Source organism: Drosophila mauritiana, chromosome 2L (genome assembly GCF_004382145.1).
Source record: "Drosophila mauritiana strain mau12 chromosome 2L, ASM438214v1, whole genome shotgun sequence".
Classification (NCBI taxonomy): domain Eukaryota; kingdom Metazoa; phylum Arthropoda; class Insecta; order Diptera; family Drosophilidae; genus Drosophila; species Drosophila mauritiana.
Window position 1 is genome coordinate 18,034,510 of NC_046667.1, and position 140,554 is coordinate 18,175,063.

Consider the following 140,554-nt stretch of genomic DNA (forward strand, 5'->3'; position numbering starts at 1 on the left):
AAAGGGCCTGTGCATCCTTTTACGCCTGAACAGTTTTTATAGTTGTTTGCCTAAACGTAACCAAATGCTACAAATTCCTGTGAAATAGGGGAGTTCCTTCGGCAGTGAATCATTTTAAGGGCGTGTCTAGTGTTCTGGTTCAAAGTCTATTTGGTGTGTTAAGGTAAAGAAACTAGGAATTTATATGCGGTGACCATGTAATTTGCTCATTAACAAATTGCTTGAGTTAAAGCCCACAGAAATACAGCAAATAATTGAGATTGCGGGGTGGTCACTGAACCATCGAGTATCGGCAACCACTTGAGTTCTGTCTACAACCCTTAGAGTACCACGCATTTCGAGACCATCTCGTCTGTCACATTATAACTCAATTTTAAATTGTGCTGAATTCTGCTTTCGACATATTAAATTAATATTGACACATTGACAGCTGCCAAAACAAGATTCTCTCCCTTCAAGCCTACAATTTTCTGCCATCGTGGGTACTTCGACCACCCGCTGATTTCGTTGGATTCGAGTTTTCCCGATGCGGGTTCGGATCGAACTTCTCAAATTCGTTGACTAATCATGCGCAACGTTTGCTATTTGGGTGAAATTTTTAATTGCCCCGCGCAACGCAACGCGATCGGCTTGAAAGGCCAACGTTTCGTGGAAATTGTCAGTGTCATCGTGGGGTTTGGTTCCCATTTTATGCTCGATGGTGTCTTTATCTAAAGCGCGCCTGGGAAAAGCGCACGTTGCCTTAATTGATTGATAGATACATAGATAGATATAGACTATTGACTAGCAAGAGATACAAAGGTCTCGCTTCTATGGCTTTGTTTGATTTACCCTAATTTGGCCGTGGGGTGAAGTGCAAAGTAAACATTAAATTGGCGCAAACTGACAAATAGTGTTCTGTATTTTAATACCATTTAAGTTCACTACATTTGGGCTGGGCTTTTGGTTTATGGTCCAGTTCCATTGATCACAGCAATCCTATATGTGGTGTCTGGTGTTTTAGGCAACTTGTCGTTTGCACCTCGTAAATGATTCAGAGTCAATAATTTGATAGTGTCGCTAAGGGTTGCAAGAAGATAGATTTAATACGAGTTTTTTAGTGCACAAATTTATTTGTAAATATTTCTTATAACTTGATTAGTGCCTATAATGCCTAATCATTTAATTAAATCCCTTTAACCGAATCTAAGCACATTTAAGCTTGTTTGGGAACTTAACTCAGCAGAATTAAATATATTTAATGATTTATTTAATTTGCCGCTGATTTAATGAGCTGTTTGTTCCAGCACCATTTTCTCCTCGCTTTTTTCCGCCAACATTTTTGTTACAGGCCATTCATTTTCATTGTGGCATGTCCACTGCGATCTTATGAATGAACATTTTCTTTTTGGTTTGGTGGGCTCTCCTGGCGATCGCTTGCATCAAAAGTGCCGTTCTTGGCCATGTCTTGAGTTGCCATCAAAACTCCGCCTGGAGCATGGTCGTCCATCATCGTCGCCGGTTTGGGTGAACGCCCACGCCCATGCCCAGCCACGCCCTGCGCCCCTTTCGCCCCTTTTGGAGAGCGGTTTCAGCTTTTTGTGACTCGCTTCAATGAAGCGTGCCAATTTTCAATGAAATGTTTCGGCCTCTTGTGTTGTGTGCCCTTTTTAGACGACTTTGAGTTCTTTCAGCTTGCCTTATATTAATTTCCCTCTCTTTCTTAATTTGTTGCATGTTCTCGGTGGGCTTTATGACATTTGTGTTATCTTGGCATTTCTCCTCTCCATTTGTTTGCTTACCATAAAAAGCCAACAAACATTAATTATCATTTAATGATATGACTTATCGTGAAGTGAACTTGACCGCTTCCAAGGTGAATGCACAAATAACAGGGCATTTAATTCGTGTTATACATGTAATGCACTCATCAAAAATGTCGGGTTTCCTTTCCGTTTGCAAATAAAACACGTTTTTAACAAACTCAATCGATGGGTATTGTTTTAATTCCGACGAACAAGGAAATGCGCTTAGTAATTGCCTACGGAAATCCCCTGGGAAAGCAACTGATGTTTCTTACATAGCAAATCGTGATATATTGCAAGATCCTGAAGTGGTTTATAATTTAATAATTTATTTTTTAATTTTATTCTTGGTTGATAAGAATGTGAATGGCTCATCGTTTCCAAATGCCAACAATAAGTTACAAAACTTAAAATTCATTTAAAGTCTTAATGATACTATTTTCAAAACTTTTGTCTTTATATTTGAATTGTTGTTAACCAATAATTTCTGGCAGGTTAGCGATTAATTTATTCTCTACATGATAAGTTTTAACTAAGAAGGGAAGTCACTGTATTCTGATATCAGAAAAATGCTTTACATGCGATTGATTTATTAAATTGCTAATGTTTTAAAATTGGCTTCTTTGTTTTGTCGATAAGTCCCAATTCTTGTTTGGCTTGTTCGTTGTTTGTGTATTGTCAAAACTCCCACTCTGATGAATTTTTGAACCCCGTTGTCGAAAGTTCATTGGCCAATTCTATTTCGCAGTACAAATTATATGTTTGCAATTGCTGATCTGTCGATCGACACGTGAGCGGTCATCTGTGTATGTGTAAGAGGGGAAACTGACAGGTAATAATTATTTTGGCAACACTTGCAATCAACTGTATCAATATTGTAATTATCCCAGCACACATACGAGACAATCAAAATCAAATAAGATTAGGGCAAACAATAAGCGTCGCCGGTTGATTCGCCTTTGTATTTTTGTATCTCTGTGCCAGGGCGGCACTAACACTCGAATCCCACAGATACATCTAAGCTTTTGCCTGTATATGCGTTTTGTATCTGCTGGCGTCGACTGAGACTGAGACTTCGACTGAGGCTAATGCTGATTAAGTTGAGGTGTTCGGGGCTTTGTGCCGCCGAGTTTAGTGATAACCGCACTTTGGTGCCCAGCGGTCGCGTTTCGCGCTAAACTTCAATTTGAATTCGAAACGTGCTAATTTTGTTTAATTCCAAGTGCAAATATTTTCTGGTGCTATTGCTGTGAGACAAAGGCAATTGAATACACTTAAGGTTAATAAGTAAACAAGCAATATAAATCAGACATTAGAAAAGCGCAAATAAATAAATAAATCTGCAATTCATGTGTTTAAACATAAATCTTACAATAAAATATTCATTATATGAAAGTTAATTTTCTATTAAATAATATGAAAATAATAATAATATTAAATAATTGAACAAATCTCTGTGGATTTGCATAAACGCGTTTTCATAACACAAACATTTTTGGAAAACATTTGACTTGATTTGAAATTCCAAAAAATCTAGAATAATAAATCCAAAAATGTTAGTTATTTCGATCTAGAAAATAACAATAAAGATTAATCGGTTAGATTAAATTGCTATAATTGTACTAATTAGGTCATTAAAAAACTCATAACCAGTTTTCATTGCATTTTTTAATTCCGGTAATGTAAAAGGGCTTAGTTAAACATTATAAAGTAATCTTGCTGGAATTTTTACAAAATAACGAATGAAAAATAGCAATTTCATAATCACCAAAACTTTCACATTCAACTCACGCACAAATAAGCTTTTACTTTCAAAAAACATTAGCTTTGACCCTTTCAATCATCAAGTCTTTTTAAGTGTTACAAGACGTATCCACCATCCATCCCAGCCCTCAAAATAATTAAATAATTTGAATTCGCCAACTATAAACAATTAGTGTTGGCACGTAATGAACAAATTATAAATAATTATGCCATAACTTGCAACCTTGACCAAAGCCTCTAAAAACTTAGTTACATAGCTTGCATTTCAGTTGGAATTACGTACAACAACAAAATGCTCTGAGCTGTAGCTAATACAAGGAAATAGAATTTCGCTATTAAGTATAACAGTAAAATGCAATGCGAAATGCGGGCTGCGATGACAAAATTATTTCCACATGCGATTTATCAGCACGCCTCAATGACGACAACTTGTGGCATGTTTACTTGTATTTCAGTTAGCTTTCTGTTACAGTGTGCCAACCTAAATATAAATAAATTCAGGCGGGGAAATAACACGCGCTAAACTGTTCAATAAAATTGAATTTTTAATTAAACAAAAACCCATAAATATTTCAAATGGTTACACTTTATCTAATGTAATTAAATTACGAAACGTTAAGTCCAATAAAACCTAATTTGACTTCGACGATTTGATTTATCTTAAGGTCGAGTAAGCAAATACAATCTCTTTACAGTTCACGTATGTTGACCCACTTTTTGATAGCGAAAAGAAAAATAAGATTAGGAAGGGGTAAACATTATAAAACTTGCATGATATGCAGGATTTTACGATGTCTGGAAATTAACACCTAAATGATGGTATTAATGGGAGACCTACCATATAAGGCGGGTAAGCTAACAAGCTTTCTGGTCCACTTCGATATTAATTGCTAATTTCAAAATGATGAAATTACTGTGCTGCATTTCAATCAGATTTAATTCTATGGCAGAAAGCCAGAAAGGTGTGTTCATTTAACGGACTGAGTTTATAAGTCGCTGAAAAGCTTGATCAAATGCGAAAAAGAGCAGATTAGATATGAATTCCATATTAGTTGCGTTACAGATTTAATATTTATTTATGCCAAGCCAACAAAGAACATATGCCCGCATGTTAGGCGTTAATAAAAGTGTTGTGCTTAATTAATTATACTATTGTATCAGTTTCCCTTTCATGTGCAGCATATTCATTTTCCACCTGATCTTGCGATCCATCAAACCAGAAATCTCATCAATAACACTATCATTTGCAATCAGAATGTGCAAAGCAAAGTGCTTTATGCAAATAACGAAATCAAACACCGAACATAAACTGCAGCTAATGTTAATTTGACGCTAATAACGCGACTTTTTTACCCTACTCGGCGGACAATTTAATTGAGGTTGTTAATTGTCAATGTTGATTTCAAATCAGATGGAGATGCAGCTGCAGTGGAAATGTTGGATGTTGCTCTTCCTGATCGGTCTGCCGGAATTTGGAGCTGGCTCCCGAATACTCTTCATGGGACCCTTTCCAGCCCCAAGTCATTGGCTCTGGCTGGAGCATTTCCAGAACGATCTTCTGCGTCAAGGACATCATGTGACCAGTGTGAATAACCATCCCACCAAGCATCCCCACGAAAATCTGACGGAGATTATCATCAGTCCCTCCTTTGACATACCCAAACACTGTGAGTATCATATATAAATAGCACGTATTTTAAATACATGGGTTTTATTATTATAGTTCCAAAGGAGAACATCTTTTCGATGCAGTTTGTTAGCGATTTCAACAACCTGGAGCTCTGGTGGACCATTGGACTTATGACCACGGAGCACGCTTTCAAGGATCCCAAAGTGAAGAAGCTGATTGAGAGCAAGGATGATCACTATGACTTGGTGATTCTAGAGCAGTTTTTCCATGAGGCCTTCCTGATGTTCGGCAAGAGGTTCAATTGCCCGGTGGTCACAATTGGCACCATGGGCTATGCTGATAATATAGATCATGCCATGGGCATCCTGACGCCTTGGTCTTTGATTCCCCATCTACTGCTGTCCCATACGGATCGTATGACCTTTGGCCAGCGAGCTTACAATGCCTACTTATCTCTTTACGATGCGGTCATGAGACGATGGGTGTACCTGCCCAAAATGCAAAAATTGGCAGAGAAGTATTTCCAGGGATCAATTGAAGGTAAGTTAGCATGAGATAACTTAATAAACATAATTTTATATATATATTTTTTTTTTTTTCGTTAAAGGACCTCTACCTAATCTTCTTGACCTGGAGCGAAATATTTCCCTAGTCCTGATTAATGCTCACCGTAGTGTCGATCTTCCGAGGCCAAGTATGCCAGGACTCATTGACGTGGGTGGGGCGCACATTCAGAAGCCCAAAAAGCTGCCCACTGACCTCCAGAATTTCCTGGATAATGCCACCTACGGAGTGATCTACTTCAGCATGGGCTCCTATGTGAAGAGCACGGATTTACCACAGGAGAAAACGGCGCAGATTCTCAAGGCATTCGGCCAGCTCAAGCAACAAGTGATTTGGAAGTTCGAGAACGATTCCATTGGTGATCTGCCCTCGAATGTGATGATCAAGAAATGGATGCCCCAGAACGACATTTTGGCCCATCCGAATGTCAAGCTCTTCATCACGCACGGCGGTATTTTTGGAACCCAGGAGGGTATTTACTGGGGTGTTCCGATGCTGTGCGTACCCCTGTACGGGGATCAGCACCGGAACACTATCAAATCGGTGAGGGAGGGCTATGCCCGATCCCTGGTGTTCTCCAAACTCACCACTGATGACTTGGTGCGGAATATCGAGACTCTGATCAACGATCCCCAGTACAAACGCAGTGCTCTGGAGGTGTCGCAGCGATTCCGCGATAATCCCATACATCCGCTAGCCGAGGCCACCTTCTGGATCGAGTACATAATCCGGCATCGTGGGGCGCGGCATCTGAAGTCCCACGGCGCCTTCATCCCCCTGCATCAGTATCTGCTCCTCGACGTCTTGGGTTGCCTGTTGCTGGGCGCATTCCTGGCCATCTGGCTGCCATGGCGGATGATCAGGAGGGTGCACAAGTGGTGGCTCAAAGGGGAATCCTCTGACAAGCTGAACGAGGGCAAGAAGCGCTTGTAGGAGAAGGCTATCTCTCAACTAGTCGCAGAGATTATTTATTGTGATATATTTTTAGATCACAAGGTTGACAATTACACGGGCTGATTGTTGCTTCTCAATTTAATGTTTTCAATTGATAGTTATACAAATATACACATTCAAATGTAAAATACTTAGAGAATCAAATAATTTTAGGATTTAATAAAATAAAAATAAATATATTTAAACATATTATTTAACTGAGTTGCTAAAAAGTATGCAATTACTTTCTGTTTTTCGTTAGTCATATTTTCAAGTGTTGCCTATTTAAATGGGGCCTTAAAAGGCTTGCCATAAAAATTTCTGACATTCTTATTGGGGGAAAAAATAACAAATGTAAAGTAAGATGTTATTTTACGGTAAGTTATGTAAATTTGTTATGTAAAATTTGTTATCGACGAAAAATACTTCGTTTGAGTTCAGCGAGAGAGAGTAAAACCTCACCTTATAAAAGTTTGGATTCTCCTAAAATAATTCAAGAATGTTGTGTACCATCAGATTTTATAAGGGACTTATAACCATGTACAACATCCACAAATAATAAAATAAAATCACAAAAACATAGTTTTTGGAAGTTAAAACTTTAGCACGTTTTTGTTAAAACCATTTTTAAATGCATAATAGAAAAAAGTTAAAGGCAAATGGGTTTATTGAATTGTTTGTGTTAATTTTTAAGATTTATATTTATATTGATGTTTGAACTCTGCCCGTACTCAAATAACTGTTAAAACCAATTATTTTAATATTTATTTATTACTGATTTCGGGAAATAGTCAAAATATTAAAAAAAAAAACATAAAATGCCAATAAATTTCCTGAAGCTGAAAGTGTTATGTTTGTTGCCGGCTCAATCAACAATCACGAAGTTGTAGACATTCTTGAATCCCATAAAACTCCCACACACAGCACGTTTCGTGGATTATGAAAAACAAAATTAAATATATGCAGCAGTTAATGGTAAAGTGGAGAACGCAGAATGGCAACAAAAAATTCGGAAATTCGGTCTGCAATGCATTCTATTGTTTCTTTACTGCTAAACCGCTAGTTTCAACTAAATTAAAATTATTATATGTTTAAAATTGTATACTCGCTACTTTCAAGTTTTTTCGAGGTATTTAATACTTTCACTGCAAGGCCACCAAAAGAAAGGTTAAAGTGCAAATATTTTTCGCTGATAAGGAGAAACCGGTTGAACTGTCTTGGTAATTCATGTAAAATAAATACATTTTGTATGCCGATTATGAATTGTAAAATTTAATTTAATGGTACATAAATTACCAACCTCTTTTGCACCACCTCTCAGTCATTGAAATTAGTTTGACATAACGTACAACACTTGAGCGACTTTACGGAGGCAGCTTTTTATTATTTTTGACTAACGGAATTCCAACTCTTTTTTTCGCCTCATTTCGTATATGAATTGTTTTCAATATCATTAAATCGATATTTATTTATTTTTCTGTGTGCGTCGCTTTTACGTAATGCTTTAAACCGGACCTCGAAACTTGGCAGATCTTGACGTCATTTGAAGAGCAGTAAAAAAATCGATTTAGTGCCTGGCACACGATATTCTCGAGGCTGAAGATTGGCCATTGGCCGCTCTATGACATGAGAGGCTCTTCTGATACCGAAACCTATAAAAACCGTCAAAAATACCAGGTTCAAGTTCGTAACTTTGGCGCCGTACACCGACGATTAGAACCGGCTTACAAATTCTCCTTCATTTTTTATCGGTCACATGAAATAAGGATTTTTGAGGGCCAAGAGTGCTGTTGAAGCCCCACATCCGTGTTGACAATTAGCAAGTGTTTGTCCATAGCCGAAAGTAATATAAAGTGTACGCCCCGCCATTGCATTTATTAATTATTGTTAACGAAAAAAAATAAAAAGTCGTCACTCGTCGTTGGAGCCGTTCAGATCACATGAGAAGTCTTACCGAAAAAAACCAAAAAACCACACAAACAACTTCGGATTTCGATGTTTTCTTTAGTCAGAGCTTTGGGGCTTGGTTCCAGTTACTAGTACTAAATGCTGGGGCCAAGCTGCAGAGGGCCACCGCGAAGTTGAATACGTTAAAAAATCCAAATGGAGATTAGCCTTAAGCACGTGACGCCGACTTGTGATACCATTTTTCTGTACATATTTCGTGATATTAGAGAAATATTTTCTTAGAGACGAGGCTTCGCTGTGTGTTCAAGTTTGTCGACACTCTATTGTAATTAAGCGAGCGGCAACTGAAATGGTCGTTTAAATGTAATTTAAGCTGAGTTTTTGTTTTGGTCAACTGAGGTGACAAATTAGGGCCCCATCGCAAGGTCATGTGAGGGGCGTCCATTAGCCATGAAGCGACATCAAAGTGGCAAAACAGCAGCAGCATCAAAATAGCAATAGAGTAAAAAACCAACGACACCGGCTTCAGATCTTCAAAAGTAAAATGTCGTGGCATTTGTCGCCGTGCATTTCAGCTCCCGTGCGCAGATTGATTGGAAAGTTAAGGTTGTCCATCATCATCATCATCGAAATGAGGAAAACATAATGCCAGCTAATGTGAGATTATGCAAATCAAAATGCGCATCTTCCAGCTCTCGATAAATACATTGACCTGCATGCCTGCGGGCCTGAGCAAAATCAACACAACACTGTTTTCTTCATGTCTTTAATGATGAAATTATTCCGAAATGAACACGAAAAGGTGGGCCTCATGTCAGAATGCACTTTCTACAAGGGAACATGTTGACGTTGTTTTTGAGTTGTTTGCGGCTTTGAGAAGGTATTTTACACATGTTTATAGTATGTTCAAAATCGGGTTGTGTGGGAATTTATTAAGTCTTAAGAGCGCAGAATTATAAATGGTAGGGGTATAACTAAGTATAAGTACCTTAATCTTAGTCACTTGGAAGTCAATTCTTGTATTCATATTTTTTGGATTAAATATCGGAACTACTGGCACGTCTTTTTTTGCCTCATTTAATCTTTTTTACTTTAGCACAGGTCTGGGGAATTCCCGACTAGTATAATATAATATGACCGCTGAAACAGAGCTAATACTAAATTTAAGCAGAATTATTCAAATTAGACCAGGCTATGACGCATTCCAAAATATTGGTAGAGTGTCGAGATCCAACAGATCTTACTTTAAATATTTCACGTGAGCCGGTTGCATCAGTGCAAATTTTTGGTGTACTAAGCTTTTCTGAATCGAAAGGTCTAAGTGTTTTTGGCTGACTTCGATTAGCGATTGAGGTGCCACCCTTACACGTAGGTTTTGTTTTCGGGCGAAGCCTCCTTTTTGATGACATTTAGCTGTCCAATTTATGGCTGACGGACATGCGCCACCTGTCGGCGGTGTTTGCCTGGCATTTTAGCACCCGGCTACTAATCGAAATGTTTGGCCAAACAATCAACTTGGCCAAGTCAGCTTTGGTGTCTGGGCATCGCGGGGATGCCCTATCACTGATGGTTTGCGTTCGATTTCTAAATGATCCTCAGATTGCCCAATGCCAGAGAGACCTTTGCAACTGGCTCTGAAACTGAGTCTTAGACTGGAATGGGAATTGGAATTGGAGCCCCCAGATCAAGACTGGGTCTGGGAATGTCTATGGTCTGGGGTAATGGGGTCTTGGGTGCTTACATCACAGCAGGAGATCACAGACTCGACACTCGTCCCACAATGAGATGAAACTTGTTTCCTCTCGACTCTTTACCAGCAACAAATATTTGCCTCCTCACTCGGCTTTTATATCTTCTTGGTTGTTTTGGGGAACTTTTGTTTTTGCTTCTTGTGCAAATTACAATGCGCGTGACTCCTTTCACAAGATGCGATTTGAAATCAAAAGTGCAGACAAAAGGTGTTAAAAAAAAGAGCCTCTGACCGCAGACGAAACAAAGGCATGAGTTTTTGGCCTGATTTTTATGGGTCCTATACATATAGCTGTATTTTTTCCCCCATCTCTTTTTGGTCAATATTGGTGGTATTGGCCCTGTCCCATGCTGTGTAGTTGAGTGTACGACAGTCGCATCATTTTTACTTTCTCCCCTCAAAACCCAAACTCAAACTCAAGCCGAGAGAGGGAGAGGTGTGGGCCAAAAGAGAGCCCGATCCGAGAGAGAAGCTTCGTGTCGGTGTTACCGGTTTCGCTATGGGGTGAAGCTTGGCTTACAGCAGATCCGTTTTGGTGTCTGTGTGAATTGCCTTTTAAGCCCGGCCACCGGGACTGGCAGCTTTCAGATACGTTTTTGCCTCTGTCGCGTTCAGAGTCAGAGTCGGATTTATCGTCTGGGTCTGGGTCTGGAAAAGATCTTGGATCTTGGTCTCGGCTTTCGGTTTCGTTTGTGTGTCTTGGTTTCGGTTTCGGTTTCAGTTTCGAATTCAGTTCGTTGGCGCGTTCGCACGGATCGAGTCGTGTGCACGGCTAAAGTCACTTAACTAAAAAATATATACATATATTAAAATACATATACCAACCCATTTGGTGGCCAAGATAGGCTCGTCGCTCTTATATTCGGGTCAATGCTGTGCTCTGCATTGCCAACGTTATGCTAATTACCGAAAGGATACAAATCATAGCATACATCATCGGTTACAATCTCTTTGGCAAGACTCCGTCGCACCGCTGGTGACAAATTCCACGCCCGGTGACCAACCCGCCAAATAAGCGCTAGAAGTAAAAAGATACATAGCCAGGAGAATAGCTAGCAACACATATATAAATATAACGAATATATTTATTTAATATATCACACAACAAATTCGCAAAACGTGCCAAATATAATTTAAATCTATTTATTTTGTTTAACAAAGAGCTAATAAGTCTAAAGTATATATAAATTAGTAAGTCGTTTAATTTAAATCCTAATAAAAAGCCACCACAAAAGGAAGTTGCCGCAGGAGCAGGCGTTGGCTTCATCATGACGAAGCCAGAAATGCTGATTAGTTTAATTTTATGGTGAGTTGAAAATTCTTAATTAGTATTTAATGTGTGATTTGTTAAAGTCCGAAATCAAGATATCTATTGTTGTTTTCAATTTTATTCTTAAATGCATATTTATTATGAGAAAACCATTCGCTTTGAAAAATCCTGAAGATGCGGCCTTTGAAGGTCTAAACCTTAAATCAAATGGGTTATTATATCTGTGATTCAGTGTCCTCAAATCTTAGTTAATTTGTGTTTTGTCACTCCCTCGGTTGCCAATTTAATTGCGAGAATATGAAAATTTTGTCTTCAATGTCCGGCCTTAGAAACAAGTTTCTTGGCATATTTTTAAAGTCGAAACTTAGCTGCATTTATCACATTATTTATGCATCAACTCCGACCAGTGAAGCTTTGGCCAAATGGCCGGCCTACTACAACGAGCCACAAATAAAATACAGATGGCCATTAAAGCAAATTATAGTTTGTAAGACTATACATACAATTTGACTGTTTTTACGGGCCAAGAGCATCATTAATCATGAATTTTCGACTCGACTCGCGTTGGACAAGAAGCGTCAACGGAAGTGAGAGATTGACAGAGTCCGTCGGCTTATCACCAAGCAATTCGACTTCCCCGTTTAAATGGTCCTTGAGGCGTTTGTTAACTCTAAAAGAAATCAAAAACTATTTTCAAGAATTAACATCTTGACAAAAAGATGAAATCGGATGATTATATCGTATGTCTGCATATGAATATTTATTTATCGAGGCGCGATCAAAGCGGGGCGATCATGTAATATCGATTCGAATTGGATTTCTTTGCTCACCAGTGAAAAATCAATTTGAAAAGTTTCACTTTCATTTTTCCCTCTCTTGACTGGGAAGATGCCAAAACAAATCGAAGAGAAAAAGTTGTCAGTGGCGGCAACAAAAGACTCTTTCGCTTTTTATGTTTGTGTGTCGTGCCAGGTGGTTTTTGGAACGGTTACACAATAATGACTTTATTTTCGTTTTCAGTCCACCTCTTTTCGGTTTTGTGTTAACCGCATTGACATAATTTCCAGCGTAGGCATCCAAAAAAAAGAAACTGAAGCATAAAACTTTACATAATTTGCAGGCGTATCCGATTCATAGGCCTGCAATTAATCTGGCTTTATCGATGAAGACGCTCAGCGCAGCAGAGCCTAGTTTTAATTAACAGATTTATTTTTTGTGCGAGTTTAACAGGCGGCCGCTAAGTGTAGAAAGTTTCCTCCTATCTCCGGTCGCATTAATTTGGCGTTTTGTGTTAATCAGTGTGTGTAAGTTATGCAAATTGGATCGCGGCATTAGCAGTTCGCTTATGCAATGTATTGGATAATCCCCTCCCCGGCTGGCGACATTGGTGGACCAGGCCAGGCTCACCAGGTTTTCTATTTTCGAGGCCTTGGCCAGATGCGACTTCTTTGGCTTACTCATGCGGCGACGCTCAGAATGCAGCCGAGCAACTTGATTGCTCAGGCAAATTAAGCACAAGTGCTGCCGATTGCCGACTGCGCTGCCAGATGCTGACATTGTCTAGTTGACACACTTAAGTCACTTAAATGTCGTAGAATTCTTGCTAAAAGTTTTCTCGAGTGTTTTACAGCATACAAACATTTTTTTAAACACTTTTTGACATTTTTCTATCGACTGCGGCGTCAAGGCTTGGCGCCCCCTAATGGGATGTCACCGGCTCACCGAATGCGACAAATTATGGTTATTCATAATTGCGATAGTCGCAAGCAACATTTTTCGGTGAATTAGAGCACTCGCGTGGGTCGAAACGAAAGACTTAGGAAGCGAACTTGAAATTACAATTTGACTGAAAGCTTCGACGGTAACAAAGCCAAGAGGGTGTGGGTTGAAATTGTGGGATGACATGATTTCACACGTGCCTAAGAAATGAGAAAATAGGGATGGGGCCAAGGAGAGCAGAATTTGTCGAAGGTCAAGCTATGAAATTGAGCAAATCATGAAATTAAGCAAGCAGATTTATTTTTCCACTGTTATCATTTAACAACCCCCCAAAATGACTTCAAAGGCACAGATAATGGCATAAAAATTGCTGGGATCTAACTCTAATCTTTAATCAGATATTAAGATATTTATTTCTCTAAAACCAAACACGATAGTTTAGAATTTATCAAAACATTAATGATCTAATTTATTTTGGATCCAACAATTCCGCATCTTCACATGGCTCTTCAATCCCACTTTTAGTGTTGTCGTTGTCATTAATCTATTTCACAGACATCCATTAGCACCTTTCCAAAAGGGAAACTTAAATTTAAATTAACTTTAGCGCCGCCTCTTCGTTTAACACATTTTTGTGAAGAAAATTAGTCAAGACATTTTTTTTGCTGGCTAGAACGGTTTTAAAGTCAATTAGCCAACGTGTATATGATAAATAAGTAATTAAGAGAGAATAAACAGAACGGCGAGTTCAAGGCTGAAACGATATCTAAAACCGAAACCGAATTCTCTTAGTCGAGAATTCGTTACTTTAGGTGTTTTTTAAATTTAATTTGCAAGTTTTGCCCGTCTTTCGATGGGCTGTCATTTATCATATTTATTTCATCCGTTGTTTGCTGTGTCTAAGACACGTTTTTTATTTATGTATGTCCATGTCTAATTTATTGACTAATTTATCATCATTTGTCTGGGCTGGAGATCCAACACCGAAAGTTGATCCAGTGAAAAGTTGAATAAACTTTTTTGACATGTAGCTGTCGCTCGATGGCCGAGAATTCATTTTCTTTCTGGGCCTTCCTGGTGAAAGGCGATCAAAACTAGAGATCGCTTTAGTTGCTGACCCTGAGAGAGCACGTATAACTCTGTCGTTGGCCAATTCCAAGTGATTCGATAAATCAAGATCCGTTGCTCAACTTGTTTTCTGCTCCGCCAAGAATAATTCAATGCGCACAAATATTTCTGCGAGTGTCCAACTCTGGCAGCGCCTGTCTGACCACTTCGCTCATTTCTACATACATGAGTCCAAAAAACGGGTTAACCCGAATAAAATAAAAGTATAACGACCAATATGCACAGCAGCTGGATCAAGAAAAAATCTGAAAGGAACGGGTGCCAATTGTCTTTTCAATACATGTAGCTGGTGGTCTCTCCCTTCAATACACAAAAATGTTCCACATTCAACCGCAAACAAAATATAAAAAGTACACCCATGCATACATCTTGTTAGCGACTGGTTTATTTGGGTTAAAAAGAAATTTTTCGGATGCGTCCGAGCTCCGCTCTTTTAAAAAGATAACGGAACCCGACATCTGTGAAAAAAAAAATCAAAAACCCATAAACAAAATCTGAAGCAAAATGCCAAACACAAGAAAGTGAAACTTTTGTTGTTGCCATTGTACGACGTAATCAACTTCAACAGGATCAAGTGGCCAACAGGCTTGACTGGGCCTCATTTTTTTCGGGTTTTCAGTAATTTTGCTCTCCAGCAACGGAACTAAATATTTGTTAATGTGTCTAGCTCTTCAAATGAAGTTTAAAGAGCCTTTTGAGGTTTTTGCTTTTGGCACTTGCCTGCTGAGAGCAACAGGCCTCTTCCGTCATTTCAAGGCGCTACAACTGGTTGTCATCTTACATAAGTCGAATGAGGATGGGTAAGATATGATGATTATGATGAGCGACTAAATATATGCATTTTTTAATTTATAGTATATAATTTAAAGCACGGAACTTATGGAACCGGAGGATAGTATCTGGTTTTGTTTGGTGCCTTGTTATACATACTCAATATAATTCAGATAGATTTCTGTCCCATTTTCTCTCTAGAGATTTTCATCTTGGTTTCCATAAACAAGTCCCCATTTAACTTTCTCACATTTCACCTTAAATTGCCCGAAAAGATTTCACAGCATTTGGCTGTCGGGGGAAACACTAAGCAATTTTCACCATAAACACCAGGGTGCGTTGTCAATGTTGATAAATTACGCGTCAAATGTTTGTAAATTATAAACGATCATCTAGGCGTTGTCAACACAAAACATCGATTACAGAGTTTCAGGCCTTAAATTGGGCGATTATATTTTCCCTTTTGCCCGATTGGGCGGCAGTTGGCCAACAAACTGTGACCTTGGTGTTTAACCGGTAACCGACTGACATTTGATCGTATATCAAATGAAAACCTCCAACGATTTGCATGCAGGCAACACCCTGTAAGATATGGAGATACGAGGCCAAAAGCTGCTCTTCGAATTATTTACCAATATCAAGTTGTATGCACTTTCGCAATGAAAACGAAAGTTACGCCCCGCTATTCGAATATTCGTATATCCATATGGCGTCTGCGGCGCGTGACTTTGCCAACGTTTACACTTTCTTGCCATAAAAAGCAACGGCCACATGAGGGGACACACACCGGCATAGAATTATGATCTTCACGCCTCTTGGCTGGCGTTCAAGCAACGTTCACCAGCAGCCAGCAACATCTGCGGCAACTACAGACTTGGCAATGTAACCAATATTGGAAGCCACATCGATGAACGTCACTGAAAAAAGAAGTAAACATGAAAATTGCATCATGCCTGCACTCGACGTTCGTGTGTCGCTGGTGATGATCATCAAAGTTGCCAATGAACATCGTTATGGTAATGAAGTGCACTTGAAAATTTCTGTGTGCAGATCTTCTGTAGGTTTTTTCATGCATATTTCCTCATCCGTCCAAGAAAGAGCCATACAAACTGGGTAAGAGCGTAATGTATTCAATCATGAGTATTTTCATAGCCTGTTGTCTGGTTTTCGGGCCGGTCTACTCCTACCCATTGTGCAATGTTCAGAGCCAAGAAACTGGCTGTGTTATAAACACGACAAAGAAACCACAAAGCCAGAGTGAAACAAAAAGTGTTTGGGGAGTGTATCACCTGATACAGATGGGTATGCGAAAAATTGCAACCTGCTAAACAGGATGTAGGGCGCATTTAAGCATTGTTAAATTATATATTTCTTATCTGATCATCATCATCGTTTTGCTTTTAAAGAAGGAACTAAACTATTTTCCATATGTTTCAAAATTCTGAAAGTACTTGAGCTAGCTGATAATTTATGTTTTGTCAGTAGAGTATGCAGGACTCGGCTTTTGTGGAAAACACTTTCGCTTTCTTGCTTGTTCCACGCCTTTGTGGTAGTATTTACTGCTGTCGCTGGTGTTGCTGATTTTCCTGTTGCCTGTGTTGGTGGTAGGAAATCATGTGCAAAGTCACATGACGATGACGATACGTGCCTTTGGAGTAATTGCAGAAACACATGGATGCCAGGGGTGTTGCCAGCCGTTGAGAAGCGAGCAAAATACGGATGAAGATATAAACAGCCGATTCGTACATATGTGTTTGGTCGGCCCGTCTACATATTTGGCCAGGCGGCAGCACTGCGGACTGTTGATAATGAAAACGACGTCAAACGGGCGTTCGCATGAGTAATGCGCATACCAAACACTTGATGGCTTCCGCAATTGTGTTTTTCTGTTATTATTGCTGGCTAGTGCCACACTAACCCATTTGTGTAAGCCTTCTTCGCAGGCGTAAGTAATTTTTGTATCGGCTGCTGTTACCAGTGCTGCATGATTTGGCAATTGGCAGCGAGTCAAGTTTGTTGCCTAAGTCTTTTGTTTTCCCGCTGATTGCGCAAAGCGATTGCGGGTGTTCGGAGATTTTCCGCTTCTAAGTATTCCCGTGCCGCTTATGTTGACGCACAGTGTTCATTCGTGTGTGGGTAGTGAGTGTCTTATCTAAGGCCACTTAACTCATGATTTGCACAGACAATTAATTCGTGACTCTTAATTGCGCAGAGCTACCGAACTATCAGCACTTGCAAATTAAACATACATCGCTTATCGGCATCACCGGGAATTTATGCAAATCGCAAAATAGCATAATATCTAACCAGCTAGCGCGTTGTGCAATATTTATTTAATAAGTCAAATTAACAACGATTTATTGTTTGCAATTGTGATGGGTTTTATGCAAGCTGCTTGGTGGCTTCGCTAAAGTCAACTATTTTAAGATTGGCACGCGTTCATCAGCTATTTTGTGCAACTGGTTTGACTTGTTGGATGTGCCATTTGGTATTTTTACAGTTCTTACTCACGTGTTTTATAATTGCCAATCGATCGAGGGAATGACTAACTACAGATTGTAAAACGGCTGTAAACAGAATACAAATACCACGAGCTGTCGCTGACAAAGGGTGTATGCATCTTAGTATGGAGACCCAATCAATATATAAAACCAATTACCCCGAAATATGTTGATATGACCGATAATCAAGTGCGATTTTTACGGGGAATTTGACTCAACTTGAATTCATATAATATTTTGGGAATTACCATACTGGCTGCTGTTTCCGTTTGCCAACTGGTCATCAGAACAAATCAAATGAATGTCAAACAAATAAATAAATTTCGCCGAAAACAAGTTCAAGTAACCTATACGCAGATCAGCAAAATTTCCTACCTCCAATCGAAAGGCTTATAACTACTTAAAGTCAATCTCAGCTGCCGTTTGCCAATGGACTGATTGATAAACCCCACACGAACTTTCCTTTTCAATATTTGATGTATTTAATTGTTGGATTTCAGCAAACGACGCTCGATAAAAATAAAAAAGAAATGCTAACTATTGATGTCATAATGTTGTTAAATAACGTATATGCGGCATGTGCCGTGCATTTCTATTTGCCTTTTTAACGCTTTTTTTTTGTTTTGTTTGTTTGGTTTATGGGTGCCATCAGTGGCGAGGCATGACACACATTTTTGCATTTCAGTTGGTGACATAAATACCAGACGACCCGCTCCATGCCGCATAAAAGCCATAAACAAACAAATGTAAATTGCCAGCACTTCTGCTTTCGCTTTCAGCTCGGTTTCGGTTTCGGCCAAGTTATTGAGATACGTGTCGGCAGTCAAGTTCTGCAAAAGTACAACTAAAGGGGATTACTCGTGCCCGGCAATAAATTAACTTATGTGTGCCAATTGCCTGCCGTCCGTTGCCTGCATATTGGCCAATGGTTATGGATTTGACTGGCCTCAATGGGCAGCCACGCACCTGGCAAATGGGTAATCGCATTACGAGTTATTTTCGGTAATCGTTACTTCATTTGGCATTTCCTTTTTTTATGCCAGAATCGCAATAATGAATTTTGTTTTGTAATGGGATTTCGTTAATGACGAATAAATGATATAGGTTCGTGACCCAAATTACCTCCTAATAGCCAAGATTATGTTTCGAAGATGGCACATCTTATTTATCTAAACCATGAGAACTCCATCATTACGCAAACATTTCCTACGTTTTTTCACAAACAAAATAGATTTATGTGGCTCTTGAACTCAAGACAAGTTCATATACCCAAACGTAGCTATCTTGAAACATTATAATCGACTGGAATCTGCTTAGATAGACACCACAAGCGGTCACTTAAAAGTTACTAATAATACAATAGCCTTGAACATTCGTCTAAACAACCCGAACGAAATACCACAAATTACGTTCAACTTTTAAATGAGTGCTAAACAAAATATATGTGTTTATAACTCAATAAAAAAAGCAAAAATAAAACCAATTAAACCGAAACCAGAAAGGTAACTCTGCTTGAATATCATTTAGGATCAGCGGAGTTTGGCAAAAATTTATGTAGGGGAAGGTGAGGACGTTTACCCAAACACCGAATTCAGCTCATTAGGCGGATTCTAAAAGCGGATCTTCTACGCCCACATCCACATCCACCAGATTGCAGATTGTTGCATAATCGCGGATCTTGACGTCAGGGGCAAGCACATAAATTGCATATTGTGGCTGTTGACAAAAGACTTCAATTCGAAAATTAATGTCAATGCAACCAACCACAAAAGAAACTCCGTCACGTGAGCCGAGACGGCTGGCCGAAATCAATAGAATAGCATAATGACAGGCCAACGAAGTGCGGCTTAATAAGCCATTCAGTCAGCCATTCAGTCAGTCAGTCAATAAGTCATCTATAGCCATTTGGGGGCAGACAGCGTCATTGTTCATAATTCAAAATTGATTAGTTCGACAGACGTTTCTCATATCCGGTTAGGCAGAAAATCGGAGACCCACGCCTCCTCTATTATATAGCTTTTTATATGCACAGTTTCAGTTTCAGTTTTTTTTTGTCTGTGCCGCGTTTGATGAACGGAGTGAGCAAACGATGGCGATGTGGGAAAACTTGTAATTAAATGCCGGAAAATGCGATGCGAGCCCATGAATGAATGAAGCGGAGACTACTCCGCGCAAATTAAAAACACGTGATTTAAGCTTTTGGGTTAAACCTATTTGTGATAACAAAATAGCAGGAAAAACCTTTAAACTTCTGAGTAAACCCAAAAGGATTGCTGTCATAGAGTCCAAAGCCGTTTGTGTTCGGGAATTTTATCAGCAGAGAAATTCCGAGAGTTGATAGTTGTTTTGATGAGTCAGCAATCACCCAAAGTCTACTTATCGGCAAGCTTAATTGTATTTTATTCATTAGACACTTGAATTGTTTGGTTGGGATACAATGAATGAAAAGAACGAATAAAACTGAGATTATATTCTATATTCTATCTTTCTCAGTAAAAACTAGTTTTAAATCACAAAAACCCAACCCAATAATTTCTAGTGTTTCATTACAATACAAATAAATAGCTTAATTGTTTTCCATTATTTTGCAGGTGCCTTTGCGCTTCCAGTCTGACACTCCGTATCCCCGAGGACCTTGAGAATGCCGCCATTAATGCCCTGAGCTCCGAACGTGCCCGTTCCCTGACCTCCTGTGGATCCTCCGCGGAGGCAGAGGGCAGTGTGGCCGGTGAATATGACGTTTGCCCGCCGAGCAAGTACCGCCAGCCAACAGCTGAGTGCAACAACGTCTCCCACCGGAAGTGGGGTGCCCGGGGAGATATCTTCCAGCGTCTGCTGGCTGCTGATTATGCCGATGGCGTAAGCCAGCCGAGGACCTCCAAGGGAACCCATGCTCTACCCGATGCTGAGGTGGTGATCGAGCAACTGCAGCGCCATGTGGAAGGCGAGTTGCGCCACGCGCACATCACTGCCATGCTGCCCGCCTGGGGTCAACTGTTGGCCAATGACCTGGTCGAGGTAGGACAGCTACCCATTTCCGGAAAGTGCTGCGAGCGCGACTCCGCCGTCAAGGATCCAAGCGAGCTGCAGCACTGCTTCGTTCGGGCGGGACCCGACTGCAAGGAGTACAAGCGTTCGGCACCAGGATTCGATTCGGAGGCGTGCCAGAAGCGTAAGTTCAAGAGGCTACAGAGGGTATTATGTGTACAATAAAAATGGTTCCCTTTTACAGACACTCGCCAGCAGATGAACATTGCCTCGGCCTACATCGATGGCTCTGGACTGTATGGCTCCACGCGCCATGAATTCGACCAGTTGCGCACCTACATCAGTGGCGGAGTAAAGGTGGAGTCCTGCAAGTACTGCCAGGTGGCTGGAGCCACTGGAGCACTGCATCGTGCTCTGCTGCAGCAGCACAACAACATCGGCGAGCGGCTGTCGCACATCAATCCCGATTGGTCCGAAGAGGATGTATTCCTCGAGGCCAGACGCATCATCACGGCCACCATTCAGCACATCACCTACAACGAGTTCTTGCCTTTGGTCTTGGGACAGGAAACCACTGCCAAGGAGGGTCTGAGACTGACTGCCGAGAAGCACTCGAGCAACTACTCCAGCTCGGTGAGGGGGGGAATCTACAATGAGTTCGCAACCGCCGCCATGCCCGCTTTCTGGAGCATGTATCCCCCAGAGATGCTGGCCAAGAAGATGTCTGCCCACGAGCTGCTGTCTATTGCGGCCCTGCAAAAGTCACTGGTTCCGAGTCAAACGAATGCCGAGGGTTGGTCCGAGTTGGCTCTGGCCGTACATCGCGGTCGTGACCACGGAGTGGCATCCTATGTGCATGCCCTTGATCTCTGCGAGCGTCGATTCGCCGACCAGAGCGCTGCCAATGTGAGCTTCGATACTTTAGCCCAGGTTTCCAACATTCCCGAGGAGTACATCACCAATCTGCGTGACATTTACCAGTGAGTTTTTATGACTTTGCTAAATGGTGAAACCCCAATTTATGGTAGACCTTTTAAATACCGGTTAGCTTCGGTCTTTGGAACACTCAAGTCAACTGATCTAAATTCACGCCAAGAAGTTTTTAAAATATATATTAAAATGTCAATGGCTTAATATAAATATTGAATTGCTTTATGTAAATTTAAAATATGCTTCATATAAAAGGGGTTTATCCAACATTTTGTATTATTTGTTAATACAAGTTTTTTAATATTTTTTCCCTTTCCAGAAACGCTAAGGATGTTGACTTGTTGGTGGGTGCTCTTCTGGAAGAGCCTGTGGTTGGAGCGCTATTTGGACCCACAATTAGCTGCTTGCTGACCTTGCAATTTGAGCAGCTCAAGCAGACCGATCGTTTTTGGTACGAAAACGAGATCCCGCCCTCGTCCTTCACTTTGGATCAGCTGAAAAGCATTCGCCAGACGACTCTGTCTGGATTGCTGTGTGGTTCTCATCAAGTGAGCACCGCCCAGTCCAAGGCTTTCATTCTGGAGGACAATTACCTGTGAGTAATTGATGGTGACACTTAAATGTCAGATATTCTAGAGGTTCATATCCTATTAGGAATTCCATCTTGGACTGCGACCAGCTGCCCAAGTTTGATCTAAAACCCTGGCAAGTAAACCCTGAAGATGAAGTGCATGTGGAGCACGTTGAGGTGGAACCCGCGACTAAGGAAGCCATTGCCGAACTGAGTCCCGAACTCATTGAGGCTGCTGTGGAGCGTGCCAAGCAAGAATTGGAGGAACGCAAGCGCTTCGAGTACGAAGTGTGGCGTACAAGTAAGTTTTATAGGGTTTTTACGTGCCCTTGGGATTTAAACTAACTCAAATCCGGTCTACTTCACAGAGGGTGGCATCAGCGCCCGATCTCCCGACGGCACGGCTGCCTCCTTCAGCAAGGCCAATTTGGCTGCCCTGAACTTGGCCAACTCGTCCCTGATCTTCGAGCTGACCTCCAACGAGATTGTGAAGACCCTCAACCACATAACCAGACGCAAGCGTCAGATCTTCAATCCTAACCAGAACGCTTTTAATCGCAACGAACTGACCGATACCCTGCAAACAGTGGACATAAGTGGACTACTTGGTGGTGCCCAGAAGCAACTGGACACATGCCCGGAACCCAGTCAGCAGTGCGATGCGAACTCGCCATTCCGTACTCTTTCCGGCAGGTGCAACAATCTGCGTAATCCCAACTGGGGCAAGTCACTGACCACTTTCTCCCGCCTGCTGCCCGCTCAGTATGAGGACGGCATCTCGGCACCCAGATTGACTGGAGTGACTGGCACAGCATTACCCAATCCCAGAACAATTTCCACCACCATTCATCCTGATATTTCCAACCTGCACACTCGCTACTCACTGATGGTGATGCAGTTCGCCCAGTTTGTCGACCACGACTTGACTTTGACCCCGATTCACAAGGGTTTCCACGAGTCCATTCCGAGTTGCCGACCTTGCAACTCCCGCCAAACGGTGCATCCAGAATGTAATCCCTTCCCAGTGCCCGCTGGCGATTTCTATTATCCCGAAGTGAATGTGACCAGTGGCGAGCGTTTCTGCTTCCCCTCGATGAGATCGCTGCCTGGACAGCAATCGTTGGGACCCCGTGATCAGATCAATCAGAACACTCACTTCCTGGACGGCTCCATGGTGTATGGCGAGACCACTTGTCTATCAAACAAACTTCGCGGTTTCTCCGGACGCATGAACAGCACCCAAGTCAGAGGCAAGGAACTTCTGCCACTGGGACCCCATCCCGAGTGCAAGTCCCGCAACGGTCTGTGCTTCCTTGGAGGCGATGATCGTGCTTCCGAGCAGCCAGGTCTGACTGCCATTCACACCGCTTTCCTGCGTGAACACAACCGCATTGTTGAGGGTCTGCGTGGAGTGAATCCTCACTGGAATGGAGAACAGCTGTTCCATCATGCCCGTAAAATTGTCAGTGCCCAAGTGCAGCATATCGTGTTCAACGAGTTCCTGCCCCGCATTCTCAGCTGGAATGCCGTCAATCTGTATGGTCTTAAGCTTCTGCCCCAGGGATACTACAAGGACTACAACCCATCGTGCTCTCCGATTGTTTTCAACGAGTTTGCGGCAGCTGCTTTCCGTATCGGTCACTCTCTGCTGCGTCCCCATATTCCTCGTCTGAGTGTCCAGCACCAGCCTGTGGAGCCGCCACTATTGCTCCGTGATGGTTTCTTCCGTATGGATGCTCTGTTGCAGCCTGGAATCATTGACGAAATCCTGCGTGGTCTGGTGGCCACTCCAATGGAGACCCTGGATCAGTTCATTACCGGCGAAGTGACCAACCATTTGTTCGAGGACCGCAAGATTCCTTTCTCTGGCATTGATTTGATTGCCCTGAATATTCAGAGAGGTTTGTTTTCTTACTACATAGACATTTAAATAGGAGATGTTACCATTATCGTTTTTTTTTCTCCAGCTCGTGATCATGGAATCCCCTCGTACAACAACTACCGAGCCCTTTGCAATCTGAAACGCGCCACCAACTGGAACGACTTGAGCCGCGAGATTCCCACCGAGGTCATCAACCGGTTCCAGAAGGTCTACGCCAGCGTGGATGACATCGATCTGTTCCCTGGTGCCATGACTGAACGTCCGCTGCAAGGCGGTCTGGTTGGACCCACCTTGGCCTGCATCATTGGCATCCAGTTCAGGCAGCTGCGCAAGTGCGATCGCTTCTGGTACGAGAATCAGAACCCAGAGGTCAAGTTCACGGAGGCTCAGCTGGCTGAGGTCCGTAAGGTGACGCTGGCCAAGATCGTGTGCGAGAACCTGGAGATCACCGGAGATATGCAGCGTGCTGCCTTCGATTTGCCTAGCAATTTCCTGTGAGTATAAGCAGACGATTTAAAAAAATACTTTACAAACTAATTAATTTTCATTATAGTAACCCACGTGTGCCTTGCGCCTCGATGCCCCAGATTGACCTGAACGCCTGGCGCGAAAATGTCCAGGGTTGTCAGATTGGCAACCGTAATGTCCGTGTTGGAGAATCTGCCTTCCCATCACCCTGCACCAGTTGTGTCTGCTCCGCCGAGGGAGTAAGTTAAATAGTATTCTCCTATGGGACTATATTCTAAATGCTATTTTCCCATTTGTAGGCTCAGTGTGCCTCTCTGCGCATTACGGATTGTGGCCAGCTGATCCGGCAGTGGCCCAAGGAGGCCATTCTGCGTGACGAGGTGTGCAACTCGCAGTGCGGCATTTACTTGACCGGCCAGCAGGCCAGTGGCTTCAATCCCCAACAGCGACAGGGTCAGGCTCAGCCACGTGTGACCCGATCCCGCAATCAGAATCTCTTCAAGTTCCCCGACCTCACGCCCTTTATTGCTTCCCTGTAAGCTGGAGGGCACTCCCTCCTGCAAAGATGAGGAGGGAGTGAATCATCAACTTTGGGTGCGGAGTAAGCAGAAGCTACAAATATTGAGACGCATTTTGTAAATAAATCTTGCGTTTGTACATAGGTTTCTTTGTTAATTGCTTACCTAAAGACTTGTCAATGCATGTTGTACACGGCATAAGATACAAAACACTCGGCCGCATCATCAGACACTTTCTACTCGAAGTGTCCTAGTTATATCCTAATTAAAATTACACCATAACTATTAACAAATTATAATAAACGCTTTATGTGAGTGAAATAATAGTCACGTGTTGTTTCTTCTGTGGACTGGGAACTAAAGTATTAAAAACACAGTTTTTTAGGTATTATGTTGCTTTATTTAGTTTTGCCTTATTGAACATGGTCCGTTACAGCAAATAGTTTGTGTATTTTCGATAGGTTTTTCTATAATGCCGACAATAAATAACAAAACTCACAAAGTACAATCTAGTCTAAAGAAGGATTACATGCTTTTTATAGGCGTATCTGCAAATATGCACGAGCATTTGGTCCCAGTGGCACGCAGAACGTTAGACGTGCTGTTGCCCCCAGGAAACATGCTACCAAGATGGTCTGGGTTTTGCACATTGGGCCAGCCCATCGGGGCCATCGAGTACATATGTAGATACAAATACATTTCTTATCATCGCATAACATTACAATTATTTAAATTCGAAAGGAGCGCAGCGACGCGGAAAATCAAAGCGCTAAGTGTTGGTTTTGTTTTCTGGTTATCGGTTTCGGGTGTATTATGGGTGATTATTACAATCTAGGCTTGCGATCGGATCGGTTTCTCGTTACTCGACAGCTAACATCATCACTAAGCGGTTGGTTAATGCTACTAAAGTTAGACTTTTGGTACCCATAGAGATAATTCAACTAACGTTTACAGTTATACAGTGTTATCGTACTCGAATATGCATGTGTTTCGCGGACATTACAATACTTTTATCCTTGCTGTGTTCCATAAAAATGAGCGTAACTTGCAAGCGAACGACAATTAAAAAGTCCACTACTCTGCCATTTTTGGTAAGATTTTTCTTTTCTTTTGTTTTGTTTGTTTCTTTTGTTGGTTGGTGCTTAAACATCTAGAGAATTTGACTTCTTTGCATTATCATTAACTAACGCCGACGGTACGAACTAAAAATTTAAGTTACAAACACACACAGATCAGAATATACACATACATAGGTATATAACGACTTACATACGTTTATAGGAATCTTTCTATTTAGCTTTAGTTGTAGGCTATCAAATTGCTGCCACAATTTGCTTATGGTATGTGTTTTTCTCAATATCCTTTCCTACTGCTCTCCGATACTGTTGCTCAAAATGGATGTTATATACAGGATGAGAGTGGGCGGTAATGTGTTTTGCGATTTAGATGAGGTGTTTACAACTATGTACATATTGAAGATATGCTAATGTGATCCAGAAATCTCGCCACAAACTTGTCTAGAAAACCTTTTGAAGAGTTATGACCACTACAAGCTTTTTGATTTCTTGCATACTTTTAGGCATCACATATGTGGCTTAAGAGTTATCATGTTAAATATGAACCACTTTAATCTGTTTCCGAGTTTCTAGGAACACACCAGATTGGGATGTATTTACTTTTCAACCGCCATAGCGGTGGCCCCATTGCTATTTGTCTCCGAATGCCGACGCGCCAGTAGATGATGATGATGCTGATAGCTGCCGAAGGGCAACCCATGACCATTTTGTGGACCTCCAATGCCATTGGCGAAGGGCAGGCCATCGAGATTTCCAATTTTGCCTACGATTTTTGGTATCCTATCACTGTCCATAGCCAGCAGTGGTGTAGCCAGGCTGATTAGCCCACTACCGCCGATGCTGGCACTGCCAATCCCGATTCCGTGCTGACTGTGATTGTGATGCGAGTGATGGTGATAATGATGATGGCGGTTGTGGTTGTGGCTGTGACTATGATTATGATGATGGCTGTGGTTGTTGATCACGGGCGTACTTTTGCAGAGAGCAGCGTGCGTTCCATTTCTAGCCTTACTATCCAACTCGATTTCTTGCGCTCCGCGCAGGGAGCTGGTCTTCCGAACCTGCAGCCCACTGCGCGAATGGTCGCAACTCTTGCAACGCTGCTTTTGGGTCTGAGCCTGATTGGACGTCTGCCGTTGCAGCGCATTCAAATTGGCTGCCACCAGCTTGGCCTGAAGGGTTTTCGAGGGCGAGACTGGCGTGCTGTCATCCTCGCCTGTGGGCGGTGGCGTGGACAGACGACTGGAGGCGGTAGAGGAGCTGCAGGTACTGTTAGAGCGGCAGGATGCCTCATCCACTTCAGCATCGTGACCATTCTCCTCGGCGGCCTGTTCGTTCACGTCATCCGCATCTGCATTTGCATCATCATCATCATCACTGGGCTGGGTGCTGGTGGGATGAGAAGCGACGGCAATTTTCTTATTAGTGTTGCTGCTGTTGTTGGCAACGTTGGAGCCATTTACGCTTGCTTTCTCGCTCGGGGAGTCCACTGCCACTTCCGCCTCCGCTGCAGCCACATCATCATCACTCATCGCCTTGCAGTCACCGTTCGATATCACATTTTGCTGCTGCTGCTGCTGCTCCTCCTCCGGCTCCTGATCCTGACTAGTTTTGGTTTTCACGACATCGGCCAGATCAATCCAATGGCCCCGATTATCGCGCACGCCCTCGACAAGAGGCTCAAGCTTGTCGGAGAGGGTGGCAAAGGCCTATCAAGTAAGCAGAGATTAAGCATGTTTAGCTTACAAAATATTTATCCAGAACAAACCTCATAGATTGGCAAGCAAATGGAGTCGATAAAGTTCACTTGCATCATGGGCAGCTCGTCCTCCTTTTCTCGATTCATGATATCCTACAACAGATAATTATGATTTAATTTCAACCTAACTTTTAAAATTTTTGTAAACTCACAATAGGAGTTATATTGAGCTCCTGTTTCTCCATGTCTCCCTGCTCGAAGAACTCCGAGCTAACCAAATCGGCCACACGCTTCTCAATCTCCCACGGCTTCGTGATGGCCGACAAATCACAGACAGTCATGCTCATTGCACGCAAAAGGGCGCGCGGCTCCTCCGCCACCCAGTAGCTCGTCGGCTGGCTCACACTCTCCAAGAAAGGACCTCGTTTCCTGTGAAAACAACCCGGAATTTAGACACTAATCCACGCAAAATATGTTCGAGCTATACTCACTTGAAATAGACGGCTAAGTCAGTGGACAAAATGGCATCTTCCAATACCCTAATGACCCGACAGTAGTCATCGGATGAGAGATTGGCCAGAATTTGATTTCCAGGACTATTCAGGATCATTAGACACTGATCAAAGTGATGGTGTTCCATGGTGGAGGTTGAGTACAGCTGCGCCAAAGGCGACGACGCTCTAAAAACGAATGGTAAAGTAAGAAACTTAGCTTTAGATTTACTTTTTATACTCACTTAATCTGGAAGGAGTTGTTGGTCCCCCGATGATCGAGATCATGACATAGGCAGCCAATAATAAGTGCCAAGCATTCGATTTCCCCAAAGATCTTCCACCATTGCGTGGTCTGCATAAATAAGATATAAATATAAAATAAATGTTATAAACAAAATAAAATTTCATTTTATACATACTGTAAGAATGGCAAACATCATTTGGGCCACATTGAAGGCATGACGCCAGTTGTGATAGGTAACATTGCGATAGTTCTTCTTGACACTCAATAGCCACCTGCACAGAACTTCATAGTCGATATGAAAGCGTTCTACAAAATCGAGATCCAAAAACATGCGCAGGCAGGCCTAAAAAAACGGATTAGATACTCGTTTCACATTCAGCGGATGATATTCGAGCTTACCTTTAGTGTATCATCATCTTCAAAGTGTATGTCATCGAATTTAAAGTCATGCAGTCGAAAGTGTACAGCTGAAGGCACTCGAAGGCGCTAAAAAAGTATTTAAATTTATTATTTTCAAGAGGCATAACATGTTGTTAAAGTAAGAAACCTTAAATAGATTTGTTCAATGCTTCCGATTCTCCAAATGAAACTAAAATAGTTATTGTAACTGTTTTATAATCTTCTACAAATAACTCTTTTCTTATCACTTATTATAATCCAATTATTATTGGTTTAAATATTGCATCGCTAAAAATGTCCAAAAATATAAACCCATAGTACTTAACCAACTATTGCTTGGAGCAAGTTACTTTCAACACCTTAAAACAAACCAGCAAGTGCCCAAGACCAAGGCGCCCCCAAGAAAAGGAATAAAAAGCAAAATCTCCCACTGGACCTTCATCTGTTTGCTGTCAGCAAATGTAAATGGTGCTATATTAGCCACCAAAGCTGAGAAGTTTATCAAAATTTCTGACATTTTTCCGCCAAGGCACCCACAAGAGTGCGAGAAGGAGAAACCCAAGCAGAGGGCAGCTGCGGACCGGAAAAAGGGTTTTCCCAGCTAAATGGCATAAGCGTCTCTCCGCCTTCGTGCGATGCAGGAATAGAGCCTAGTATGGCATAATTTTAATTAAAATTAATAACCCAGCATCTTTGTCTGGCTGGCAACTCGACAGGCGGTCATAATTTTCCCAGCATAATTACAGAGTGAGTCCGGCGATGAGGAGTGAGCTGCGTGGAGTCGGAGTCGCACGATTCAGTAGAAAAGTTTCTTTTTGTCATACTTGTGCGAACAAACTAATTACAACTGTCAACACGTTGAAGCTTTTTACGCGGGGGCAGGGACAGAGGAGCTTGCCTATGGCCGACAGCTTGTTGCTGCTGTTTCTGTCACACAGAAATAATAAACGAAAAAAAACCGTGAAGCTAACGCAGCAGACACAATGCACAGCGAAGCACCCGAAGTGGGCATCCGGCAGGACACATTAATTTATGGCTCAGCGTAAAAATTAAGAGACCGAACTAGTGGACGACCTCTTGGCCTCCGGCAAATTAAGTGAGTGCAAATAAAATTAAGTATTTCACTGGCCTCCCAGCTACGACACCCGGGAGGGCAATTTAATCCGGAACGAACTACGAGAATACGGCAATAAGGAGCACCGGATGGGAACCGAACCGAAACTCACCCGCAGCCGATGAGCCTCGTCCATGGTGGCCGATGCGTGGTAGCTGAGCACCTCCAGGGTGACACTCTGCTTGGCCATTGCCACAATGGCCTTCTCGTACATGTGCGTGTTGTGGATGCCCATGCCGCAGAAGATGGCGAACGCCTCCACAAAGTTCTCGTCGTTCTTGGTGAAGTCCTGGGGGAGCAGATAGGAGCAGTTTAAAATATGCAGCTCGCGATTGGGGCTTAATATGCTTAAATTATAGTTCTGTGTCTAGACTCTAGACAGAGATAAAAGATTTAACTTGTTTGAGCATTGCAGTTTGAATTTTTTGACAAAGAGTAAAGTAATTTATTCGGGGTTTACTTACCAACTCATTGAACTTGTTGATCAGCTGGATCACACCAATGATCTGACCCAGCGAGTTCTTGATGGCCATGCATAGAATAGATCGGTGCTTGAAGCAGGAGTTCTCGTCCACGCTCGCATCGAAGCGATCGTCCTCATAGGCATTGGGCACATTTACGGTTTCCCCGGTGGTGGCCACGTGTCCGGTGATACCAATGTTGATGGGAAACCGCGACTCGTAGGGGCTGGTGCGTGAAGTGGCCTCCTCCTCGCTCAGGTCATTCGCCTCGAAGTCAAAGACCCGCGAGAAGCTGCCCTTGTCCGCCTCGTGGACCAGGAGGATCTGGACGCGCTGGCACTGGATGAGACTCTGCATGTGGGTGAGAATGCGGAAGACCATGTGCTCTATGGTGCTCTGCTCCTCGAATATCATGCGTGCCAGATCCAGGAGCACTTGATTCCGCTTGATCTCCAGTTGAGATTTCTCATACAGCTGTGCGTTCCGCAGCCCAATGCCACAGAATTGCAGATACGAGGAAAAGACCTAGTCGGGATTACCGCAAAGGATTAACATGGCTCAAACAACAGAAAATAGCAGAGTAGAGCTTGCAAAATGCCATAAAAATTATGAGAGCGTCCCACTGGCATCACACATCGGATAATCCCTTATGGCATTTTGCCTGACATTCTGCTAAGCTTTCTTAACAAGTTTCCCCTTTGTTGAATAATGAATGCAATTTGCCACGGCAGTGGGTGCAGCTCTTATGCGGCTTTATTCGGAACAAAAGAAACCATCAGACTGCCCCGTCATGCGATCTCCACATGGCCCCATTCGCCCCATTTCCGCATTTACCCCTCAGCCTTCAGCCCACAGCCCACAGGCCACAGCCCGTCCAGTCCACTCACCTTTTCATCGATTTCGGAGAAACACTCGCCATTCATTTTGTTGATGACCTGCGCCACGCCAATCACATCCCCGGATGAATCCTTGATGGGCATGCAGAGCAAGGCCTTCGTCCGATAGCCGGTCAGCGAGTCAATTTCACAATTGAATCGCTCGTCCTGTGGGTGGGGAAATCGGGGAAACGAAATTAATTTGCGCACGAATTAGTATCTCATTTAAATGGGTTTTCGTTGTTAACTTAAGCTCAGCGTTCGTAAGCCTTTACAAATGGTTTCCCTTCATTTATTTCGATTTCCGCTCGCTAGCAAGTGCCAATGTACAGAGAAACAAATTTACTTATTATTATTTCCCTTACATTATGATGGTCAAGTACAAATTCAATAAAGGCTGCTATTTAAAAGTAAAATTATTAGTTCAAGTATTAGCGGCAACAAAATTATCAAAGTAAAAATATTGTCTTAGCAATAAGGTCAACTTATTTTGACTGATTGTAATCAAATACCCCCGTTTAGATAAGTTTCTTATTAAATAAGATTCTTAAAAAAAACGCGTCTCCCTTTTACACCATCTAACACTGAGAATGCTCTGTATCTATCAATCATTCCGTTGTTGGCCATGCTATTTTTATCCCACTTGGCACACATTCCCCATGATCTATTCTATCTGCCTTTCTTCGCTCCAAAAATTGGTAGGTTATCGGATTCCAGACGCCTCCGACTGTCGCTGCCGGCTGACAACTGTTTGGCCAGCCATTTAGCCGAGTCAAAAGTCCACTGGGATCGACCAAAAGATCTGCACCCGAGCGTAACTGGTGTGCATAACCATAATGCGCCTCATTCGCACCGAAAACCTTTGGTCGCGCTGTCTGGTACCGAAAAGTGTCAAATTTGGGCCTTGATTAATTGTGCTAACAATCAGGAGATCTGCGGGCTACAAGCGATCTGTGCGACACGTATTTGCGGTAAGTTTATCTACACCCATTGGCTTAATGTGACTTGGGGAAAACATTTCGAGCAGCCGCAATTGTTATCGTTAGCCGGGCGGCTTAAAGTCAAAAAAAAAAAAAAGAATAAAAGCATTGGGAGTCCATATCTGGGTGATATAACATGCCTAACACGGCCTTGTCTTGGCGTAAGATTAATTACGCTCCAATTGGCAGACAGGCCGAAGAAAAACTGCCGAAAAAATGGGAAAATGTGGCAGTGGCCACGGGGGCGGAAGCTGGGAAATGTGAAAAGTGCTGGTGATGGCCACCGAGTTCACTGCGCAATATTGAAAACTTAAAGAGCAGCACCGCACTAATACGAGTGTACACACAACACACACATTGGATTGGTATCTGCCTCCATAAATCTTACAATCGAATGAATAATCTGCAACTCTCGCAGCAGAGCTTGATTTATGACCCGGTTGGCATTCAAATTTGTCAAATTTGCCTCAAGATAGTACTCGCTGGGTACTGACCTGGTAAGCATCTGGTATGTTGACGGGCTCCCCGCTTTCGGCCACATGGCCGGCGATTCCCGTGCCCCATGCCACCCGCACTTCGTCCTGCTGCTCCATTTCCTCCACGGTGCTGCGGGGGCACACATCGAACAGCTTCGAGACGAGGCATCTGCAGGAGAAACGGAATCCAAAGTTGAAAATTATAAATTGTGTTGCAGGCGGCAACTATCGTCCATTGTCATCGGACACAATGCAAACTTTTCCTATTCCACTGAGAGGAAAAATAATAATAGTGTTTTCCAAAATATTATAAGCAGCATGACATCAGCTTGCGAAATTACGCGAAAGCAAACTAATGCAACCAGAATTTCCGCTTGTTGATAATTAAAACTGGCGAAAATTCCCAAACTTTTAATTAGGTCATAATTTATTAATACGAATATGCAGTCACAATCCGAGCCTGATAAGTATTATTGATTTACATTTGAGCCATTTGTTTCTCAGTGCCTCGCCTACTTTTCCAGCTTGCCTGCTGCTTTTCTTTGGCTTTAAAAACTTTTTACCCAACAGAATGCATTTGCCAAATGCGCGTGCAGACAATTGCAATTAGTGTTGGCAGCAAAATGGCGTCATACGATGCATACAAAATGGCTGACATGCCCCACTGACCCCCTCGTTGCAGGTTGCTGCCGGGTTATGGCATTTATGGCACGGCTTTCGGGGGGATAGGGGACGCAGCATCCGCGCGATGCACTCATAAAATGCCAAAAATAAATGCCATAAAAATGTTGCCAAGACAAAGTTGGAGCTGAGCTCCTGCTCTATCCACAATGTCCACAAAAATGCAGCTATATGAAGTCATCAACAAATTGTTGAAAATAGCTAACGCGGAGGACTGGAGCAACTGGCTGATTGCTATGCGCCATGAACCAGTCCACTTTTGTCTTATTAGAATGCCACTGATTTATGATAGATGGCTGTCTTCATTGCAGCTCTTTTCACCAACTGGTGAAGCACTGAGAAATTTTTAAAATTGAATTTTAAAGATATTTTAGAAGGGTCACATTTGGTGATGATTTGGATAATGGGGGACTAAATATAGAATTATCCTTTATTTGATAAACGAAATCTTGCTAACTTCACTTACTTTTTTAGGCCGTCGGGTCCGTTGCATCGTCCTTGCACCAGGAACAGAGATCCTCGGTCGGCATTCAGCAGAATGGACACGTTCTGGAGTATCTTGTGGCACAAAGTGCGCACCTCGAGCTCGTTGCAAATGTCCTTCACCTGGAGGCGATAAACAGCACAGTACGGTTATTTACACGACTGATAAGCAGTTGCATTTGAAAAAGAAAGGGAGCCATGGGGAAATACAGACTGTGTGACTGACGTCTTTCGAGTGTTTGCCGATAACAGCGTCAATGGGCCGACAAACAAACACGTTTGCGGAACTCAACAAATAATCATTGACGAGCTATCGAGATTCGCGGGAACCTTCAATTTGATATCTAATGGTTAAGCATTCAGAGGAAACTTTACTCATTCACCTACTCACTCAATGAGTACTGAATAACTTTTATATAAGCGAATGTGTCACGTTATTTCCGAATCAATTGCACTTTTGAATCATATTGGGCTATTATTGTTTTTATCAGAACGTGATCGGACAAATTTAACATATTTTTCTTATAATCAAAAATATTATTGCTTCCACTCACCAGCTCGAAAATCAACTCCTTCTCGTCCAGCTGCTTGAGCTCGTTGCGTGACAAGCGCTGTGGTCGCTGGTGGCAATGATAGTATGGATATTGATGGCCATTTCCGGCTCCACCGCTGCCACCCAGACCGGGTGCTCCTCCCGCTCCCGAGGCGCCACCGGTGCTGCCCAAGCTGCTGCTCCCAACGGCCCCGCCCGCCTGGTAATGACTATGCTGGCTGTGGTGCAGATGGGCATGATTGTGGTGGTGCTGCTGATGGTGATACTGATACTGTCCGGCCACGACGCCACCGACATTCTGCAGATTGCTGCAGCTGCCGCCCACGCCGCCATTGTCCATCGGCGGACCAATGCTCAAAAATGTGGGCGTGCCGTCGATTGTGTTGACAATCGGTTTCAGCAGTCCGCCGCGCTCAAACTCGTGAGCAGAGATTTTTCTGAAAAGAATTCAAAAATCATTAGTATCTTTAAAAAGTATCTTTTAAGGCTCACAAAACTGGCAAGTAAAAACTTTTCTGTACTGGCAACCAATTGGCTTATATAAAACGCTGGCATCAAAAAAAGGGATCTTCGGAAAATGCATTAATTTTTTTAAGTACGTAACTTCCTCAATTTATTTCGCTGTAAAAGTGCTCTCCCCTACATTTTCCACATTGAATTTTACCAGTATTTAATGTACGAAGCCCCAATTGAATCACTTACCGCACTGGTGTGGTGGCACCGGATCCACCCCGCGAGGAGCTCGTCTGTCCATTGGCGTGTGTGGGTGAGGTGCTGCTGACCACATCGTTGCCCGCCGATGTGGCATGGGAAACCAGCCAGGCATCCACGGTCTGACGTGTGGCTTTCCTGTGGGAAATAGACGGAAAAATTCAGTTAGTAAACGCGTTAAAATCTTATTAAAAATCGCAAATGAATAGGCGCTGGCCGACGCATTTTGCGCCGCGTTCCATATTCATGTGCCGCATAAAATTGTCTAATAAAATGCCAGCTCATAAATATTCAGGCAGCGGGACTACACAGCATCAGCTGCTCCAACTTCTACTCCCATTCCTGCCCAGCATGTGTCCTTTTCGGCACGCGCTTTCGACATAAAATCCTACCAAAACGCCACAAAACGTTGGGAAATCACAGCAAACCACTCTTTAAAAAATAGGAAAATATTTATTGTTTTCTATTTAAATTTGTTTTAAAACCATATAATATAAAGAATGAAACCAATAAATAAGATGGAAAAAAAAAACAAAAATTTACATTAGCCAAATTGAAATTTAACAAATTATAGTCTAAATGGATTTAGTCAGCAATAAATGGTTAAGTAAATTTTTAAAATGCTTAATTTTTCCCGTGTTCTGCATAAAAACTAATTCTCTCTTAAATATAAACAAGGGGGAGAACTACTACCAAAATGGTTGAACTGTTTAGGACACGCGGCATATTCTTATGCAAAATACACACACAAGAGAATGAAGCCTTTTTCGACCTCGTTTAATGACCATCCCGCAGGCCAAAAAGCCGGAGGAGCAGTGGAGCCGAGTACGTTGGCCGGCTCCTCTCGACCATGAAAATAAAGCCCAATTTATGCTTTTAGTTGTTAGTGATTTTTATTATGTGTCATAGGCAACGGACGTCCTTTAACCCGCTTTGCTGCCGGGCTGTCCTAGATGTCCTGCTGTGGCAAAGGCAATTTCCGGTTTATGGCGGAAACGAGCCATCCACGCCCATGGCCAAATCCCCACCAACCCCATCGGCAAACCCAATTGTTTGCCGTATGGCTGTGTCAACTGACAATGCAGTTTCAAATTTAAGAATTTATCCCGTCGATGGACAAAATAGATTATTGGCTCGATGGGTTCATCGAAAACGCTTGTAGGCAGATGCAATTTATGTCTCTACAAGGATTCGGTTTGTTCTCCCTGTCTATCTTGGCTAACAGAAGAGCTATCAATTGGTCAACTGGGACGTTTTAAGGAGAGTTCGATTGGTTTTCGGCAAGTGGCAGTTTAATAGCCATCTTATGTAATACGTATTATGTATAATAAAGAACCTCTGTTTATAGTAGAAAACAAGTATAAAGTATCCAAATTCGACTTGCCTTATAAAATAATCCTGTACAAATTCCTGATTCTCATCCAGCCAGGCCTCCATCCGCGCGTGCTCCGGATCGTAGGGTCTGTGGTGCTGTGGCGAGTTGGCCTGATGGTGATAGTGATGCTGGTACTGGTACTGGTACGGCTGTTGCACCTGGTATTGTTGCTGTTGCTGCGGCGTGGCCGACGTCTGGACTCCACCGCCGGAGGAGGATGATCCGTTGGAGGAGGAGGGCGGGGCTGGTCCGGAGTGGTTCAGCGGCTGATAGTGGGCGGGGAGTGGCTGGTGCTGGGCGAGGGGCAGGGGGACACCGGCGTGGCGTGTGGCGATGAGCAGCGAGTGCTCGCTGGATCCGTAGCCGCCGTACCCCGTGCCCCCCTGCTCCGTGTTCATCCTGCCAGTGGGCTGGAACTGGAGCGGCGTCGTCGCTGGCTCCTCGATGCTCCGCAGATGCAGGCCTGCAACGAGGAAGGAGTAATGGAAAAATAAATACTTAATCGCATTATCAGGACATTCGAAATTCTTACACTGCGATATATTATGGGCACATACACCCTAAGTTGGATCTTCTTAGACCTCTTAAATAGTGGTTATAAAGAATTGTTTAATAGCTTGTTTAATCCAAACTTATTTTAAAAAGATAACATTATGGCTAAATAAATTGTTACTAATTATTAAGAGCAGTATTTATGTATTTAAATTTTATAAACATTCGTTTAAGCTGACTTTTTGCATCGTGTGTAATTTGCCTGCTGCATGTGTCGACAGTTTTATGAGCTTGCCGCCAGCTCTTTCGCCCTTGACGCACCATTTGCATTGCAAATGGGTCATATCCTTTAGGGGAAGTCACACTTGGCACGTGACCGTGGACACGCCCCTCTCCACGTCGCTGCCAATTGACATGGCTTCTTTTCGCCGCTTTGCTGCTGCTTTCTTTTCAATTTCAGCAATTTGGCTGTGAGAGCAAATCACATAAATTTGTTCAATAGCTTTTTCAGCTCATCAATTTGAAGCTGTCCCTGTCCCTCTTCGAACAATTAAGTGTCAAGTAGCGACTTTTAAGGGAGTTCGCTGAGACGTTCGCACACAGCTGTGTGCATATGTAACACATGGCAAACGCGGCGTATACGTAACGCCATAAATAACATTGGCAGTTGGGGCCCCCCAAAGTGTTTCAGTTAACATTAACCGGAAATATTGGCAATTTCCTTGAAATATTGACTCCGTGTGGGCTTGCTGCAAAGTGTCTGGCGTCTGTAATGCCAGCATTGAGCGCCTGATTAAGTGCTAAAAATAGATATAAATACGACAACGAGTAACCCACTGATACATGTCTCAAGGATGCGATGGAAGAAGTCCTTCCTCATCTCTCCCTCTCTCTCTCCATTGTCCCCTTTTTGTTTGTGCCCCAGTTATTTATTCTATAGAAAATATGATTTATGTGCTGCTTTTCGACTTACACAAAAGAAATAAACAAACGACTTGTTCCTGTCGCTTGACAATTCGACTTTCGGGCTAAGCTGGTATACAACAAATATCAAGGATATTTCGTTTACTTAAATACGTTAGAGTAGTCTATTTTAGGCTAGATTACATACGGAAATATTTTCGGTTGGTTGGCTTTATTTCATTCGCTGCTGCTTTATTTCATTTTTATCATTTTTGGGAAGTTTATTTAATTAGCAATTCCTAGTTTACACAACCATGCCACTCTACATTTTTATCCTTTTTTGGGTAACACAGAAAATGTATTACTGATTTGCAGCAAGCTTCAATACCTATTTGGTTTCTGGTATGAAAATTATTTATATGTTTACCATATGGGTTCGATATCGTTTATATTAAAATTTGCTTTTTTTATGCCATCCGAGGTTTTTCTTTTCGCTGGAATTTATAGCAGTAAAAATTTAATTGGATTTTATGCTACTATACTTTTCCTTTGGGTCCTTTCGCTTTGCCATTTAAAATTCACTTTAATATTAATTTCAGCTTTTCCCCCATGATTTGTGCCCCCAAGAATTTCCCTGTGCAGACATAAATTTCCATGTTAAGCATCTGCAAGGTCTCCCACTCTCCTGAGTTATAGATACTTTTCGTTGGTCTTTCGCTTCTAAGCTTGCCAATAAGTTGAAAGTCGGCTACTTAGTGCTGCAGTGGGGGATTTGTGTAGATGGAATGACTAGAACGCCACATACATGCCACCCATGTAATGCAGCCTCCGAGGGAGGGAATTTAATCTTTTAAGCTGCATTTGCCTTGCACACATCCAACATCCAACATGCAACATGCTTAAGCTGCTGCAAAACATTTGGCACAGAGCAGGAGCACTTTTCCACTCCCCGCTGAATTCCTTTGGCCATTTCCTGCACTCGAAGTCAAATGACAACTTGACAGAGTCGTGTGGGAGGTGTTCTGTGGCACCCGTTTTCCAAGTTTCCCATTTTCCCGCCGCCGCCAACACTTTGCTGCGGTTTGATGCGTCAGCTTTATGTAAGACATTCATATGGCCCCTCAACCAACATCCAACCCCCAATCCCCCTCCGCCACCATCGTCTGAGTCAGGCGAATGGCAAATTTTTATACAACATTTGTAATGGAATTTTACTTTTAGCACGAACAAGCAAGGATCAAGAGTTCCCGGCGATATGACAACAAATTTAGTACTCTTCGTGGGATGGCAATATTTGATTTACATGCTAATGCAAATGGGAATACATTTAGTGGAGTACTAAAAGTAGTCAGGAATAATTTTTCAATAGATCTATATTCCGAATATATAAGCATATTTGCAATGGTAAGATAATAATTGTATCTTTTCTATTTCTAAATATTTAAAATGGAGTCCTATCAGGTTGAACATATGATAGATCCATAGATATTCTTGAATGATTGCGGTTCTTTTTGTTAGCAACAATATGACCCAAATTTATAGGGTATGGTTACCACATACAATACCATATATCTGCACACACTAGCTCGCATATATGAGCCAGTGTGTAAATAGCATTGTTGCTTTCGAGTGCAGCCAAATGCAAATTGAAAGTTGGCAAATGTGCAAAAGAGAACAATTTTTTGCTGCCATTCGGATCGATGTTGGGTAGCTGAAAGGCGGAAAAACGTAAAGCTGAGCACCGGAAGTTGAATAAGAAGAAGAAAAAGAGCTTCTGGGCATGAAATAAGCATCGTTGTTCTTTCGGTTCTTTGGTCTCTTTGGCGTTTTCCTGTTTGCTTTGTTTGCCCAGAAGTTCGTGTGACGAAATATTTATGCAAATGCGAGGCATGACCAAAACTTTCTTGCTTGCCACTTTCTCACCTGTTGTAGCTGGGATTATCTCAGAATGATGCTGAATCTGAGGACTATGGCTTGGTGTTTGCTGCGCTTGTTGTTGCTGTTGCTGCTGCTGCTGCTGTTGCTGTTGCTGCTGCTGCTGCTTGCTGCTTTTGTTCTTATTTTTGTAGCGACAACCACGAAATCGACACATACTTGCCGCTTGGCCCATGGGGCCCGCCAGCAATGCGAATGTTAAACCCTCCGTTTTAATGAATTGAATTTTGTCGAACTTGAGCAATTCAGCCGCGTAACGTAAATTGTATTTTTTGGCTGCTGTTGTCGTGGAGGTTGTGGAATCAATTTTGTTGATTTTGCTGCCGCCAAAAGGCCGCAGGATATCAGCCAATTGAAATTGTCGAATTTTCGAGTAGTTTGCACACTTTTACTGCGATCGCTCGTATTTCTCGTGTTTTCACTCTGTCTCACTTTCATAATAACGTATTTACTTTGTCAATTATTCAGTTAGGCGAGAGGAAAAAGTTTATGCCGAGACCTGTTGGAGTTTTCTTTTGAATAAATATGTTTATGCATGACCCGAGTTCACGTGCTCTACGTGAACTTTGCAGACTAAAAGTTTTTCGCCCAACAATTTCGCTGAGTATCTCCAGAGTTTCCTGACCACTTTTCGCTTATCTCACATTCCTGACAGCTTTTAAAGCCCTACGCTGGCGATTTTCCCATGTGTCGGCGAGAGCGAGTCGAAGCAATTCAATTAACGCGTTTGGGGTCGCCACAGTCAATTGGCCGTGGAAAGGGGAGGGTGGAACAGGGAGCTCGCCTGACGGGCCGCCAATTGATGAACAAACAAGACTCCAAAATGTCGCGAGAAATTCGAGTGGCGACCCCATGGGACTGACGGTGCAGCACGGGCACACGTAGGCCATAGTAAAATGTCAGTTAAGTAAAATAAACATGGCCAAAGCGCCTGACATCGCTGAAACGTCAACAATGCTCAAAAGCCAAAAGCAAACAATGGCAGGAAAAAGCGACGAGGGGGTGATGAAAAGGATAAATGGACGGGAATGCTCTGAAAGGATTGTTGTGGCTTGCGGCCAAGCTGATTTTAATTTTCAATAGGTATATTTATTAAGTAATTGAAAAATGTTCTTCGAATTTCCGTTTAATTTATTGGGAAAGTGGATAAATTAGGTTAGATTGTTTTGGCATAAATATATATAATATTTGAACATTGTTTGAAGTGGCTTGCGGTGTGGCTTGCTTTGTGCAGGAAGGATTAATTATTTGAAAAGCTCACACTCCTGGTCATAGTTCATATACCCGCTCACAAAACGTTCTTCCTAGAGAAATACGTTACCACAATTCGAACCAATTGCACTGAGTTGCCAGTGACTCGTGCTTGTTTTTGGCAACCAATCCACTTACGTTCTGCCCTCTAGCATCCCGCCTTCCACGTTCACTTTTATCCGCTTTTCACCCACTTTTCGACCATCATTTTCACATCTTTGCCCCCTCCCACCATGGCATTCTGTACACTTTTTGTATTGAATTTATTGAGTGCAACTTGCCATGAGAATTTAAGCGGATCTTCGCCAACTTCGATTCAATCGCTCACGCAGTTCTCCCCGCACTTTCATTTGACAGCTGTTGCTTGGCAGGGGCCTGCGATAGTTGACAGCGGAAATGATTTAATTTCCGTTCTACAACAATGGGAAATCATCCTGCTGCGTTTGGCAGCTGCAAAATGAAGTGAAGGCTGTGAGGGGATTGCACAACTTGCAATTGAAACTATGTATATTTCTGCTTTTGTTCGCATTTTAATAGACAATGAGTCCAAACTGGTGACGCGCATTGTTGCAGTTGTCTGTTTGAAGTGTTGATCTTTCAACACCGTTTTAAAGATATTAACACATACTATGTATGCATACGTTCCAAATAAAGCAACAAATTAAGCACGCTCAACTCATAAATTCCTTGCTAGTCATATTTTGTTCGGATTATCTTGATATGCCACATTGCTCATACGCAACGTTGACTGGGTATTAAGCATACGCACCGTTGTGGCTTGTCTTTGTTTCTCGCCATCCTTTTAGCAATTCTATCTTTGTACACCTAGCAACTGGTAGCAAAAGGAGAGAGAGAGGACCAAAAAAACGACAAAACTATTTTTATGCCAACGAGAGCCAGAGAGCGAGTGGGAAATGGAAGTACTCTCGCACAGACGGACTTCGGCGGCTTACATTATGTCAATAGCATAGGTAAAAGCACTGTAATGAGAGGGGGAGCCATTGTGGGGCCAGTCTGGATAAGCAAACGATGTTCATTAATGGCGCACGCCAAGCACAGAGAAAAAAATCCCTTTATTTGGTAACTACATTAGGTTTCAACAGTTTAAATCATATATTTGTTTCAATAAAATAACTGTAAATTCATTTTCCTTACATAATGGAAATAATAAATAATAGTAAATGTTATAGGACACATTTTATCATTTGCTGTTGGTATCATGTTTTTCCGAGTGCACCATTTGTGCGAAACTCAATTCGGTTTGGTCTGCATTTGGCTGACAACGTTGATAGTGGCACAAAAGGCGGGCCAGATAACAGATAACAAAGCCATATACTATATATATCTGCGTATAGCGGTGTCTGTGTGCCCGTCGCCGGGTATCTGTGTTCGCCTGGATTTTCATGGGTGTTTGTGGCAATGCAAACAAGCGGGGGCAAGATGGCGTAAGCCATCGAGGGGCGGAAAGCCGGATGGGGCGGTTTGAGGCGGGAAAAACTGTCATTAGGCGGCGGCGTTGGCGCGTCATGAACTAGCCAAAGTCGATTAGTGGAGGAAACAGTCAGAAAGGACGATCCGAAATGATATTTGCATTCTCGAAAGGCTCGAATTGTCGGCCTGGATCAATAACCTGTTGCTGGCCAGAGAGCGATGGATAAATGGACGGGGAGAAATGGTAAAATATTATTCTATTTAGCATTTGCCTGTGAATTATGTTACTTGTCCCACATAACGCGAAAAACAAAGAGCGCGAGAGTGCAAAAAGCGAAATGAGCGAGCTCTGGCAATTTAAATTAAATAAATAAATAAATCTCATTATCACATGTGGCTCGTGTATTCAATTATATTAGCAGCTTGGCAAACATCAAGGGGGGAGGGAGTTTAAAGCGGGAAATACCACCCCCACGCACTAGATGAGCTCAAGTTTCACACATGTTTGATAAGTTATCAAAAAAGGCAGCTACTAACTGCTGTAATAAAGTTAACGAAGATTAAAAGTAGAAATTAAACAGATTAAAGGAAAATTAAAACGTAATACAACGACGAAAAATTCAATCTTAGTGGACATTTAACTATCCTAAAGACCCACATAGTACGCACTTATCCACATATTTACACATTTTTTATTGGCAGTCAACATTTTAGTATACCCAGCTTATAATAAACGTATGCATATTGTAACTACGCGTATTCATGCATGGCCTCAAGGTCATCGCGATGAAAAATTTATCCGAACGCCAGCCATAAACGATTCCCATTTGTCTGGCGGCAAAAGGCGAACTCCAAGGGGCCAATATGGTAAAGCATTAATGTTATACAACTGTTGGCGTCCACTACTGCGGCGCACTTAAAAAAAATAATAAGATATGTACAAATCAAGCTCTAAAATGTAAATTACACATTAGAAAAGAAACATTTTTATTGTCAAGCCAATGTTGTCTTATTATTGTTGATAATTAAAAGGTGATGAAATCTTTTCATAAATTTACAAATCAGATACATCTAATGATTAACATAGGGTTTTTAAACAGTTTCCAAAAAATGTAAATAAAATTTGCTTTAGCTTTACAAGATTCCCAAAGTTGTAAAAAGGATTTAAAAGTCAATGCAATTGCATAAATCACACTTATGCGCGATGATATAAAGAAAATCTCTAATTGCGTGTAGTTGCTACGAACGACTTTAATTAAAGTCTGCTTTTATGACACGAATGCAAGTGTTATTTATTTCCCACTCGGATTTAATGGCTAAGGAAACATTAAAGACCAGCCGACAACGGGGCGTATGAGCAACTTTCTATTCTCTAGCGGAAAGCAAACTCCCCGAGCTTTTTTGCTGCGTATCGCATTTCCAATTTGAACGCATCCGCAGACGAAAAAAAAAATGAGGAGAAGAAGCCAGCTACAAAATGCTGTCAGCTACTTGAGCAAGATTTTCAATTTACTTCCACCGACTGAGGGAAACCCCAGACGCCTTTTCCTCCTTTACTTTGTTATCCTGATGAAGAAATATTGAAATTGTATGCGCGAGCAAGAGGCGTCGCCAGTTAGTTCGTCTCATAAATCTCGTTTGCGGCCAACTTATTACACGTCTTCTTATTGTGCACGAGAACTCGAGCGGATTATGTAACATTTTTAATAAAAATATATTACGGGAATGGGGCATGACAATTTGTTGGCCGAACGGAACCACTTCAAAGCCACGTTTCCTGGAATTTAATTTCACTTTCCGGCCACCGCCCGAGGAATTGTCTCGCAGACTCCCCCTTTTCGCCTCATACCTTTCTTTTATCAATTACATGAAGTGAACTACGTGAGCCGTTGGCCAAATATTTGCACAGGTCTCAGCTTAATAGCTGAGGTCGCCGAAAAGGCGCAGGCAGAGGTCAGGAGTTTTGGTCTAAAAATAAATTATAAACAAACATTTGGCTCTTTGCATCTCCAGCCCCTTCCCATATGCTCACTGTTTGTTTGAGTTATCATTATGACATGCTCGAAATTACCAATGACAAACGTGCTTTGACTATCCAAACGAGCACATCCATACTCATCTCCCCAAGCGAACGCTGCACTGGGAGAAAGTATATGTAGTATTGATAACTTGCTTGGTTATTTTAGATATGAAGATGCTTAAAGTAACTGCTCACTAATTGGGAAACTATAAATTTTTCAATTGAAAAGTGATTCACTTATGCCCCTGACTCCCAAATTCTCCCAACTTTAAGCCCTTTTCTGCCCGTGCAGCCCTCAATGAAGGTCAAACATTTGGAGCCTGCCTTGTTCTTCTGCTTGTGCTCCAGTGTTATTGCGCTGATTGCGCTTGTCGCCGCAATGTTCGGTTAGGAGTCTCCACTCCCACCCCAGATTCCACCGCCTCCTGGCCAAAACCCAGTGCCGAATCCCCAGAGCCATGTCCAGTCCAACATGGTGCAGCATGACTAAGCGGGGCGAAATTAGGTTGTTTGTTTCTCCATCGAAAAAGGCAGGGTCGGGTGGCAAGAAAGGTCGTGAGGGGAGGACAAACGGCCAATCTCTGCGTGCTCTGCGCCTCTTGCAGCAGGAAGTCAAAGCTTTGCCAAGAATTTAAATGCTCCATTTGAGATTTTGATTAAACTATTTTCATCTGCCAAGATGTCAAAATGGTACGAAATGGAAATAGAAGGAAGATAGAGTATACGCCATGGGGATCTTGATAGCTCAGGCGCATTGGGAGCGGGAATTTAAGTTGTTCTCAAATATAAGATATTATTTTCAGACTCTTCTATTTGTAAGTTTAGTTTGAAAGTTAAACAGCCTGCTTGATTTTAAACGATAATGTTAATGGAAACTCTTCCCTAAATTTCATAAAGAACTATCATAAATCATGCATAGAGCGGAGTTCAAGTGCCAAAGACTGAAATGTATCTATGAAATTTGTACTGCGCCCCCATAGCTGCACTCATAATCTCCCATCACACCACTTCCTTATAGCACCCCAAGCATTATCTCTGCTTCGCAACCACTTGAAAGTTGCAGCTCAATGAAGCTGGGTTCGGAAAAATCGAATTTTTGAAATTTAAAAGCTGGAATCGTTTGCCCATTTTTTGCCCATGTTTGCCCACCAATTAGTTTTTTTTGCCCACGTCCAGTTTTTGAGATATGAATTTTCGAACAAGTTCGAAAATTTTCGAAGATCAAAAATTTCACTTTTTTCAAAATTTTTTTTTTTTAATCGCAATAACTTCGTTTGCCCACGTTTGCCCACCCTTTAGAATTTTGAAATTTTCGAAAATTTTCAAAGATCAAAAATTTCACTTTTTTCAATTTTTTTTTTTTAAATCGCAATAACATCGTTTGCCCACGTTTGCCCACCCTTTACAATTTTGAAAAAATTTATACTTCAGAAAATATAAGACATTCAAGTTTACCTATGTGTCTTTGCCCATCCTTTGAAATTAATTTTTTTCGTTTGCCCACCCTTTAATATTACATTTTAACGTTTGCCCACCCTTCAAAATTATTTTTTTTCGTTTGCCCACTCTTAAAAATAAAAAATTTCGAATGCCCACCTCTTAAAACTAAATAATTTCGTTTGCCCATCCTTTAAAATTAGTTTATTTCGTTTGCCCACCCTTTAAAATTAATTTTTTTTGTTTGCCCACCCTTCGAAATTAGTTTTTTTCGTTTGCCCACTCTTAAAAATAAAAAATTTCGATTGCCCACCTCTTAAAACTAAATAATTTCGTTTGCCCATCCTTTAAAATTAGTTTATTTCGTTTGCCCACCCTTTAAAATTAGTTTTTTTCGTTTGCCCACCTTTCGAAATTAGTTTTTTTCGTTTGCCCACTCTTAAAAATAAAAAATTTCGATTGCCCACCTCTTAAAACTAAATAATTTCGTTTGCCCATCCTTTAAAATTAGTTTATTTCGTTTGCCCACCCTTTAAAATTAGTTTTTTTCGTTTGCCCACCTTTCGAAATTAGTTTTTTTCGTTTGCCCACTCTTAAAAATAAAAAATTTCGATTGCCCACCTCTTAAAACTAAATAATTTCGTTTGCCCATCCTTTAAAATTAGTTTATTTCGTTTGCCCACCCTTTAAAATTAATTTTTTTTGTTTGCCCACCCTTCGAAATTAGTTTTTTTCGTTTGCCCACTCTTAAAAATAAAAAATTTCGATTGCCCACCTCTTAAAACTAAATAATTTCGTTTGCCCATCCTTTAAAATTAGTTTATTTCGTTTGCCCACCCTTTAAAATTAGTTTTTTTCGTTTGCCCACCTTTCGAAATTAGTTTTTTTCGTTTGCCCACTCTTAAAAATAAAAAATTTCGATTGCCCACCTCTTAAAACAAAATAATTTCGTTTGCCCATCCTTTAAAATTAGTTTATTTCGTTTGCCCACCCTTTAAAATTAGTTTTTTTCGTTTGCCCACCTTTCGAAATTAGTTTTTTTCGTTTGCCCACTCTTAAAAATAAAAAATTTCGATTGCCCACCTCTTAAAACAAAATAATTTCGTTTGCCCATCCTTTAAAATTAGTTTATTTCGTTTGCCCACCCTTTAAAATTAGTTTTTTTCGTTTGCCCACCTTTCGAAATTAGTTTTTTTCGTTTGCCCACTCTTAAAAATAAAAAATTTCGATTGCCCACCTCTTAAAACAAAATAATTTCGTTTGCCCATCCTTTAAAATTAGTTTATTTCGTTTGCCCACCCTTTAAAATTAGTTTTTTTCGTTTGCCCACCTTTCGAAATTAGTTTTTTTCGTTTGCCCACTCTTAAAAATAAAAAATTTCGATTGCCCACCTCTTAAAACAAAATAATTTCGTTTGCCCATCCTTTAAAATTAGTTTATTTCGTTTGCCCACCCTTTAAAATTAATTTTTTTCGTTTGCCCACCCTTCAAAATTATTTTTTTTCGTTTGCCCACTCTTAAAAATAAAAAATTTCGATTGCCCACCCTTTAACATTAATTTTTCTCGTTTGCCCACCCTTTAAAATTTTTTTATAATGTTTGCCCATCGTTTAAACTTAGTTTTTTCGTTAGCCCACCTCTTTAAAATAAAAATTTTCAGTTAAAAACGTTTGCCCACCCCTTAAAAATGTTTTTTTTTTCGATTTTCTACTTATAAAACCAAATTTGTACATATGTATGTAATAACTGTAAGTTGTGCCGCCAATTCACATATGTATCTTAGGATCGGCGGACAGAATCACTAATATTATATGATTATGATGAACGTACTTAAGGAGATCGCAACCCGTTACACAGTTTTTTCTTTAATATTTATATAATGTTAATCATTCGCTTACAATTTATAAATTTTTCTTAATCATTGATAAATTTCATGCAAGTGTTGATGAACATACATATGTATATATATAGTTTTTTGTATATATATATATATATGTGTGTTCATCATAATCATATAATATTAGTGATTCTGTCCGCCGATCCTAAGATACATATGTGAATTGGCGGCACAACTTACAGTTATTACATACATATGTACAAATTTGGTTTTATAAGTAGAAAATCGAAAAAAAAAACATTTTTAAGGGGTGGGCAAACGAAAAAAACTAATTTCGAAAGGTGGGCAAACGAAAAAAACTAATTTTAAAGGGTGGGCAAACGAAATAAACTAATTTTAAAGGATGGGCAAACGAAATTATTTTGTTTTAAGAGGTGGGCAATCGAAATTTTTTATTTTTAAGAGTGGGCAAACGAAAAAAACTAATTTCGAAAGGTGGGCAAACGAAAAAAACTAATTTTAAAGGGTGGGCAAACGAAATAAACTAATTTTAAAGGATGGGCAAACGAAATTATTTTGTTTTAAGAGGTGGGCAATCGAAATTTTTTATTTTTAAGAGTGGGCAAACGAAAAAAACTAATTTCGAAAGGTGGGCAAACGAAAAAAACTAATTTTAAAGGGTGGGCAAACGAAATAAACTAATTTTAAAGGATGGGCAAACGAAATTATTTTGTTTTAAGAGGTGGGCAATCGAAATTTTTTATTTTTAAGAGTGGGCAAACGAAAAAAACTAATTTCGAAGGGTGGGCAAACAAAAAAAATTAATTTTAAAGGGTGGGCAAACGAAATAAACTAATTTTAAAGGATGGGCAAACGAAATTATTTAGTTTTAAGAGGTGGGCATTCGAAATTTTTTATTTTTAAGAGTGGGCAAACGAAAAAAAATAATTTTGAAGGGTGGGCAAACGTTAAAATGTAATATTAAAGGGTGGGCAAACGAAAAAAATTAATTTCAAAGGATGGGCAAAGACACATAGGTAAACTTGAATGTCTTATATTTTCTGAAGTATAAATTTTTTCAAAATTGTAAAGGGTGGGCAAACGTGGGCAAACGATGTTATTGCGATTTAAAAAAAAAAAAATTGAAAAAAGTGAAATTTTTGATCTTTGAAAATTTTCGAAAATTTCAAAATTCTAAAGGGTGGGCAAACGTGGGCAAACGAAGTTATTGCGATTAAAAAAAAAAAATTTTGAAAAAAGTGAAATTTTTGATCTTCGAAAATTTTCGAACTTGTTCGAAAATTCATATCTCAAAAACTGGACGTGGGCAAAAAAAACTAATTGGTGGGCAAACATGGGCAAAAAATGGGCAAACGATTCCAGCTTTTAAATTTCAAAAATTCGATTTTTCCGAACCCAGCTTCTTTGAGCTGAAAGTTGCCCGTATCACTTGGCGTGTTTCCAGCCACGCACTCAATAAGCAAATATTTGAACACTTTCAACCGAACAATCATTAATTAAATTACCTGACAATAAAAGAGTAGAGAACACATTTTATTAGATATAATCGAACCCTCGAAAATTATGAATGTGGCCACAACGCGCCCAAAATAGAAAAATTCAAACGGAACGGTTTGATGTCAAATGGTCGTTTCCTGTGGGTGGTCATTTGCTTTTCTGGAGACCATTCAAGTTGGTAGAGCTAAGCAAACACTCTATTTTCGATGTGGAAATTTACCAACTTGCGTTGAAGGCAACAAAGCGAGTTCAACGCTTTTGTTTGTCGGCTAAAATTAGCCGAAACAACAGTGGTTGACCACTGGGAAAATCTGGTTGTTGCTTGAGTGCTGTTGCATTTGCATGGTGACGTCAAGAGGAAAAGCTTGGAAGCTGGGAAGCTGGCAGGAGCGGCAACGCGTCGGCAGCTCTAATTAAGACAAAATAGTTTTGCGCCAGTCAAGGCCAGAAGATAAAGTGGTGCAGGCTGCTTCTGGAGGTCTTCTGGCCTGCTGCTTGCTGCTTTCTGCTGGCTGCTTTGCTGATGCCTGCTTTCTGCACTTTTGGCCAGGCCAGCAGCACGCCAGCAAACGTAGCATACTGTGCGGCAAAAGCACAAGCACACAAGCGTGCCCGCACCCAAAGAAGGCAGCAAGTGGATGCACCTGAAGGGGACTTGAGTTGGCCGGGTCGAAAGAGGACTTAAAGCTGTCTTTGGGCCAACTTTTGCCAGCAATTAAACGTGACTTCAACTGCGACAGTAACAAGAGTGATAAAACCGCACAGCCAAAACAGTTGCAACAGCAAAATCTGCACCAACCACACTGCACTTTGAAACATGACAAGAAAAATATTGGTTTAAGCACACAAAGGTCCAAAATAACAGCAGCCAGCGCTTGTATGTGGGCAAATCAATACAATGCAGCTGTAACAACAGCTCTAGTTGTTTTAACCACAATAGAAACAATAGCTATTCACATTACTCGGACAGTTTACATTACAAAGGCCAATTCCATTCAATTCAATTCAATTAGGACCTGTAAATCAAAGTTTATAAAATTTAATATTTTCCAAAGAACTCTCCATGTAAGCATATAAACATGTGCAAGTGACCACTTTGCACATAATTTCTTGCGAATTCTGGTATTAGGCATTTCCCAGAACAATCCGGAAAGCAAATTAGACAAAGCTGAATATGCTGATTTTAGATAATAGATTTGGACTAATAGCATGGACTTATAACCACATTAAATGGAAAGCAGTACTTGAACCTACAAATGAAGCACACTTGAACGTGAGACCATGACATGGGAGAAGAGCAGCCACGTTGCTAATAGAACTCGATTCCGTGGAGACAGCAGCAGCATTAACCCCAACAGCAACATTAACCCTGGCAGCTGGTGTTGCTGCTTTCGCTTCCACTAAATGCGAGTTGATTCCATGCACATACATTAGATTTTCCAGCAATCCGACCATAAAAATCAACAAACAGTCAATGAACCCCTTGCGCGTCAATGGGACAGAAACAAAAGCAGCAAAAACACAATCATGGCAATGCGAAATAAAACTAAACGTGAAACTGACGCACCGAGCAAAGAGTGTTGGCAAAAGTCAAAGACTATCAGGAGTTTTGCGTTGCCGCTGCTGTTGCCGTTTGATTATCGTGTCATTTCTTTGGACTTTTTTCAAATACTCATTCATTCACTCGCCCGCTCACTCGTTCATTCATTCGGCGTGTTCGGAGCTGCCAGTGCTTCCAAGACAATAACAAGAAAATAATATGCTTTGTAGCAGCCATTGTTGTTGCACTTATAATTGCCGGCCAGCAACAACAAGTGACGCCAGCCAAAGCAATTTCTCTGACTGACTCTCGGACCTGCTCCCGACCCGCCTTTCCGCCATCGAAAGCCAAGTGAGCCGCCAGCGAGGAGCCGCCAACATGCCCTGCTAGAAGGTACTGATACTACAGTCAGAACTGGACTAGAATATATTGTATTCAGAACCACTATTTTTTAACTCATGACTTTTAAAGATTTAAAAAGTATCTATTATAGGTTTTAGTTTTCTTAACTTCAGATACTTCATAAACTATTATAGTGTATATATAGATGGGTGTCACTTCTAGTTTATTTTTTAAGTGTGCCCCTCCCCAACTGCATTTGCCTTGGAGGAGTGTGTGCTCGTGGTGTGTGCGAGTGTGTGAGCTTGGCTGGGTGCAGTTCAATTAACCGGCTGATTGCACACACACTCACGCACAGCCGTCAGCTCCCACACTACGCCCCCTTTGGCAATCAACTCCGTCTTTGGTGGAGCGAAGATTTTTAATTAATCTGTCGAATTAATTGCTAATTTTTTGCCATTTCAGCGGAATATTTGAATTACGACCAGCAGTTAGATGCTGTGAATGCGATCTCGTGAAATGCTGAATTTTCCGAAGCAACTCAGCTAAACAGAGAACGAGAAAATCAATCAAGCGAAACAAATTTCCAATTTAACTGCAATAATTATGAACGTGATTTAATAATCCATATGCTCCATATATGCTCGCAGTCCAATTAGCGAAAAATAATTAATATTTTATATGCTCGACATTTTGAATTGCTTTTTAATTAGGGTGGGACAGCACGAGGCGTATGTGCAATATGGTTGATAATTGTAAGTTTAATGGGTAAAAGGTGAGCTTTTCAATTTGTATTGTTTTAAAAGCAGCACAAGTTTTTAAGGAGCATGAATAAATATTTCCTTTAAACTCGGAACTAAGAGTTACTCCAGGAAACTTTATTTTATCCACTTTCAAACTATTTCCGCCTCACACATGTTTCGATTCGCTGAAACCTAAGTACCTTTCAGGAAACTTTCCCATGGAATTTCCTATGATTTTCCTTGACCGCTGTGCCCATCTTGGCCACACCTTGACGTCCTGCTGACTTTGCTGGCCATCAGCGCGTGCAATCAACCCAAGCAAAACCGAAGACCTCAGGACCTAGCAGCAGATGTGAACGGACCGTTAAAGGTTAAAGCCATTTTCGAAAACAAAATTCAAATGCCTGTCAGTAAAAATCTGTTGAAAACAATCATCAAGGGAAAACGAAATGAAAATAAAATACTAATTACCCAGGTAAACAAAAACATGAGTGAGAATTACTCATGCAGCGAATAGATTTGTGTCATTGGTGACAAATGGTTTGTTGCTTGAATGTATGAATGATTGGCCAAACGACCAATGAGTCGCAGAACATAAACGTCATTGATTCGAAGGAAATTGACGTCAATATCAATAAAAAATAAATAAAACCACGCCAGATAAATCGAATCCAACAATTAGCAATATGTGAAATGCTCGCAACACTTTTTCGCCAGCGTGTGAAAGCCTAATCAGCACGCACACGATCTTTTTGAAAAGTCCCACCAATTCGAACACATTTGAAATAAGTTGAAAAACTTTTCAGATCTCGATTATTTCGATTTAAAGCCACTCGTATTTGCAGCAAAGTAATTAATTTTATAAATGGAAATTTGGCTAAATTTTGAACGCTTGCCAGCTGGCGAGTGTCGCGAAACGGAGGGCAAATATTTATGAGTGGGCAAGGTAAGTTCTGAGCCAACAGATAATTTGGCTAAGTATGGACTGGAAACAGTATCAGATAACGAAAGTGGGAAAGTCGGGGAGAAATTTTAGAGGAACTTATTTTTTTAAGTCGCAAATGTGTCCATTAGGCGGTACTACGCTTTAGGAATATGAATTAAACTGTTTTTCTCAAACATATCATGCAAGCAAATAGTATTTTCCATAGCACAGTTGAACCCGGACCATTTTCCCATCTTCACAACCGACTTTTGGCCAAGTCCGAATCGATTTTCCTTCGATCCAACCCTTGACAACCAATCGCGTTAATAAAGTGTTAATTAGCCGATGATCAGACGTTACGTAGCGTCTGCGACAATATTTGTTTACTCGCATATATATCGCTTGACTTTGATCTGGAAACGTCCGACAATGACACCGAAAATAAATAGAAATATCTTTACAAATATTATTCATTAATGGAAACTTTTTTACACACGAATTTCGGAATTGTCACGGAGTCTAATTCAAGGAAATGAGCCGAGCAAATAAACAATACGGAATCGCCAGTACCCGAACTCGATGCTCCGTTACCAAAAGGCAAACAAATAAATATATACAATATTTATTTGATATTCTGTTGGCTTAGTGCGCGGGAGGACGGTGACTGGAAAAGTTTCAGAATATGTTTATGCCTTCGATCCACTTGTTTGTTTGGTTTAAGCCATAAATCGTAAATAGAGACGCTTAACGAGGATCAATATCGATATCAGTTGGGTCAACAGTCCGAATGAAAGGAACTTTTCCAACACTTTGGCAGGTTCGATTCTCTAGAAGCCCTCACAGCCACGAGTCTGAGTAATGGATATTCGACTTGGCTTCAGTTGACTTGGCTATCAGCAGCATAAATTGTAACACGATGCCTGGATGTGTCTGGGCTCTGGGCGATCCGCAGAAAATACAAAAAGTTGCACACAATATTCAAAATATTGCCCGACATTGCACATTAATAAGTAAACAGAAAGGGAAACAGGAACGGCAGCTCCGGCAAACTGGTTCGACTTCTTGGAAATTGGGAAATTCGAAACGATACCCAGTGTAAGCCCTTTGCGAACTCACTGAACAGCTGACGACGGAGGAAAGGTTAATTCTTTTGAAGTTCAAAAAGTCTGCACAAATGCAAATGATGTTGACGTCTTGTCTGATAAGGGTAATGAGCAGACTAATGAAATCATAAATAATTTCTCTTCATTCGAAGACGCTTTTGTCTTCAGTCGGCAAATGTTTCTGACAGGCGAAAGGAGCTTTACATTAATATTTATTATGAAATATATGTATAAGCATTTGTTGTGAGTGCTGATGGATTTCAAATTTGAACAAAGATTACAGCCACTGAATGTAAAAATCTAAATATGCCTGTATGTGCAATTATCACAATTATCTTTGTACTTTCCTTGGAATATACCTTTTCCCACCAATTAATTGAGTAATCTGTATCGCTCTACTGTCCTAGACAATCTCATTTGCGGCTGTGTAATTTGTATGATTTCCAACCAGTTTAAGGGCTGATTGCCGACCGCAAGCCTCGCAGTAGATCTGCGGTCGAACAACAATCGCAAATTGCCCCTTTGGGTAATTAAAAAAAGGCTAGATAAAAAGATATATAAACTGGGAATAATGCAATTGCTTAGAACAACAAAAGCGTTTAAGCTGGCGCCAGCCCCACAAGACCCCGCCCACCTGCAGTGGTACGCCCCCCATCCAGTGCGTTTAGAATCAATTTTTTTTCTATTCACTTACTGAACGTTGGAAAATTTTCCATCCAAACTCTCGGCACGAAAGCAAAATAAGAGCAAAACAAAACACGGGTAAACAAAACAAACAAAGTAGAGAGCCAGATATAAATTAATTAAATCTGTTTGATTTCTATAAACAAAACGAAGATTAATTGCGGGCAGGCGAAAAAATATGCGTTATTAAAGTATATTAATTAAGGCCACTTTTTCTTCTAGTTCGACCGCGAAAGAGAGGGAAGACTGTGGCGGAAAGAGACGGGGAGAAACAAGAGGGGGAGCAGCACAGAGAAAAGAGTGATAAGCGTGGGGGAAATGAGCAAAAGCTGCGCGTCTCACTTGCGACGAATTGGCGGAGAGCGGTGCTCATATCTACACAGAAAAAAAAAACACTATATTGAAACTATAATAAATAGGGAAATATAATTAAAATGCTCTTTCAGAGGATTATTATTATTCTAAGAAATGTGAAATAGTTTTAATTTGTATCTTGTTCCACTGTAAATATCGCATTTTAACTAAATTTATTCACACTTCTTATGATAATTTAATATTCTGAGTGCAAAGTTGAGAGAGCCCAACTATGACGACTGTTTCCCCAACGTTTTCCCTTCTCACAAAAGGCGTGTGTGGGCAGCTGCCTCGATTCCGACCGATCGTATTTTACATACGGCGCGTATATGCATATACGAATTTTAAAACGTTCAATTGGCACACATTTTCTTTTGTCCATGGGATTGTGACGCAAGCACACACCCCCTCACATGAGGGAAATGCCTATGAAGTGAGTCAATTCCAAATGGGTTTCCCGAAACCACATTTTCCACGCACGAGAGGCGGGAATGTCTTTTCGAAGAATAATTAAAATGCATTTGATTCAGTCACATTAATTAGTGGGAAAAGCTGTCAAACGTGGAAAAACTCTTGTTGAATATGTTTACATATGTTTCGAGTTCTAGCCTTGAGACATCGAACTGCGAATGAGCAATACACATATGCACATACATACATATGTACATATGTGTAGACAAAAGTCGGGCAATATTTTCGACATTTTACGAGTTGCGGGAATTGTGTAAGATAAAATAAAATCTTTTCGCCGTCATAGTCCCATGATTTTTTATCATATGAGCGACATAAATAAGGAGCACAGAAAATAAACATACAATTAAAGAAATTAAAACGCTGCCTGCGGTAATTTCCGTATGGTAAGTGGATTAACAAATGGTTGCCATGAAACTGAGCATGTCTAAGAAATTTAATTTCGAATATTGCATTTCTCAGCTAAATCAAAACAGCAACTTTTTATCAATCAGCCAAATCAGAATTTGAATTTCACCAAGCGAAGAAGGCAGGCATTTGAATATTTAAATAATTAATTTGAAAATACTGCACATGATTTAAATTTGGAGGGTTTGCAAACGAGTTTGGCAAGCAAATTACCTCCCAAAAAAACCCCTCCAGAGCTCAGAGCCTTTGACGAACCATAAACGAGATGCGAATTAAATAAATCAACAGCCACACGATTCGAATAAAAGAAAATAAAACGTATCCGCAAGATCAACAGCAGAAGATACGACTAGAATTCATCCAGCTGACACGTGCCAGATTCCAGCGAGAGGGGCAGAAACACTCGAAGACTAAGTGAAACAGCTGTTTGGCATTCCCCGATAAAAAGCAATAACATCAATAAAAATTAAACAAACCAAAAGCCGAGACAGCAACAACCACGGGGAAAACAAAACGAAAAAAAACGAACAACAAAAGGTGTCAAACAATAAGCGAGCCAAGTAAAGGTTCAGAGACTCGGCGAAGAAGCGATAAATATACATAAAATGTCCATAAAGAACTCTTCATATCAACATATTGGCTTGAACTTATATACGACTTGAATGCATTTATTGATTTCAGTAATTTAAGCGAAATCTAAGGAGAAATGAATGCGTTCTCGATAAGCTTCGTGATTCCCCTTAATCAGAAATAACATGGGTTTTGAAACACATTTATGTCCACAGCCAATATTTAAATTTATGTATTACATTTTTCAAGAACTGAATAAAATATATACAAAATTATAATAAGCCTATTAATTTAAAAATTTCTAGCAATATGATATGAATAAAACATATAGAAACTTTTTAATCCGTATTAATTAAGGAGAAAGAATAAAATCACATTTTAAAAAGCAACTCAAAGAACGAATACATTTATTGATATCAACTGCAAAATGAAGTAAAAATGCCCAAATTATGGCCAGTTGAATTTTAAAAAGGCTACACATATTCATTAAGAAATATTCAGAAGCAAGCCAAAATGTATTCAATTTGGCGAGCCTTAACAAAATGTGTTTCTTTATTGATTTCCAATAACAAGGTACTAATAAAGCGATAGCGACCGCCAGCGTAGGAGGAATGGAATAAAAGTGTCTTTCCGATTCTTTTGTTCGGCTTTTATTGGAATTCCTCCAAGAACGGTTAACCCACATCGAAGAAGGCCTCCAGCGAGCTAGGCCCAATCCTACCAAATGTGGGCAGCAGGAAGCCAGTCAGTCACATGCAGCTGAAACTAGCAGTCGGGCCAAACCAGCTAACAGCTACCAGATACCAGCCTCCATGGACCACCTTCTGCATTTGGCCATAATAATCCGCGCGTAATTACCATATATGTGTGTGACTTTTGCCATTGCAATCAACTTGAGATCTTTTATATTGTATATGCTATGCTTATATTGGTTGAATTTCACCCTCCCCTTCTCACCCCCTTCATATACCGCTTGGGAAGGGGAAGAAGAACGGTCATGGAGAACCCATTTGGACAGCATGGCGGCTACTTGATATTGTACCACATATAATCCATATCCACACACACAAGTAAACAACGCGGTTGCTTGTATAAAATCATGGATAACTGGTCGCAAGTGCGTCAAAGAGACTTCATTAAAAACCCGATATCGGAAGAGTATTCATTGGGTCACAGCGAAAAGGTCCAAAGTGAGCTTAAAGTCTTTGAAAAAACCGTCGGACCCGAACTTCTTGGAAGTGTTATAATCATGACGTCTTTATGATGGCCATTTTGATGTTCAGAATTAGCCGATTATTAAAATTTTTGGGGGAATCACATACGGTTTTCAAAAGTTACTATACGATCTTGAAATATTGCAGTTTCAACTGGTTTTGCTCGAAGAATGGTGTAATTATAAAAGGCTTATAAATAATATTTTCGAGATATCTTAAGTATCGCTTTGAAAGCTAATCAATAGATCATTAATATTTGTAGTTTGCCCGGGAATTCCTTTGTTGTTCTCCATGTAGATTCTTATTTTGGGTTCCAAAATAGCTAAACATATATTTATGGTCCTTATGACTTCAAAAATGTTTCTTTAGCATTCGAATACCAATCTCTTCCATCAGCCAATTTCATCTGCTTGGTCAACAAGAATGACCAGTCAATGATTATTTTGGCCAAGTGACGGCACCATTTCAATGTGACTGATAGCCCCACTGGAGGACTGGCGCAGGTAAGCCAAGTCAGAGCGTGTTATCAGCATCAAAAGCACGAGTCGGACGCCCACTGATAAGGTCGCCGTGGGTGCGAGCGAGATGAGTGGCGCGTGAGTGAGTAATGACTAGATTTAGCTGGATAACAATGGTAATTCCTCCTGATAATGACAACCATAAACAACAAAGTCGCGTGGGAAGCGGGGAGCTGCGGAGGGGGTTCGCAAAAAACGGTGTGTGTGTGGATCTCGTTAGCATTGGCTCGGCTTTTGGCCAACAGGATGTATTCAAGCTCCGATTCACACAAATTGTAGATCCCAATCGATTCAAGCCTCAATTTAGGGCTCATTAAAGTCGGCGGGTAGTGGAAATATTGAAAGTATGATTTATACTGTGCTAGTTCTTATACAAGTTCGAAAATTTAAACATTGACGCGAATCAATGTGAAATAACGCATATTGTTACTCACTTTATTCAGCTCAGTTTCATCTTAAAACTTTATTCATACTGAAATTCTACTTATTCGAATAAAGATACAAAACTGCCGAAAAATATGCGAGAAGTGTAGAAAGAGAGCGACAAAACCACTTCCGTTACAGCAAAAACAACAACGAGGGGCAAAAGACTTTAATGACTAAACTTGCCGAGCACCCACACACTCGCAGGGGAAAACATATGCGATCGTGTGTGTACTGTTCCCCTGATAAAAGTGCGAGGAGAACAGCACAAGAGCAGAGTGACAACACAAGCGAATTGAACTCGGTGAACGCACCTGTCTGCTCGTGGGGGGGGAGGGGTTTGAAAGGGGTCCGACGAGGGAAAGGGGGGAAAGGGCTGCCCAGACAGCTTATCGCCTCTTCCCTCTCTCTCTCTCTTCCCGCTCTCTCGTTCTTTATCTCAGGGAGCAGGAAAAACGCGCAGTTTCTGCAAAAAAAACGTAATAAAACCTAACTGACCAACACAAATTCATACAGTTAGATGCAACAATAAATAAAGGTAATCATTTTATAAAAGAAACAAAAAATGGACAGATAGCATATGGAAAATTATTTCATTATTTAGTGCCACCATCGAAATAAATGAATGTCACCAGTTTTTCTATTTATTTACATTGAGAATCAAATAGGCTGTGCGATTTCAGAAGATATTTAGAGACTTTTTCAATTGTGCAATACGAGCTTAATGTTATTAGTTTTATTCTGTAAATTTTTCCCACAAAAAAGAGAGCCCATATATCTTACAAATAACTGTTTAAATGGGCTCGCAAAAATTGTAGAGGGCAACGATTTACAACTTTTGTATTTATTTCTTTTGCACGCTTGGACGCTCTGCAAATTCGCCGCAACAATATCAAATAATAAACAAGAAAATAGCGAAAAGCACACACAAACACATTTACTCTCCCAGCCGCAAGTGGCGATAAGCACACTGAGCACAGAAAATGCACAGCTGGCAACACTGGCGCCGCTGATCAGCTGCAAAGAATAAAATGCATTTATCCCCACTACGAGATACGATACTCTGCGAAAAAAGATCGTTGGATCACAAAAACCATTTAGTTTACCCAGCCACTTAGCGGACGATCTAGAAATTCAAAATTGCTTTGCTTAATTTTACGCCTTTTATTTGGCCTGCGTTAATTGTGGCACCGCTATTATGCAGTTGTGTATATAGATACTTTTTCGTTATATCGGCTGAGATATTTATGTATGTACATATGTGGGTATATTTTCACACCTTGGCGACACACAGACACGCACACACACACGCGCATCGGCGAATTGAGCACGCGACCGTTGATCGCGTATTAAATACGTTTCATGGGCTCATCTCGAAAAGATTACTTTTGTATTCGCAAATTTCCAATTTGATTTTCCTTACACACACGCACAAAACTCTGCCCGAATTACAGATATATATGGTTTTGAATCGATTGCCTATTTATTTTTGTTAGTTGCCATAGAGCAGTATTTTAATGTAATTTATTTTCGGGCCGCTTTTGTCGCGCGTTCTCTTTTCGAGCGAACCGAACGCTTTGAATATCTGAGCGATACTAAGGCGAAGTGCGAGCGGCGAACGTAGCTGGCAGATACGAGGCGAACAACAAGCGCGGCGAATTCGCCTAAAATAAACAAAGCAAAATGCTCAATTCGTTGCGAGTGTGTGTGTGCGAGTCTGAGTGATTTTCTTTGTTTTTGACTTTTTATTTACATTTGCCGTTTTTAGTTTATCGCTCTCCACACGCTCGTTTAGCGCGTGCTCCCTTTGCGCTGGCATTCGCATTCAACTTGTTGATAGCGCTACATTTTTCTTTTTTCTGATTTCTTATCAGCGAAAACAAATTGTATCTGTGTTCTGTGACCTGGGAAATGTGCGACTTTATATACATATTCATTTTCGCTCTTGGCCGTAATTGATTCGACTGCTTGAAAATAGAATAAACAATCGATGACTCGAAAAACAATCAAAGACTAAAAGTCTGAAATTGAGAACACAAAAAGTATTTTCCTATTTTGAGGAATTACAGAAGAGGCCGATGACCTTTAATCTACAGGACTTATTTAAGTTTATTTGTCGCTTTCAAGCTTATAATAAAAATAATTTAACAACCACTTTCGTTATAAATTTACTTTTTAGTTGTTTATACCCTGTTATCTAACGAAATATTCCTCTCCGTTATGTCAAAAAATATATATATATTCAACATTTTTATGTCATTCTTTATCACACGAGCACGAATGCGCTCGAATTAATAAAAGAGATTAGGAGGCGCAGTGAAAAAGCAACATGAGATAATTAATTAAACTTATTTTTCCTGGATTCCCCTGTAGATTCAAACAAAGACAACAGCTGTTTTCCTTGTTCCCCCGGTGAAATGCAATTATGTGACATGACTCAAAACCCATTGTATCCAAGAATGCACCGTTAGTTGGACAATAAAAATAACTTCAGACCCACAAATACGCCGAAAAAAACCGGCTTCGAGCCAAAAGAGAAACAAAAACAGAAGCAAAATTCGCAAAATTCAGATAAACTTTGGATAAACTTCGGGCAGCTTTTACTCCGCCAATAAAAAAGCTCAAAAAGTTACGATATTGAATACGTTTTGAGTAAAAGTAAAGTAAAGTAAGTAAAGCCGGTAAAAAGGCAAGTTCAATTCTATGGTACTTCATGCGGAGTCTTAATAAAAAAAATCACTTCATTTTTTAAGTGCCACATCTGCATAGTTTTCCGACTCACTGTTCTATCGTTGTTAAAACATATCTTATGAGAAATGTTATATTACATAATGCTATAAATATTGCCTATTATTAACGGATAAATATTACAAATAGTACAAAAAGATAACAAACGATTTCAGAACCTCTAACAAGCAACCTTTTTTAAGTTTACTTTTCACTCATTTTGTTTCGGCCTTTGTTTGTCAGTGTTTTTGTGAGAACGGAAACGGAAATGAAGGCTCCGAAGTGTGTGTGTGTGTGTGAGCGGGAGGCCCTATAAACCACATGGAGCGTGACAGCGACGACTTTCGCTTCCTGAAAAGTGTTGACAAAGCGTGGCAAGTCTTCTCCACAAGCCGGCCATTCTGCTGCTTCTTGTTACCATTACAAAGGCAAACACAAAATCCGCCGGTCTGGGGTTCACTGTACCGAAGGGGCGGGGCTGCGAAAAGGGGGCGTGGGAGCCACGCGACAGCAACCATAAATTGTGCAAAGTTCTCTAGTTCTGTTGGTTGGCTTTGTTTGTTTGGCTGGCCCGCTGTTTGTTTGGCCGCTTGTTTGAAATTAATTAAAACTTTATGTGATTGTTTTCAGTCGGGCAGAAGTTAGTGGGGGCTAGTGCCATCCAAGCCCCACTTGACCCCAACTAAATAATGGGACCTGAAAAAAATCCAAATCCATTGCCATTGATTTCGATGTTGATCCGAAATTCATTTGCTAATTGGACTGTTCAAAAATGCATAAACCTTTCTTTGATTCCGTGTTCTCAATTTTACGCCACTTAAAATCTCGCGTTGGTTCGTTAATATTTTATGGCACAATCACAAAGCAAGATTCTTAGCCCATCTTCCTGTTTTCAGGCAGGCAGGATAATGAACATTTTAACATGCAAAAATGGCACTGAACCCTGATGGCTTTCGCCTTTAAATTCAGCACATAAATCTGGTCAAGAATTAATGACCCAAAACAGTGTTGATTGATTAGCTGGGAAAATGGCAACAAGAGTTTTTGGTCTGGAACTTACCAATTTTACGTCTCGCCCGCCATAAAACAGGCGGCGCCGCGTTATTTGGGGATGATGCCATTCCAATTAAATCTGCAATTGAAGACATCGAAAATTAGTTTCATAATTTTGAGAGGATTTACCTAGAAACTCATTTAACATTTGCAACACCATTTAATTGCCAGATTAATTGCGGGTCCGTTTCAAATGGTTCGTTGGAAAAACCCTCGAGCCGCGAATCCGGCAAAAACTTTTCAACAAAAAAATTCCATAAAATATTATGCGAAGATAACATTGAACAGCCCGAAATACAAAATACATCCGCCAGCGAAAAAAGGCAGTGAATGAATGCCGGCTGAATGGGTGAATGACTGAGTGACAAGATTTGATTAATGGAGTCAGCAGCACAGCAACATCATTAGACTATCTATGAATGCTTACAGAAAATATGCAGAAGTTGGCCGACCTATAGCAACATTATAACCTCCTGAGACGTTGGAAGATATAATTTGAGGTTTTAACAAAAAATATTTAGAATATACATATATAATAACTATATGTGCCAAAGAACCCTAGTTCGATATATATAATGTCCCATAAAAATGTTGACCAACCCTACACAAAAAGATCTTAGAGCTTTGCATAAATTATATATTTATTTGAAGGCACTTTAGAAACGATGGATATTATGGAAATATTCATTAGGTCAACAAAAGTCGTTTATAACAGCCAATTTAAAAGAGGCAAGCCAAATAAAGAACTGACTAAGCGCTTGTTGAGACAACAATGCGTGCTTTTTGGCCACAATATGATCGGCAATAAGCAGTGATATTGCCAAATTTTTGAATGAAATTCCATTCAATGTAGAGGAACTTTCCTCTGACTGTGTTTGCCTTCTTGTATTCTTGTATGTGTCGGATGATTGCCCTGATTTATGACATTTCTCTGCGCATTGCTGCTGGCTCATGTTTGGTTTTTCTTATCGCGACACATTGCTGCCTTCGCCTTATCAGCGGAAAACAGACCGGGCCGACCTTGACTTTATATCTCACATTTAAACGCCACTCTTCAATCTGCGCCGCCACTCAAACAGTCGCCCAAGGCGTGGAAAAGTCAATGAACCGATCGCCAACCGACTGACTACCGAAAGGTTTCTCGCCTCGATTCAATTCAATTCGATTTGATTTCATTTCGTTTAGGTTTTTATGAATTTACCAGTAACAAGTTCATTTCTACAGTAAGGATTGGCTAAGCGCAACTCACTTTTCCATTTCCTGATAAGCAATAAATTGTGAACGCATCAAGTGAAATGTAAGAAATAAATTATACAAATACAAACAAGAAGCGCGTGCGTACACGCAGAAAAATTGTGCATTTAAATATTTAACCACATGAAGGTGTAATGAATACAATAGCCTCAGTGGTTGTATAATTTAATTTAAATAAATGCGACATAAAATTGCATATGATTAAAAATTCTAGCAATTTATGAAATAAATCTTTGGTAGTTGGCAAGCAATTTTTTTTCACTTCTTTTACTTTGTTTATGGGGCTGTCAATTTGATTGTATGAAATTTCATTGTCAGTTGGCGCCTATTCGCCGATCAGCGTGTTCGAGATTACTCGACAGGGGCGGAACAGATAGTGTTGAGGGGAGAAAGGGGCCGGCCGGAGCAGGGCCCGCTTCCACGGATTTAACTGCGCACAATTTATTTGCAATTAGTGGTTGCAAACACACAAAAAACATTGCCAAGACAATGGTGAAATGAAATACAAACAGTTAGCAGGCACGGCAAAAAGTCATTAGATAAGCCCACTTTTAGAGGCAGAACAGCACTATAGTAAGTTAACGGCTTACAAATGTTCAACCGATTTCGATTTCCGATAGTTTCCGATACACTGATCGCTAATTGCTTAGCATCAGTTGAGTTTTCTATAGTGCTGAGCCCTAGCTCTAAATTGTTACTTTATAATCAATCCCTTAGGTTAAATGACCTTCCCTCACTTTTGGGCATAAACATATACTCTAATTAAAAATGCCCTCGTAAACGTCATTGGACTACTTCAGCACTTGCCCAATCAATTTCGCAACTTGCCCTCTCAAAAAACCACAAAAATTACCAAAAAAAAAAAAAAAAGAAGTGGCCAAGGAATAATAATTCATAATTAATACGAAACGCATATCACGCAAACGTTGACCGTTTTGTGACTATAAAATGCGTAATCATCTAAATAATAACAATCCACCTTCGCTGGGGCCCCATAAACCGTAAACAAAAATTATTGTTGCAAATCAAACAGCAGCTGACGATGGGTAAACAACAGGCAGCTAGAGAGCCCGGTAAACAATAAAACACGAGCGGAGCAACTTGGCAAACAGAGGCCTCAAATTGGCCTGGCCAAAACGAAAAAGAAACGGCGGGGGAAATGAAAAAGGAGAGCGCAGCGAATCTAGGTGAGATCTGTGGGGGGCGTTCCATCGCTATGTGGCCAACACCCACACCCTGGCAGGCCATCATGGAGCTGTGGGTGGAGCGGCCCAAGCGACAGGCAACAAATCAATCAGCCGAAAAGTACATAAGAAAAAGTTGCGACCTGTTTGGCATTTTTAATATTTCTGCGCTGCCAACTAAGATGATGCTTTGCAATCTTAATATATTTCGTTTGTCATTCGTTTTTTGTGCAAACACTCTAAAAGGCTGTAGGGCCATAACCATAGCTGAAAGTTGTGTATGGCAGGCCATAAAGTATAAACTGTATCTAAGCCGGTTAAATGCGATCTTAATCACAAATCTGCCTTTTAATACAGCTTGTCAGAAGCTGAGCTCCTTATTTGAAAAATGACTTAACATTTCTGCTAACTTTATAAGCCCCTACATAAAAGGTGTGAGGCAAATAAGATCTTAGACTACATTGTACACCTGGTGGTCTTAAGCATTTTAAAACCTTCACTTCCTATTTAAATTGGTTAGTAATAACAATGTTCAGCTCTGAACCCATTTGGGTTAAAACATTATGAAACTTGTTTCTTCGTGGCATCATAAAACCCACTCCAAACTTTTATGTAGCTGTGTGGTTTTCATTGCCCGAAAATCGTGTGCTTTTCTTTTGCTTAAGTTGGGGCAATTGTTTGGCATACAAAACAACCTCAAACTTAAAAGTATCCGTGAGTGTTTGTTTGCCTTTTCAGTGCGGCTGTGCGGCATGCCAAACACTTTTCTTTTTGGCCCAAACTTTCGTATCTTTGGGGACTTGATAACTCGATAGAGCGAAGTGCATGGAGTTGGCTTATGGCTGGTGGCTAATGCGTCGTTTAAATGCTGACATGCACGTTGTGAAGAGATAAGATAATGCCACATAGCACATACCACATACCACAAAGTGAAGTATATAATGTACCCTGTACTTGGCACATATTTGATATTCGAGCGGATTTGTTCGCGCTGATAAAAGCGTTGATATCAGAAGCCGGGTCCGTCACATTGCTAAAAGCCACGCGTATTTCGAATTAACATTAGCGTGCTGATTAGGCGAGTCAATTTCATTCGCGGCCAGCACATTTTCAACACATTTCTGAAAAGATTTTATGGTATTGTACTCGAAAAGTGGAACTCCCTTTGTTGCCAGCTGCTGGGAAATTGCAGTGATTCACTTGGCGACATATCAGCCATCTCAGCCATCTCAGGCCTCCCAGCCGAACCAGTTAATTAACAATTTCTCGCAAAAAGCCAAAATCTTTCCACACCTCGGCTCAGTGACGTGCATTCAGGTGACGCAAGTCTCTGACGTCTTTGATTCAAATTCGAGTTATTTCTGGTCACTTCTGGGCTGGCTGTCTGCTTGAGGAACAGACGTGCCGGCGGAGTTCCGATGCATTGGCCACAAACAAGGGGGAGTGATTTTAAAATCTGACCAGCAGGCACACACCTGACAATTGAGTCACCTGGCACTTGCGAGGGAATATGAATCTCTTTAGTGGGAAATGGCCCTGCCAGCTGATGAATATGCTAAGTTTAATTAGTCGCTGATAAGTGAGTGAGTCACATGAGTACATTTGAGAATGCTCGGTCTAATTGCATTTCCAAAGATAACGATAATATATATTTGAGTAAATCAAATGAATATCTTCATTTCTCTTTTGTCTTAATTTAATACATCTGCTAAACGTGATAATCATGGCCAGTGTCGTACGACTTGCTTTATTAGTTTTATTTATTATTAAAATCTTCAAATCAGTGGCTCTAACTTATGAATGTCAAACCGGTTTGCCATTCTTTGCATATTAAATTAAATCATTTATTTTCTGTCGGATTATGAAGCCAAAAATCTTAATAGTCTTTTGCATGCTAAAACAAATATTTATCTGTTTACCTATATTTTAGGATGTTCACTGGTTTTTTCTCAGGATATATTTTCCGCAATTTAAATATTATCTGCCACTCATCTGGTCATTTCCTGAAAATTTGATCAACAAACTGGCGGCCCGCAAAATGGTAACGTGTACTGGCGCTTATCTGATTCACGTGGTCGATGGAGCTGCTCCAATTTTCTGACAGCTAGACAAATGCCCGTTCTCACCGCTCCAAAAAAGCCCACACACGTTCATAACAATACTCATATAATCATCGCTGTAATCATTATTATCATCATCATCGGCGTAGCAGCAGAGGGATCTCTCTCCCACCTGAGTTAATTACACACATATGTATGTGTGAGTGTGCCAGGCATAGAGAACAACAGCGAAATATTGGCGGTTAAATATCATAGTTATAATGCGAAACACGTTGAGCGGCTGCAAACCGACTGAAACTGAGAAAAATGTCAACCGGAGACCTTAACGACGTGATTGATATGGAACAGGAAGAACCAGCGGAGCGAAATTTCGACGGGGAAGTCATCGCACGATTTATTGTGTGTTCAGGGTGCACGCACACTTATCGCACCCACTGTACAAAATCAATTAAGGAATCGAAAGAAGTCAATGGTACTTCTTGTACAGAAAATCATTAGTTTCATGAAAAAATTAACCATTTCTTTAACATCAATGGATATTTCAAATGTTTGCCACTCAGATAACATAAGCATATTGAAGGAACTTTCTATACTATTTAAAAACTGCCGTTTTAGCCAGGTAAGACTGTAATTTCGGACCGCAGTTACTATAGATAGATATAAAAAGGGCGGAACAGATCTTTAATTAGCTAACGGTAAACCTAGTTGATCTGACAGGTAGGCAGTGCTTGTCATTCGCCGAACGTTGAGATATTCGGCTCAGGTGGGCAACGGGATGCCCAGGAGGGGATGGGGGCGTGGTCGAAGAGGGACGGAAGCGGGAGAAGAGGAAGAATACACGCCATAAACATGAAGTGCTGTCTGAAGTGTCTTATCTCATGACCATATAACATGGTAACTCTCTACCTCGACCGTTAACCGGCTAATGAGCTTGCAAAATCGTTTCGTGCTTTATTTTATTTCACTTACTTTTCTCGTATTTATTTTCATTTTTTGACAGTCTCGAGCGCGCACTTCATGGCACAAGTGAAATGGCCAAGTAAGCATAAAATGCAATTAAAAGAGGGATCACAACGTGAAAGAAACTAGAGCAAGTTTAAGAGTACCCAAAAGAAATGGGCAAGGTAAAAGGTGTGAGTCGAGTTAAGAAAGTTAACACTCTGAAAAACTGAACGTATTTATCCAAGTGAAAAAACTAAGTTTATTATTCGTAAAAGCGAACTACATAAAAAGTCAACAAGTTTTTCTCAATGAATTTCCCGCCTTTGCCACAGAACTTACAGTATTTATCCGCCTTTGAGGGGTTTCCCAATTAATCCAAATTTATAGGGTGTACTATGATATTCCTCAATTTGTTAGCTTATTTATTTTCTAGCCTTTTTCCACCGACTTGGCAATTGAAATAAATTTGCCGTTATGCGAGCGTTGTTTAATATATCACAAAAACGCGCATGTATGTGTAGATTTTATGCGCGTGTATATATATATTTCACTAATTCACTCAACTCTCTTCGACTTTCGATGAAACATTCGCGTGTTGAATTTGTATTTTATACTTTTTGTGTTTTGTGTATTTCGTTTCCTTTCCCTTTGTTTCTCGCCCAGTTTTTTTCCCACAACGAACCGGGCAGGCAGAAAATGGAGAAAAAACACTGTCACTGCTTTTAATAAATTAGAAGATGTATGGAACTGAGACGGCGGCCAATAATTTGTTGCCCGATTTCAGTGCGACCGTTGTCATTAGAAAGCACGATTGTAAAATTGTGAAACAATTCTCTGGGGCTCATATATGTAGAAGTTGGGATAAGAAGGCCTTTTTGCGAATGGGCCTTCTTTATGGTTTCGCACACCAACGCGCAGCTGTAAATCAGACTCTGGATTGGTAAATTCTGCCTCCTTTGCTCAGCTCTTTCGCTTTGCTTTGCTCACTGCTTCTGCTTCTGCTCTTTCTTTTGTTTAACAATACACTTCACTGTTATTTGAAAGGGGGAACGGAACTTCTGGGGGTTCTAAAAATTTCCCTCGATTTCCGAACCGCAATCGCATTCGATTCCTCGCCGCAGTTGAAAAAAGGCGTAAAAAGCGAAACACACGCGCACAACACGTTCAGCCCGATCGGCTCACGATCATCATTATTATCTCGATCCCAAAAATATAATAATATAATCCGCATCCAGGCTGCTGTGCACCTATTTCTTTTCGCCTTGGCACTGCCTTCACTTTCGGCGAGAATCAGAATCAGAATCCTTCGCGACCGGCGATCCGACTACTGTCAGCTGAGCACTGAGCGCGACGAGCGGTGAGCGCGAACTGAACGGAAGGCTAAAGCTGCTCCACCAGCGATCGTGGAGCAGCGCAGCCGGCGTTGGCGCCGACTGAGCAGAGATGGCGACTGAGCCGAATTATCGCCCTTTTAGCTATTTTAGTACGAATGCTAGCGGGAATTTTGGATTTGTTTGAATGTGATTCTCGGTATTTATGTCTTAATTTGTAAAGATTGCTTATAAGAATAACTAAATACGCTAATTATGTACTTATTACTAAACAAATGCAACATTGTTAAATTTATACATCCAGTAAATGGTAACCAAGAAATTAAATTATTCCACAGATGTATTGGTGAGTTTGAAAAATCAATGTATTAAGCGTTATCATTTTCGTAGAACATCAAAAGAAAGAACATTTTCATTGTTTACATCATTTACGGGCATAGCAATATTAAGAAATATTTCCTAGCGATGAAGATGTTTGGAAATCTTAAACTGGGACAGCACTAGAAGGCGCTGCTTCGACTGGCAGAGGGAGACGCGCAGCAGTGGAGCTGCAGCTGGAGCACTGGGATCCCACGTTGTAAAGTGTTCTTTTGGCTTGTTTTTTTTGGCTTACCCCGCTCCCTTTAATCTCCTCTCTTTTTGGCAGCTAACGGGTGCAAAGTCCATTACCAAGAGCGAGTGCATCCGATGGGTATTCGCATTCGGGAGTGCATCCAGTTTTCAGTTTTTCTGTTTTCTGTTTGCCGTCTGCTGTTTGCCTTCACACCTTCCGTCGCCCCCCTCCGCACTTCCCATTGCCCATTTCCCCCTCCCTGCTGCACTGCACATCCCCCTCCCCCTTGCCCTCCCCCTGCGCCCATGCTCGACTAGTTCGCGGAGCTCGGCGGTGCTAACTGAAACTAATTCTCGCGCTGCGCTTTCTGCTTTGCATTCCCCTGGGATCCGCGGAGGGTATTAGGGTATTACGTCTGCGAGACTTTAGATGACACTATTAATGGAGTCACGGGATTGGGGAAAACTAAAAGATCAACGCACTAGTATAATCTCGGGATCTGGGGATATATACAATTACAGGCTGTAAAACTTAACGCAAAAAGAGTAACAGCGCCTAAAAAAGCAGTAAAATTCAGATATAAGAGCTTATGCAGTATGCATTTCCGACCAGAACCAATAAATTATATACTTACATTTGCTAATTTCGATTTATAGGACTATTTAATGGGCCGCTAGTTACAAAAGAAAAGTACATCAAGTCAGAATACTCGAACTTGTTTATATTTACTTGGTGATTCAACTATTGGCTTTTTAGTTCACAATATTCTGCTCTTGCAAAAATAAATCGAGCACAGAGTATTGCCGCTTCATTGTGCCCAAAAATGTGTTCTCGTTCAAGATTTCCTCGAGCTCTTAACCTTTGCGATCTCTGCAGTGTCGACATATTTTATTTTGGGTCAAGAAACCACCGAAAGCAAAGCCAACGGAAACTTGCAATGATTGCAAGAGGCCCCAAAAAGTATCTTTCTAAACCGAAACCGCAATCGCAACTCGACAGCCCCAAAACGCTCGCGTGATTTGATTAGTTGGAATTGTGTTTGTTTGCACGGATACACAGATACGCCGATCCGCCAGATAGCCCAACAATCAGATACCGATACTTAGCAGCCCCAACATATGGCGGGGATGTGTTCATAGCCACTCTGGGATATCAGTTGAAACTACCAATTAGCGACCTCACAGCAATCGGGGCGATTAGTCACAGGCCATTTGGCAATAGAAGGTGGCGATTTGCTAAACTTTTGTTGCCCTATTTGCATTCTGTAAAATGCCGAAAAATAAAAACGGAGGAAAACACCTCGCGCCGTCACCACTCGGTTGCTAGGTTTGTGGCCCGTCCGTCACATGTGATGTGTACATACACCCATATCTGTTTGCTCTTGGTGGTCTACATAATGGCTAAGAAAAAACAGACACCACATGTGGCTGAAGCTGACTGTGACATTGCCCTCCGCCAGACAAAAGGCCAAATTCGAGCGGATAAAGAAAGCCCCAAAATCGAAACAATTGTCGCTAAGTAAAACAGAGCAAATCGAGAGCAAATAGTCGGCATTTCAACTAAATCAGGCGATGTGCTCGTGTTCCGCAAACGACAATTTATCAAACAACACACCGGAAAGTTACTGTGAGAACTCCGCATGGGATCAATGAATTTGCTGGTGTCTGGAATCACTTGGCCACAATTTTGAGTAAAGGAAGCTTTTTTAAATCAGCTTACATGCATTACCAACAACGAAATAGGGCTTTTAATATGGGAAAACCAGACTGAGATTGAAGCTAAATGTTAAATGTGAAGTTAGATTTATGGGTGCAAGGTGCATACTAAAACATGGAAATTCCTTACTAAATTATTTAATTAAAAGATGATCCTTTTAAGGTAACCTTTTCCCAAACAGACACTTTGGAATTGGCGCAATTTTTGTAAAAATAATGTAAGTTGCACATCGTTAAGCTAGCCAACACGAGCCCACCAACTGGCCATCGCAAATGGTTGTGTGGCACCCCCTCAACCCCCTGCAACCGTCATCAACATCAGCGCCATTAAAAATAAAGCACACATTGAAAGGCAACGTGCGCCAATTGTCGGAAATGCAAAAGAATTGTGCAAATTTCCACTGAAAAGAGGGAAATCAAAAAACTTGTTCGCTTGATTGGCGCTCAGGGCAGAAAAAGGCGGGAAACGGTAGATCAAATAAACATGTTCGACTGAATATTTTAGGCCTTTGTTCTCCCGGCCAAAAAAAAAATATTAAAAAAAAACGATTGAATGGCGCATAGTATGGGAATCGCGAGAACCAAGTTACCCAAGCTTCCTTTCCATTTCTAAAAATCGCAAACAATTACGAAAATGTATTTCTTTCCATTCACATTTACATTCGTTGACAAACAGACGCAATAGAAAATCTCAACGCTGTCAATAACGGGCACGTTTCGCATTTTGGCCGAACAAAACTGCATTGTAATGGCGAGTGCTATCTAAGTGTTGTATCCACAATGGCCAAACAATTGCCCCGACAGCACATACAATCCCACTCGTAGGAAGCCGCAAATTAAAGCCAAGATAATCAAGATCGAGAAAAACAGTAAATGAAAAAAGCAAGATAAAAACAAAATACAGCGAGACTTTTGTGATGCAAATCCTCCACAACCAGCACGAATTATTCAATGAAGACGAAGCAGCTGTATCAGGTAAATAATCGAGACGAGGTGCTAATCGAATGCGCAACGTGCGACACGGAAAGTGGAAAGAAAATTTAACAGAGCCGCCGCCATAAACATAATGTGCGTCCCAAGTCTATACATCAATTGGCCAGATATCTTAAGAAATATACTTAAAAAAACGTATGTGTTTGGAAAAGTTTTGTCAATTTCAAACTAGCAATAATTCAGAAAAATGCATTCCCTGCTAACATCTGAACCTCTTTTAATAATAAAAAACATTCCATTACATACTCTTTAATGATATCTTACAATCAATAAGCATCATACTTAGCGTAAGAAATGTAAAACTATCTACTGGCCTAGTTATTTACAATCATGATCCGTACTGCACCTACGGAACGAAGCGGCAAAAGTTAATGAACAAGTGAAACACTTATGAGTCGACATGAACTGGCCAGTATATTTGCTTTGGGGTCACTGTGTAAGGCCTTTGGAAACCCTTTTAGCGCTGCCAGGGATCATCGAACGGTGACCGAAAAGCGCGACCAGCATTGAACTGCAACTTGCAAATTTATAAAGCAAAGAAAAGCGAGGCAAACGCCTAATTGAGCCGTATATGACGGAAATCGCTTGAGACGCAAATAAAAGTCCGACACGAATGCAACAGAAACTGACAGCTGAACAAGTTAAAGTCATTAAAATAACTTGGCGACAAATGTGGTGGCGAGTACTTGTCAAATCGGCACGACTAAGTGGGGAATTATGCTGTATTTTGATGAATTTCTCATTCAGGAAATTCGCAAGATGCCATTCCAATGTATTGCTGATTAATTCTACAACTTGTTCAGCGTTCTACTACTATATTTGTTTAGTTTGATCAGACGCGTATTTCCGTTCAATTCGCATTACTCATACGCAGCGTTAACAGCACTCTACGCAATGTTTACCGTTTACGGTAAACGGGCTCTAGTTTCACTCAATAGAGCTTTCTGTTACAATTTTAGCCGAGGCACAAACCGCACGTAACAGTGAATACCGTTGACGTAAAGCTTTCAATTTATGGATTCCACAATTTATATTTTAAAGAGCATTATATCGTAAAAAAATATATATATAAATAAATATAAAAATATATATATAATATATATATTTAAAAAATATATAATTTAATAAAATGTAAAATAACATCACAATTTTTAAATGTAAAGAATGAAAATCATAGTAATAGCAATACATATGTATGTTAAATCTAAAGTGGATACAAACCATAGAAGCCACACAGTGTTTGTTGTGCTTACAAATTTAATGCATTTTCCTAAATTTCATGTCTGCACATATTTATTTATTCTTCTTTTATGTTTGCGCTTATGTAAATCCAATATTCACGCTTTTCGAGTCCTTCGCACACCCGACGAGAGTCATTCAACTTCCAGTCCCCCAAAAATCGTGACCATAAAGCAAAAAAGTGACCCCGTCAAACGACCGAATAAGCTGAATGCTCCGGGCCAGGATTTCCACCTGTGGCCAACGTGATGAGCACCAAAAAGAGGAAAGTCAAAAGCCCAGATAATGGCCATAAAAAAGCAACAAAAGCCGGCCAAAGCGAATAGAATGCTGCACATAACGATAAATACATTCCTAAATGTTTATTGTTCCATTTTGCTACTTTGTTGCCGCATCTGCTGAGAGATTCAATTTCAAATTTGTTGATCCCGCTGTTGTAAAATGCTAAATGGCCAATTATTTTGCACCTTCCACGAGGCACTTGAGATTCACTCGCTGCTGCTGCTTTTAGCCACTTCAAGGAAATTTCTTGGCCACAAAAGATCCAGCCAAGGACCAATTGAGGGGCCATTGAACCGTCGTTGAATGCCGCAACTTGTTGCAGACACTTCGCAGCCTCGTAAGCAGCCACCATTTTCCGCCCGGGGCAACATCAAACGCTTTCAAGGCCGAATTGCGTCAAAAACTTTGTCAAACAACTAATTAATATGCATATTACAGGCGATGAAAGATCGGCGGGGGCAGATTTTTAATGGGTCCACAATTAACATAAATTAACAAGAAGAGGGTAAAATCAAAAATCATTTAAAGGCGGTATTTAGTAGGAAAGCATTCAAGCCGAATATTTCTTAATCGCTTTAAAGAACTCTCAAGTTGTAATTTACAATCCTTCGACCAATATCTAAGCACTTACTAAATATATTTAAGGTCTAGTTTAATATTAGTAGTATAGACATACGTACACTTTCCCCATTTATCTTCATAATTTCATTTGGCTGCCAAGCACTCAGAGGAAAAGTTCGTAGTAAAAACAAAGGCTCTTTAAGCTGCTTTATTATATTTTGGACCGACGTTTTTGCCCAAGTTATCAACACTTCGGGCAACCCAAACACACAGGGCTGGTCAACAGCTGCAGCTGCCTTCCCCAGGCGGAAAATTCAATAAACCGTTGGCCACATACTGGAAAAGGGGGCTGGATAGGCGTGGATGTGCCAAATTAATTCTATCGAGATATCCACAGTGGCTCGCATGGGAAATAATTTCAATTAGAGCAACTCGGGCGAGTTTCTTGGTCTTGGCTAATTAGGCGACTGAAAATCTTCACCACATTGGACTTCATTAGCGCTGAAAGTGCTAATTGAAAGGCGTTCGTTGATTTAGTTGAAAGCCTGTTTGATTTCGATTACCAAGACGCCGACAATTAAATTATGCTCAGTTGTCGGACGTGCGTTTTGCGATGGCCAAGCCCGCATAAGTAGACTATGGGAAATTCTGGGAAACTCGGTGGCGAAAAGCCTGGTCTACTGTGTCATTAAGTGGCATTAACAAGCACTCAACTGGGGCTTAATTAAAGCCTGTTCTGTGTTTGATTGGTAAAATGTGTACGGCATAAACTTTATTGATTTCTAAGGAAAATATTCAGATTCAATTAAGTAAATTATGCATAGGAAGGAAACCAAACCAAGCCAAATTCATTTATCGTTGCCCAATCCGTTACTTACTTAACACTTTGCGCTGAGGGAACTTTTCAGTATCCGAATATTAAATATGAAAATGCGGCTGTATCATTGCAAAACCAATTTCCAGAGTCTACAATTTCTGCCTGGATACCTCTGGCAAACAGCTTCCTATCGCTCACCCACACACATGACCTTCGGCGGTTGCCACCACCCCCTGGGTTTTTCATATGAGCAGCTCTCTCCCCGGCAAGAAGGCCATAAAAGCAAATGGAAGCGGGTGGATACCGAGTCCCCAGCGAATCCCTGCTCGCTCGAACTTAATGCGCTATTAGCCAACTTTATTCGGACCATGTTGTTAGTCGGCTAGTGGCGAGCAGCCCAATGCGGTTATTTGTTATGCTACAAATTAGCCTGGTCAATTAGCGTGGGGCTGATTCGATTTCAACTGGGTCCCTCGGGGCCAGAACTTTGCTTTTATGGCCGGGACTTTTAATTCAATTTTCACAGCGTATTATGGATTTATATCGAGATAATTCGCAGCCGCAAGTTGAAAGCCCCTAAATGAATTTAATAAATGGAAATGGTATCAAAGGATGATGCACTGAAAGGCTTCTCTTAATTCCATTGTTGTCCATTTAATCCGTTAAAAAAGTAAAAGCTTCCATTGTTTTTACTGTGGATGTGTTATTGTGGGCGTTTCTATTTGATTAACTGAGCACTTATTTACAATTTTATGTATCAGGTGTACAAGTATGAAATGTCGTTTTTTTTTAAATCAAAAACACGTTAAATTTTGTGGAAAAAGAAAAAATCATTTATTCAAAGTATTTGCCGTCGCTAGCTACACATTTTTCCCATCTCTCGGGCAATTTGTGGATTCCACGCCAGTAGAACTCATCGTCTTTTGCGGCGAACCATTCATCGAGCCATTTTTTCACACTTTCGTAAGAATCGAAGCGCTGCTCAGCGAGTGCGTGTCCCATCGAAGCGAATAGGTGGTAATCGGATGGGGCCAGGTCTGGTGAGTAAGCCGCATGCGGAAGCACTTCCCAATTGAGTGTTTCCAACGTGTCGCGAACCGCTCTTGCCGTATGTGATGGAGCGTTGTCATGGAGAAAAATGACCCTGTGTTGTCTTTTTTGATATTCCGGTCGTTTTCTCTGAAGCGCACGGTTCAAATTGATCAATTGTTGTTGGTAGCGTGCCGTATTCACCGTTTCGCCGGGTTTCAAGAGCTCATAGTAAATGACACCGCTCTGATCCCACCAAACACAGAGCATCGTCTTCTTGCCAAAGCGATTCGGTCGAGCAGTCGATGTGGCCGGTTGTCCAGGATCAACGTATGACTTTTTACGTTTAGGATTAACAAAAAAGATCCATTTTTCATCGCCAGTAACGATACGATGCAAAAACGACTTCCTTTTGTATCGTGAAAGCAAAATTTCGCATGTGTTTTTGCGCCTCTCCATCTGCCTCTCGTTCAACTCATGTGGCACCCATCTACCGACCTTCTGAATCTTTCCCATCTCTCGCAAGCGATTGGAAACTGCTTGTTGACTTTCTTCCAACTGCTCTGCGAGTTGTTTTTGCGTTTGAGCATCGTCTTCATCCAATAATGCTTGCAGTTCGGCGTCTTCGTACCTTTTTGGCGGTTTTCCGTGCTCTTTGTCGTCGACGTCAAAATCACCACTTTTGAAGCGTTGAAACCACCGTTCACACGTTTTCACAGTTGGTACTTGTTCGCCAAAGGCTTCAACAAGCATTCGGTGCGATTCCGCAGCTGTTTTCTTCAAATGAAAACAGAAAATTAATACTGTCCGCGTTTGCTCTTTATTCGGCACGAAACTCGACATGTTGACTGCACTGAGAGTAAACAATTATGACGCTCAATTTGCGCCAAACTATGGTGGTTCGACAGTCAAGGTTGACACTTCACAAGGTCAAAGTTTTATGACAATCGATAAATATTTACGTTTGCGAGACATCTATATGTTCGAACCGACATTCCCTACTTGTACACCTGGTAAATCCTTTTCTGTAATCAATGGCATCCGTATTGAATTAAGAAACGTAAAAAATTCCCAAAAATTTAATACGGTTTTCGCATTGTCAATCTCTGGTCTCTGTTCTGGCTTTTGGAAATTAGAGTCACTTAAGTGTATCAATAATTCATCATAGAAAATACGATAAAAAGAAAGCATAAATTCTCATTAAAAGTTGTAATATTATTGCCATTTCATCTTCCGCTCTTTCTGTCTGCCATACTGAATTTTCATCTTCTTTTTGGCCGCTTGACAACAGTGAACATGGAAAAACTTTTATGGCTAAGCCGAGAGAGAACGTTGGCAGTAACGCAGGACAACGGACGAGGACAAATGGCAGGACATTCGATAGCACAGCCTGAGAAGTCAGAGGAACATAAATCACAGCGAGGATGGTAACCAGAGAGAATGTGGCCAGAAGGATTTGCAATGCGATGACCGAAAAAAAAGTTGCATAATTTCGTGAGCAACGAATCGATAGTTAAATCAAACATCAAGTATTTCCAAAACAATTGACCCCATAGAAATATAAAAGTTTGGCAAAGTTCATTGACCGTTGAATTTCCAAATAAAATCAAATGAGTCATTGGAAAAAGTTTTGCTTCTTGTACCGAGCAAAACTTAAGAAACCGACTTTTTTTGTCATTGATTAATTTTATATGACTCGTAAGAAACTAATAAAACAAATATTCTTATAAGCCCATTCACATACTTACGTTGATATTAATATTATTGATTTCTAGAAAATTATTCCAGCACGCAGTTAATAAAGTTAATCCCAAAAAACCCAACCAATGATTAAATACTCAATCCACTTAACAGGGCACCTAAACAATAGCACGCAAATTCATTTCCAAACGAATAAATACACGTCTATTAAGCCATCAAGCACAAATTTATGGATTCGAGCCAGGAAACCATTTAATTCTACAAAGCGAACACAATCCTCTGGCGGACATGCAAATGACAGGACTTCAATAACTCATCTGAAAAGCCTTGACCAATAAAACCGCTGTTTTCCCTCAGCCAAGTGCTCTTGAATTAATTGATCAGCCAAGCTGCCGGCCACGCAGTTCAATAAACAAATTGCGACGAAAAATTGAGTTCGACAAAAGTGTGCTTTTTATACTATTTGGGGGTTCAAGTGTAAAGTTAAGTTCGAGTTCCCTGTTGCATTCGATTTATTCGATCCCGCATTGGCATTCGAAACTTCCACTCAATTTATCTCGCAGCCAACTTGGCAGCAACTTGTTCCTTTGTGGTTTTAAGTAGCCACTGGAAAACTGGCCACGACTTGAGCGGGCGGCGAGGATAAATCCGGGAAAAGTGGTCAAGCCAGGAAAACTTTTTATGTTCAAATTGAATTAAGCTGTGGGAAATGGAAAGCGAAGCTATCGATTAGCTGGTTGGAATGTTAAGTACATTCGGGTTGGGTTTTGCGAATATATTAAGAGACAACTTTGGGTTACAAAATCAGAATCATCAGCTATATTTGCCTGGTATATACTATAGTTTAAAGAGAACGAATCTGCATTTATTTTTAATAGTAACAAAATGTATCTGCTTTTAAATTGAAATTTCAGCGGTCTAGCCAATTAATCGATGGTTACCAACACCTTCATCTCGGTTTTACCGTGTAACTTGCCCAACATGACCCTAAACCGACCTGAACTGACATGGAAAATCACTTAGCAGTCGCTTTCCCAGAATAAGAGGGAGAAAAAAAGGTCCAGGTTAATTTATTGATGACGGCGCGGCTCCTGAGGATGTTTATGAGACTCAACCGCAGAGCCCATAAATTTGCGGCAAGCCAACAAATCATCTTCATTATCCTCCACCGTGGCCTTATCCTCATCATCCCCGTCATCATCGCCGTGATTATCAAGCTGGAAAGCAGGTGAGTGGAGCTCATGGTGGATCACATTATACCGGCTCCATTGGCCCATGATAATGCCTGTAAAATGTGGGTTATTCCCTCCTCTTCCACTGATGTTTGCCCCATGTGCAGCCAACTTAATCGCAATCATATTGAATAAGCCAATGTGTGTTCTAGGAAAAAACGAACTGAAGTGGAGGCACGAGTCGCTTATCAATGAATTACCATTCGCCACCGTCGGGCACAAGGATAAAATAGGTAAACATTATTATGTAAATGTAGTGTTGATAAAAACCCATGACTATGTGCATAAATCACAAAAGTCGAATAAGGCGAAACGAGGGAAACGCAAATATAAGCGCTGAAAAATATGTAATATGCCACATATGAAAAGTGCTATGCTTCGTGCGAATTAAATTATTGCAAAATCAAAGAGAAAAGACTACCAGATACCCTTCACTCTAACGTACATATTTTTAAAAATATTTTGAACTTATTAATATTCTTTTTAATTTATATTTATATGCCAAACAAGTTTTAAAATTTCCTCTGAGGTATCTGATAGTCGAGGAACTCGCCTGCAGCGCACTCCCCAGTTTTTATTTTGTTTCCATTTTCAGAAGAATATTTTGTATCCACCTAGAAGCATTAAGTTCTTAATTTCATTTCGGACTTTCACCAGTCCCTTTTTTAAACCCTATAAATCCCTTATATCACGCACCCAACAAGTCCCCAAAAATCCTGAATGGAAAGTGTCTTTTTTTTGTGCCTGCGCGGAAGCGCTCACAATAACTGCGAATAGCAAACGCAATTCATTTTCCCAACCTCCGAATGGATTTTCCATGCAAATGGCCGAGTGGACCGGCAACATTTAAGCCCGACCCGGAAAAATGTGAGAGGAACAAAAGGGAACGGCGATAAAAGTGGTCCAAAAGTCACGTTAATTTTTAGCACTTGAAAAGCGCTGCCAAGAAAAGCGGGCAGAGGAAAACATTTCGCACGTCATTTTGAGCCAAGAAAATTTGTAATGCAAAGTTGTCCAAAAACAGTGCTAAAATAACTTTGAGTGGGTAAGAGGGGAAAAAGGCAACCGCAAAATGAAATTCAAATAAATAAATTCACACACGCGCCGGCAAAACGAAATTGGGATAAGTATTGTAAATTTCGGGTAAAAGGCAAAACAATTTCATTTCGTTGAGTGGAACTGGATGTGGGGCCAAATGGGGAAGGCAGATACCGCCTTTGTCAGCCACAAACAACAGACACACATCAATGGAATTGAAAATCGCCGCAAGCAATCCTGTCGACGTATGTACATTTCAGCCAAAAGCGTGCTTAGAAATTTTAAATGAATTACACATTATAAGGTAGAGCTACAAAAGAAATTTAAATAAAATAATTTAAATAGTAAAAATTAACTTTAATTTATTAAGCATGAACAAGCCAAACTTATTCTTAAATAGCAAAAGTAATATTGGTATATAGTTTGAAGGTCCCTCCAGTAAGCCAATATCTTATCACTAAGATAGTCAAATTAATATGGAATTGTAATAAGCGACTGATAATGTCCTAATACAATTATCAACGAGGGTTGAAATGGCTTATCTGTGAAACTAATTGATGGTAATAGATTATGGCCCTTAATCGAAATAAACCAAACGCTAAATCAATTCGAAATTAATGGCTAAATGACGTGCACAAATTTCGATTTTAGTAAAAGCATTGAAGAACTAAAAAGTCAATCTTCCGTAGGTAAGTTTGCCTACATGTTTGCTTAACAGAAATATTCATGGTATACCTTCATACATTTATCCGTAAACTTTTCCCCCAGCCCGGTGGAGCATAGTTTTCCGATCGAAGGCAAAGAAAACTACAAATACAGGACTCAGCAAAGGAATGCCTTATTTGGCTTTGGGCCAGATGTCAAGGATATCATTGGATGTACGTTCGTCCTGGGCTGAGTAATCTCGTGTGTGGCATTTGTAAACAGGTTTCCCCCTGGCTTGGCTTTTCCACTTTAAGGATACGGCTCACGGCTTTTCGTTATGCAAAAGCAATTGTCTCCATCGTTTTTCTTGTCGATTTCAGGCGCCAAAGCTGCCCACTTTTTATGCCCTGCAGCGCGTGTGGGCCCCTTTTTGATTTTAACACAAAATTATTCGCCATAAAAGTGAGGGCTTAAAAGGATTGGGGGCATAATTTACAAGTAATCCCGAAGGATTTAATGTGAAGAAAGTTTCCTGCGTTCTGTTGCGTGAAATAATCATTTCGCGCTGCTGGGGACAGCGCTTCTCTTTGAGCTGCGGCCTAATTGTTGGTGAAAACTTTCGAGCTGCGCATTAAAAAGCAATTAGCATTAAAAATACAGCACATTTTATGAAAGCCAGTCGCGGCTAATTACAAATCTCATTTGAGAGTGTGCGCTCTGTTGCAGCATGGAACAACTTTTCGCACACAAGCCCGGCCAAAAGGATAATGTCAAAAAGTTGTCTAATGACAAATAAAAGGCGCAGTATGTCGGCCTAAGTAGACCACTTTTCCATTTCACTCCTATGATTTCGATTTACTTTTGCTTTTCCGCATCTGACATTCGTCTAATTGCAATTTGAGTGCTGGCAAATGGGTTTTTCCATCGAAGTGAATCTCGCTTTCGATAATAAAACTTTTACTCTAGTATGACATGCCTTAGCTTTTTTCCGTGTTTGAAAATTCTTCACTTCTCGGAGCTTATCTGGTAAATTCAGCTTTGGGCGGCCAGCTGAAATCACAAAAGGCTTTGATAAAATGCCAACCCTCCTTCAAAAGACAAATGAGCCGCCATGATGTAGGTTGTCACCTAAAAGTGTGTGCAACACATTTTGTAATAAAGTTAAATTATGCATCAAAATGAACAAAATTCCACAGGCGTTCCCTTGGCGTTGTATCTCGCCAAAATGATTAATTATAATGGCCAGCACCTTGGCATCGACACACACACACACACACACTCACTCACAGGAAAAGGAAATGTGATACACCCATACTATTCCACGCCGTTTTAAGGTGTGTGTGTGTGTGTGGGTGAGTGCACTGGAAAAATTCTGGACCAGCCAGCAAACTTTTTTAAAGAATAAATCAGATTAAAGTCACAAAACATTCTATTAACAATTTTCTAATTAGAAGCACCTATTTTATAATATATTATTAAATATTCATATACTTTTCTCTCTGTGTAGTGGGTGCCTGAACTTTTATGGTCAGCAAAAGCAAACAAATAAACCCAGGATGATAGAAAAATACGCAGTAAAACAAAGGAAACACACAAAAAAATACAAGCTGAATGCAAAGGTTTGTTAAATGGAGCAACTAAAAGAATAGATTAGCCAAACTAATTGGTGGAAGTGATTTCTTATCGACCTGCCAAATCAAGGCTGCCAGTGAGTGAAAATAAAGGCACGAGGAGGTAAAACGTTTGTGGCAGCACTCGGAAACCGATACGCAACTGAGTTTCTGAGTTTCCACTCCGGCGAGTCCTGCAAATGTCCTTGCGAGTTCAATGGCTGCGATGACGTGTCAGCTGATGCATGAAATATGAGGTGCAGCAATAGTGGTGGGATGGCCAACACAAACTATGATTAATGCAGCACATGGCAGCAGCACCAGAGGAATTCGCTCTCCCTTCTGCCAGTTGACAATTGCATTCCATATCATTCTGTTCGGTCTGTTTCTCTTCGCCTCCCAGTATGCAAATCAACAGAATCTTCGCATATTTTATGTTCTTCAACTAAGCCACATTCTGCTCAAGACACGTACTAGGAAACTTGGAGAATTCAAAGGATAGAGGGGTATTCCATGCACTCCTAGTGGTCACAATAAATCAGTGTTTAATGTAATGAACTTAATGTGTTACACTCTGAACAGTTGACTTGACAGGCTAAAGCTTAGGAACTTGATGTTGAATAATCAAATTAGAGAATAATAGCTGGCTAGGTAAGCTAGAAGGGAAGTATCTTAGTTGGAATATGCTTAAATGCAAACAGATTTACTACGTTGATGTAGATACTTGATGGCCAAATTGGGTTTGGTTTCATTGAATTTCAATGAAGATGTTTTAAATATGAAGCAAAAAATCAATATTTAGAAAATCTTTGTAACAAAATAAATACTTAAAATTACATAAATAGTTATAAAGGAATGCAATAAAGTTGGATGTCACTTGTAAATACAACTTTTTAGCAACTTTTTAAACCGCTTTTCCAGGCAAGTTAACTTGCCATGTTAGACTTGTGTTCGAAACAGTTGCCACCTGGCACTTTTCTTCTGCCAAAGTACCGGGAAAACAGCCACTTAATGCAACTTCAGACAAAGAGATGAGTACCGAGGATTGCCAAGGCTCCAAAAGCCCTTTTCCAAACAATCGTTGGCCAGGGATTTTGAGGAAATGCGCCACTAGAGCGCTATTAAAATAAAACGTGCTCAACACGAAGAGCCTGACGAGTCCTGCCAATCGTCCTAGAGCAGGATCCACGTATCTCAAGACGCAGCCATTGTACGCACTCGAAAGTCAACAGCAGTGGCGAAAAACCAACGCGACAACAATGGCGAGAGTAAGGAAAACCAAGGCAAACAGACAACAGACGTGATGGGAGAAAAAGTGAGAAGTTACACAGGAAACAAATCACTAATCATTTAATATAATACTTATAATAATACTGCTCGAAGTGATGAAAAGTAATAAAAGTTATACATTGCACAAAAATCTTTAGGCCCAAAGTTGCTAGAATATATTTATTCAATTAAAGCCTGTTTTTAAAACCGCTTTCTAAAATCAAAAATAATTTGTGTAATTTAAAAAATTAATTTCCTGCCTTGAAGTGTATATTTTTGTATCAAAATGAGTATGGAGCCGGAATTTTACGAAGCCACGTGTATCTCGATTCTGGTGTTCAAATCACGTAGCAGACATTTTCGTTGCAGGTTGCGTATACGCCGCGTGGGACAAGAGTGTACAACAGAACGTTTATTAGCTGAATGGCGCGTTCGGAGACGGGACCCTAGAAGAGTCTAGGGAAAGTGAAAGCATTTTTTAGCTAACGCCTTTTTAACCGTCGCTCGGGGTTTTTCCATTTTCAATTTGTGTGCCAGTATGCGGTTAACAATTCCTTCTATTCTTGATGCCGAATCATTATCGCTGAGCGCTCAATTAGCTAATTATGCAAGTCAAGCGATGCCGCGTGGCGAATCCTTGGGGGCGTCAACCGAATGGGCGTGGCTGTGGCAATGAATTACCAGGACAATGCTGCTGATGACTTGCGGGTTGAATGAGAGATGGCTCATTAACTCACAGAAGCAACCAAAAAAACCAGACATGAGATATATTGCTTTTAGCTTGTTGCATGTTGGAAAAAATGAGTTTTACATTGACTTCGTAAAAGAAGTGAAATTATTTGAAGGTAAAAAATTGCACATTTAAGCACATGAGAACAGCTAATTAAACTTCACTATTTACACCTAATAATCATTAGATATAATAACTTTCAAGAGCATGAAATACTATTCTAAATACTATATCAAATTATATTATTCATTGCCCTCGCTAGAAGCCAAGTATGCCTTAATATACGATATGCTTTCTCCACAATTTTTTCAGTTTCCTTAACCTATCTCAAAGTGTTTGCGATGAATAAGTCATGTGATACATTACGTTGTCCCCTTTCTCCACTCCCTGCCACTTAATTTATCCGAGGGGCAAAGTAAATTGTCATATATCATAAATGAGCAGAGCCATGTTGACTTATTAAGTGCCAGCCACGGCAGCTTTCTCGACATCCACGGCAGCGTATCCCCGCGTATCCTTCCACACATCCTGGCCCTGCCCTGCATGTCCTTTGTCAAGCTGTCACTGAATGCTTGCGTTTTTGTTGGTCCTGCGACTCTGCGGGTTGTCGTTCTCACATATGCATGCAAATGAAAAAAGAAAGCAGCCAAAGTGACTACCGACCGACTCCTTCCTCCGCGTCATGGATTGTGTGTGGGCTGGCGTTTGGCCACACAATTGCCTGGCTGAGGAGCTCGTGGCCATCCGTCATGTCGCCCCCTGGCAAACGATGCATTCAATTTGTCAACTGCGCCCCTGCCCCTGCCACCTACGGCAATGCACCTACTCCAAGGGCAATGGCTTCGACGTGGAGCCCGCTGACTACCCGCAAGTCTTCCAAGAGCTCAGAAATGGAAAATCAAGTTGTAGCCATCTTAAGTATTGAGACAGTATCTTCGCCCAACTTTAATACTCTCTCTCCCATTCAACGTAATCATGATACGAGGAATAGAACCACTTGTTAAGGAGGTATTCCACAAAACAAAGTGACTAACCTAATCCGGAGCCATCCAACTAATTTAGTGCTGACGCTAGCACTTGTTTACGCCGTTTTCGGATTTTTGCCCACCCGCGGCGTGGGAGGCTGCTCGGATGACGTCGATCGCCGCCAACACAGGTTCATGGCAGCCATTTGAAATTTATTTCACCCTATAGCGATTTTTCCTCTTGCTATTTTTCCGGAAATGTTGACACACATGGGAAGAAACCATGTATGACTTTGTTTTTTTCGCCCTGCGACATTGACTGACGTACAAATCAAAAGTTGAGGAGTGCAGCTGAAGTGGAAAAACGCTCTGGGATATGCAAATGAAAATGGGTAATTGTGCATATTCATATTCTTATCGATGTGAACGGTGCAGTCAACAAACAGAAACTGTGGCAGAACTGAAATTAAATTTTCCAGGAAGTATATGCGACGCAGTCTGTGGAGCTCGAATTGGAAAAGTGAGAAGGGAAAAAGGCAGATGATTGTGCCCTGCGAACGAGCAACTAATTGACAAACGCCAGCGAGTGTGTGTGTTCGACTAAGGACAAAGGTCCTTGGGCGCGGAAAATCAGGTTGCAGGAGTGGAAAGCCCAGCGCTTTTCAAATGCGCGATATTGTCGTCGGAATTGCCTTCTAATTAGTGTTTATTGTTTCTCGTTGCGCCAAAGGTGTGGGCTAATTGTGATTATCGTTGAGTTTCTGTGGGTGTCAAGCGAAGCAGTTAAGGAAAGCTGTGTAAATGTACGCTTAAAGCCAAGGTAAATGACGTCGGTGCCCAAGGGATTGGCATGAAATGAGCAGGATAATCATTATTCTCAATCATGTATTTCAGAAATTCAGTTCATAATTGAACCATCACAAATTCTTAGAAAAGAAAAATTTTAAATATATATTCTATGCTTATTGAAACTATTTTCAAACTATGAAATATTCATATTTCCCAAACTTTTAAGCTTTACCAATTACGCAGTCAATCAAATCTTTCAACATAGTTAACTCACCTTTTTAGCTGATTCTTCCGATTTGATTTTTATCACTTTCCTTCTCTTGTTTCCTTTTGCAGCACTTCAAGCCACTCGAAATTCCGTTCCAGTTTATCTAATTTTTTATTGAGCTGTGGACACAATCAAAACGAAAGTCCTTGAAGGGAGAGCAGCAATTGAAGCGTAATTATTTGCTACGGCGCATTTCCTTGGCCGTGTGGCGTCGCTGGTCAAATGGCCAGAGCCGTAACCGAGCCGGATGAAGGAAGTCCGGGCGGACTGGTCATGGATGTAGAAGAGGGACTGGGGAGTGGGACTGGGAGTGGCACCGACACCGACGTAACTTGGCACTGGGTCAGTGGCGCAGCGTGGGATTTGGCGTTGTTATTGCTGCTGCCGCTGTGATTGGTGTCCTGTCTGTGAGTCTGAGCCAAGTAATCAGAATAATTACATGGCCCTAATGGCAACGAGGAAGAGGAGCTGGCAGAAAAAATGCAGGACACTTGCTCACTTCGCAGTTGGCAGGCAATCGTCTGGGGAATATGGGACGGCCTACGGAAAATAAAATGTACAACTGGAAAAATGAACATTCCGCTATCATATTTCGTCCATATTGCTCGAACCCTTTTAAATACATCTCACGAACATAAGTATTGCTTTTCTTGGCAAATATTTGGAAATTCATGTAACATACACTCTAACAAAAAATAGTATTTATCGAATAAAATTGAGTTCCCTTCGCAGGGCTCAAGGACAAAGGATTTTTATTGGATTTTTATTTCGTAGGCACATCCTTGGTATCCGTGACAAATATTCAGTGTTTTCCCTCTACACCTACCCTTCCCTGCTAAATAATATCTCTACTTTTTGATTAGTTTTTGTTGCGCCCCCTGTCTGCCGAAATAAAATTAAGCCGCACAAAATCCAAACAACCGCAGGCGGTGAAGTAAGCGTGATCGAGGAAAAATCACGAGTAAGGACACACTTGTTGCTTACTCAAGCGGAAAATGTGGCATTTATTTGAGCCACAAACACCAAACTACAAACTCACTGGGGTGCTTAAACCTCATTTGCCTTCTTACATTGAACTTTTATATTTTTATTCAATCTTTTGTTTGATTTCTCTTAAAATAGGATATTTTTCTTGCTCATCTCTGGTCAGGACACCATATGCCGGCAACTCGGTACAGTAGCAACAGCAACGTGCAACAAATCCCCAACGCGTTTGAACACAAATCGTTATCAATGAATTAAAGCAAACAGAAGCGTTCACCATACCGGCAAAATGCGCGAGAGTTGCGATAGCGTCGGTAAAATTCACACCAAACTGCTGTAGCATCCGCGTCGCGTCCGAATCCTTACAGGATATTTTCAGCGTGTGCGGCTTGCTTATATAGGTTCACCACTGTTAAGCATTCGCTCTCTTTCTTCAGGGGCGTATGCAGAGGGGTTTCGATAAATATAGCTAATCTAAATGTTTGTTTCCAATGCTTACTAGTACTAACATATTTAACTACATGTAATTACATTAATTACATTAATTACACTACATTTAATACCAAGTTATGCGAAGTAAGGAGCCCGAAATTACCTATTAAAAGATAACGACATTAGGCGCTGTTCTCTATGCTAGAGCTGTTAACGTTGAAAATATGTTAGCTCAAGCTGAATTAAAACTCATTTAGTGAAAGCTTATGCTGTAACTATATTTAAATAAAATGCACACAGGTTTTATTGTTCACAATATGTAACTTATTTTGAGAAGCATAATTTTTTAAATACATCCAAGTTCTCAACCCGCCCCCGATACGATTAATATCGGCTAGTCGCTACTCGGCCAGCGTTGTAATCAAAGATACCGATAGCATCGCCAGCTCTTTTACCACCTCTACGTAAAGTGGGCACGATTTTTCTGTTTTTTACCGAATGCTTTTATTAAAGCCAACAAAAAAACGCAACAGTAGCTCAAAACGGCCGGGAAAACGTGTGGAAACCATGCGACACTTTGAAAATGTCAACGGTTTGAGGAAAATTCGAGCGGGAAAAGTGGAGTGAGCGATAATTCATTGAGTGCGCGTGTGGCGAGAAGAAGAAAAGTGGAAATACAACGCTGAAAATTAACAGCGGCAAAAAACGTAGTAAACAATTGTAATGCGCTGAGCATCCAGCCGCCAAGTGGGATCGATCAAAATGACGGAAACCTTCGACGAGGAGCTGTTCGAGACGCGACTGGAGGCGCTAAAGGACACGCAGGAGGGCATCCAGCAGATGTCGAACTGGTGCCTGCAGCACCGCTCCAACCACAAGAAGATCATCCAGTGCTGGCTAAACGTCTTCAAAAGGGGTGAGTTTGCAGTGCTCGCCCGTGCCGCAGGAGCTAATGATGCCTTTATCTCTGCAGTTCGAGTGGACCACCGCCTGGTCCTGTTCTATCTGGCCAACGATGTCATCCAGTACAGCAAGCGCAAGCGCTACGAGTTTGTGGAGTGCTGGGCCACAGCCCTCCAAAGGGCCACCACCATGGTGCGGTACGTATTCCCAGCCGGAAACATAAGGCACGACTATCATTTTTATTGAAAAACAAACAAATTCAATCCACTTTATTCTTATACTTTCGACTTTTCAATATTAGAGCCATACTAATTCACCTTTCAATATTTCTTCTTCCCCCAGCGACGAGCGCGTCAAAGATAAAATCCTACGAATCTTCAAGATCTGGGAGCAGCGGGAGATCTACAATGAGGAGTACCTAAGCGACTTGAGCGGCCTGCTGAACATAGCGCCGCCCAAAAAGTCCCAGGTCGATGTCAGCGACGAGTTCCAGAACGCCACACTGATCGCCCAGGTGAGGGAGTGCGTCGAGCTGGCCGAGATAACCGACAAAAGCATGCAGAAGCTGCCGAAGCCGCCAACCTTCGAAATCGAAGTCATCAAGCAGCAGCTAAAGGACAAGAGCCACTCCGGGAACATTGAGAAGGAGGTGGAGCGCTGTGTAGCCTTCATCAATGCCTACAATAAGAACCTGCAGAACGAAATTAAGAGTCGAAAGGCGGTGCTGGCCAGTATTGAAGCGGCGAAAAAGTTTTACGAGCATCAGGGAAAGGAAGTCAAAGTGGTAGCCAGTGTAAGTTCAATCTATTAGCTATCAAGATTACGAAGCCTAAATAATTAAATCTTACAGGCCTATAAGAGCTTTGGTACGCGCATTAAAATTGTGAAACGAAAGCTGGACGAGACCATACCCAACCTGGCCAGTCCGATACCCTCGCCGGACGTAAATGCTCCTTCACCTGAACGCGATGCAGATCTCCAACTGCCCGAAGAAAATAATATACCACTGGTACTTATATCAAACAAAATATTAATTGATTTCAGTCAAGTTTATTCATTTATTTTCCTTGCAGAACCTTTTTGGCGGTAGTATTAATGGCTTCACGAGTTATCTGGATGGTGGCAAGCTGCCCTTCGACATCAACGATTTCAAGCGGGACTCGAAAGATAGGGGAAGTGCCATTGAGGTGATTGGATCGCGATCGGACGACGAGGCATACGTGCCGAGTGCCAATTTCTACAAACCGGAGCCTATTTCCAGTGCCGATAGCGGCTCCATACCAGGTCTTGGTGGATCAGCGGTATATACGCCCGATGCGCCCCTGTTTGGTTCTAACAGCCAAGACCAATATATCCCGCCTCCACCATCGCATCTCTACGGTGATAACGGAAACGGAGGAAGCAGTGGTGGTCCTTCCGACCAGTACACGCCTGCACCCATGCCACCGCCACCACTTCCACCGTCGCTTGGACCCTCCAGTGGATCGGCAGATGATTTCAACAGCACGTGGAATATGAGTATGTCGTGGACGCCGCTGGACTCTAGCCTTAATAGCAGTGGCGCTAGCTCTTCTTCGTATGCAAATCAATCAACTCCCCATTCGCCGCCGCACTTTGACAGAAAGGCTAGCTCGACGGCAGCTCCGATCGAATATAACGAGCTTCTACATACGAATCCTGCAGCGCTGGGCGCCGAGGACGTAGACCATCGCACCTTGCAGCTTCCCCCGGCGTTCGATTTTGGCGCAAAGTTGGGTCTGAGCAAGGACAAGTCCAGGCAGTTGGTGGACATTGATCACAGAAATTTAATATCACTCACTGGATCACCTGGCGGAGCAGAAAAGGTAACGTTTCTAATCATCTTATTTTTCTTACAAAAAATTGCCGGAAATTCTTACTTCATGCTGCATTTTTAATAGTTTTAGTTTAATATATAATGAATATGTGACAGTCTTCCTTTCAGGACTTTGCCAGCGGTGATGTGGATTACCGCATTGTCCCGAGTCCCAACGATGAAGGTATCATGGCCCCTCCTGGCAACAACTACGCAAAAAGCAAGACCTGTTCGCCGCTTAAATCCAATGCTAGTACGTACAAGTAAAACAAATATATATATTACAAATTAAAACGATGTTAATTCTTTAAAACAGGCTCGTCATCTGAATCGGATCGTGTAGATGGAGCTACTCGTTATGATCCTGCTGATATGGTAATTGATATGGATATGTCGGATGATGATATTGACGAGTCACTAAGAGGTAAGTTGAAAGCAATCTCCCTAGGGTAATGTTTATAACTTTTAAACTATATGATCTTTTAGAGCCCAAGGAGGATAATGGAGATGCCGAGATTGACGCCAATGGTGCATTGACGCCATCGCGTCCAGTTTTGCTGGAAACTCCGCCAGACTTTATTAATCCGTGGGACGCGAACAACAGTTTTATGGGGCCGCCTTTGCCCGATGAAGAGGATCAGCAGCAACACCATGAACAGCAGCAAAATCAGCAGCAAGAACTTCAACATCACCAACATCAGCAGCATCAACAACAGCAGCCCTGGAACCAAATGAATCCCATGCAAATGGGAGGAGGTGGAGCACCGCCACCTCCGCGACCACCATATGGACAACCTTTCCCGCCCTTTCAGCGCTTTCCCGGTCCACCGATGAACGGTCCCGATGGAATGCAGCGCGGACGTGGACGAGGTCGGGGATGGAATGGACCCGGACCAGGCCCTTTTAGACCGCCTTACCAACGGATGCCCGGACCGGGATTTGATGGACCCGGACCAGGGCCGCGACCATTTTTTCCTAGGGGTGGCGGACCTGGCGGTCCGATGCGTGGCCGCGGGCGTATGCGTGGTAAAGCTTGGATGATGTAATTACGTATTTTATAGATCTACAAAAAGAGAGACCCTAGTTTTAGATTTCACTTATCTCACTTTGATTTAATTTAACAAAAAAGTGTATTGCATAGAACAGATAACTCAACCCCACACATTTCTCTTGGTTTCCCTTTGGGCGGTGGGCAGATGACGTTGGCAGACGATATTGTACATTGCTGTGTATAATATTACCTAGCCATGGTTGTTATTGAAGTAAATTCATGAGATTTTAAAAAATATATAACATGAATTCTAAACAAAAAGCCATCAGCAATTGAAGTGAAAGTTAAATAAAATTATCCACGACACCCGTTGAGCTATTTTATTATGTAAATTATTAAATGATGACTAAATATGATAACGCGAATTGTTTCCAATCAGCCAACGTCAGCCGCCTTCATCAAGGGGAATCTAGGACAACACGTGCAAAGACTTTACACTTACACCCTCGACTTAACTTATGTTTGTGTATTGACATAGATTAAGCATATAGTGTATGATTAGTTAATGCCTTCGCTTTTAGTTCCTAGTGCTAACCATAGACACTAGTACTTGTAAATAGTTATAACGAAAAGTAGTCCCAAAATTAATTGTTAACGTAATTCAAATATACTCTTCACTAATGGTCAATGATATTAACTTTTTAAATATATATCGATTTGAATTTGATTTAAACTACTTTATAATGAAAATCCAAATATAATGGTAATAAAAAACACTTTTCAGCAATTTCGTCAGATCGTTGTAATGGCATCTTTAAAACTATCTTTTCCGATCTTCGTTATTTTCAAATTTACTATATATCAATTAAATAAATATTTTGGATTAGCTACGATCCAGTTTAAGGCATCTCAAGTTTTGATAATTCTATGAAAACGGGATATATTATTTCTATTGGTGGCATTCACATCCATCGATGGTTGAAATCAAAGTATCACTAAAAACGAGGCAACCGTTACAATGATCTGACTAATTTCAAGAAAAATAAGTTAGTAAGAGTACATATAGATCTCGAGAATTACATTAACATTCTACCCATTTGAAAACCATTTGATAAGGCTTATCGAATTTATTGACCACCTAATTAGTTTACTATATACTATTTTACTTATTTCGTTGTGCATTCTATTTCAGACTTAGTGAAGAGCAATTTCTCAGATTTCTGTGGACTCAAGCAATATACCATAGTTATAGTAAGCTAAGTTAACAATCTGTATTTAGTTCTATAAATACAAACATCAATGTGATATTTGCAATTGAAAACTGTATCGTACGATACGTGTTTTGTCTTTCTGGATCCTCGACTTCATCCGTTTCAGATACATCCTCGCTCGGTCCACCCACAGTTCCCATAGCACTTACAAATGGCTATGTTTAAATCAATTTTCGTCCAACCTTCGAAGGATCTAAGGCAGCGACTGTGTTTATCCTCAGTGTTTACCTGTTGACGTTTGCGGCATTTAATCACTTCTGTTTTGGAGTTCCCTCACTTTGAGTCGGAAGCGGAACTCATTAATTCTCGGTTGGTTACTGATGTTGTGACCTTTCGTTTTGGTTCGTGGGCGTGGCGCACTCCCTAGCTTGCCATGCCGCTCTCATCCTTCAAGGATAACAAGGATACCCTTTTTCGGGCTAAGATGAAAGCGTGGCGAATATAAACAAATGTGGAGGCATTAGTTGGATTGATAAATGGACTTTTCACATTTTTATATATTTATGTAAATTTATAAGTCTGATAAGTTATTTACATTTCAGTACCACTACCTATCATCTTTCGATCCTTTTTAAAAAAGTTATTGTATTTTATCCTTTTACTCTCTAAAAATATCTGTATATGTACCAGCACAAAATGCAAAGATACAATTCATACAAAATATAAATTTCAAAGTTCGTCCAACATTATTTTTTTTCAAGCTCCACCATTTCATACCATATGAATTTAAAACAATATAATTGATATTTTATTTTGATTTTTATTAGAAAATTATTGCTTGAATTATTTACAACTATGATAATAAACGTAAAACTAACAGCCTTTATAAGATTTCCACTAGGATGAAGGTGTTGCTGCAACACAGCCCGCAAAGGAACTTCCATTTGAGGAAGAAAGGATGAAGGAGGACTACTAGCTAGTAGTCTCTGGACAGCAACGTGACCAGATCCCCGATGTATGCCTGCGCCATTTGCAGAGTTTCGTATTTGGACAGTCGCCGATCGTGGCCGAGTGATGGAACCACATCCCTCAACTTGTCGAAGGCATCGTTCAGGCTGTTCATCCGCCTCCGTTCCCGAGCATTGGCGGCCAGTCGCCGCTTTTTGAGGACTTCGCCACCGAATCCCGCGGACGATGAACTGCTCGAAGAGGCGGAGGAAGCAGATGAAGACATGGAAGTGGACAGCTTGTCGTATGGCTTGCTCCTCTGCTGCTTGTTCCAGTACCTTGGACTTCTGCCCTGGCTCTTGCTCAAAGGATTCGCTTGGTGGTGCTGCTGCTGCTCCTGGGCACTCAGCATATGCTCCAATTCCAGGACAGACGGCGTATCGTAGTACATCTCCAAGGAGCAACTGTTCGCTCCGTCCGACTGGCTGTCGCTGGTGCTAAACTCCTGCTGGTACATGAGCTGCTCCAACTGCTGGAAGGTGTCGTTGCCCAAGAACTCGGGAATCGCTGGGGCTTCGTCGGGGAAGTAAAACTGCTCCATTAGCTCGTTGTTGGTCAACATGTTTACGTTTGCAGGCTCAAAGGACAACTGAAGTGGCTGGTTGAGGATGGGTCTTTATATAGCTGCCTGCCGATTATTCAGCTCTCACGTGATTGGTTCACTCCTTATGTCCTGTTACCTGATTCGCTGCCTCAAGCTGATCCGATCCGCTCAGGTACTCGAGTGCCAACCTCTTGAGGATCAGCAGCACAGCCCGTGCCCTAAATTGGCTTGCGGTCAAGACGTTTAATTGTCTCTGGCTGCAACTCTCTCCCTCTTTCTCCCAGGTATTTGCTGTATCAGCTACAGGTCGACTCCTTTTGTTTGACCTGTCATTTGGCTACCGTCTGTAATCATACCTCTTTTGTTACTTGCCCTGGAATTGACTTTTTATATTCAAACAAACTTAGCCAAGGTCAAAATGCGAACGCACAAAAGACTCTTGTCATATGGGAATATTTTGCACAATGTGTGGCTCCATCGAAGATCCCCATGGATCAGCTTGGTTGCATGTCTGTGGTCTAGTGAGTGGAGTGCTCGACTGGTTGGTTGGAAACCCCATTTCTCGGACAGAACAAAGAGCAACAATTGTGCTTGTGCGGTTTGTGACTTTCGATTTTAGGCGGTTGTACTTACTTTATTGGGTCAAATTTAAGTGGGTGTATTAATACTGGCTTTCTCCTCCTTTACATGGCCAAATTACAGGAAGTCAAGAAGTTCAAAATTCAAAAAATCATGAAGAAATCAAAGCAAGTGTTACCTTTAACAAATTACATTTAAAAAAGGTTTCTTGTTATCAAAATAATAGATTTAGCTCCTTTAAAGTGTTCTTTCATGGAAACTAAAGGAATACATTCTACATTTTATAATTTTATTTTATTAAATTATACATATTGCATATTTAATTTTTTTGAATTTATTATTTTCATATTAACGGATTGGAAATGTGTCATATTAACGCCTTTACTGGAGAGTTACTACTACTCAAAAATGCTGAAACCATTCCATGTGTCCTTCGAAACTCTGGCGCAATATGTTGCACCCTCACATCACGTACTTCCAATCGAATGCTCTGGTTTCCACGTCATAGTCATCTTGGGATCAAGCCCACTTTCAAGTGACCGCATCGAAAGGCTAATTAACTCCACAGACTCGCAGCATTAGAGGGAAAATCAATTCGAGGAGTTCGCTGAATTTCTAAGGAAACCGGGCAAAACAATTGGAAAACACTGGCCGAGAAGCGCCGAGCATGGCTAAAGAGTACAAATGATGCCACTGCAAGATGGCCCAGATACTTCGCCCAAATTGTCAAGGAACAAAGTCCCGAGCCGACAAAGGATCCTGACGTTTGATCTTGACGGTGATGATGATAGCTGATGGATCGATCGATCGCTCGATCGGTTCACTTTGTTAAGAGTGCCACGCGACCGCAGCTTAGTTGAAATCCTGGCCGGGATTAGGCATTATGCTGCAATATTTTCGGGAGAAAGGTTCGCGGATAACCTAAAGATCTGCAACGCCTTCGAAAAGAGGTTCTGGAATTTCCAATTAGCATTTTTCTGCGCTACCTGGGACCTCGATCCTGTCAAAATAGCAACAATAGGTAGTCGGTTGGTGGGCGGTTCTGGTTGAAAGTGGGAACCTCTCTCCGCACTCCATATCCATAGCCGTTTGTTTCTTTTCTTCTGGCCAACAATAGGTCACCTGATGATAATCTCGGATACGTCGGGCTGTTGCGTGTTTCTGGGTTTTCCCTGCCAGATTAATCGTTTTCGTTTTGCGGATTAGTTGTTGGCGCTAAATTGCGAAAATGAGATTAGAAGTCAGAGTCCCGGAGTCACCAGGAATTCCATGGGAATCTCTTCTCGCCCAACACTTGTTGATTCCACTCTTTGTATTGCAATGCCTGACAATGGATCTTTGTTTTTGGTCCCATTGTTGGTCAGAAATGGTTCAGACCTAACTCCATTGTCCTGAGCATAATTACCATGTAATAATCTGGAATTATGAATTATTATATACGAAGATTTGTTTGTTTCCAAGTAAATTCGTTGTGGTCACAGATGTGCAAAAATTTCCAGACAGTATGTCTAGCAAGGACTTGAAATGAATGTTTCCGGCGAAAGCGGAGAATTTGAATATAATTTTTAATTGCATACTTTAAATGTTCTTAATAATTAACTTTGCTGGTAATTATTTTATTTAAATGTATAGGGCGTACATCATTTCTTAGGCAAGAAATAGTTTCCTTCGCTTTAAAGAAAGGTTACAAGTAAAACTTATAAATATTTAAATGTTTTGCTTAGATCCCAGTTCCACAAAACTCATGCCATAACTTACGGCACACTTCAAGGTCTAATAAGGATATATGTTTAACCAGGCCGGCTAGTCCTTACTATCAACAAAATGTCCGTTGGGCTGCCAAGGATAGCGCCCCGAAAAGTGTCAGGCAATTGCGAGTGTTTATTGGAATTTATTGACACTTGAGAGGTGATCGGGATAAAAACAGTTACAGAAACGAGAGTGATCCTCGAAAGGACACGGGCAGGTAATCGGGGCCAATCCCGAGTGCGACGCCGACCTTCAATGATAGGTATCATAAATTGTCATCACATAAATAGTGAAACAACAGGACCAACCGTATCCCCGGTGACATTTATGACTCTATTGACCGTCTGCCGCTGCTCCTGATTTCCTAGATGCTCCTGCTGGGCAATCAGTGTCCTCTTACACGTGACCCGCTCCCCTATCTTAATAAGCAGTTAATGGTAGCGGTAAGCGATTCACAAACAAAGCTAAAGCCAGATAAGAGCCGCCTTTTTGAAAAGGGGAAGTGTTAATGGATGCTTCGATAAGGAAACAATAAAACAATGAACAGGATATCGCTTCATATAATCCATTTCGCCCTTTGATAGCGAAACCAAATAACTGAAAATCTAGTTTTTATATATATGAATGAATATACGATTTTGTATAAGACCCAGTAAAAATTCAATATCATTTACATAAATACATATCGCTAAGTCTTTATTTAAAATATTGGAAAGAACCGATTACAATGAATGCTGTGATCAATTATTGTATTATTAGCTAGGTCACAGTTCCATAAAGTTTACACACGCAAAACACTTGTCTACGACAATCGATCAATGTCCGTCCGAGCTGTGAAGGTCTTCCAAAAATGGATTACAAGCTAAGTGCAATATGAAATCATCAATTTTACAACCACAATGGAACGCGGTTATGTAATACTTTTTGTCCTGTGGTGTCTTTAATCGTGAATTAGTAATAGTAGATATTTATAATCAATCACAAAGTGGTTAATATCGGTGTGAGTTCCGTTGGGGATGAGTTTTGAATATGATATTAGTTATCAGTTGCTGGATGGTCCACGTGGGTTCGATTAAATTGTTGCAATAGTACTCTGATATGATTACAAATTTTGATTCGGAATTTACGACACTGTTCAAACTGTGCGAATAAATATTAAATTAGCTACAACATGAAATTAACAAACTAAAGGCATACTACTTTTATGGGGTGAGGCGATGCAGTTTTTAGATGTCTAAAATGTAAGTAATTTTTAAGTAATTACAATCAAATAATCGAGTTATATGCTTGCCCTTTCGGCATCGGCGACATGTGCATTCCAACTTAATCGCCTCACCCTAATGTATAATGTTACTCGATAAAGCTACGAGCACACAAAAACGCACACAATTTTGAAAATACACCCTCACAATTGGTTTAATCCGGTTGCACTCCGGATTTTATCACTCATGGAAACGCGAATATCTCCAATTCGAAGCCTAGAGCGTTGTGGAGGTCACAGTGCTGACACCATGGACGAGAATGGTGGGCGGTAAGTCGGCGGTCAGTTCAGTTAGCAGTTCCATATAGCTGGCGCTGCGTTGCGCGAAATCCGGCGCCGAGAGCTTCGGCGGAGCGGCCAGATAGATGAACGATAATGCCGTCTGATCGGAGCGTTCGCGTATGATTTGATTGGCACGCTGCATGTAGAGAAGGGAGCGATTCAGGGTCTCCTCGCCCACCTCGTCATCATCCTCCAGCACCACATTGTCCGCCTGAGCGGTGAACTGCTTGAGGGTGCGGGCATGTCGGCTAAAGTCGGTGTCCCGGCTCCACTCCTGGATCTCCACAATGTCGGCTGTGATGCGCAGCTCCTTAAGAGACTGCTCCAGCTTCATTTTCGAGAATATTTCAATTTGTGGGGTCTGGGTGTCGAAAGTGCTGAGTAAAATAGACGATAAATATATTATATGTTTATAAAATGTTGTATTAATTTCACTTACCCCACTGTCCGCTCGTCGTTGGCCTCGCACAGGAAAATCCTCACTCTCAGATGCTTCCATTTGGCCAGCATAATCACCGCCAATTGCATCATGAACAAAGACACCATATCGAAGGGATCTCCAGATGTTGGATTGAATATATTTATGGGCCACACGTCAATGTACTTCACATGTTTGCTCCTGCATTCAATAATGTGTACTTAAAAATGTGCTCAAGAATTAAAAGTGAATTTTCTACTCACATGGAAATAAAATTTTTGTCCAATCTTTGGAAATTTCTGCACAAGCACAGATTCTTCTTCATCCTAAGGGTGTCGCACAGGATCTGAACGTACTCCTGAATTTGGAATTGCTTCGGATCGCCATCCCGACGAATGGGGAAGTTTTGAATTTCGCCATTGTTAAAGTCATCGGTTTTATAGGGGGAGGAACCGCTGAAAAAATGTACATAGATAAGTTTTGTAATACTTGCAGATAAAAAAGTAATACACACTTTTGAAAAAAGTCCCTGGGGGCCTCGCTGTCGTAGAAACCCAAGATAATCGTGTTTGGTTTCATGGCTCCAATTCCCGATAAGCGAATCAGGTGCTGGACTCCCTCGCGGATGCTCCGACTGAGAGTGACCTCTGTAAAGGCCTTGACTCTCATGTGATCTAGGAATGACCACCACTGCTGGTTGTCCTCGGCATCTTCGATGCCCTTGAAGTCACCCAATTTGACATGACCAATTATGTACAGACCGCTCTTTTTGAGATCATTTACAAAGTCCACCAGTGGACAGCACGAACGTGGCGATGACACGAGCAGTAGGATCTGCGGACGCCAGAACTTAACGTGATCCTTGCGGGGATCCAGCATTAACAGATACTTCCGCACCTGGTGGAACATCAAAGCCTGGGAGATCGAGCCCCATTGAGCTGCCTGAGTGGCAGGCGAGAACAAATGTAAAGCAATCACCAGGATGAGGCACAGTATAATGCACGAAGAGGCGTAGATGAAGTTAATCACAAACATCATGATCAGAGTGCCCAGTAATCCAACCAGACAGGTGTGCCAGGTGAAGAACTTAAATAGGGGCCTGAAGTTTGGAGCTCCCGTGAGTTCAATGCCCAAACAAGCCAGGTTGGTGGCTAAGTAGGAGAGCATGAAGAGCACCGAATTAATCTGGGCGATGATGTTGAAGGATCCAATCAGCAGAATGCACTCCACGAGACACCAGCTCACCGCAACCGCTGCAATGGGGTTGCCCTTCCAAGTTCCATGAATCACAAAGTTCAGAAGGCTGCCAAACACTTGATCCTTAGACAATGCCTCCAGAATCCTGCTAGATCCAATCAGATTGCTTAGACTTGTTGAAAAGGTAGCGGTCAAAATGCCGATCGCCGTAAATGGAGGCCAAAGATTCACGGGCATCAGGAACAGGTAATTGTTCTGCATTGTAAAGTACGGAGTCGTGCAGCTCATGAGGAAGGACAGGATGATGTAGGAGACGAAGGTAAACGCCACCGCCGAGAGAGTGCCATAGGGAATACTCTTTGATGGGTTCTTCAGTTCTCCGGACATGTTTGCACCCGCCATTATGCCAGTGACTCCGGAAAACAGCACACCGAAGGTGGTGGAGAAGTCTACTTGCTTGCCATTCGACGTGTAATCGCGACCATAGTGGGATCCAAGATTATCCCGCAGCGTTGTGGCATTCAGTCCTGTATAGTCGAGAAAAGTTGTGGTATTCGATAAAATATTGTCCCCAGGAACGGGTATCTGGAATAGAAGAAAAGTGTTAAGGTATCGTGTTGATGTAGCCAGAAAGGTTGTATATATGTACATGCTTAGTTTTTCATTACTTGCAGCCCGGCACGCTCTTTCATGACTCAAACATTCTTATCAGTTTATTCAGTTTATAGTCTGTTTGCCTTACGAGTATTAAATAAAATGTTCTTGAAAATATAGTTTTTTTTTTTTAAATAATTGGCTTTGAAGGCCAACCTTGAGATAAACATCTAATCTTTGTGGATAATCCTTTTTTAATCATTGATATTTTTATGTCACATGCAAAATAATTCCCAAATAAACTACAAAATACATTTAATTTTTGTTACATAGAGCTATTTACGGACCCATTATGATTCAAATATCAAATACTTGTAATTATCAGGAAAACATTTCGGTTAAATCGCCTTTAAGTAATGTAATTAAAAAAAGATTTGTGAATCAGCCTTATAAATGCCACACATAAATGATAAAATGTGTGTCCAATTCCAACCAAGTATTTATCACCCCGAGTAAGTCCTGACCAAATATTTATAATAAGCCCGATTTGATCCCAAGATAGACTAGATATCAGTATCACATTTAAATTGATAAGAACAACAGGTCTTTTCCTCAATGAGCAATAGCTACACAGCAAAAAAAAGTCATTTCATACTATATCATATAATTATTAAAAGTTTGTTAAAAAATGTAAGGTCTTTGAAAAATTATTAGCCTCACATATGTATTATTCCCCTTATTTTGTTGTATACAATTCTAATTATTTTATGCATACATGAAGTGTATTGTTTGTAGCTGTTTGTAAATAGTGCAACAAAATCTTATCAATGCATGGAAACATAAGGCTTTTCTTCTGTGTACTAAAAGATATCTTACCGTGTTATTGGTGGCGCCCACAATTAGAAAACTAAAGTAGGTGGCAAACAGGCAAACGGTCACGGTGGCCAAAATAATCACTGACGTCTTGGCGAACAAAGCGGCGCCCACCAGGCAAACCAGCAGTTGCAGGGTGTTTATCATGCTGCTGGTAAGGAAACGCCACCAATCCCCATCCGGTAGGTGGGAGTCACCGCTCACAAAATGGCCACGCGGTCCGAAGTTATCCATGATGCCCTCAGTGCAACCGGATATGGCCATTGCAGATCCCACCACATTGGCAAAGAAGAAGAGGGTTCCTATCGAGCCACCAAACTCCAGTCCCAGCGTTCGACTAATCATGACTGCAAAAAAATGTGATAAAATAAATGATTTAATGAAAGTAAACGAGAAAAACCAAAGCAGAGCGTAACGAATCCGTCTATTTTTAAAGTATTTCATAGTCTGAGTTACTAAAAAAGTAAAATGAATTACCATATAAAATATTTGACAAGTCGTTGGCTTAAAAAAATGCAGTTTTGCATGCATTATTATTGTTTGTAAGACACAAAATATATTAAAATAAAACTTTGGTGGTTACTTTCAATAAATGTACATATTTATATACATACATATGTACATATATAGATTAGAAAGTAATTTACATATTAAAAACAAAGTAAGAGATTAAAAATTAAAATATGTATAAATGAGAAATAAAAAGTACTTGTGCACCATTTCTAACACATTAGTTAGTTACTCACAATAAACTCCCCCTCCCTCGATGGCTCCATTGGTGGAAATGGCGCAGACCGAAGCCACCGTGAAGAGCAGAATTCCGTAGGCGATGAGGAACTGCAGCAGGGTTACATACAGGCCCGCATTTCCGACGATGTAGCCTGAACAAAGAGAGTTAAATAGTGGAAAAGACCGAGATCAACGGACCATCACAACAAGTGTTTTGTGACGTCATCGCCGCGCACTTACCGACTCGGATGAAGACCAAAGCGCTAAACATGGACAAAGCCACCGGACTGAAGACTCCGGCAAAGGTGCCGAGCGTACGGCCACTACGATCCGGGTCCTGCATTCCGAACTCCACATATCCGTCGCCATCCTGCGGGGTGTGGGGGCGATCGCCACTGTTTTGGCTGCCGCCGAATAAGGATCCGAAACTGCGGAAAACACTGCCCGTACGACCACTACGGGAATTAGCTATGGGAGCCGTCTCCTGCTCCGCGGAGGCGCTCATCTCGATGTCCGTGGTGCGGGTGCGAGAAATCCGGAAACACTAAAGACGTTCCAACGAACGCCTACAATTTCCAGCTGTCGCAGACCAATAAGAATAATCACAACCATGGGCAGGGCATAGAAACTTTTTAACGGGGTTCTTCATGCAAATAGTATACAGAAATTTATTTATCACGCCTGAATGTGCGCTTCATATTGCGCACTTATAATGTGCAATCATACGACTTATACGACATTATAAATGAGTTAATAAAACACTTGAAATTTCGATGTAGTAGGTATTTGTGGATCTTCTAACCCCCCAGAACCCCTTCTACGACCATGTTTTTGAAGTCACTCAAATAATGTGGCAGCGCACTTTAATATACTAATCATTCAAATATAAAAAATACTAAACTGTTACAATTTTTGTGCAGTATATATCGCATATGAATTCAAATATCTTTAAAATCTTAAATCATAGTCTTATAACAAATCTGCAGTTGTTGGATAAAAAATTTCGTCGGTTTAACAAATCTATCAAAATTAATTTAATGTAATATCAAATAGTAAAACCAGTGTCAAATAAATAGTTTTAACAACAAGGTGAAACATTTTATGGTACATGAATAGAACAATAAGAACCGATAAAGCTAACTTAATAAATGCCTTAATAATGAATGTACGCAAAGTTAATAGTCAAGTCCAGATATCTCTAATTAAAAAGACTGCTAAAGAAGAATCATTTAATGAATGACCAAGCACATTGATTGTCTCTAAATATAGTACCTAATTGGTCGGCCTTCTTAGAAATTGATAATAAAATATGGCTCTTCAAAACAGATAAGTTTTTGGCTTTTTACGGTCCGTTTTTCTATAAAAGTGAGAGCCCAATTGGAAAATATTTCATTGACCAAATATAATGAAGGCCTTGCAAATCGCTCTTGTATTTTCGGCTATTGTGGCCATTGCCTTCGCTGCAAATGCCAGTTGGGGAGCCAAATTGTCCAGCAGTAAGTTGGCCAGCACTCAGAACGTGACCATCTACAAGAAGGCCAACCAATATGTGAGCAGTATCATCAGTTTCCCACTGGCGGTGAGTAGAATTATATCTTTTATGAAGAAATATTCTTAACCTTCTTATCATAATTCATTATTAAACAGGGCCAGAGCAACACCAAAACCATTCGGTACATTAGCATAACTGATAGGTTTACCAACAGCTCGGGACCGTACTCCACCTTGTGGTCCGGTGGGCCAGGATTCATCAGTGCCAAGGTCAATGTCACGAGCCAGTTTTCTCAAGGAATCAATGTGACTGCTCAATTTTGGGTAGATGCCTAAACCTACAACTTTTCCGGATACAAAATTTTACAATTTTCTGTTTTGCAATGTAATTTAAATGTAATTCCGAACTGGTAAATAATTATTTTCAAGTCCCAAGTCGATATGCTACAAACAAAATAAAAAAGACGTCTTGAATATTGACAATAATGTTTAACGAAGTGGAATTCAACACATTTGATTTAACTATTGCTTAAAAAAAACTGAAGTCTATGACTTATTCAATTTACTTCTGTAGTTTATTTAGATATATAAAAATGTCATGGGGAAAACAGCTTAAACAATTTTTGGTTATTTGATTCGTTTTTACTGTTATTTTAAAAACCCAAGCGAGGTTATCGATAAGTGTGTTGTTACCGATAGTGGTTTCCATTGGTATATATGGTACGGTCCCATTATCAGCTGTTTATTTCCGAAAGCCGAAAAAGTTTACAAGTTTTTAATTAATTTGGAAAGAAAGAATGGTTAACGATAAAAAGCGTCGCTCACGATCGCGGGAGCGTCACAGGGAGGATCGACCGGCTGTGGGCAATCCGCGGGATCGAGAGCGAGAGAGGGATCGTGCGAGGGAGCGGGATAGGCAGTTCGAAAGGGAGAAGGACAGACGCCAACGTCGTTCGCGTTCCCGGTAGGTTTTTCTTTCAATTATGGTAAAATAAGTGTCATAAACTCATAAACTCTTGTGTTCCAGAGAGGATCGCAACAGGCGAAGGTCACCCGAACGTCAAAGGCCTAGGGATAATGTCCGAGAGCGGTCAAGAGAAAGAGGTGGTGGCGCCGGTGGTGGCGGAGGAGGTGGTGTGGAAAAGAAGGCCAAAATGGATAATGGCGATGCTCCACCCAAACCCTTGATTGTTGACGACGAGGAGCAACAGGTCGGCAAGGAGGCAAAGCTGAAGAAAGAGCCGCTTTCGCTGGAGGAACTGCTGGACAAAAAGAAACGCGAAGAGGAAGCCAGAAGCAAGCCAGTTTTCCTCACCAAGGAGCAAAGAGCCCTTGAGGCCATCAAGCGACGCCAGGAGGAAGTGGAGCGCCAGCGAGCTGCCCATGATGCTGCCCGTGAGCAAATGGCGGCCGCCAGCAAGGTCAGTATCTCTATGGGCACGGCCATGGCATCGGGAGCTCCGCCGCCGGCAATCGTGGCACCGCCACCCAAACCGGATCGGCGGGAACGAGGAGGGGGTCGGGATCGAGGCGACAGGAACGACAGAGGCGAACGTGGCGATGACAAGCGAGCTGAAGACCTCACCCACAAAGACAAGGAAAAGGAATTAGAAGCCATCCGAGAACGCTACCTGGGCATAATCAAAAAGAAGCGCCGTGTTCGCCGACTCAATGACCGAAAATTCGTTTTTGATTGGGATGCTGGAGAAGATACCTCCATTGACTACAACAATCTCTACAAAGAACGCCATCATGTGCAATTCTTTGGCAGAGGAAATGTGGCCGGCATCGATATCAAGGAGCAAAAACGTACCCAGAGCAAATTTTATGGAGATCTTCTGGAAAAAAGGCGAACCGAGGCTGAGAAGGAACAGGAGAAAGTGCGACTAAAGAAGATGAAGCGCAAGGAGGACAAACAGAAGTGGGACGATCGACATTGGTCCGAAAAGGAGAATGATGAAATGACTGAACGCGACTGGCGTATCTTCAGGGAGGACTACAATGTCACCATTAAGGGTGGGAGAATTCCCAATCCCATCCGAAGTTGGAATGAGTCCGGATTTCCCAAGGAGATCATCGATATTATCGACAAAGTGGGCTACAAGGAACCCACGCCCATTCAGAGGCAAGCTATACCTATTGGTTTGCAGAACAGAGATATTATTGGCGTCGCTGAGACCGGTTCCGGTAAAACATTGGCATTCCTCATACCCCTGCTCTCTTGGATTCAGTCTCTGCCCAAGATCGAGCGTCTGGAGGATGTGGACCAAGGGCCCTATGCCATTATCATGGCTCCCACGCGTGAATTGGCCCAGCAAATCGAGGAGGAAACAACCAAGTTTGGACAACCATTGGGCATACGAACTGTGGTCGTTGTGGGTGGTTTGTCAAGAGAGGAGCAGGGCTTCCGCCTGCGATTGGGCTGCGAGATTGTCATTGCTACGCCAGGTCGTCTCATTGATGTGCTGGAAAATCGGTATTTGGTGCTGAACCAATGTACATACATTGTACTCGATGAAGCCGATCGTATGATAGACATGGGCTTCGAGCCAGATGTTCAAAAGATCTTGGAGTACATGCCCGTCACCAACCTGAAGCCCGACACCGAGGAGGCTGAGGATGAAACTAAGCTCATGGAGAACTTCTACACTAAGAAGAAGTACCGCCAAACCGTGATGTTTACGGCAACGATGCCTCCGGCTGTGGAAAGATTAGCTCGCACGTATCTCCGGCGACCGGCAACGGTTTACATCGGATCCGTTGGCAAGCCGACAGAGAGAACAGAGCAAATAGTGTACATGATGGGCGAGAACGACAAGCGCAAGAAGCTCATGGAGATTCTTTCGAGGAAAATCGATCCACCAGTTATTATCTTCGTTAATCAAAAGAAGGGCGCCGATGTTCTGGCTAAGGGTCTGGAGAAACTGGGCTACAACTCGTGCACATTGCACGGTGGCAAGGGTCAGGAGCAGAGAGAGTATGCTTTGGCTGCTTTGAAGTCAGGCGCAAAGGACATTCTGGTGGCCACCGACGTCGCTGGTCGTGGTATCGACATCAAGGACGTGTCCTTGGTTATTAACTATGACATGGCCAAGACCATCGAGGATTACACACATCGTATCGGTCGTACGGGTCGTGCCGGCAAAACCGGTTGTGCCATCTCGTTTGTCACCAAGGACGATAGTGCTTTGTTCTACGATCTTAAGCAATGTGTGTCTGCAAGTCCTGTCTCGACCTGTCCGCCGGAGCTAATGAATCATCCGGAAGCGCAGCACAAGCCGGGCACGGTTGTTACCAAAAAGCGCAGGGAGGAAAAAATATTCGCCTAAATTTGGCACATTCTAAGCAGAAATACTTTAGGTTAAAAGTTAAAACTAATAAAGTTGGGTATGCCAAAAGCCATGCCTTGGCAACCAAAATTTCACTTTGGAAATAGTTCTTTGAAACTTTAGATTTATAAACCATTTATTTGAACAGGTCTCATCTTTGTAATCTCAAAAAGAAGGCATTTCTGCTCTGTTTCGAGTCCAGAGGCAGATACTTGTCATAAAAGTCCAAGATGATTTCCTCCATCTTAAAGCCGAATTTCTGATACAACATGACTGCCGCGTTGGTGGCGGAAACATGCAACGTTATGTCCTTGGACATACATGTCTGGATAAGATGATATAACATGAAGCTGGCGATGCCACTGCGTTGCCAGCACGGCCGCACCGCCATGAATGAGATGTAGGCCTCGTTGTAACCTACGTCGGGCACAAGGAATCCGCAACCGATGACCAGTTTCTTGTACAACGCCACTACACTGTAGTCCGGGTAGCTGAGACACTCGCTTACTAAAAGGGAAAGGTCATACAAATTCAAACATTGAAAAAGCTAACATAAAATCATGAAACCAACCATCAATATTTGGCCAAAAAGTGCTTTGGAGTAATGCGTTTACCGCCGGAATATGCTGCGGTCTCACAAAACAGAAGTCGATGGTAGATCTTGTGGGATGAGATCCGTTTACTCGATGCTGCAGCTCGCACATAAGCTTCAGCCATGGAGGAGCCATCGTTTCGCTCCGAAAGATGAATGGATGAAGAACTCTTTGAGAGTAGGGCGATTCAAAGAGCTCGTACTGAGTGCATCCCGCCAGGCGGGCGTGAAAGGAGCTCCTTGCATCTTGTCGTGAATGGGCTAACAACTGATATCTGTCGAGAATTTCGGCCTTCTGATGACCCAGCATCTTCAGGCGTGCTCTTCCCAGGGGATCTATGTGCTCGTCCAAGTTGAATATGTGGCGATTGTGGTCCCTTTTCCATTTTCGAAGAGAAAGTTTTCGATATAGGCGCCGCACATAGGCAGGTATGGGTATTTGGCATTGATGCTCCAGTGCGAATATTCTATCGAGTCGCTGGTACAACTTCTGTTCTTCGTATGCATTCATTAGTTTGAGATTTTCGCTGGGAATGGCCATGTCATCGGCATCCTGTGCCTCCTGCAGCCAAGGCCAATTTCGCCGTGGTTGTCTGACAAATCCACTCGGTTTGCAAGGCTCTAGCATAGATGATTTGCTATTTGTCATGACATCTTCATCTTGCATTATCTCTTCCAGTGGTTCCTCTTTGATGCTTTCGCTTGCCTCTTGCGCCTGGTAATTTGTAACCTGAACAATGCGTGGCTGATAGTCTGGTGATTCGTCCTCCTCTGGCTTTTCATCTTCTGCCTCGTCTTCTTTTTGTTCCTCGCTGCTTTCGGCTGCAGGTTCTTCAGTTGATTCGGGTTTGGCCTCATCAGTGGTATTCGGTACGGCAAAAGTTGTATCCATTTCGAAAAGACCTTCATTATTCAAAGGTGCGTGAAGCAACGGCTCGGTCATGAAGAAATCACTTTTACCCGCTCCAATCATGGGTGGGGGCATTATGCTTCGTAGGTTACCAAACATGGTAAAATCATCGCATTCCAAACTTTCAGCCAGAAAATCCATCAGCCCTGCTTGGACCATGCTCATAGGCTGATTCTGTGGTTCTTCCTCTTCCTGACTTGGTGGCGCTATGTTTTCTTGAAGAACTGGTGGCCCTGGAAGCGGTTCCTGTAACAAGGACGAAGGTTGTGTTTGTATTTTTGGCAGACGGCCCATGTAGGGACTGCAATACAAATGAAAGGTTTTAATGAAAGGTACGCATAGTTGTACGCAAATCTAATTATCTTACATGGTTCGCGCACAGCCCTCAGTTGAATTGGGTTTCTCAGCTTCCGTTTTAATAAGCAATGGGTTATCCTGGGCATGATCCGTCACTGAGATCTCGCTGCTACAGCTGGTCTCGTCCGCTGCGGGCAACCGCTTTTCAATACGCATTTGAAGCCGCAGCTGTTGCTTTTTCTCATCTGAAATGTGGCGACTTGTGAGATATATTATTTCATTAACTTAAATGGCACTTACATTCTCTGAGAACGCTTCTTGGGGTTTGAAAGGGCTTGGCCAGTTTCCACCAGCCGTTCTCCTGAAAGACATCCAGACCGGACTGAAAGTACTCCGGACTGTTGTGGGACAGAGCGCCGGATACGGAACCAGTCCATTGCTTGCGACGCCGCCTGAACCAGGGGAATAAATTGGATGTGGTCTCCGAAAATTATACCTTTACGAATACTTACACATTGGGACCGAATATGAAGTTCCAGTTCTTGTCCACAAAACTGATAATGTGCGTGCGCCAATGGAAGAATCCATGGTGTCCCAAGCCCTTTTGTTTGATGGACAGATTGTAGAGCGTTAGGGTGAGCACCAGCAGCCAAGGTATCCTTTGGCGCACGATCACTTCTTTAATGGGTTCTATATCTGTGGGCTCGGCCGATTCCTTTGCTTTATCCAGAACACACTTGACGCACGTGAACTCGAAGAAAACGTCGCATAAAAGATCTCCAGGCGTGCAAGCATGCGGCAGGCATTTGATGTGGACCATCCGCCGGCATTCCTGGCACTCCAGGTAGTTGTCGTCATCCACCGGCAATTCACAGTAGCGGCATGGTCCCTGGGGATCATCCCAATCACTGGGCCGATTCATTTACTCAGTAAAACAGCACAAATTGCAAGTTAAAAACAATCAACAAAACAATGTGTTGCTTGTGTGTTACCGTTTCGCAGTTTTGATTTAATACCATATATATAAGAAGTTTACATTTAGAAAATACCAAAAAACCACACTGTGCTCGGTTCAAATTTGTAACCGTATGTTAAAATAATTTGAATTGGGAAAACTAAAAAAAAAATAAATTTGTATTCTTAATTGATCACAACATATTATTAATAAGCACTTATTTATTTTTAACATTGCCGTTTTAAAATGACGAAGATGTCAACATGAACATAATTTTAAGTCATTTTATATTGTTAAAATTTCATAAAACAGAGACAACGCTATAGTAGATATTTTCCAATATCAGATACCCTCTGCTCAGGTGATTTCAACATTTTCTTGCAAACAAATGTCAAAACCCTTTTTAAATGTTTGTGGGCGTTAGAGTGGGAGTGGCTGTCTACTGAAACAAACTGTGATGCGTCTAAAAATATATCAGCCAAGTTGCAGAATACGCTTGATTAGTGAGGTACCGAATGGTCGCTTGATCAAACTTGCGTTTGTCACGCCCTACGCCCACCAAGCACATACCAACACCCTCCACCCACCACCCAACGCCCAGCGTCCTTTGGCCATGCAACGAAAATGACATTAATGGGCTCTTTACGGCTTACGCATAATTAAGGCTGTTTCCGGCAGACCATCGACCATCGGACCTGGTTCCATTGCTTTTGGCCCGGTCAGTGTGTTGTCTTAAGCGGGCCTAATTAGGCATCGCCGGCTGCTGCGTTCTGACGGAGCTGTTGCTTCTGCTGCTGCTGCTGTTGTGTGTTTGATGAAGTGCATGATTGGTTTATGGACTGAAGTGGGATGGTCGAAACTGCCGGCCGTCTAAGTGGGGTATTCAGTTGAGAACCAAAGCTGAACGGATCCGCAATTGTTTCTTTTGTAAATCACTTTCTATTTGCCGAATGATTATTACAGCAAAGCATGCAGTTTGTGCATCTAACAGGACATGCACCTATTTACTATTTCACTTCAACACCCATCGTTTTCAATTCAATTTGAATATTGCACTTCAAGTTTTTCCCTGCCTTTAAGTTCTGTAGTGGAATTCTTTCAACTTGCTTGTCTGGCGCCTCGAGGAGATTTTCATTTAATTCGCGACTGCCCGCTGGCAAGTCGAAAAGAGCGAAAAATATGGTGAAACAAATTAATTTGTTGATGGTAGGTACTACAGACAAAAGTATATAGGCACCTCCCCGAATTATGTTTTAAAGCATTGCTATATCTTAGTTTTGCGAAAGTTAAAATTAGTTTCACTCATAAATCACTTAATGCTCGGGGGTAAATGTTTTCTGGAAAGAGCTTGACAAATTGAATAGTCGTTTACTTGCTGATTATGACATTTACAGATGTGATGCTGGTTAGAATTTGTTTGGCCACCCATTTTGCTCATAACAACCGTATTTGCTCTCAATCAGCAGACTTATTGCACCTTCGCTCCACGACCATGGCTTGACCGTTTTCCGGGCGATTTAAGGCCAGGTCCTGGCACAAAGGGAAAAGTAAGGGAAGGACTTGGGGGCATCCCCCATCGAGAGGGGCAAACAAACGCCGTCTGGCTGTCACTTAATCGAAGCCATTAGCGTTATTAGTGGGGCTGCTACCAGCCGATGCACTGAGAAAATATATACCATGCCCGATGAATATTTGATTAAATTGAATTATAAGTTATATAACCAATTATTCTTTGCAGTCAGGTATAATTGTGTGTGGATCTCTATTACACTTGTTTAGTAGACACAATACATAATTTAATAGTAAAATTTAAGCTCTAAGCATAAGTATTTTATTAACTTTAAAACTTGCTTAAATACATATATTTTAAGAAAAAAATTTGTATTGATTTCCTTGATGTTCAAATGATTTATATACCTTTATTATTCCCACGCCTGACTGGCGGCCAAGTAGAGGGCAAAGAGTGTATGGACATTGTGGATGTAGTCCGCCTGCGACTCCAGAGGTCCTTCCACTCCGAATCTCTCGCAAAGCACACCCACATATTCCGCTACTGAAATATTCTGCTGTAGACAGGATCTGTAGGCCTGATCAAGGGCATTAATGGTTTCCTCATCGCCAAAGGATCTCGGCCAATCCTCCAGGAGGACATCTATGTCCTTTCTGGGCTGGGCATCGTACATTGACTGCGTCATATGCACTTGTTCCACCTCAGTGATCCACTTCTCTATATCCTTGCCCGATCGGGCGGTGGGAACCAGAGATGCGGAGGAGGCATGTCGCGGATTTCGCCCCATGCTGCCACTCAGTACCGAGCGAAGTTTCATATTCAGCAGACTGGGCTCACTTTGAGCGCCAGAGGGCTCATCGAGCAACCATAAGCCCAATTTCTCCAAGTGATCGTTCAGCTCCTTCTGGCGTTGGGGCTGCAGAAGTGGCGGAGCCTGGACTTTCAGAAGGGCATCCACATCGCCCACAGCGGGCACAAACTCTGGGATGAAAGGTTGCAGGTGAAACGGAGTATCGATTGTTTGTGGGGTGTATTTCACGATGTAGGGAAAGAGTTCCTTGAGTTCTCCGGGCACGGACAGATCTTCCCATTTTTCGGGACTCATGATAAAGGATTGCTCATCCTGCCGCTCGGATCTTCCTGCTCCACCAGCACTTCCCCTCGTGGGAAGCGTTAGCTTGTGATGTGGTAGCTTGGCTCCGCCTCTGGCTCCTCCGGATCCCATTTCGCCACCCATTGCTGCCTCTTCGCTGCCCGAGCTCAGTGTGTCATCCGGTACTTGCTTGGAACTCCGGTTGCTTCCCGGCCGCTTTTGCATTTTCGGCCCGGGCACCAGGCCCGTCATTCCCACGCCCATGGTCATGCCCTGGGGCAGCTGCATCTCGCTGTCGTCGTCATCCTCGCTGTCCTCCGCCTCGTCATCGTGATCAATGATGTCCTGCAGCAGACCATCGTCATCAGTAGAGTTGTTTTGGAACTGCTGAATGGGAATGTTATGAAAGCTTGTTTAGTTTTGTAGTCTTTTTTTGTTTCGAGGGATGTATAAAATATATATGTATAAAATTTTTATATTTTTCCTATTTAAATTGCGCCTTAATACTTTTTTTCTTTTCGTCGCCGTGGAAATTCTTTACCACTCACCATTCGACGATGCCTGCCCGCGGCTGCTCTTTGTACAGCTCCAGTGGCACCTCCTTCTCCGCCCACTGCTCCTGCTCCACCACCACCTGCACCACCCCTGCCACCGCCTGTTCCTCCATTTCGGGACTCCATTTGAACACTGCTCAGGTGCTTGGAGTCGGGTCCGCCGATTGTGATCTCCTCGTCGTAGAAGTTCATGGCCAAGACCAGCTGCGAGGACCCGGATTCCGATTCAGATTCAAATAGCTCTCCAGCTGCGAGTCCTCTCGAGCTATTCAGTTTCCTTGCACCGTTTTCCTGCCCACTTCCTGGCTTTCCGCGAAATTCGCACAACACTTGTCCCGCAATTTTCCGCTCCTTCTGCAGGTGCTGGGTCCTCGTCCTTGTTTCCTATCTCCAGAGCAGAGTTTTCTTCCTTTTCAGCGTTTTCCGCGTCGTTTTTGCTGTTTTCAATTGCTTACCTGCTGGAAACTTGTCAATTGCTTTGGCCAATGCCGGTGTCGATGTCGATGTGGTCGTCCTGACAACGCAACCCACAACGCTGCACTGCGAGAAATCTTGTCGTGTGTTTAGACTGTAAGTACGTATATATGAATTCTATATATAGATACTTTTTAAGGAACAGGTGACTAAATATTATTATTTATATTTACATTATACGAAAATCGCTTTATATGACAGACAATACCAATATGGTTTTTGTACACATGTTTTCTCTATGTGCATCAAGTGGTTGTTATTGTCATATCCTTTTTGGCCTGCGTAAACATTTACAGCTGAAAGAGTTGCCCTTTGTTATGGGCCAGGGTTTTAATTACATTCAATTTTTGAACCGATTTACCATCGGCGTTCGTCCTGCGTCCATTTAAATAATTTGTAGCTACTGTTTAAAGAGAAGTTTATGGCGCCGATTTATTAATGAACATGCGAAATTTAGGACACTTTTCAAAGTGCCCATAAAAGGCTTAACCAAATAGGTTCACATTTACACAAGGCGCCGTCTTTCCGGAATTTATTTCCAAATTTTAATGCTTATTTAAAAGGTGATAACGATGTTCAAGACAACATACATACATATGTGGGTTTTTTTGATAGGGGTCTAATATCTAACAACTTTTTTCCCTTAGCGAACATTCCTTTCTTTGGACCATACGATACAAATCTGTTTTTGCCCGAGAAATACCGAAGTGAAATTAATTAATGGAAAACAAACCTAAAGTGAATAAAATTATTATTAAAGTTTTTATTCATCTGAAACCCTCAAACTTTTAAACGCACAGTTGATTATAATAAGAAAGTATCAAAATGCATCAAAATGTAACAAATACAATTTAAATATTTAGTAATCAATAAATTATTTCATATTTAATATAAACGCCCTTCTGTAATTTAGAATCTAAGGTACGTCCATTGGTTCCACTTCACAATAATTCACAATAATTACGCGAGCTGTGATCAATCAGAAAACTCGTGAGCTGTCAAGACTAAATATTAAAATTAGTAGTCGTTTGTATTATTTATTTTTATTTATATATTTTTATTTCATATTAATAATGTCAATGGCCAAGATATAATGCTTATTTTTTTTTAATATATTTATTTATTTTATATGTTACATAGTTTTTCTTAAACGAATATGCCCCTGCTTCCTACGATTAATGGGTACAGCGAGAGAACGGTAACATTTTCCGACTCTGTTAACGTGCTGTTAGCCGGAACTAACAGCAACGGCGGCGGGAGTTCGCCACTTGTTTTGCCTGCCATTCATCGGCATTCGGCTTTTGAATCTTGTGGCGTGCGGACGTAAGGTAACTGCGACTTTTTCGTCTTTGGTGCGCGTATATACTGGTGCCGTTTTATCACGTTGTATCTTAATAAGAGCGATAACAGCAGCAGCATTGGCCACTAATTAAATGCTGAAGTGACTGTGTGTCAATTGAATCTGTACGACTTTTGATTGAATTAAATTGCGAATTACAAAACACAATAGCAAACGGCAATTAACGGTTATAAAGCCGGACCAGTGCGGCAATAAAAACAATTTGATCGGGTGCCAAAAGATATTTTTGCACACACTCCTTTTTTGGGATAATTAAAAGGACAGTGCTTGCCCGTGTGTGTCCTTCCGCTGGACTGAGTGTGTGTGTGCAGTGGTTGTGAAGGAATTTCTCATTAAACCGACGCTAAAAGGATTACGAACCCGTTCATCTTCATCAGACCCGCGTACCGAGTAACGGTAAGTTGCGGGGGATTCCCCACATGCATTTATATTATCACACAGACGAATTTAATACAGGCCTAATCATTAAAAACGAAGTAGGAAGTGAGAGGGATAGATAATTGAACCTGTTAAATTTTAGAGTTACTAAGTAAATTACTTTGTGCAAATGTTTCCTAATAAAAACTTAAAATATATTTGGGGAATATCTTTTTTTCACTGTGCACATCTTTAATTCCTCATTCGTTTTATGCGTTGGCTTTCACGCGACCCTCGCAAGAGTTAAAAAGGGTTGACCATGTTTTGGCCGGGGTCAATATGCTTCTGTTGAGGTTAAACCGTTCTAGGGGAATACAAATCCCACCCCGCTCTTACCGCCCACATACCGCCCGCCCCTCCCCATGCGAGCCAAACAATGAAAGCCCCCGAAAAAGTGCCGGCAATAAAACGAAATTGTTTTGAATTATTGAGATCTGGCAGAAAGAGCGGCCTATAACCGGATGGTACCTTTCTGGTTTGTGCCTTTTTCATTTTGTTTAAATATAATTTATATTTGGCGCATTTATAGCCAGGACCTCGGTACCCGGAAAAGGACTGAGCACTCTTATAGGTGTCTGGGGGCATTAACGGTTAACATGTTTGCGGTTTTTGATTGCTGCCAAGTCCTTTTATCAGCCCATAAAACGAGGGTCTCCCAGCGCCTGACCCCCACTTTTGGGGCCATATGTTGGGCGTGAGGAAGTTCGAAGGGGTTGGTTTTTTGGAGTGGGTGTTGTGGTTTCTGCAAATTGGCGAAGGTTTTATAGAGTTCAGCGGAGTAACGACCAGTTTATCAATTTTGTGCGCAGCTTTAGTCAGCGCCCGATAAGAGTTGTATGCAAAACTGCAAATCGGGTCGCTGCACTGACAACAAAAATAAGGAGTAACTGAGGATAAATATAAACATTGTTTTATTAACATTAGAAATAGTTCAAATTTATATTACAAGTAACAAAAATCATTATTTTATTTTATGCAAAGAGATGGTTGAGTTACTGATCATAAAAACATTTATTAAGCTATTCCCACCATAAATACACTTCACATACAAACTTAGGTTTAATTAACCGAAAATCCATCGTCCATTAATATCGAAGGGCATCATTTTCGCTTTCCTTTTCTTCCGCACTCAATTGCAGCCTTTAGCCAATATTGAGATTCATTTGCAGCGAGGAGAATCTAATTTCTTGGCCAAGTCAGAGGTTATTAGCCATCCAACCACATGCAGCATTCGACAGCCGTGCGTGGCTAATTAATTTCCATTCAGTAAATGGAAATACGTATACCATGGAAAACCGCAAATTAATTTCCCGACACAACGAGAGGGAGTGAGAAAAGGACGGACAGATAGATGTTAGACAGAATGTAGCTATTAGATCTACGAGGAGAAGTTACTGTGGACAGTCCGTTTCATTTGTATGTTGTCCACTGTCCGGCATAACCATTTATTTGCGGCCAATATAAATTCCACGAGTTTTCTCTGCCATTTTCATTTGTATTTGCGGCGGCTGCTATTGCTGTTTATTGTAATTTTTTATGGTCCATGGTCTATGGTTCTTCTTGGCCCCATAACTAGCGACTGGCGACTTCGACCTATATAAGCGATTCTATTGTGCCCAACAACGTGCTTTGGACATTTCGCAGCCAAGGCCTGAAAGCAGACACCAGCGCATTTCCACTTTCGCTTTTCATTGTGTGTGGAAATGGAAAATAAAGGAAAGGCAACGAAAATGTTTGCTTATCTCTGTGTGCCTACACATTTTTATGTGTGTTGTGCTTTGTTTTCTGCGCTCTGTTGATGGGTGTCGGGGCTTAAGGACTCTCCTTTTGGATTTTTTTGATAGTCATCAGCATGCAGAGCCACATGGCTCCTCCTCCTGCTGCTCCCACTCCTCCTCTAATCTTCTTCAAGTTCAGCGAAAGCGAAAACGTGGTTGGAGGGTCACCATAAGAATGAAAATCGTCCTACGGTTGAAAGTTTGTCGTTTACCCACAGAGGCAACGAATTATGCCAGATTGGTTTTTATTTAAATTAGTTTTAGATTCCTTTGGGCGGATCACCAAGGCTCCCATGTTCGCTGAAGTGTTAAAACAGAAGATACAGAAATTGATTTTCGGGCTGAGATTGAGAACTTGCTGCGCTACGGATTCCCTTGCCTTTATGGCCAACTCAGCTGTCCCCAGCCGACAAACGAGTTCCGCAGAAGTTTAGCCCCAGACTCGAATAAATAAACAAAAATGGTTAGCTTTCGGGGGGGCTGAGGAATCCGATTTCAGTGTCGCCTATCAATGACAAATTGCACATGATTTTTACTGTCTAGCAAGCAAATGTTTTCATACACTGACTGCTGTCGCAAACTCTTTGGCTGTTCGGTTATTCTTTATATTTGGCTTTTTATTGTGTCTCCAAGTGTCAAAGCACCCCTTTTCAAAAGAGTCAAGTAATAATGACAGTTTATTAAATGCCAATTCAGATCCACATCAGCTAGCCCATGGAAAGTTTGGCAAACAGAAAATAACACACAACGCTGGATTGCCGGGCAAACTTCTTTCGTTAACCTTTTCGGCTGACCCGGGTCTCTATTTCTCATCAGCATAATCCCGAGGGGATCACAAGGGGAAAACACACACGCACACACAACTTTCCCAAGCCGATTCAAAACGAAAATACAAAAAAACAACTCCACGCCCAGCCACTCAAAGATAGCTTTGGTAAACATCTCCGGCTGGAGAAACATCTCCCTCCCTCCCAGTCAGTCGTTGTATCATTTATCACAGCTTACACACCGAAAATATCATTTACATGGCAAAGGCTGTGAAAACGCAAAGTGAAATGAATTATGCTGGCGGTGATGAAGTTATCAAGGCGCCATCAACGCCACAGAGGCAGAAAGCCTTCAAGTTATCAATGAGATTGATTATTTAAGAGGCGGAAAAGCGCCAACCATTTCCTTAGGTGGCAATTAATGATTAATGCACCTTGCAAATCGCTGCAAAGTGATAAGCTATGCTTAAGGATTAAACATTTAGAAAACATCCTCTTAACTTCATTGTAGTAATAAGATATTCTAGATTTCAAACCAAACTAATAATATTTTGCAATAATTTAGCAGAATCATTAAAACCAAAAATAGAAGTATGATGCACATGTTTAGCATAAAATGTAAACACGTAATCTATTAATATTTCGAGCATTCAATCATATTGACAGCATAATACATGCGATACATATTATGTTTGCACAACAGAAAATGACTTTACTTATATATAGTTTTACATTTTGAGCTCAATATACCAATTCTGTTTAAAATTATGGTAAAATCTGTTTAAAACCACGATCTGGATTGCGATAAAAGTAGACCAAGTTCGTTAAACTAAAACTATAACCGCAAAAGATATGCAAATCTTATCAAAATACGATCTCAAGTTCCACTTGTTGGAAATAGCAATTTTTAGCCATTTTGGTCTGGTCTGGAACTAGCTAATAGCCAATTTCTAAGAAAAGTTTTTGTATTGTCTGTGGCTTTGATTGTTATATCTTCACCGTCGTTCTGCTCCATCATATCTGCTTCGCTTTGTCATTCCTTGGCATTCCAATAAACAGTTCTAACGCTTTTTGTTCTTTTCCTTTGCCACCGCATGATTGTTATTATGCTGACCCATTTTGCTCGGTATATATGCTTTGTGTGATTTTCAATTACCAAATTACTGACCCCAAAAACGATTACTAAACACAGTACTTCATAACTACCAGCCAGACTAGTAGTAACCACAAGACGATTGCTTTATCAGCGAAAACTCAAATGGAGCAAAGTTAGAACCGAAGAAAAGAAATACATTGACTTGGAAATGTAATTCAATTCCTATGCGTATCAATATCAATGTGGGGGGGGGTGGGGTCGTAAGGGGGTTTTGTGTTTACTTTAGATAACCTATCTTAATACCAAACACTAGACCAAACCCCCTTCCAAATACCAATACCCTTGGCTTCCTCGGACTTAATACCGAGCAATACAAAGAAATCGCTGTCGATTAGTTTCGATTCCCTCATATTTATTTTTTCCAGCAAGTTATGAGCTCATCAATGGATTCGACAGGTTGGCGCTAACGATTTGAAACTTGCATTTATTTATAGGACTTATCAACAATATCTACACAGGAGAAAATCGAGAAATAAGCAATAAATTCGCTCACTAAAAGAAATATTTATTTACATATAATTTAAAAAAAAATTTAATATAAAATTAAAACCATTTTTCCTTTTAACCGCTTTAAGTCTTAATTAATTTAATTATTATCATGTAGAGTTCGGCTTTAATTTGATTTAAATGTCTAACTGCAGCCCTGTTGTTTTCAGTGTTCATACGTATTTCTATATATCTTTACCCCAAACCTTTATTTTATTTTGCAATTTGTTGGGGCAGTCAGTTGTTGTTGACTCTTCGCTGAGTCAGTTCCTCGATGTTCTGTTCTTTCCGTTGCCTTTGTTGCTGTTCGACTTTTATCATTTTGATGTCATCGAGCGGGTTCTTGTGCTCATAAAAAATCGTCTTACGGTGTTTTGCTGCTTATGAAACCTTTTTCTTCTCCACTTTTAATTTTCCATTCTTGTTTGTTTGGCTCGAGTTAGTTCAGGCGTCAGCTGGTCGCACCATAATTTTAATTAAAAATCGCTTAAAATCCTTGGGAAACTGTATGATAAAGCGAAGGGGTAGATTAGGATGCATAGATAAAATAGGCGAGGGTTGGGGGGTTGGAAGGTGACTGGGTGCCAAATTGTTTGTGTGTGAGTTGTATCTGGGAAAAGTTTTGAAAACTTTGTGGAGAACAAATTGAAAGAGTCGAAAGTTGCAGCGAGCTAAAGTATCTGCAAGATATAAAAAATAAAGCACGGTAAAGTTGAAGTTTCATGCGCATGCAGTTCGACTTTTATCTTGTTTTCTGGCATGACACTCTGCCGAATTAACATAAGCATACGGATACAAATTGTATAATTGCCCGAAGGTGGACCTCCTAGCACCATTTCATGCCGTCTCTTTCGCTCGGTGGTGGGTTGTGGGGTGTGCCACCAGGGCGTATGATGAATTTGACGCACGTGCATGTCACACGTCACAGTGGTGGTTGTACTGCTCGTTGTAGTTGCTTTAGGTATGCTTTTGTTATCCTGTCAGGATTCGCTGATGGCGTTGTCAACATGCTGCATGTACCGCACTGTCGGCTTCCCTTTTCATATCCTTACAAACAAGCGGCAATTTTAGTTTGTCATTGTGGTTGGTGACACAATGAGAGTCCACTTCCGGCCAGCGAAATCGGGAAGTAGCTAAAATTGGTTGCCTAATCAGCATTCTTACTCGAAATTTTGAGATTCTTCAGAAATTTTAATCGCTTAAATCGACAAAATCGTAGTTCTAAAGTATTTCACTTATATTTATATACATATATATATTTAAGCCCCACAAGGGTGTTTCGAATTTGGAACACTTTCAGGGTTGCTTTCAACCGATTCCCACTTGTACATTTCTATGTAGCACTTTCCGCTGCTTGTTCGTGCATATTTCAATCAAACTTGTTGTTGCTGGTGTTGTTATTCCTGCGGTTTACACAGACAAATGCAGGAATTATCATACGCACCGTTGACCCAAATTTTTTAAACCAAACCAAAAAAACACCCTTGAATCAGCAAGACACAAAGACGAGCCCACATGGTGAGGCAGAGTCATTTCAAAATAATATATTTGGCAGCACGTGCAGAGCGGAAAGAGAGGCCACGATGGCTGCCGAGAGAGATGGAGATAGAGACCTAGAGGACTGCCATTCATTATGCTTAGTTTTTGGGGCGCGGTTTTGTCCCTTCGAATTGGGTCAGCCCCTCCAAGAGACCCCCAACAATATATGCAGTTTATATATTGTATAAAAAATGGCCCGGCATATGGAATGGCATTTTGCAGCGAGTCGGCTTCATAGTCTCATCCCAGTTTGCGCCCTCGAGGGCTCACACTGATTCGCATTCTCATTCTCTGTCTTTGCTCATTAGGAGACAAAGAGCGACTTTCACTCGGTCCTGCCACTTTAGCCTGCTTTTAGGCGCTTCGGCTAATTATGAGGAAAAATTCGTCCAATCTGCAGTGGCCCCCTTTTCTCCTGGCGAAAGTGTTGGCAAGTGAACTTAGTTTCGGAGGATGCATTTTATTTACGACAAAGTGAGCTTGCCGCCAGCTGTGTGCCACAAGACTTGAAGGGGCAAGCGTGGGGCTTTTGGGGGGTCGGGGTCTGCGACGCTAAGAGCAATGGATGTGGCAAATTGTCTTTCTGGCGGAGGGGAGAGATTAATTTATTAGCTTTCTGAGGAAATCCACTTAACAAGAGAGAGGTTAAAACCTTGTCTAAAAGAAATTTAGAGAAGTTGGGCTTGTGCTTCTGCGAAGGGAACTATTCGTATATGTACCAACTAGTTGGTGCACAAATATCTTAGCTAAATATTCGTAAAAGTTTTAAAACAGTTCATTTAATACACTCAACATCTATCTAAATATCATTCCACATCGAAATTTATCCCACTCTGCATTCCATCAATGTCTATTCAGAGAACTGCCTATTAGGCCAAAGACCCTATCGAAAGTTGATCAGTTGAGCAGCCAAATGGCTTGTCTTCTTGTCTTGTCTTGCCATGTTCAATTTCTGGCCAGCAGCTAATAAAGACTAGATTTTGACAGCTCTTTCTCTCCGTTGGCCATAGAAGGCGGTCCAATGGGCCTTACATAATCCCACTGGCCATTGAGCATTTCTCGCACATGGCGCTGCTGCCCCATTGTTTGTCTGTCATTATTAATCCAATTAGTAGTTGTAATAGAATGCGGAGTGGCGCGAGGGGAGAAGGGGAAAAGTCGCGGGTTGCGCAACCCAGAAACGTGCCCCAAAGGAAATTGGGTCGAAATGTGGCACGAGACCGCGAGTGGCGAGAATCGAAGCCACTTGCAGCCAAGTTGCAAGGGAAGGGGGGCAGCATGTCAGGGGTAAGCGGCTTACCATCAGCTACTTAGCAACCGGCATTGTTTCAACGACTATGCTAATGATGCTCGATGGTGACATAAGCGGCCAATGTGCATCCACTGCAGCCAGATGCGGTGGGAAAAGGTCAAGTTCGATCTATGTAACCACATCCATGTGAACCGGTTGCGATCGAGACAAAGTCTCGGTGTTCTACTATCATGCAACTTAAAGAAAATCACTTTTAAAATAGGCTTCTGTGCAGGGTACATTCTAGGACAAATAAATAGATAAACATATCCTTAGAGTGACATTCTGCTTTTGTATCAGCACATTATTTTATAAAATATTTTAAAGTCTTAAAAACACATTTTTTTACTAAAATCTCATTTTTTCGTGCATTCTTGAATGCGATTAAACGTTTATTAATTTCAGAGCTATTCAGAATTTTCCCCACTTTATTCTAATTGCCAATGTGGGGTTTTCTTGATGCTTTTATTGTCCCCTTGAAGTAATTCAGCGTAAATTATAACCACAATCGCACTCGTTGACGTCTGTTTCTGTTGTTTATTTATAGTTTAATTATTTGCTTGTTCGGCTGTATTTAGACAAGTGTTATCCCATTTATAACTAGGCTTTATGAGGTTAATGTGAACATTTGCTAATTGTCAGTGCAATTCGTGTTTTTATCGGTTCGGCGAGTGAACGTGCTGTTTATGACATTTACGCAGATGCGGGGAGTTTGTAATTTTGGTTTTTAATTTTCAAATTTCTTATTGAGGAAACACTAGTGTGCGATAAAGCGGTTCGCTTGAGAAACGGTTCTACAGTTGGTTATCAGCTTTTGGTAGGTTCAAAATATTTACCCTGGGAATTGGGGAATTCCAAAAAATCAAAAGAGTTTTTCTGACATTTCGCACCAAAAACTTATGAGAGTCGTGTGTGTTTTATCGTTGTTTGCTTTATCAACTCCCAACATGTGTTTTCCAAAGTGTGATATATTTCCACTACCCTGAATCTTTAACAAATTGCCACCAACTGGCACGGACTGATAGCTCAATATTTACTTGGCTAACAATCTCAAGTGACAAACAGATGAATATTTCAACCATCTTTTTCGAGTCTCCAAGTGATGGTTTAACCTTTGACACGTATGCTAGAGACCTAAGCTGATTTACCTTGCAGGTTAGACCTAAGAAAACATTGTATACTGACCGGTGGAGCCAAGCCTAGTGGTGAGTAATCGCATTAGAAATATGGCCGCATGTGTGGAAAAATATTAATCATCAAGAGAAAAACCAGCGGAGAAGGAACATACATGAGAGACGAGAAATGATTGAAGATAGCTCATAGAGAATTACAATTGCGGTTGGCAATCACGATGGATGGATGGGATGAAATTCCTGCACATAAAAGTGCTTCTACACGAGGCATTGGCATTGATTGAAGCACACTCATCCCAGGCACACACTCAATCCGATGCGTCTCCGGGCATTATTTGCATAAGTTGTTGAACTTTAGATAAACGTTCCTGCCACTCGCTGCTCCGTGCTCGGTGCTCGGTGTCGAGTGTCAAACTATCTTTGAGGTTCAATGGGTGCAAAGTGCCACAAAGCGAGAGTTTTAATTTAGCCTCGCCTCGGGTCGGGTCTCTTTCTCTCGAGTGGTTGAGCCATTCGATGGAGTTATTGCTTCGGTTAGATCCATTTTGATTTGCATAAATTGCCAGCGGGTCTGCGGGCTGTTCGAAACTACCACAACTTTTCCGTGGCACCTGGCAAAACTTTGGCTCAAATTGCTTCGACCTGCGGCAGGGAACTCACAACTCAATACTTCGAAAGCGCCCCAAACCAAAAAAAAAATATATATGAAATGCAAATAAAAAAAAATAAACGTAAATATCAACAAAAATTTGTGCATTTCAACTGTGAACGTGACATTCATGAGAAAATGTCCAATGAACACAAATTTCCAGAGAAGTATGAATAAAATTGATAAATGAAAGAGCCATTTGTGCGAGTCAGTCGTAGACACTTTTCGTTATGTATTCCTTAATGTTTTCGTTTCTATTTTGCTTTCGATGGGAAATGAGTGTTATTTACAAATTCAGAGAATTTTTATTTATTTAGGGTATAGCTTTGCTTTTGTATTTTTGCATTTACAATACAGATATGTAGGTCATGCTACTATTTATTAAATAATATTTCAAAAATATGACTAATATTTGAATTTAAATACTTGAAAGCTTGTTCATATGTGATGCTGGAATATGCTAAATTGAAATTGTAAACCCTGGTGACCTTAACATATTTTCGGAGCCTCCCTCCCTTCTGACCTTTCTTGGGGTCGCCGACAGTGTATTTATTTTTCGGCTTTAATCAGCCAGCATTCCTTTCCTTGTTTTTACAATTCTGTCAACATTTTCGATGCTGCCAGTGTCTTGCGACGCCCAGTCACCACCCAACTGCTGATAAGCCGCGAAGCAGCCGCAAAAGCGGAACACAAACTCAAACGACATTATCATAATTGCTTATGCTTCATTACATATTTGCCGGCGAGTACATGGCGGTCATACAGATAGGCTAAAAGCAAAAGTACTCCCTGCTCTTCTAGCAACCCGAAAACCTAACCAAACACGGTAGTCGAACCCGCTTTTGTCGACTCAGCTTATATAAAAAAAAAAGGAACAACGAAAACCTATAATCACTGAATAAACAAGCTGATAAAACAAAAGCAGCATATTTGTATAAGCGCAAATGTTTGAGACTCAACGAGAGCAGACTTTCATGTGCGCCCATATCCATATAAGTGAAGATAAAGATAGAGATCGCCAAAAAAGAGCTCGACAAAAAACACTAAACGTGGCAAGTTTGGGCACAGAAAATATATTTTTGAAGTCTATATTTTGAGTTTGGAGTAAGGCAGGCAATACTTTTTCAAGCTACATACATTGAGATTAGATTAGCTTTTGAAAAATATAGGATTATTTCTCATATAGAAAGATCTGATGTTGAAATAGCAAATTGAAAGTCACATTTTGTTCTGTGTAAGAATTGGAATTGGAAACCGAACGCAGATCCCGATTTAGAGTCGGATGCAGACGGATCTTATAAGACTCTAGTCGGCCGGACTAACGGTTACAGCCCGCCCCAAAAAAGGGCATGGCCTCCACGGACATGGAGCAGCAGCCCATCCGCATCTAAAAATCATCGCCATGTGTGTCCGTTTTTTCTGCTCCACTGTTATATTTTTTTCAGTCTCTGGCCCCGTGACTTGGCGATTTTATTTTCGCTCCATTTGTGGCCATAAATATTCAGTCAAGTGTCATCGTTGTGGCATGTCTAGTGGAGTTTGAAATGAAATAGATGCAGGCAACTGAGAGAGACAAAAACGACGAGCATATGAGAAGGCTTAAAACGAGTTAAGTCACTTCTGTGGTCGCGACCAAGTGGCCTCCTCCAGCTGCTCCGCCTCCGGTTCTCCGGCTGTCCGCTCCTCTGGTCCTCCGAGCTGCAAAACCGCGACTCCCCGCTCCCCTTTAGGAACCGCTCCCGGACTTCCAAGTGCCTGCCAATTGTGGCAGCGGTAAAGATTTCGTTCGCTGTTGTGTGTGACCGCAGCTGAGACCCGCAGAAGATGTACACAGAGAGAAATGCACTGGCCCCTAAGCGAATATATTAAAAGAGGCATTTAAAAGTGTTAAATGGTGAAACAAAATGTTGAACAAAAATTTATATTATTGTAAGACATGGAGTATATAAAAAAGCTCTTCTTTCACAGACATCTAGTTTAACTTAAATTTTACAGTTTTAGTTGAAAAAGGTAAAATTTCCGCTTAATTTGTTCTGTGCATCTAAAACATGAAAAAATGGCGATGGAGAACCAAACAATGTGGCCAACACAGATGGGTCAGACCTAAAAAGGGGTCTTGGATGGGGAAAGGAGTAGATGTGGCACTGTAGCGGGTGTTGGTCCAAAGTTATGGCGTTGGCAAAAGCGTTCCACGAGAGCTTAGCAAAACCGAGGGAATCAGCGGCGTGGGCGGTTAAATAAAGTTATCATTGCTGGAGATGAATAAATTTTCAGTGAACTAGCAAAGGATGTAGATTATCGTCGATAAGCACGACGGATTGTTGAGCGCTGAAGTCATGGTGAGATAAAACCAGATTGGAGTAGGAGATCGAATCTGTTATTTAAGCGCGAAATAGCAAGAAAGTAAAAGCTTTATTTATTTATCTTATTGGTTGTAGCGTTTGTATCTAACCACCTTCTTAATTTAAGTAAATAGTCTTAATTAAGTAAATAAATAATAAATAAAAAATGATGAATTTTTCTTGAACCAATCAATTTAGTGTTCATTGCAACTCCTCAAACAACCCTCGTTGCAGAGTAGAAGCACTCACGGAAGTGCAATGCATGTAAAAGAATCATGAATCTGATGAAGTATTCAAACCAGCTACTAAAAACGCTCTTACGCACACATGGGTCTTAACTCCTTGGCACAGGAAGCTGCCAGGATTAACTGGCCACTTGAACACGATTAGGAGAGAAAGGAAGACATGCAGAAAGAGTTGGCAAGAAGTGAGTTATCGAGATGCTGGCGAAATATATTGAGATTACTAATCATTGAACACTTATCGGGCAATGAACATCAGTCTCGCCCAGCTAGATAGAATAATCTCTGCCCGCAGCCATCTCTTTCTTACAATCATTCCCCCTCTTTCCGTCGCCCTGCAGCCCTGTCTCTCTCTCTCTCTCCGCCAGCTCAATCACCCGCACGTGCTTGCGGGTTAGAGCGGTTGAGCGGTTGTTCACGCTCAATTTGCATGCATTTCATTTAGGCGGCGAGCATGGCCCTCCATCCATCTCTTTCGAGCGCTCTATACCTCTCTCTTTCGCTGAATTATATATTTGCTTCTTTTCGGTTTGCTGGATTGCTCAAAGTGCACGGCCAGGTCACGTTTTTGATATTTCATTCAATCAAAACAAATTGCTGTGGTCCGAAGCCCTGGACCACCGCTCTTAAATAAATAAAAAATGTACCTCAACAACCTAAAAAAAATGTCCGAGCAAGCCAGTGGCAAAATCTTTTTGCGGTTAACTTATTTCAGCGCTCAGGTCGTTAGGCAAACGACCGTAAAAAAAAGCCCAGATCGTAAAATAGAAATTAGATTAAACATCATAAATATGCTGGCCACAAGTAACTTAGATTCAAATAGAAAAAGGAAAAAGAAATAAAAATGGGGCGGCGAGGGCGTGTCCTGAAGGAGTTTAAAAATTGCCAATTCTTGGCAGGCACTTTACTAATTGACAATTTCCAACTGAAAAAGAAAAACTTCTCTGTCGCTCTTTTGTCGTTTTCTTTTTGTAATAACCCCAAAGTCAGTCATTTCGTCTAAGCCATTAAAAAAATAATTGGCTGCCTTCCCTTCGGGCGGAACACGCCCCATACATCGCACTAATGCCGCTTTTAGCCAAGTTAAATGCTTCCCACCCAAAACAAACGCCCCAGAAGAACAAGCCAAACAACGCACAACAGCGAAAAAAGGGCTTGTCGTCGTCGTGGTTGAAAAGGAAGTAAAATGCTTGGAAAACATGAGAAAAACTGACTGAAGAAAAGGGAAGCGACTACTATAGAGTTATTGGAATAAACAGATACCTTACATAAAATAAATTTAAATTTAAATAATTTATTTCCGGCCATTAATGAATCGACTTTTTAAATTATTTGACCTTTAGCTAATCTAGCGAGTTATTATATTTTGATTAAATATTATGTTGAACATTTCTTAATTAAATAATAATTCGATTTAATTTCCCTGCTCTTGTTGGGCAACTAAGTTAAGAATAATATCCGGCCATCTTGCCATCCTTATTACGAACTTCCTGTACTATGTCAGTATACCCTTTCTAGCCTAGGGCACTTGAGAAAACGTTTAATCTAGCCACAAACTTCTAATTTTTATTGCTTCGCTTTGTCATTAGCTTTTTGCTTTTATATATATGTATTTTTTGCCAGTTTGTTTTTATTCCGTTCAGTTGTTTTGTTCGAGTGGTTCTCCAATTGCCGCGCTGACCTTTTGTAGGAACCCCTCCAATTATGAGTTTTTCGAGTGAGCATCTCTCACTCAATTTGGCGCAATTTGTATTTTGTTTTTGCCAAATTCGACTCATTGTTTATTGTTTACGCGGCGTGGGTTGACCGAACTGACGCAACCAGTCGATATTTTTGTCCCACCATAATTACAATATGTATATGTGTATATAGATGACGCGGATTGCGAGCGGATAAGATAAGATTCTGTAAATAATGCCCACTTCCGTTGCCGTCCGACCTTCCGGAACCCAAACAATTGATATCAATTAGCAGCGAGGCAAGTGAATCACTCTAGAATTCCTAATTGATAAGTCAAAAGGTTCTGATTAAGCTCAGACATGAGTTATTGGTGGGGGTTAATGCAGAGCAATGCACCATCCATAGAGTTGTCGGGACTTCTTCACGTTTCCCACATGGGCTGAAGGCATTTTTATGCACTTCATTTATAAATGACAAGCCTTCATCCCAGTTTTGTGCCCTTTCGGCTGGGAAAAGCGCAGGGCAAAGGAGCTCCATCCCAGATGGGGATGGGAATGGAGGAGCTGTAGCTGGGGTATGGAGTCCCGGACGGACAACCCTTAAACGTGTATAGTCTGTCGGTCGGTCCACTGCCACTGCCACTCCAGCCAGACAGTGTGCAAATTTTAATGAGTTGGAAATTTAATACCCGGCGAGAAGATTGCAATGCGATGGACGGGGTGGTTTCGACTGCGGTAGGTCAGCCCATTGGAGCGCGAACGATTCAATTTTGCTAGCAGTGAACTTTTAAATTTTCCGTGAATTTAATTGAAATTGAATGGAATAGGGAGAACGAGTCAGACGGGCATCACCTTGAACTTGTCTAGCGAGAATGTCGTCATTTGATTTGAGTTTGTGATCTGAAACAAATATGCCAAGTAATTGAGTTGATTTCGCATTGGGGAACTGTTTTCGCTTCCGCTGGTTCTTCGCACAGTGCGCAATTTCTCTAAGATAAATGTTTTCAGTCGCAGTTGATTTGAATGCCTATTCTTGGAAAATTAAAATAATCAAGCAAATTTGGAGTACTATTTATATTTTTGCTTCTTCTCTTTGCAGTTCCTTCTTCGATTTCTTCATCGACCGGAAACGTAAGTTCCCAAATAAAATCCATTTGACATGTACATAGTTCTTAACCCAATTCCGCCTTCGGGCCATTCAAACTTGAAAGCTGACGTTTTATTGCGTAATTTTATGTGCGACCATTTTCATTTTTTTGTTGCGATTTCAAGTCACATGATCTTAAATTCCGTTTACGACTCTAATATGGTAATAATTAGCCGGCAACGAGTTGGAAACTCGTTAAAAATCCTCAAATGAGTGTGGCTGCATCTCGCTCCCGCCCCTCATCCGGTGATAGCCGCTCTGTGGGAGTTCTAATTGTAGTTTGAGTCGAGTCTCCGAAATAATTTACGATGCTTCAAAGTTTTTTTTGTAGCTTTTTGTTTTGAGTCTTTGGCGGTTTTTGCTGCTAAACACTTTTGGTTTTGACTTCTACCTGGCGGTCAGAAATTCTGAGAATTTTTAAATTGCATATTGAGTGGCAGAGTTGCTTCCAACCAAAAAGGGGGACAGGCTGATTTATGATGGTCTAGTAGTCTGATATGAAAATTGTGCGAAAAGTTTAAAGGAAGTGTGGTTTGAACAAAACAATTGAGGGATTGTTCATGAAAAATCAGCAAGAGTTGGCCTGCCATACATTCTAAAACTATATATACATACTTATGTATATACCTGCATGCAGTACTAAGTAAATATATAATCTTTCCTATACACTAAATACAGTTACTAACTTATAGCTGGTGTTATTCTACTTGTAAATTAATAAATCTATAAAAACGTCCCTGCTGTTTAGATTTCCGAGTGCCTATTGAGCTGATATTGTCATTGCCATTAAATTTCACCTTCAGACACTTACACTGCTTATTCCTTGTCAATATTTTCATTTTTTACGCTACTTTCCACTGATTGCACATGCAATTCTCGGTTCTCTCTTAATGCACGTATATTACAAAAATTCGCTTTATGCAACAGCTCTGGCGTGTCAATCCCAAGTTACTTATTCAACTGAAAGATGGTAGATACACTCGTTCTCAGTAGTTATTCAACTGTATCCGAGAGATACTTATAGTTTCGTATCCATCTGTAGCTATACAATAATAAGTAGCAAATAGCTGTAAATGAGCTGAGTGGAGTCAAGTTTATTGCCAATTTGTAGGGATTGGCGGAGAAGCTTCTACAGGGGATTTCTGTCTGGTTCTTTGGAACTTGATCGCGCACACATGTGACCTCCAGCTGGACAACTTAGCTTCTTGACGGTGGGAAACAAAATCTTGCATTGCTATGGGAATTAAAAATAGTCATGATGATCATTATGGCGTTCCTTTTGTTGTTAATTTAGTTGCATACTGTAGTTAATTATTTCGTTTTCCGCTATTTTTGTTTATCTAAGTATTTAAGGCTTTGTTGATTTTCCTCTTTCTATTCTGTGGCATGACATCATACAGCCAAATTGCAGTAAACTTCCTTTTGTTATTCTCTGGCATTTAATTTATTTATTTTACGCTTTACGAACTTTTATTTCGCCCATCATTTATTAAATTTCACGCTTTGGGAATGAGCAAGATTAATTAAGCGTTTAATCTTTGATTTATGGAGCTCCAATGTATTTATTTTGGGTGGTCGCTTTTAGCCAGCGGCATTGTAATCATAGAAGGGTTATTATTTAAACATCGTATTTATTCAGAATTTCTGTTTGCTCAAAATTATAAACAAAAACCAACAATTCAGCCAATCCAAACATCGTATAGATGTGCGTCTGTTTTTTTGTGAAACCCAATTTATTCAAGCTTAATATGGCAGTCAGACAGGCCTAAAATTGAATTATGAGACGCGTGCCTATTCGAGCACCACAGGAATTTCGTTTTATTTCGCTTTTAATAAAATACGATGTAAATAGTAGATATCATATCAGCATGTATTTATTTTGTTTTGCATTTAAAGAAACCAAGCCAATTTGTCAATTTATTTTTAAATAAGATTCCAGGAAATATCTCTAATATTTGCCACATTACCTATTACTAAGGCAATTCAACCATATTTTTTAAGTTAATTAAGGGTGTGCAATTTTCTGCGTATTTCCCATTTGTCTCGTGATTTAAAAAGCAATGCAACATTCATTTTTCAGATACCCACTGACAGGTGCAATCCATACCACAGCATTGCTTTGCTTTAGTTCGGTCTGGTTTTCTGTTCGACTTTTGTAAAGCTTGCCGCAAAAATGCGTTTAGGCCACCTCAATGCAATCGGGTTGTAGTTTTTTCGCAAAAACAAAACAAAAAATACAGTTGCGTAGCTTGGCTAAGCCCACAAGGCGGCGATGAACAGATATCGAAAATTGGGTTAAGCAACCTGTAGTGGCCGCCAGGTGTATCTGTCACCAGATCCACTTCCATTATTTTTCTGTTTCGCTTTTTGCCCAATGAAAATGAAAGCCAGGCCTCGGTAATCAAGAATACAAGTGGGTCGAAGATTTTCGCCGGAGCGTGAAAGTGAAAAGTGTGGAAAAGCTGACCGACTGCTGATGACTACACTTACTTTTGTGGCCCAGTGGCCCCATCTCATTACACCTAATTTGTTTATTTTGTTTCGCCGTTAGGTTAGGTGTCAACGTGGGAGAATCTAGGTGTGCTGGGAAAGTCTAGTGTTTGCATACAGAGAGAGAAAATCATAGCTATATTTTAACATAGCTTTTAAAACAGAATATCTAATGAATGAAATGAGGCATAATTTATAGATAACTTTATATGAAAAAGGGTAATATTGAAGTTAAAGCAACTCAATCATATATAACTATATAGTTTCTCCATGTGCCCTCTTGGCTTTCCATGTTCATTTCCCCCATAAGGATCGACCTGCTCATTTGCATGACAAGCTGTCGGAAGCCGGCGCTCAATTCACGCAACATGCCCCAAAACACGATTGGACGCACTCATAGTCCACATGTATCTGTATCTTACACATGTATGCAGATATTTGCTCGGATCGGCTGCTTAGGCTTTGAGAGACAAATCACTTTTACCTGTTTGCGTCTGTCGTCTGCCACTTGGGTTACATATCATCCGCAGATACTGGGTCTACAAGTGGTGGTCAGTTTGGGCGGTGTCCCTGGTTTTTTCTGGCTTTCTACCCCAACCAGTTTGTCGGATTTTCTGTACGTGTCTTTTATTTTTTTTCCCGCAAATTTATTGGCAATAATCATTTGGAGCTTATACAAATTGCATGAACAAGGCGAAAGCCGTCCACTCGAATGGGCCTTATATATTTGCCCATATCTATATCTTTGATCGCTTCTATGCACATTTCTGTGTAGAGGCGTTGTCCCAACTTTGGTCGAATGAACCTTAATTAAAGCCGAGATTGGCCGCTGCGGCACGATTTTCTTTCGAAATTGAACCACATTGTTCAGCCGGGCTATCAGGCTATCATTAGGTTTGGCCTATACCATAATTGTTCAGATTATGAACGAAATGCGTTGGCTGGTAGTGTCGAGCCCAATTCAAATGACGTGAAATTGAAGCACAAAAAGCGAAAATTATTTTCATTGCAAGTGCTGCAGCTATTTACGGAGAAATTTTGATTACTTTTCAAATTCAACTAAAATTGTTATGGCTTAAAACGAATTATGCATTTCCAGGCAGGAAGGTAACTTTGTCACCATCAGTAGCTAAGTTTGTAACAGAAGCTTGGTGCTCAATAGAAACTTTGAAATGACCGAGAGAAATGCTGGCAATAAAAAAGTTGCTCAAAGGAAGCTATATTTATTTATTAATAGACCTGGCAGCCCGTCTCTTTAATACAGGACGACAACTAAACTGTTTGCCATTAAAGCCAGCTCAGCATGAAGCATAGTTTTTCCAATGCCATTTTTTACAGCATTTGGGGGGCAAAATCAAAGTGTAATAAACGACAGTTGCCATGGCAGCAATAGCAAATATTCAGTCTATTGTTTAAGCGATGTCAATATGAAAAACGCATAAATCTTGTCTGTGGTTGTTGGGGCTGCAAAAACGGGAGGGCCTTCAAAAATGAGTTCGCATTTGTTCTACTTATTTGCATAGATTGGGAGTTGATGTGGCCAAATAAATATCGATGTTCCATATTTGGGGCATGTCACGTGATTTGCCGAAAGTCAAACTCAATTTCAGTGCTTTCGTCACGAAACTTTTATTCCCCCCCTACACCATATATCATGGCAACATCAATAGAATAAGGGCTTGGCTGGTTTTTTGGCGTTGGCAAGTAACTCGAAACTCCGTTTGTGTACCCCAAATGTTCTTTTTTATCGGTTAAGTTGCTTGATTGGAATGCGGTTCGATGGGCTCCTTGTTTCGATAAATCTCAGAGCAGAGTTTTTAATTATTTCTGGAGAGTGTTGGCCAAAAAGGAAAGGAATGTTTAACTCATTGCGTTGCGATGCAGTTAAGTTCACACCCGCGCACATCACAAGACAATTGGTCTTCGAGTTGATTTTCCAATGGTCGGCAAAATGTTTTTTGGCATTCGGCGTTTTTAAGTTTCGCTTTCAACAATTTGAAGGTCTAGCTGAAGAAGCAGAAAAATTTAAGTTAATTGTACTTGGATGGGCTATTGTGTGACTTGCATTGTCTGATTTAAAAGCATTTCTTATATTGTGTTATAATTTTGTATGTTAGTCTTATTGTCGCTGACGGCGAAGGCCACACAATGAGATCTTCTTAAATTTTATGGGGGCTGGTAAAAGAAAGTTATTTTTGAACTTAGCCAAAGGCGTAGCCTTGCTGCTGATTATGGGGGATTTTTCCGAATCAAGTAGTGATTTTAATTCAATTTGCTAAAGCTGAAGATCAGATATGGCCCTAAAACATTATTACCATATCATTTAATTTGTGCCTTAATTTAATTAAAATTTCTCAAGGCAATACTCCACCCTTGCTGCGATTTAGGTATAATTTTACCCCGACGTGGGTGTAGCTAATTGTTTGTGGTTTCTTTTACAAAATTTAAATAAACTCAAACGCATAGCGTGAATAATTGGACAAAGACAACAAATCAAAGAAAGAGTTGGCCGGCGAAAAAAGGTGTCCCAGACCATAAAACATAATGATTGGACTTGACTTTCACTCTTCCCCGAACATTGATCTCCAAAGTCGGTGGTGGTAAAATTCAGAAGGTAAAACCGCAGAGATCACAGTGACCGCTATGGAATTTCACTTTTGTTTTCGATACGACGAACAAATTTGATTTTGACGACTTTGATTAACATAGATTTCATTCGACTTAAATTCGGTCTTAATTGGACATCGTACAGCGACACGTCCAACAATTTAGCCAGTTCATCAATCAGTCAATCAATCAATCGCGCACAATCATTGTCAAACGAAATTGGTTTCCGTTTCGTGCCGTTTTATGAGTTTTTTGAATCCTCGCCAGCTGCAATTAGTGGCAAATTTGTAGCCAGTTTTCAGTGCTTATGGCAAAAAGTGGGGGGTAAGTGCTGTTGCCTGAAATATCCATCCATAGAGACACCCTTTCGACTTCCGAACTTTATGGCCAACAAACTTCTTCGCTCGTCTCGCAAAGTCCCCACAATCAAGGCGATGTTAATTTTACATATTGCAACATTTTACGTTGCCTTGCCTTTGGATTGTCTCTCGACTTGGCTCACAAACTCATTACAATGGCTATGGCTGCACAAATGTGAACAGTCAGCTCCCAGACGAACTCCCCGCACCCCCTCTCATTGCAATGGCAAAACTTCGTTGATGCTTTCAGTGATGCCACCAGATAAAATGTATCTTTAACTAGTTAAGGTGCAAATAAAAAGGTTTGGAACTACAGTTTTCTTATTACTCAAATGGAAACCTGATTGGTCTGGACTCCAATTGTTCTGAATATAAGATATTCAGATATTTTTCAAGATCGTTCAAATTTCATATCATATTCTGGAGAGCTAAAATCACATTGAATTTAATATACCCGATTAATGCTCACCACTGACTCCTTTCGTTCCGCCGTTTGTTGCATTCACCGCGTTGACAACAAATGGCACTAAATTTTTGCCATTGCATAATAAACTCTCGACGATGCCGCTGATGACGCTGCCATGCCAGTGCAGATGAAGGGTTCACCGTAGCCAGTGGGGGGCTTCACCGTACTTCTGTCGAGTTGGGCAACAACAGAGACAATAACTTTTCTTATGATGCCATTTTTCACGTGGAAAACTTGAGCCGTCTGCTGTGAGAAATTGCGGTGAATGGGTTGTGGAAAAGTCAGAAGTATGGGGGAAAATTGGTAAGGAAGTAGCGAGGATATTTTGGGATAAATCTCAGAGCTCATCCTTTTTGGATGGCTTGATTGATTTTGAAGAACGGATTTGGCCGTGGATAAATTGGATTTTCAATCGATTTAAATGCAATCTGAGCAATGACAACTTTGAAGAAGGTATTGTTTTTTTTATAATACCACCTACTCACCACTTGTTTTCATTTGTTACATTCAAGTGGTTAACCATTTTTATGTGTTTACACCAAGTTGTAATTCTATAACCCGACACCTTTGATCATTTCACGCCCGATTCACGATTAGGTAAACCATTTCCGCAGCTTTAAGTTTGCAAACTTCTATAATAAACTTGCCCGGCAAATATATTTAACGAAACTTCCAAGTTTTCACTTGTGACCGCAGAAACTACAATCACATTTCCCCCTTCAATATACATCACTGCACTCGAACACAAGCCAAGTTGAAGTTTTGGGTGGAGGAACAAGTAAATTTCCCAAGAATGTTGGTAGCGTATCACCAAGTTAACATTGTGCTTGGGTGTAAATGGGCCGAAACGGAACAAGTCGTATATTAACCAAACTAACTATATAAGCATGTACTTCCTCAGCTTCCTGCCAGAGTACAGTCAAACTTTTGAGACTAAATACGTACTATCTTTGTTAGTACTGTAAATGTTAATAAAATGCATTGTCACAATGTGAAGATCCCAGTTAAAGTGATGCTGCAAATTGTCACTCCTTTTGCCTCAAATTTGTTAAGCGAACTTAAATTCAGTTGCCCACAATGAAGCCCCACTGTAGTCAGTTCTGAATAAGTTCTTGTCCGGAACTGTGGTTGTGCAGGAATAGGAAGAAGATGGCAGTGGTTGTTTGTGGGCGAGAGTACTTCAAGTTAACCTCTAATTGCCATTGCCCCAAGTGCACCGAGCGGCAATATGCTGCTCATTTTTGTGCCCCTCCGTTGGCCATCCAGTCCATGCGACCGCACGGTGCCCCTTCCACAGGCTAATCAAATGTTACATGCAACGTTGGAGCAGTTTTTATTGTACTTCGCCGCCGGGCAGCAACAGTAGCAGCAACAGCGGATCCCTCCAGTAACCACCCATCAGACCCTTCAAACGCCCCGTCACATACTTATACCTTTTTCTATATATAGAGGGAGAATGGAACCTGAGGTTGTCATTTGGCCGCCTTTGTTGAGGGCAGAGTGTGTGTGTGTGTGTTTTAACCCCATTGATCTGATGATGACTAGCCCAAAGGCAATCCCAGCCCTTCAGCGAGCTTCTAACAATTGGTTATGCTTGCTACTAAGGGTATATTAAATTTGGAAACAGATTTTATTATTATTGTGATGCAACTATTGCCGCACATGTCAAATAAATATTAATCTTGAGGTTTCAATTTAGTATAATGTTTATTTTATCAAATCTATATTCCAACCAATTTTAGTTTGTGATTATAAATGACTTTGTTTACAGCACATATTTTTAACGATTTTTATTCATTTTAGCACATCAAAAAGTCACATTTTTTCAGAACGCTTTCAAAGCTAATACATTTTTTTCCAAATTAGGGTATCCTAACTTCATTTTCCCTAAATAAATTGCATCCCCTTTGTGCTTTTGTGTCCCTTTCATGCATATATGTACGTAAACCTTAACTTTATTTACGTGCTTGATTAGAAGTAGGGAGCTAGACCAGCCCGTTGGGGTCTTTCAGTTTTGTGTTGTTTAGCGACGCTATCAATCTGATGTTCCCACATGCCCGAGAGCCCCGGGCCACTGCGCCACGCCCCTCGATTGGCCCCAAAACCCCCGCCCTAAAGCCATGTTAATACCCTTTGGCGTCACTGTTATGAGTCGGCGGCGAGAGTGGGCAGGTTTTCCTTATCATTGTGCAAGCGAAAACTTAATTGAACGGCATTTGACATAGTTTAAGGCGATGGCACCATAAACATTGTACCCACTTTTGCCCCTTTCGGATTAGATGGAAAATTGACTTTGTTGTCGTTCGGAAAATTAGTTTCACTTGTGAATTGCGCATCATTTGGCAACGGCGTTACACATCGTGTGACATCGAAACCCAGAAAAAAGCCCAGGGCATAAAGCTACGCCAGATTATGCTGCATGTCGAGAAGGAGATGACTCCCAATCTCGTGTCCCATGTCCCTGCTCCGCAATTCCCGGATTCCTCTGCGAGCCAAATGTCACGCCAAACCATGCAACGCCAACAAATGCAACAACTTCAGCGGTTCAAGCTGCTTTCCACTGATTGCGAAAATCATGCCGACAAGAAAAAACTTCGAGGGTCTTGGTAGTAGACTTTGGAATACCCCTTTGGTTACATCGGACTTTATAGTAACTAATTATAAAGTTGCATATTTTGTTTGAGATACTTAGTATCTCACAAAGGTTAGGTTGCTTTATTTTACTACTAACTTTTCTGAAAAGTACTTGTATACCCTGCTCTGTTGAATACCCTGTACCAAAAAGAGTTGCCAGAATGTGGCATGTGACAGGGCGCTGAAGAAGAGCTTGAGCTCCCACCGACCAACCATCTAAAGGTTCCACTTCTGCAGCTGCATCTGCAACCAACTGCAGTCGCCGGGTCTCCAAAGCTTCGCAATTTGCAATCCACAGCAGCAGGGACCCGCATCTCCCATCTCCCGTCCAGAGTGAAATTTTGTCAATGCATCTGGATGTGGCTTAGGGTTATCGGAGTCACGAAGTGGGAGGAGTCGGGCATTGAGTTATGAGTCGCAGCAGTGAAGTAAATTAGAGAAGGCAACGAAGGAGTTGTGAATATATCCAGCCAAAGGATCAGCTGCAGAGCTGTGGGCAATGGATATAGATACATGCATGTTGCAACCGGAATTAGGTAGTCAAGGGTTCATCCGGTTCATGAAGAGCTGAGCCGCTGGAGGAGCCAATTTGATGACTAGCCTGGATTTTATGGGGTTAACTTCTGCAGCTTAACCTAAAGGAGGGACAATTTTAGCAGGAAAAGGAGTTTATGTTTTACAGGATAATGCTTTCAGCAGAAGACGCGTATATGGGAAGTTAGAACAGCTGCACACAGAACACTTACTTCGATTAGAAAGTGCAATTCAGCAGAGTTAATCCAACTACTTGTGTAAAATATGTTAAACTTTAAAGGAAGGCTTTAAACATTTTGCACCTATACACACACCTGTGCTTTTTGGCCATCCGGTGTGGCATTGTCATAATTCAGCTCACCTATTGATTTGATTTATATTCGATCATAAATTAAATAACTTCGTGCACAACTGTGCAGCTACATACGTGTTCATTTGGATTACATTTGGCACATTTGCAGTTGATGCACGCGCCTAATGGTAATTAATTAGGCATTTAATTTAATTATGAGTGCAAATTGCGCACAGGTCACAGCATCCGCTAATTTCTGGTTAAATGCAATGGAAGTGATTATGGCGCGGCAAGCGTTTTGTTCACCGCTCTGGGGCTTTAAAATGTAAACCAAAACTTCCACAATTTCAATAAATAATTTACACCTGCGTGCTTTGTTCAAAATTCTGAGGGGCGGAGTGCTGTTTCGCATTAAAGTGAATGATATGAATTTCAATTTGCGGAAAGGAAACTCATGGATGGCGATTCCATTATGTATGTACGCACATCCCAGATTCCGTATGCACTCATTCCAAGTGACAAACTTGGGCAATTTCCGCTCCACGGAAATGTGCACAATTTAATTTTGGCCTGCGGTAGCAGGGGTTTGCTCACTTTTCCCCCCGCTTTTTTTTCTTCTTCAAGAAACATCTTTTGGTCTAGCCGAGCAGAAGCTTAGTTAATATCTTCATCTGCGCATCTCTCCGCGGAGTTGATCATTTTCTGCTTGAGTGTGCTGCAGACTTCCCCCCACAGTTGCTGTTGCTTTTAATTAGAATCGTCGTGGCCACAAAAATGGTATGTTGTATGTACTCACACATGACTGCCATTCTGTTTGGACCCCAAAGTGAGCAAGAAGTTTCCATATCCAGCTCCCCCTTTCTGGGCTTAAGATAATTTTTCCGCCGTGAAAACATAAATTCAAGTTGTTTTTATTGCCACACGCACACTCACGCACGTATTTCTCCTTTATGCCCCCGAAAGAAACTTTGTATACCCAAAATTTTCTTGGAAAATTAACAACACTCGTGGCTTTGATTTATCGCGATAAGCGGATGTTGTTGTTTGCCGTTGCTTCCCATTGTTTGTGGGGCGGTGGGTGGTGCTGCTGAGATTTTGATTTTGTCAGGTCCCATATATATGCAGATTGATTTTGGGGCTTTAATTAAGTTATCTAGTTTGGCATTTTGATAAATGCTCTCGACGCTTCGTTACGCCGGGTAATTGAAACTGAAGGCTAAATGATTTTGGCCATTAGGAAGGTTGCGCTTCTGGCAAGCGAAAACCGGAACTTAAAACCGAGATTCTATTTTAAGGTTGACTAAGCTTAATGCAGTTAATTATTTGTATAATGTATAATATAATTGAATGTAAGATATTGAGAAAATGCAGTGCCACCCACAAGCCCCAAATTCGACGCACTATTTAAGCACCCGCCAAAATGACAGAGCCATAAATTAATTAAGAGTCGGAAACAGATAAAAAAAATGGTGCAAAGAAGACGAAGCAGGCGACAAAAAAAGCAAAGAAACAGATATGAAAAGCGGCAGACAAACAAATTACACATGCGACTGGTGGCCGCGACAGTTTGGCTGACAATAATTAAAGCA

The 140,554-nt window shown here is 41.2% G+C and overlaps 12 protein-coding genes across 20 annotated transcripts in view; 6 read left to right on the forward strand and 6 right to left on the reverse strand.

Annotated features, from left to right (window-relative positions):
- Nucleotides 1-2,931: 2,931 nt before the first annotated feature.
- Nucleotides 2,932-6,835, forward strand: LOC117150537 (UDP-glucuronosyltransferase 2B13). The gene is made up of 4 exons (XM_033317463.1): nt 2,932-3,063; nt 4,960-5,215; nt 5,272-5,718; nt 5,786-6,835. The coding sequence occupies exons 2-4, from the start codon at nt 4,960-4,962 to the stop codon at nt 6,673-6,675; spliced, it is 1,593 nt and encodes a 530-aa protein (XP_033173354.1). The 5' UTR covers nt 2,932-3,063; the 3' UTR covers nt 6,676-6,835.
- Nucleotides 6,836-10,919: 4,084 nt separating this feature from the next.
- On the forward strand, nt 10,920-25,405 carry LOC117150867. Of its 2 annotated transcripts, XR_004460796.1 has the most exons (10): nt 10,920-11,639; nt 20,314-20,894; nt 20,955-21,690; nt 21,960-22,235; nt 22,295-22,512; nt 22,580-24,112; nt 24,179-24,587; nt 24,647-24,800; nt 24,861-25,162; nt 25,224-25,405. XR_004460796.1 is itself a non-coding variant. In XM_033317986.1 (9 exons), the coding sequence occupies exons 1-9, from the start codon at nt 11,602-11,604 to the stop codon at nt 25,098-25,100; spliced, it is 4,185 nt and encodes a 1,394-aa protein (XP_033173877.1). In that variant the 5' UTR covers nt 10,920-11,601; the 3' UTR covers nt 25,101-25,405. The 2 variants fall into 2 exon arrangements, 1 of the variants encoding a protein (XP_033173877.1); XM_033317986.1 differs by having other exon boundaries at nt 24,861-25,405.
- A 782-nt stretch (nt 25,406-26,187) lies between these two features.
- Nucleotides 26,188-69,392, reverse strand: LOC117150865 (dual 3',5'-cyclic-AMP and -GMP phosphodiesterase 11). Of its 3 annotated transcripts, none has more exons than XM_033317984.1 (17): nt 68,376-69,392; nt 62,604-62,675; nt 36,710-37,163; nt 35,317-35,463; nt 34,616-35,051; nt 34,045-34,184; nt 32,916-33,066; nt 31,454-31,609; nt 30,570-31,091; nt 30,218-30,394; nt 28,992-29,078; nt 28,768-28,935; nt 28,591-28,700; nt 28,346-28,534; nt 28,067-28,283; nt 27,924-28,007; nt 26,188-27,864 (listed from the first exon to the last, which is right to left on the reverse strand). In XM_033317984.1, exons 2-17 carry the CDS (start codon nt 62,662-62,664, stop codon nt 26,752-26,754), a joined length of 4,212 nt encoding a protein of 1,403 aa, XP_033173875.1. In that variant the 5' UTR covers nt 62,665-62,675; nt 68,376-69,392; the 3' UTR covers nt 26,188-26,751. The 3 variants fall into 3 exon arrangements, with proteins under 3 accessions (XP_033173875.1, XP_033173874.1, XP_033173876.1); XM_033317985.1 differs by lacking the exons at nt 62,604-62,675; nt 68,376-69,392 and adding an exon at nt 40,019-40,386 and having other exon boundaries at nt 27,427-27,544; nt 27,619-27,864; XM_033317983.1 differs by lacking the exons at nt 62,604-62,675; nt 68,376-69,392 and adding an exon at nt 40,019-40,384.
- A 19,273-nt stretch (nt 69,393-88,665) lies between these two features.
- On the forward strand, nt 88,666-93,268 carry LOC117144506 (regulation of nuclear pre-mRNA domain-containing protein 2). Of its 3 annotated transcripts, XM_033309720.1 has the most exons (9): nt 88,666-89,135; nt 89,193-89,319; nt 89,465-89,915; nt 89,973-90,131; nt 90,196-90,966; nt 91,086-91,209; nt 91,273-91,380; nt 91,443-91,982; nt 93,140-93,268. In XM_033309720.1, exons 1-9 carry the CDS (start codon nt 88,982-88,984, stop codon nt 93,205-93,207), a joined length of 2,502 nt encoding a protein of 833 aa, XP_033165611.1. In that variant the 5' UTR covers nt 88,666-88,981; the 3' UTR covers nt 93,208-93,268. The 3 variants fall into 3 exon arrangements, with proteins under 3 accessions (XP_033165611.1, XP_033165590.1, XP_033165600.1); XM_033309699.1 differs by lacking the exon at nt 93,140-93,268 and having other exon boundaries at nt 88,982-89,135; nt 91,074-91,209; nt 91,443-92,734; XM_033309709.1 differs by lacking the exon at nt 93,140-93,268 and having other exon boundaries at nt 88,982-89,135; nt 91,443-92,002.
- Nucleotides 93,269-94,031: 763 nt separating this feature from the next.
- Nucleotides 94,032-94,781, reverse strand: LOC117147091 (basic helix-loop-helix transcription factor amos). The gene has a single exon (XM_033313860.1). The coding sequence runs from the start codon at nt 94,726-94,728 to the stop codon at nt 94,135-94,137; it is 594 nt and encodes a 197-aa protein (XP_033169751.1). The 5' UTR covers nt 94,729-94,781; the 3' UTR covers nt 94,032-94,134.
- A 2,926-nt stretch (nt 94,782-97,707) lies between these two features.
- Nucleotides 97,708-102,984, reverse strand: LOC117142112 (solute carrier family 12 member 9). The gene is made up of 7 exons (XM_033306004.1): nt 102,633-102,984; nt 102,410-102,544; nt 101,667-102,010; nt 99,514-100,781; nt 99,263-99,454; nt 99,021-99,200; nt 97,708-98,958 (listed from the first exon to the last, which is right to left on the reverse strand). Exons 1-7 carry the CDS (start codon nt 102,895-102,897, stop codon nt 98,517-98,519), a joined length of 2,826 nt encoding a protein of 941 aa, XP_033161895.1. The 5' UTR covers nt 102,898-102,984; the 3' UTR covers nt 97,708-98,516.
- Nucleotides 102,985-103,797: 813 nt separating this feature from the next.
- LOC117150474 lies at nt 103,798-104,232 on the forward strand. The gene is made up of 2 exons (XM_033317372.1): nt 103,798-103,971; nt 104,040-104,232. The coding sequence occupies exons 1-2, from the start codon at nt 103,798-103,800 to the stop codon at nt 104,217-104,219; spliced, it is 354 nt and encodes a 117-aa protein (XP_033173263.1). The 3' UTR covers nt 104,220-104,232.
- Nucleotides 104,233-104,608: 376 nt separating this feature from the next.
- LOC117139511 (probable ATP-dependent RNA helicase DDX23) lies at nt 104,609-107,316 on the forward strand. The gene is made up of 2 exons (XM_033301872.1): nt 104,609-104,847; nt 104,911-107,316. Exons 1-2 carry the CDS (start codon nt 104,681-104,683, stop codon nt 107,210-107,212), a joined length of 2,469 nt encoding a protein of 822 aa, XP_033157763.1. The 5' UTR covers nt 104,609-104,680; the 3' UTR covers nt 107,213-107,316.
- Nucleotides 107,317-107,319: 3 nt separating this feature from the next.
- LOC117139520 (cysteine-rich protein 2-binding protein) lies at nt 107,320-110,002 on the reverse strand. Its single transcript, XM_033301884.1, has 5 exons — nt 109,524-110,002; nt 109,312-109,463; nt 109,082-109,256; nt 107,784-109,015; nt 107,320-107,719 (listed from the first exon to the last, which is right to left on the reverse strand). The coding sequence occupies exons 1-5, from the start codon at nt 109,931-109,933 to the stop codon at nt 107,364-107,366; spliced, it is 2,325 nt and encodes a 774-aa protein (XP_033157775.1). The 5' UTR covers nt 109,934-110,002; the 3' UTR covers nt 107,320-107,363.
- A 1,816-nt stretch (nt 110,003-111,818) lies between these two features.
- On the reverse strand, nt 111,819-113,635 carry LOC117150819 (intraflagellar transport protein 46). Of its 2 annotated transcripts, XM_033317880.1 has the most exons (3): nt 113,579-113,594; nt 113,118-113,507; nt 111,819-112,956 (listed from the first exon to the last, which is right to left on the reverse strand). In XM_033317880.1, the coding sequence occupies exons 2-3, from the start codon at nt 113,313-113,315 to the stop codon at nt 111,889-111,891; spliced, it is 1,266 nt and encodes a 421-aa protein (XP_033173771.1). In that variant the 5' UTR covers nt 113,316-113,507; nt 113,579-113,594; the 3' UTR covers nt 111,819-111,888. The 2 variants fall into 2 exon arrangements, with proteins under 2 accessions (XP_033173771.1, XP_033173772.1); XM_033317881.1 differs by having other exon boundaries at nt 111,819-112,953; nt 113,118-113,635.
- A 1,265-nt stretch (nt 113,636-114,900) lies between these two features.
- LOC117139810 overlaps nt 114,901-140,554 on the forward strand; it is a 39,412-nt gene continuing 13,758 nt past the window's right edge. For 2 of the 3 annotated variants that reach the window (XM_033302442.1, XM_033302458.1), the window contains exons 1-2: nt 114,901-115,353; nt 129,536-129,567. The gene's annotated coding sequence lies outside the window, so the exon portion shown is untranslated. The remainder of the gene's footprint in view (nt 115,354-129,535; nt 129,568-140,554) is intronic. The other variant, XM_033302449.1, reaches the window with a different exon arrangement.
- LOC117139828 lies at nt 125,664-130,657 on the reverse strand. Its single transcript, XM_033302469.1, has 2 exons — nt 130,395-130,657; nt 125,664-126,025 (listed from the first exon to the last, which is right to left on the reverse strand). Exons 1-2 carry the CDS (start codon nt 130,420-130,422, stop codon nt 125,703-125,705), a joined length of 351 nt encoding a protein of 116 aa, XP_033158360.1. The 5' UTR covers nt 130,423-130,657; the 3' UTR covers nt 125,664-125,702.

What these genes read in the sequence shown, in the direction of transcription:
- LOC117142112 (XM_033306004.1), bottom strand. Translation starts at nt 102,897, where the DNA reads ATGAGCGCCTCCGCGGAGCAGGAGACGGCTCCCATAGCTAATTCCCGT. An exon ending in TGGGCGCCACCAATAACACG is followed by an intron (nt 100,782 to 101,666) that starts GTAAGATATCTT and finishes CTTCTATTCCAG; the next exon opens with ATACCCGTTCCTGGGGACAA. An exon ending in GACAAAAATTTTATTTCCAT is followed by an intron (nt 99,201 to 99,262) that starts GTGAGTAGAAAA and finishes TATTGAATGCAG; the next exon opens with GAGCAAACATGTGAAGTACA.
- LOC117150537 (XM_033317463.1), top strand. Translation starts at nt 4,960, where the DNA reads ATGGAGATGCAGCTGCAGTGGAAATGTTGGATGTTGCTCTTCCTGATC. An exon ending in CTTTGACATACCCAAACACT is followed by an intron (nt 5,216 to 5,271) that starts GTGAGTATCATA and finishes TTATTATTATAG; the next exon opens with TTCCAAAGGAGAACATCTTT. An exon ending in TTTCCAGGGATCAATTGAAG is followed by an intron (nt 5,719 to 5,785) that starts GTAAGTTAGCAT and finishes TTTTCGTTAAAG; the next exon opens with GACCTCTACCTAATCTTCTT.
- LOC117150867 (XM_033317986.1), top strand. Translation starts at nt 11,602, where the DNA reads ATGACGAAGCCAGAAATGCTGATTAGTTTAATTTTATG. An exon ending in ATTCTGGAGGACAATTACCT is followed by an intron (nt 22,236 to 22,294) that starts GTGAGTAATTGA and finishes ATATCCTATTAG; the next exon opens with GAATTCCATCTTGGACTGCG. An exon ending in GTGTCTGCTCCGCCGAGGGA is followed by an intron (nt 24,801 to 24,860) that starts GTAAGTTAAATA and finishes TCCCATTTGTAG; the next exon opens with GCTCAGTGTGCCTCTCTGCG.
- LOC117150474 (XM_033317372.1), top strand. Translation starts at nt 103,798, where the DNA reads ATGAAGGCCTTGCAAATCGCTCTTGTATTTTCGGCTATTGTGGCCATT. An exon ending in TCATCAGTTTCCCACTGGCG is followed by an intron (nt 103,972 to 104,039) that starts GTGAGTAGAATT and finishes ATTATTAAACAG; the next exon opens with GGCCAGAGCAACACCAAAAC.
- LOC117139520 (XM_033301884.1), bottom strand. Translation starts at nt 109,933, where the DNA reads ATGAATCGGCCCAGTGATTGGGATGATCCCCAGGGACCATGCCGCTAC. An exon ending in TTCATATTCGGTCCCAATGT is followed by an intron (nt 109,464 to 109,523) that starts GTAAGTATTCGT and finishes CCCCTGGTTCAG; the next exon opens with GCGGCGTCGCAAGCAATGGA. An exon ending in TTTTTGGCCAAATATTGATG is followed by an intron (nt 107,720 to 107,783) that starts GTTGGTTTCATG and finishes TTTCCCTTTTAG; the next exon opens with TAAGCGAGTGTCTCAGCTAC.
- LOC117144506 (XM_033309720.1), top strand. Translation starts at nt 88,982, where the DNA reads ATGACGGAAACCTTCGACGAGGAGCTGTTCGAGACGCGACTGGAGGCG. An exon ending in CACCTGGCGGAGCAGAAAAG is followed by an intron (nt 90,967 to 91,085) that starts GTAACGTTTCTA and finishes TCTTCCTTTCAG; the next exon opens with GACTTTGCCAGCGGTGATGT. An exon ending in TGGCCGCGGGCGTATGCGTG is followed by an intron (nt 91,983 to 93,139) that starts GTAAAGCTTGGA and finishes ATTCTATTTCAG; the next exon opens with ACTTAGTGAAGAGCAATTTC.
- LOC117150865 (XM_033317983.1), bottom strand. Translation starts at nt 40,205, where the DNA reads ATGGGCCAAGCGGCAAGTATGTGTCGATTTCGTGGTTGTCGCTACAAA. An exon ending in ACATACCAGATGCTTACCAG is followed by an intron (nt 31,610 to 32,915) that starts GTCAGTACCCAG and finishes CCCCACCCACAG; the next exon opens with GACGAGCGATTCAATTGTGA. An exon ending in TCAACAAGTTCAATGAGTTG is followed by an intron (nt 30,395 to 30,569) that starts GTAAGTAAACCC and finishes CTGCTCCCCCAG; the next exon opens with GACTTCACCAAGAACGACGA.
- LOC117147091 (XM_033313860.1), bottom strand. Translation starts at nt 94,728, where the DNA reads ATGTTGACCAACAACGAGCTAATGGAGCAGTTTTACTTCCCCGACGAA.
- LOC117150819 (XM_033317880.1), bottom strand. Translation starts at nt 113,315, where the DNA reads ATGAACTTCTACGACGAGGAGATCACAATCGGCGGACCCGACTCCAAG. An exon ending in CGGGCAGGCATCGTCGAATG is followed by an intron (nt 112,957 to 113,117) that starts GTGAGTGGTAAA and finishes ATTCCCATTCAG; the next exon opens with CAGTTCCAAAACAACTCTAC.
- LOC117139511 (XM_033301872.1), top strand. Translation starts at nt 104,681, where the DNA reads ATGGTTAACGATAAAAAGCGTCGCTCACGATCGCGGGAGCGTCACAGG. An exon ending in CAACGTCGTTCGCGTTCCCG is followed by an intron (nt 104,848 to 104,910) that starts GTAGGTTTTTCT and finishes CTTGTGTTCCAG; the next exon opens with AGAGGATCGCAACAGGCGAA.
- LOC117139828 (XM_033302469.1), bottom strand. Translation starts at nt 130,422, where the DNA reads ATGAAAATATTGACAAGGAATAAGCAGT. An exon ending in ATTGACAAGGAATAAGCAGT is followed by an intron (nt 126,026 to 130,394) that starts GTAAGTGTCTGA and finishes ATATTCGCTTAG; the next exon opens with GGGCCAGTGCATTTCTCTCT.